Consider the following 144,179-nt stretch of genomic DNA (forward strand, 5'->3'; position numbering starts at 1 on the left):
TTGTACCATTTTTCTTCTATACATTTCCGATTTCCGATTTTTGATTTATTATTTACAAAATTTCTAAAACTCAGTGATAATTTTGTGAAAAAAAAGCGAAACGTAAACAAATAAAAAAACATTTTTTTCTTAATTGCTAGAAAAGATTTTAATTTATAAATTATAATTTAAAAGTTAATTTTTTTCTGTTTTTCAACTTATAATTTGAAAAAAAAAAAATTTACTTCAAACTTTAATACCAGCAATATAGTTAATATGAACATTTTAAAAGTTAAAAATATTAAAATAAATTTTTAAACAATTACAACAGCACTAAGAAAAAGTAATATGAAGGTAAACAATTATTATACTTACAATCTATTAATAAAAAACTTATACAACCAATAAAATATACTAAAGTAGAAAGAAAAAATAATTTTACGAATAAAATAAATATCTTAAAAGTTTTCAACAACAATAAGCAATAAAAATACAATAGACAATGTTTTTTATATTAATAAAAACAGCAACAATTGATTAATCATTTATATTATTATTTGATTAATATTGATAAAAATTTATGCAATCAATAAAATATATTAAACTACAAATAAAATAATACAAATAAAATAATTGTCTCAAAAGTTTTCAACAACAATTAGCAATAAAGAAACAATAACAATAAAACAATTGTTTTATATTAATAACAACAAAAACAACAACATTTTATATAATTATTTAATCAATATTAATAAAAACTTACACAATCAATAAAATATATTAAAATACAAAAAGAAAAAAAAATCTTACAAGTAAAATAATTATCTTAAAAGTTTTCAACAACAATTAACAATAAAATACAATAACAATAAACAATGTTTTTTATATTAATGATAACAACAACAAAAACAACAATATTTTACATTATTATTTAATTAATATCAATAAAAACTTGCACAACCAATATAATATATTAAAATACAAAAAAAACAGCTCTGCAAATTAAATAATTTTCTTAAAATTTTCCAACAACAATTAAGAATAAAATACGATAACAATAAAACAATTGTTTTACATTAATAACAATAACAAAAACAGCAACATTTTATATTATTATTTGATTAATATTAATAAAAACTTACACAATCAATAAAATATATTAAACTACAAAAAAAATAATACAAATAAAATAATTGTCTCAAAAATTTTCAACAACAATTAACAATAAAATACAATAACAATAAGCAACGTTTTACATTAAAAACAATTTTACATTATTATTTGATTAATACTATTACTAATATCATTTATGCTACTTTTTCTTTTCTTTTCTTTTTTGCTTTCATTATTTATTGCAATAATTTTTAAAAATTGCAAAAAGAAAAAAAAAAAAAAAAAAAAAAACGAAACGAAAATGTTTGTTTAAAATATCAAAAATTAACATTCATTAATCAATATAGTCCGATTTTTTTTTTTTTTTAAATTGGATTCTTTATTTTATGAAAAAAAAAAAAAAAAAAATAATATAATCCTTTTCAATCTATCAATCTATTTGTTTAGTTTCAAATATTCCATTTATAATAAATTGTTAAAATTTGTTTGTATATTTTAAAGTTTAATTTAGCGGAAATAACATCATATCTCTTGTAACATCTCAATCATACAATTTGTTTTCTTTTTTAAATCAAAAAAAAAAAAAAAGAAATGGAAAAGAAAGTAAACAAAAAGAGAAAATGATTTTATAATTTATCTAAATTTAAAAGAAATATTGCGGAAAAAAAAAAGAAACAAATTATTGTATAATTTGATATAAAGAAATATTGTAAAATATTATAAAATTAAAAAAAAAATTTTTTTTTTTTTTTTATAAATTGGTAAAAATATTTTATAATTTAAATTTATAATATTTTTTATTAAGATAAGATTAATTAATTTTATTATCAACTATTTAATTTTTCACTCATTTGAAATAATTATTTAAATGAACTCTCTCTTCCCCTCTCTCTCTCTCTCTCTTTATTTTATCATTTCACATTTTTGCATTTAAAATTTAGTCACTTTTTTCTTTTGCTCTATTATGTCATTTAATTTTTATTTTTAAAATTTAATCTCTTTCTCCCTCGCCACTGTCTTATTTCAATTTTACATTTTAAATTTAATCTCTTTTATATTTAAAATTTATTTTCTCTCTCTCTCTCTCCCTATCTCCTCCTTTCTCTCTCTCTCTAATGTGTCACTTAATTATTATATCTAAAATTTATTCTCTTTCCCTTTCCCTCACTCTCTTTCTCCCTCTCTATTGTGTCATTTCAATTTCACATTTAAATTGCAACAGTAAAATAAAGATTTAAATTTAAATTTTTTAACTTTCATTTTAAATTCAACAAAAATGAACGAAAAAAAGAATTAATTTATTTGATAGCAAAATTTAATTAATGAAATATTGTAAAATATTTCATTAATTAATAATTTTTTTAATGAACGGATAGAAATATTATATAATTCAAATTTATAAAGTATTTTATTAAGAGAAGACTAATTTAAATTTATAAAGTATTATATTAAAATAAGACTAATTAAATTATAAAGTATTATATTAAAATAAAATTAATATAATTTTATAAAGTATTATATTAAAATAAGATTAATTTAAATTTATAAAGTATTTTATAAAGATAAATAAATTTTATTATCAACATTAATGCCATTTATATTTCATTTATTTGAAGCAATTATTTTAATAATTGAGTTAATTGGAAATTTTAAATGCAATTTGTGATAATGTTTGCAATTTGTAGTGATTATTTGATTGTTTATTCCATTCTTATCGATTAACAATCACTAATGCTATTATCATTTTGTTATCACTGATAAAAAAATATATGTGATCATTTTGCATATATTTCTGTTCTTTTTTCTTTAAAAAAGAAAAACGTTAAGTTTATTTTTCAATTATAGAAATTTTGTTCATTAATTATGCTATTATCATTTTGTTATCACTGATAATATGTATATATATAATATATTCTTTTTAAAAAATGCTAAGTTTATTTTTCAATTATAAAAATTTTGAAAATTAATTATGCTATTATCATATTGTTATCACTGATAATACATATATATAATATATTCTTTTTAAAAATGCTAAGTTTATTTTTCAATTATAAAATTTTCTTTATTAATTATGCTATTATCATATTGTTATCACTGATAATACATATATATAATATATTCTTTTTTAAAAAATGCCAAGTTTATTTTTCAATTATAAAAATTTTGAAAATTAATTATGCTATTATCATATATTTTCAATTGTAATTTTAGTAACAGAGAGACATTTTCAATTATAAAATTATGATAATTTTGTTATCAAATTGTTATCATTGATAACAGATATATATATATAGTATATAACCTTTTTTTTAAAAAAAAAAATGTTAAGTTTGTTTTTCAATTATAAAAACTTTGATAATTAATTATGCTATTATCACATTATTATCACTGATAACAGATATGTATATATAGTATATAACCTTTTTTTTTTAAAAAAAAAACGTTAAGTTTATTTTTTTTTTTTATAAGAATTGTGATAATAAATTACACTGTTATCATGTTGTTATCACTGATAACAGATATATGTAATATATATCTTTTTTGAAAAGATATATATCGTTAAGTTTATTTTTCAATTATAAAAAGTATGATAACCAATTACACCGTTATCATATTGTTATCACTGATAACAGATATATGTACCGTTAAGTTCATTTTTCAATTATAAAAATTATGATAATCAATTACACCGTTATCATATTGTTATCACTGATAACAGATTTATAATCATATGCATATTTATATATCCTTTTTTTAAAAAAAAGAAAAGAAATGTTTATTTTATCTTTTTAATTACAAAAATTTTGATAATTAATTATTATTTATAAAAATTTAAATAATCTAGAGTAAAATTTTTACTATTTGTTTCTTTATTATTATTTTAATTATACTTTTCTTTTTTTCTCTTCCCCTTTCTTTCTTCTCTTTTTGAAATAAATGACATCATGAAAATAACGATGCCATTTGCTACTCGTACAGGAAAAAAAATGCAAAAAACAAAACAAGCCTATGGCTTATTTTATTTGCAGGGAAAAAAGGAGAGAGAGAGAGGGGGAAAGAGAGAGAGGGAGAGGAGAGAGGGATAAGTTTATGGCCAATTATCAGATATTCTTCTTTTACTTTATCTTTTCATTTTTTTTTTTAAGTTCAATAAATTGAAAAATTGTTTAGTTTCGAAAAAGAAAAGAAAAAAAAGGATAAATTTTTAGTTTAATTGTGAATTATATAAACAATATTAAATCATTCCTTCCTTTTTCTTTTTTTTTTTTTTTTCTAATTTCTTTAATTTTAGTTTATTACTAAAAATTTAAAAAAAAAAAGAACTTTTTAAACTTTTAAAATTTTTACCATTTTTTTAATCAAACAAAAAAACTAAGCATTAATAATTTGCAAAAAATTTCAAAAAAAAAAAAAAAAAAAAAAAACAAGAACGAAACTAACAATAAATTTGTAAAAAATAATTTTTAAAAAAAAAAGAAATTAAAAATTAATATTTTTAAAAAAAGGAAAATTAAAAAATATTTTTTTAAAAAAAAAAGAAATTAAAAATTAATTTAAAAAAAAAAAATTTTTTTTATTGTATATCTTTCATTGCTATCTATTAATTAAGCATTATTTTGGTTAATTTCAAAAAAAGAAAGAAAGGAATAATTGAATAATTTTAGGCCTTTAATTGCTAAACGGGTCAAAGGGCAAAAATGGCTGAACCACCCACGCCCGATTTGTCACATTTAAGTGCAGAGGAACGACAAATTATTGAGGAAGTACTTCAACGACAACGTGCTGAAGAGGAGAAAGAAACACAACTTAGCCAGTAAATCATTTTTTTTTTTGAAATATTTTAAAAGTTAAAGTTAGAGTTATACTAGTAATTAATACTGCTAATATTAAGTATTACTAAATAATAATAGTTAATTTTAATTTTCATTTATCTCATTTAGATTTATGGTTAGATTTAACTTTCAATCGCTTTTTTTATTATTTTTAATATAGAATTTATTATTTGTTTATAATAAACAATTTTTCTTTTTATAGTAAACAACTTTTAATTTTAATTTAGAATTTGTTTGTTGTTATCGAATTAATGATAAGTGATAAAATTTGAGAAAATACAACTCTGATAAGTTTAGCTTCAAATGAGAGTAAATTTTTAAATTTCATATTCAACTCATCATTTCACTCTCTCCTATTTTTCTAATTCCACTTATTGTTTACAAGTAAATTATTAGTTTATTTGTAAACAATTGTTACAAAAGTGATTAAAAAATAAAAATGTAAAAATTATATTTTTATTTAATCAAAATTGGTTTATTTAAATTGCTTGCTTAATCATTTTTGTTTACTTTAAATTACTTATTTAATCATTTAGATATTTTATAGATGAATTGTAAAAATTAAAAATATTGTTTAAAAGTTCAAAAAAAATATATTTTACAGATGAAATGCAAAATTTAAAAATAAAAATATAATTAGACCAAATGATTATTTTGATAAATGATTATTTGATGCAATTTTTTACACCATTAAATAACAATTTTTAATAAAAATTAAATAATTTTGAAACCAATCTTTTTTTTTCCTTTTGCTGAAATAAAAAAAAAATAGAATTTAAATAAATAAAAAATTTTGAAATTGAATTTTTTGAAAAAAACTGCATATGTATGTTTTGGTTTTATGATTGAAAATCATTAATCAAATTTGAGCAACAATAAATTTTTCGTTTTTTTTTTTATTTTAATCAAATTTAATAGTAAAATAAAGATAATGAAAAATGTAACTATATAATTAATAATTTAATGTAAACAAACAAAAAAAAAAAAAAAAAAAAAAAAAATGAAAATAATAAATAATAAAAAAACAAATAAACAAGCAAACAAAAAAAAAAAATTGATTAAAAATAATAATGAATGTAATTAGTATTTGGTAATTTAATGTAAACAAACAAATAAATAAGTAAACAAAAAAAAAAAAATGATTAAAAATAATAATGAATGTAATTAGTATTTGGTAATTTAATGTAAACAAACTAAAAGAAAAAAATGATAAAAAATGCAACTAGTAATTAGTAATTCAATGTAAACAAACAAAAAAAAAAAAAAAAAAGTGAAATGTGACAAATAATTCGTAATTCATTTGTAAACAAACAAACAAATAAACAAAAAAACAAAGTGAAAAATATGTATTTTATTGTTAATTTTTATTTATTTATTTATTTATTTTTCTTTCTTTCATTTTTATAGAAAAGCAGATGAAGAATTGGAAGCAATCGAAAAGCAAATCAATCAACGAAAAGAGATTGCACAACGTCTTGTTGGTACACAGGATGATGCCATCTGTCAAATTTGTCAAAAAACTAAATTTGCAGATGGCATTGGTCACAAATGCTTTTATTGTCAATTACGATCGTGCGCTCGTTGTGGTGGTCGTACGGCAAGTAGAAATAAAGTTAGTCAAATTTAAAGAAATTCATTTTTTTTTTTTTTTCTTTTAAAAAAGTAAACAAAAAAAATAAATAAACAAAACAAATAAACTGTTTCAATAATATAATATTTGATTTTTATATGTTAATTAATCAAATTTTTATACTATTTATTAAAATTTTTCGTATCAGAATTATTTGTATCAAAATTTTGTATTATTATTAAAATTTTTGTTTTATTTAATTTAGTAAATAAATAAATAAATGCATATTTACGTATATTTAATTATTTTGTAAACAATGGAATATTAGCTATTTTTAACCATTAAATTATTAAACTGTGATGTAAAATCTTTGATGTATTTTAAAATTAAAATTTTTTCAGTTTATATTTATTGTAATTTTACTTGCAAACATTACAAATTTTATTTACTAATTCAAATAACTGTTTTTTTTTTTTTTTTTTTTTAAAAAAAATTCGTTGTCAACTGATTAAATTTTTTTTTTTTTGGGAAGGAAATATAATTTTTTGGAAAATAATAGTGACTGAAGGATGATTAAGTTCTTTAATTATTAATTTTAAAATGATAAACATTGGTTTAATTAACTGTTAAAAGTTTAATTTTTATTTTCAGCTAATTTCAAAAAAAAAAAAAAATATTTATTCCATAGTGTATATTTATTCTATTTAAAAAAATTTTAATAATTATAAATTATTAAAAATGCCAGAAATTTGATAAGAAATAAAAAAAAAAGGAAAATTAATGCTAATTTTAAATTTTATTTTATAGGACAATTGCGCTAATTACTAATATCTATCCAGAGATGATCAATATATAAGCAATATATATTTTTATATTATATATATAATTTAACAATAAATAGATTTATAAAAGATTGATAACAATAAATAATAATAAAATGATTGTTAATAATAAATAATTTTAACAAAATGATTGGTAATATTAATAAATAATAATAAAAATTTCAAAATTATTAAGCAATAATTTTTGTTTATCTTTTTAATTATCAAAAATTTTTTTCTTTAAAGCCAACTTTGTTTACTTTTTTATTTATTAAAAAACTTTTAAAGCCAATTTGGGCGTGTTCATTGTGTCAACAACGACAACGAATTCTTGCTAAAACTGGCAAATGGTTTCAACAAGCTGCAATGGCTGATGAAGCAAAAGGGACAGCTAGTCCAGGTGACATAAGGTTGGACTTTAAATTTTGTTTTATTATTAGAATAGAATAGGCTGTAATTAATTAGGCTAATTAAATATTATTATTATTGTTATTAAAAAATCACTTATTATAATTAATTAATATTAAATAAAAATATTGTTAAAATCACTTATTATTATTATTAAAAATTCACTTATTATTATTAAAAAATCACTTATTATTATTATTATTAAAAATCACTTATCACTTATTATTATTAAAAAATCACTATTATTATTATTATTAAAAATTCACTTATTATTATTATTCAAAAATTACTTATTATTATTAATATTTTTATCAAAAAATCACTTATTTTTATTAATTATTATTGAAAAAAAAAATTATTGTTAAAATCACTTATAATTAATTATTATTATTGTTAAAAAATCACTTGTTATTATTAATTATTATTGAAACAAATGACCTTTAATTTTAGCAAATGTAGTAAGGAAAATTTTTAAATTTAACGTAATATTAATTGTAAGTGTTTTTTTTTTTTTTTAAAATAATTAGTTTAAAATTTCTATGATATATTTAAAATAAATTAATTAATCCAATTTTTTTCTTTTAATAATTTCTTTTGCTAGATATAAAAGAATACAATAGTTTATAATAAATTAGGCTAATCAAACATAACAATAAAATTATTTATTATTTTATTAATTACGGAAATAAACAACCGTTAACTTTAATACTTAGTAAAAATTTAATGAAGAAAGTTATTTAAATTTAATTTAAAATTAAATATATAATTGTGAGTGATTTTGTTTTTTAAAATAATTCAGTGTAAAACTTTTATGATATATTAAGTTAATTAATTAATTAATTAATTAATCCAAATATGTAGTAATTAGTTTTTTTTGTATTGCTGATAACAAAAATGATATTTCTTTTAATGATTATCAATTGTAAATTGATTTGATTAAAGTGTTAATAGTCAATAAGCAAATTTATTTATTTTTATTTTTTTTTTATTAAATATAATTATTGAACGTAAATGCCTACTTTGCTTTCATAAAATATTAAAAAAAAGGGTAAACTTCTAGAAACTTTTGCATATATCATTGTAATAATAAGTAAAAAGTAAATATTATTATTTTATATTCATATTTAAAAATTAATTAATATATGAAAATATGGTTAGCATATATAATTTAATTATTATTTCAATGATTATTTACTTTTTGCATGTTTATTTACTTTTTACATGTTTGCTTACTTTTTGATTATTTACTTTTTATATGTTTATTTACTTCTTGATTATATACTTTTTGCATGTTTATTTACTTTTTGATTATTTACTTTTTGACTATTTACTTTTTGCATGTTTATTCGCTTTTTGATTATTTACTTTTTGCATGTTTATTTACTTTTTGATTTTTTACTTTTTACATGTTTATTTACTTTTTGCATGTTTATTTACTTTTTGCATATATAATTTAGGTATTACTTTATTTTTTTAAGCTTAAACTATTCCATTATTAACATTAATAATGATTTCATTTTTTTTTTTTTAGAAAGCAAAAAATGAATTTTGTTGTATGATTGAATTGCCTGATACTTTTACATTTTTATTTTTGGCTATTTTACTGGGCCAATTTTCCAATTTCTATAGTTGCTAGGCCAATTTTTTTTCATCCATCTAGCAATTGTTAAAGTCAATTTTCTATATTTTTCCACAATGATTAAAATTATCTGAGCCAAAAAAAAAAAAAAAAAGAGAAAAAGATAGAAAAAATAATGGGAAGATGAGAAAAATGAAAAAAAAAAAAATAAAATATTATTTTTTAGAAATTTAATTTTATTAAATAATATAAATTTAAAAAGTAAAAAAATTGTAAAAATAAAATGCTTTTTTAATCTTTTTTATCTTTTTTAAAATATCAATACAATGAGGAAATTTTTATTTTTAAATTTTTTAAATATTCGATTGAAATAATGACATTAAAATTTTTTTTAAATATTTATACTATTTATAATTTTAAAATGTAATGTCTTTTTTTTTATCAAAATTTCATTTTTTTTATTCAGCAAACTTCATTTTTAAATTTTTTTAAATATTTGACTGAAAATGATAATATTAAAGTTTTTTAAAATATAAATACAATGAGCAAATTTCATTTTTTAAATTTTTCAAATGTTTGACTGAAATAATAATATTAAAGTTTTTTTTTTTTTTTTATGATATAAATAGAATGAGCAAATTTTTTATTTTTAAATTTTTAAAATGGTTGATTGATATAATAATGTTAAAGTTTTTTAAATATAAATACAATTAATTTCTTTTTTTAATCAAAATTTCAGTTTTTTATTCAGCAAATTTCATTTTTTAAATTTTTCAAATGTTTGACTGAAATAATAATATTAAAGTTTTTTTTTTTTTTATAATATAAATAGAATGAGCAAATTTTTTATTTTTAAATTTTTAAAATATTTGATAAAAAAAAAAAAAAAGTATTATATTAAAGTCCCACCTATTCTGCACCACGAACACCAGTATCATCGATGAGTCGTAAGAGCAGTATGATAAGTCCAACAACACGAGCAGCCAATAATGGCTCATCATCGTTGGTAACATCTGCTGGCCTAGGCTCAAATATGCAAATATCATCATCAGCCATAAACATTCATTCCGATGCTAAAAAATCTGTTCCGGTAAAGCAAGAACGATCACAGCTAGCACGTAAACCAGTAAATTCAACCATTAAACGACAAACGACACTTTTACGACAACCATCTCTTGAGGTAAAAAATTTTTTCTAATTTCTGTAACTATTTATTTACACTCATTGCTAAATTATTTAGAGGAAAAAAAAAAATGTTTACAGGAAAAAAAAAAAGAACGAAAATAAGGAAATATTTTCCGGAAATGAATAATGATTATGTTTTAGACGAAATATTGAAATTTTTGTGCAAAAGAAGGGAAATTTTCCGGATATAAGTGATAATGTTTTAGACGAAGCGTTGAAGTGTTATTAAAATAAGGGATATTTTCCGGAAATAAATAATACTTATATCTTAGGCAAATCGTTGAAATGTTTTAAAAATAAGAGAAATTTTCCGGAAATAAATAATGCTTATGCTTTAGACGAAACGTTGAAATGTTATTAAAATATGGGATATTTACCGGAAAAAAGTAATAATTATGTTTTAGACGAAACGTTGAAATGCTACGATAATAAGGGAGATTTTCCGGAAATAAATAATACTTATATCTTAAACAAATCGTTGAAATGTTATAAAAATAAGAGAAATTTTCCGGAAATAAATAATGCTTGTACCTTAGACGAAACATTGAAATGCTATGAAAATATGAGAAATTTTCCGGAATTAAATAATCATTAAATTTTAAGACGGAACGTCGAAATGGTACAACCGATTCTATCACAACACATCAGCATGATAGCTCAAAACAACACAATGATTTAGATGAATGTTCAGCTGATCGATCGATAAGTATTGAAAGTTTTGATCAAATGATACCAACTGATTACAAATTATCATCACAACAAACTAAAACAAGTCAACAAATCAATGATAAAAAATTTTTGCAAAATAAATTAACCACTGAATATGATTATGTAAAGAATAGAACTAAAAGTCCTGAAAGATTACGACAACAACAACAACAACAACAACAACAACAACAACAACAACAACAACAACAACAACAACCTGGTAGATCATTTGATGATCAAAATCAAAGGTAGTTTTATTTAATTTTTAAAAAATAATTAAATTATTTTAAATCATAATTAATATTAAATGATTTTTGTTCAATTTTATTTTTACTTTTTAAAATAATTTTTAAAAAGAGACAAAAAAAAAAAATTGTTTATAATAATATTGCATGATTTTATATTATAGACGTGTAAGTAGCGGTAGTGTAAGTCATAAACAATCACGTGATGATACGTCTTTTCACGTTAATGATAGGTATAATTTTATAATTTTTTATTTAGTATGAAAAGAAAAAATATTTGAATTTATTTGTAATTCTATTTCATTCATTCATTATTAAATTTCAAATGAAAAAAAAAAAAAAAAAAAACAAAAACAAAAACAAATATTATTATTGAGACAAAAAAAAAAAGCGAAAAATTTGTTTCAATTATTGTTAAAATTGTTATAAACAATAATTTATTTTAAATTAATGAAAGAAAAAAAAAAAGTAATTTAAAACAAAATTTCTTATCAATTTGAATTAATAAAAATATTAAATCAAATATTTAACAACAAATTTATTTGTTAATTTACATTTAAAATGAAATAAACAAAAAAAAAAAAATTTTTTTTTGTTAATATAACATTTAACACTTATATTTACTTTAATTCTCTATGAAAATTTTTTAATTTCAAATTATTTTAATTAAAATAATTAGAGGAGAATTTTTTTTTTTTCAAGGTATCAATCTCGAGAAAAATCAGATATTATAAATCGAGATCAACGACAGCAAAAAGAAATGGAAAGTGGTATACAATCTGAAAAGTATGTATTATTATCATATCTGTTCTAATATCTTAATTTGAATAATTTTCTATTTTAATTTTGTTTATTTTAAATTTGACAACAATTTTTTTTTTTTTTTTGTTCTTCAAATTTAAAAAAAAATGACATTCATTCTGACATGCATGCATAAAATTTTTAAAATATTACAAAAAATATTTCGCATCAATTTTAAATGAAATCTAAATTGAACAAATATTTAACAAACAAAAATTAAATTTAGCAAATATTAAAATAGCAAACTAACATTAAAATATTTAAAAAATATTTTTTATTTATTTATAATATTTTAGCTGAAATATAACAAAAATAAAATTTAATCAGAAAAAAGAAATAATAATTTAGAAAATTTTAAAATTGAATTAAATTTATTTCTATATCATTATCAAAAACTATTATCATAATCATTCATTTATGATTTCAAAATTTACAGTATCTTACGGTAGATTTTTTAATGGTAAACAGTAAATAAACATAAATAGTAAATAAATAGTAAATAAATATGAATAGTAAATAAATATATATAGTAAACAGTAAATAAATATAAATAGAAAATAAATATAAACAGTAAATGAATAGTAAACAGTAAATAAATAGTAAATAGTAAATAGATATAAACAGTAAATAAATATAAATGGTAGATAAATAGTAAATAAATATAATTAGTAAATAGTAAATAAATATAGATAGTAAATAGTAAATAAATATAGATAGTAAATAGTAAATAAATATAAATAGTAAACAGCAAATAAATATAAATAGTAAATGAGTAGTAAATAAATATCAATAGTAAATAAGTATAAATAGTAAATATGATAATATCAGTTATCAATAAATAATCAATAAGCTATAACAATTTTTAATTATCAAAATTATTGTCAAATGAAAAGTTCACTAAATTAAAATGAAATGCGCTGTTTTTTTTATCCTTCTTTATAATAATTAAAATTTTATTAATTTAATTATAATTGTACTTAAATTCATTTAAAATAATTTCAAAAAGATATTATAAATGTATATTTTTTTCTTCATCGTTGAAATTATTTTTTTTAAATAAATTATTTCTCACTTTTATTCATTAGTAATTAAATTTAAATTAATATTTAAGAAAGAATTTTTATTTATTTACTTTTTTTGATAAATTAATTTCTACATTTTAGAAATTTTAATTATAATATAATCATTTATTTATTTCAAATTATTTCATTAATTTATTCCATCTATTTTTCAATTTTGCCATATCTAATAATTCAAATATACAAATATAAAATTGCATCTTAAATTAAAATTTTTTTTTCTTAAATAAAAAATTTCAATGATATTTTAGAAATAATAAATTTCATAGCTTTTTTTCTTTTTTTTTTTTAAAGATTTCATTTATTCAAATATTTCATTACCTTTTCTTTTATATCATTTAAAATTTATTTTCCATTTTTTAAAATTAATTTTATTTTAAATTTTTCAAAATTAATTTTATTTTAAATTATTCCAGTCTAATTTTTTTTTTTTTTTGAGTCAAAAAAATAAACAAATAAAAAAAAGACAGAAAGTAATAAAAATAACTTTTGCATAAAATTTTTTTTTTTTAAATTTCAAAATTGAAAAGATAAATTATACAACAAATGAAAAATGAAATTTTGCAAAAATTTCTTCTTCTTCGCTTCCTCTTCCATTTTTTTTTTTTTTTTTTTAATTTTTCACAATGAAAAATGAAAACGAAAATTTTTTTATTTCAAATTTTTTAATTTAAATGAAAATGGATAGCATAAAATAGTCATTGCATCACTTATATAAGCTTATTAACAAAAAAAAAAAAAAAAAAAAAAAAATTGAAATGAAATGAAAGAAAAAAAAAAAAAAGGAAAGGAAAAATTCATAATCAAATTTCATTTTACATATATCTAAAATAATTTTATAAAAAAATCTTTTCATATCAATTTAATCTGATCAAATTACATTTTTCATTTCATTCTATCATTTTATCATTTTTATCTTCAAATTATTCATTGCTTTCTTTTTTTTTTTTTTTTTTTTTTTTGTTTTTGTCTAAATTTCATTTTTATTTTGTAAAATTTATAAATTCTTTTTTTTTTTAAAAAAGTTTATTACTAATACATTTGGCATAAAATGCATGTCAGATGCATTTAGTTGTTAAATCATTGTTTTTTTAAATTTTAGTAATAATACTGTTATCACCGATAATAGTATTAATAAAAAGTTATAATACTTTTATCACTGATAATAGTAGTAATAAAAAATTATAATACTGTTATCACCTGTGATAGTAATAATAAAGAAATATTATAATACTGTTATCAGCTGTGATAGTAATAATAAAGAGATATTATAATACCGTTATCACCGATAATAGTAATAATAAAGAAAAATTGTAATATTGTTATCACCGATAATTGTAATAATAAAAAGTTCTAATACTGTTATCACTGAAAATAGTAATAGTAAAAAGTTCAAATACTGTTATCACTGATAATAATGATAATAAAAAATTATAATAGCGTTATCATTGATAATAGTAATAATAAAAAGTTATACTACTTTTATCACCGATAATAGTAATAATAAAGAAAAATTGTAATATTGTTATCACCGATAATTGTAATAATAAAAAGTTCTAATACTGTTAACAGTAGTAATAAAGAAAAATTAAAGATTTATTCCATTTTTTTTTTTTTTTTTGTATTTTATTTTTTTTATCATTTATATTTATTTATTTATTTGTATTTTTTTTGAAATAAATGATTTAAAAAAAAAAAAAAAAAAAACAATTTATATAAATTAATATAATAATAACAAATATTTATTAAAAAAAAAAATAAAAATAAAAATGATATCATCGAATATAAACATTTTTTCTTGTTTATAGTGCTAATGAGCAAATAAAAAAATGCTAATAAGTAATTAGTGAATAAATTGTTTGATAGAAGCAATTTAGTTGACAAATTTAAATTCATTTCAAAAAAAAAAAAATTGACATTAAATCAATATTAGTTTGTTTAATTTATATAAAACTTTTATTAATAATAATAAAATAATAATAATTAATAATTAATTATATATTAAATTAGCTATTATCATTGCAATGAAATTTTTATTTTTAAATTTTTTTTTTTTTAAAAAAAAAAAAAGAAAAAATTGATTTTTATTGCTTATATTTCAGTAGCGGAAATGATGCCATTTATTTCAGTGTATGACATCAAATATATTTAGTTTGCTCGGTTTTTGATTCATTTTAAAACGTTAAATTATTTTCTTTTAAAAAAAAAAAAAAATTTTTTTTTTCATTTAATATAAAAATTAATTATTAAAATATTGAAATAAAAATGAACATTTTTTTTTTCATTTATTTTGGCTAAATTAAATTTTTTCATTTATAATATTAATTATTATTATTTTTTTTTTATTAATTAAATAATTAAATTTGAAAAAAAAAAAAGAGTGAAAGCTATTTGTTATGTAAATTTTTGAAATATAAACAAAAAAAAAAAAAAAATAGAAAAATATTTATGTGTTATTTGTTTAGGAATACTTGTTCCACTGTTGTTGTTAGCGTAAATTCGGGTGGTGGCACTGAATTACGTCGTTCACGTATCGTACGTGAAACTGATTCTAGACGAATTAATTCACCAACTGAAGCTGAAGTATGTTAGTAATGATAATTACTGATAAAGTGAAATAGTAATTGAAATATACTGATAAGAATTAGGCATAAAAATTTTGATAAGACTTGAATTTTAAAATTTAAAAAATATTTTTGATTTTATTTTTATTTTTATTTTTTATTTTTTCTAGCAACAAGTTAATCCGTTACCATCGGCAACGAGTAGTAGTGTATTCTCAACAACAGGAAGACGAAAAATAAGACTTTCAAGGTTAGAATTTGTCATTAAATATTCATTAGTTTATATTTTGTTTATTTTTTTTTTTTTATTTGAAGCTTATTTATTACTAATCAGTATTTTTGTTTATTTGCTATTTAAACTGATTAAACTAAACTTTATCATATAATCAAAATAATTTTACTAAGTGTAAGTCAAATATTAATCAGTATCTTTGCTTATTTATTGCTCTGAACTGATTAAACTAAACTTTAGCAAAACAATTTTACTAAATGCTAATCAAATATTTATCAGTAACTTTGTTTATTTATTGCTTTGAACTGATTAAACTAAACTTTAGCAAAACAATTTTACTAAATGCTAATCAAATATTTATCAGTAACTTTGTTTATTTATTGCTTTGAACTGATTAAACTAAACTTTAGCAAAACAGTTTTGCTAAATGCTAATCATCTATTTATCAATATTTTTATGTGTTATTCAAACTGATTAAACTAAGTTTTATCATATCATATTTTTTTATCATTACTAAATTATTGTTATTGTCATTACTAATTATGTTTTTTTATTTATCATTACTAAATGATAATCAATTACTTATCAGTATTTCTGCATAATTCTTATTTCAATGAAATTTTAAACAAAATCTTTTTGCTTAAAACAACAATAACAACAATAAAATTTAAACAAATGATTTTGTTTATCAAAGTTTCATATGAAATAATAATCATGAAAATTTGAATAAAGTCGAATTGACAATAATTTCAAAAAATTTTCATTTTGACATTTGACCTCATGCATTGACATTTGACCTCTTTTTTTTCTGCAAGATAAATATTATAATAATTGGTAAAAATTTTAATTCTGTTTTATTAAATTTTTTTTTTAGCAACAATAGTAATATAAGCAAAAAAATTTCTTTTTTTAGATCAAAATTTAGAGAATAAATTAAATCACTGTTATGTCTTCATTTTTTAATAATAATTTAATTACTTTCATTTTAAGTAAATTTAAATTTAAATATTTAATTTACAGACAACTTCATTCGATGTCATCGTCTGAGGATGAATTACCATCAACATCAAATGGTAATAATGAAGAAATGGTACCACAAATTGATACAGAAATTAGTTTTGAAAAAGGTTTCATTTATATTATTAAATAAAATTTAATTAATTAGTTAATTTAATTACTTTTTAAAATGATCATTTTAATTTCAAAAATAGTAATTAATAATTTTAGTATTATTATTAAATTTGCAGATATTCTAAGGTATATTTATGGTTCACAAAAAATGCGAAATGGACGTAAATGTTAGTTTAATTTTTTCTTATTAAAATCATTTTATACATTTTCTTTTTTTTTAAATTTATTTCTTTTTTTTTTTTTAAAAAAAGTTTTTTTTTACATTAAAATTTTATTGACACATTTTATTTTTGCAAATGAAAAAATTTCATGCATCTATAAACAAATGTCAATACCATTGATAATTTTTTTTTTTCTTTTATAAAAATTTAAAAAAAAAAAGAAATTGAAATTATTTTTTAAGCAAAATTTTATAAATTTTTTTTTTAGCATAATTATATTTATTTTATTAAAATTAAAAATAATTAATAAGTATTTAAGTATAGAATGAATGATTTGTTAAATGCTATTATTCATACTTTTTTTAAAAAAAATTTTAAAAAAAAATCGAAAAAATTGATATTAACTAATTTTCCAGGAAATATCATTTAAAAATTTCATAGAAATTAAATAGAATAAGCTTTAAATTTCAAATTTTAACTTTTAATTATTGATATTATTATCAAATATTAATATAAATTCCAATTATTTCATGCTTATATTTCAAACTTTCTATAAATAAAATTTTTTTTTTTTAATTTAAAAGGAATCTTTTTTTTTTTTTTTTTACTTTTAGTAAAAATAGACTTTTAAATTCAAAATGTTAACTTTAAATTACTGAAATCATTTCCAATTATTTTATGATTTTATTATCATATAAAAAATTTTCAAGAAAAAATTTTTTTTTCAAATTTAAAAGAAATCACTTAAAAATTTCATAGAAATTAAATAGAATAAGTCTTAAATTTCAAATTTTAACTTTTAATTACTGAATTCATTATCAAATATTAATATAAATTCCAATTATCGCATGATTATATTATAAACTTTGTGGAAATAAAACTTTTTTTTTAATTTAAAAGGAATCTTTTTTACTTGAATAAACTTTAATTTCAAATTCAATTACTAAATTCATTATCAAATATTAATATAAATTCCAATTATTTCATGATTATATTATAAACTTCGTGGAAATAAAACATTTTTTTTTAATTTAAAAGGAATCTTTTTTACTTGAATAAACTTTAATTTCAATTCATTACTAATTCATTATCAATATTAATATAAATTCCAATTATCGCATGATTATATTATAAACTTTGTGGAAATAAAACTTTTTTTTTAATTTAAAAGGAATCTTTTTTACTTGAATAAGCTTTAATTTCAAATTTAATTACTGAATTCATTATCAAATATTAATATGAATTCCAATTATTTCATAATTATTTTATAATATAAAAATTTTTTAAGAAAAAAATTTTTTTTAAATTAAAAGAGACTTTTTTTTAGTTTATTTTATTTTTTATTTTTTAGTTTAAAAATGGTAATTGAAATTTTTACACTTATTTGCTGCATTTTTTGCTCAAAAAATTCTATAATTTAATAATATTTAAATGGAAAAAAAAAAAACAAAAAATGCATTAATGCTTTTTTTTTTTTTCATAGCATAATTAACTAATTAAATAATTTATTATTATTTAATTATTTAAATTGTAATTGACAGATTTTATTCATTCATTTGTTATTCATTTGAAAATTTTTCCTATTTATTTAGAAAAAAAAATTTGAAGAAAACAAAAAAAAAAAAAAAAGGAAAATAAAAACTTTTTTTATTTTTTATTTTTTTGCTCTTTGATATTATTTTGCTATGTAACAAAAGTTTGATCTTTTTTTTTTTTTTTTTGTTAAATTTTAATTTGTAAATAAATTAGCAAATTGTCAAAATTTATTCATTTTCCATCTTTTTTTGCTCACATTTTCAATTTTTTAATTAAATAATTTTTTTTTTAAGAAAGGAAAAGAGAGAGAGACAAAGAGAGAGAGAGAGAGAGAGAGAGATAGTTTAAATAAATAATTCTCTAAGAGAAAAGCAAAACTAAGCAGAATATTGTATATTATTTGATTACATTTATTAATATTATTGTAATTTTTAATTAATTAATTTTTTTTTTGTTTCTAATTTTTGTAAAATTTAATTTTAAGTAATAATTATTCGATTGTTAAAATCGTACTAAATATTAAATAATTTTGAACTTTTTTTTTAATATATTTGTGTTTGTTAAATGAAAAGAAAAGTAAAAGCTAATTAATTATATCAGTGAAATTTAATCATATCTTATCATACAATTAAAATTATACACTTTTCACAGCATTTATAAATTTAAATTTTTAAATTTAAAAATTTTTTTAAACATTTAAAATAAGATTGTTGCGATTATTAGTTTTATATTGTTTTAAACAAGGAGCAAATAATTTTTGCCTTTGAAATATTTTATGCTCATTTATCGTTGGTTTATTTTAAATTTACAATTTTGTAAATCTGAAATGATTTATAAATAATTTCATCGCTTCATATTATTTCATTTAAATTTTTTTAAACAAAGCACATTTGTAAATTTGTTTATGCTAGCAGATTAATCTATTACTAAAATTTTAATCACATTTTAAATCGATTAATAAACAAATTTGATGAATGATAAGCTTAATTAATTACATTTATGTTAGTGCTACATTCTTTGTTATAATTGTTTAGCTTAAATTTAAATTATTTTAAATAATACATTTTTTACATTTCTTAAAAAAAGTATGAACAAATATTGGTGTTTGCATTAAAAAATAATATTTATTATTTTATAAAATAATAAATAATTAATAAGAAAAAATTTTTGAACTATATTATTATTAAAAAATAAACATATTATTAAAATAAATAAATATATTATTTAAAGAAAAAATAATTGTAAAATTGGAAGAAAAGATAATTAAAATAATTTGTAGGGGTAAAATATTAATATAGCAAAATTGTAAAATTGATTTTAAAAAATTTTTGAAATATATTATTTGAAAAAAAATAAGATTAAAATTGAAGGGAAAGATAATTTAAATAATTTGCAAATGTAAAATATTAATTATATCATCGTTGTAAAAATTAATTAAAAAAAATTTTTGTTACTATTCACTTTTAAACAATAATAACAATAATTAATTTATTAAATAATAAATGATTAATTAACAAAAATTTTTTGAAATATATTAAATTAAAAAAAAAAAATAAAATTAAACTTGAAGGAATTTAAATAATTATCAAATGCAAAATATTAATTATATCATTGTTCTAGAATTAAATTTTAAATTTTTCAATAAAAAAAATTTTTTTATTATAAACTGTAATAATTTATCATATATTTTAATAAAATATTATTAACATATACACAAATTAATTTTTTTCAATTTCAATTTAAATTTAAATTTTTAATTTTTTTTTTTTTAGTTTCATCTGATTCAAATCGTAAATTTCAACGCAGCAACGAAGTGATAAATGCGCCAATGATACAATCAACAATTTTACCTGGTGATATGCTTGCAGCTAAAATACGCACTTATCTTTCTGTAAATTTTTTTTAAATTTAATTTAATTTAATTTTTTTTCAAAAAAAAAAGCAAAATTTAATTTTAGATGAAAAAATGATTTATTTCACATTTCTTTTTTTTCTTTTTTGAATAAATTTAAAATTTTCACTGCTATGAATAAATAATTTAATTTTAACAAAAAAACTTTTTTTCTTTTTTTGATTTATTTAATAATTATTATTGAGATGTAAAAAAGTTTATATTATTAAATTTTTTTTTTTTTTTTTTGAAATTTTAAAATTTATTAAAAATTAAGCATCCGGTAACCTGGCAACCATCAGCAGATCAACATCGTCTAATTGGTCATATGATATTGCATAAAGCAAATGGTACACATGGTGATCTTGGCTTAAAGGTTTAACTTTTTAATTTTCATTAATTTAATGTTTCAATTTTTTTTTCTTCTTAATAATTAGTTAATTAATTAATTAATTAATTAAAAAAAAATGAGAAACAGAAGACAAGTAGTTATGATTTAATTTGATGAAAAAGCAAAGAAATAAAAAGGATTAAAATTAAAATTTTTTAAATTCAAACATGAATGAATAAAAATATGTGAGTTTTATTAGTTTCATTAAAACTTTTTTAAAATTTTTTTAACTTTTTTAAAATTATTTTTTTGTTGAGAAAAGAAAAAAAAAAAACAAAAGGAAAATTGAAAAAATGTTTGTATAAAATGTTTGCAATTAATTCAATAATTCATTAGATATCACATAAATCATATTTTTAATAATAATTTTTACTATAAATTGTTAATTAAAAAACTTTTAAGCAAAAAAAAAACAAAAAAAAAATTAAAAAATTAAAAGTGTTAATTTGACTAAAAATTATTTTTTAAACATTCATAATTTAACTAAAAATTGATTAACATTGAAATTTCATATACTTAAAAAAAAACAAAAGATAAATTGACTGATTACTTATATATAATTTTGATCCCTTAATTATAATTTCATCCTTCCTTCACTGATAACTCGCTGATAAGTGATCATAGCCCAAATTTTATCTTTCCTTTATTGATAAGTTGCTGATATAGGTTAAATGATCATAGGTCTATCACAGTATTTGTAAATAATCACTAAATTATAATTTTTCCTTTGTTGATAATTTGCTAATATGATAGCTTAAATGATCATAGCCTAACTTTATCTTTTCTTTACTGATAAGTTGCTGATATAGGTTAAATGATCACAAGTCTATCACAACATTTGCAAATGATCCCTAAATTATAATTTTATCATTCTGTTATTGATAACTTGTTGATATGATAGGTGAAATGATCTCATAGCCTATCACAATATTTGCAAAATGATCCTTTAATTACAGTTTTTCGTTTGTTGATAATTTGCTGATATAATAGTTTAAGTGTTCATAGCCTAATTTCATCTTTCTTTTATTGATAACACGCTGATATGATAAATTAAATAATTTATTATATGATAGGTAAAATGAGTCTATCATATTATTTGCAAATGATCCCTAAATTATAATCTTATCTTTCTGTTATTGATAAATTGTTGATATGATAGATAAAATGATCATAGCTTAATCTTATCTTTCCTTTACTGATAACTCACTGATACGATGAATTAAGTGATCACTGTCGATCACAGTCTATCACAATATTTGTAAATGATCACTAAATTATAATTTCATCTCTCCTCCACTGATAACACGCTGATATGATAAATTAAGTAATCATGGTTTATCACAATACTTGGAAAATAATCCCGAAATCATAGTTTTATCTTTCTATTGTTGATAACTTGCTGATATGATAGGTTAAATGATCGTATTTTATAACCTTATTTTCTCTTAATACTGTTACATTTTTTCCTTTTTGTTTGATAAAATCAACTGATAACATATCACTGATCCGATTTTTTTTTCTTAAAAAAAATGATAACAAATATTATTTGTTAAAATTCAATGTTTTAATAATTGTTTACACTTTTTCAATAAGGAAAACATTTTTTTTTTTTTTTGATATTCATAAAATATTTATGTATAAATTATAAATCAATACTCATTAACTAAATTAAATAATTATTAATTTTTAAATTTTTAAGGAAAGAAATTATTTTGTTTACAAATATAAATTAATGAAAAAAGGATCAAAAATCTTTCATCAAATATTATTTTATAATTTTTTTTTTTCTTTAAATTTATCAGAAACTTTTTGCAATTTAAAAAAGAAAAAAAAAAGAATTAAACGTATTTTTTAAATTTTAGTTTATATGTATAAAAATAATTTATTTATTGTATTAAAATTTTTGTTTATTAATTTATTCATTTATTTGTTTACTTATTCATTTAATTTATTTATCGATTTATTTGTTCGTTTAATTATTTTTTAAATAATTTAAATAAAAAAATTATCTAATTTAACTAATTAATTAATTTTTTTAACTCGGATTTATTCTAAAAAAGAAACTTATTCAATTACTAATCTATTGATATGATATAGTACTGATAATGGTTTTATCACATAAAGATAATTTAATCTTAAAATCTAAAATAATTACATAAATATAACTTTAAAAAAAAGTTATAAAATAATGTTTGATAAATACTTTTTCCATTTCTTTCATTAATTTATATTCGTCAACAAATTATCTAAATTACCATCGTTTTAATTTTAGCATTTTGAAATTAAAAGAAAAAAAAAAATAAAACTTAAAAATTTTTTTCCAATGATTGAAATTTCAGAATAAAATGGAAATTATGGAAGTTAATAAATTTTAGAGTTTAATAGCTTTTTTTTAAATTATCTTAAAAACAACAAAAACTTTTTCTTTATTTTAAAATGAGAAAAGAAAGAGAAAGAGAGAGAGAGAGAGAGAGAGAGAAAGAGGGAGAGAGGAGGATCAATTTCCATCTATAATTAATGTTTGTCCTTTTTTTCCACTCAAAATGCTTTTGATAAGCGCTAAAAAAAAAACAAAAACATTGTAGAAATGAATAGAATATAATTTGAAATATTCGTAATGAATTATAATTAATTATTTTTATTTCTGATCAAAACAAAAGAAAAAATATAAAATATATAATTTATTAGAAATTAGAAATGAATAGAATATAATTTGAAATATTCGTAATGAATTATAATTAATTATTTTTATTTCTGATCAAAACAAAAGAAAAAATATAAAATATATAATTTATTAGAAATTAGAAATGAATAGAATATAATTTGAAATATTCGTAATGAATTATAATTAATTATTTTTATTTCTTTACCAAAACAAGAAATAATATAAAATATAATTCGTAATATAAAATAATACAAAATATAAAATAGAATTTGCTAAATTTTAATTTCTCATTTAAAAATAATCAATTACTAATTAATTCATTTTTGCAGTTTAATGTTTAATGATATGAATAAATTTATTTAAATTAATAATTATTTCTATTCCTTACCAAAATAAGAAATGATATAAAATATAATTCATTAGAAATTTGATAAATTTTAATTTATAATTTAAAAATCAATTACTAATTAATTCATTTTTGAAGTTTAATGTTTAATGATATGAATAAATTAATTTGAATTAATGATTATTTCTATTCCTTACCAAAATAAGAAATGATATAAAATATAATTCATTAGAAATTTGCTAAATTTTAATTTATAATTTAAAAATAATCAATTACTAATTAATTCATTTTTGAAGTTTAATGTTTAATGATATGAATAAATTAATTTGAATTAATAATTATTTTAAGGTTGTTGGTGGTCGACGATCAGATACCGGTCGCTTAGGTGCATTTATTACACAGGTAAAACCTGGATCTGTTGCTGATACTATTGGTCATCTTCGAAAAGGTTTGTGACACAAATATTTGTCGCATAATTTTTTTCTTTTTCTTTTTTTTTTCAAAAATATATAATTTGTTTTTTTTTTTTGTGAAATTTTACAATTAATTCTTGAATAAATGTAACTTTTTTTAAAAATTAAAAGAATAAAGTAACAGAATATGATAATAAGATAAAATATATATATTTATTATTAATATGATTGTTTTGTTTATTAATGATCAATTGATAATATTTAGTATATTTGTATCAAAAGATTAAGAAAAAAAAGAAAAAAAACAAACAATTTTAATATTATTATTTGTAGCAAAAAAAAAAAACGCAAAGAGGAGGGAGAGAGAGGGAGAAATAATTTCAGGTGGGATAATTTCAGGTGACGAAGTATTAGAATGAAATCGTCGTTAATTACATAATGCTACATAACTTTAATATTATTTATTATCTGTAATAAAAAAAAAAAAAACACAGAGAGAGAGATAATTTCAAGTAAGATAACTTCAGGTGGGATAATTTCAGGTGAGATAATTTCAGGTAAGGTAATTTCAGGTGGGATAATTTCAGGTGATAGAGTATTAGAATGAAATGATGGTCAATTACAAAATGCTACATAACTTTAATATTATTTATTATCTGTAATAAAAAAAAAAAAAACACAGGGAGAGAGATAATTTCAGGTGGGATAATTTTAGGTGAGAAAGTATTAGAAAGAAATGGTCATCAATTACATAATGCTACATAACTTTAATGTTAATTATTATCTGTAATAAAAAAGAAAACACACAGAGAGAGAGGGAGAGAGATAATTTCAGGTAAGATGACTTCAGGTGAGATAATTTCAGGTAAGATAACTTCAGGTAGGATAATTTCAGGTGATAAAGTATTAGAATGAAATGGTCGTCAATTACATAGTGCTATATAACTTTAATATTATTTATTGTCTGTAATAAAAAAAAAGCAACACAGAGAGAGGGAGAGGGAGAGAGATAATTTCAGGTTAGATAATTTCAGGTGACGAAGTATTAGAGTGGAATGGTCGTCAATTACAAAATGCAACATTTGATCAAGTTTATGATGCGATCAATTCATCAAGGCATGATACACAAGTTGAATTGATCGTTTCACGTTCAATGAGGTAAATAAATTGTTTGTTTCTATTTTGTAATTAAATTATAATTTAATTTCAAAATATAATTTGTTGAAAAAAAAATTTTTCAAAATTTATTTAAATTTGTTAATAATTTCTTTTTTTTTTTACCTAAAAATCTTTAATATTAATTTTTAACCTTATTATTTTATCAGCAAATTGTTAGCATATTATTAGTATAATTAATTTTTTTTTTCTAATTTAATTTTTTGTAAATAATTTTTTATTATTAATTTAAGTGCTCATTTTAATTGATTTTAAATACATTTATTTTATAATTTCTCAACATCCTATTTTTTTTATACATATAAATAAATAAAGAAATCATTTTAAATTGATAAAATTGATTGATTAATATTAGTATTTTAATTAATAAAAGATTACTTAAAAAAATTAAATTAGAAAAGAAAAATTATTTAAAAATATTTATAATTGGAAATTTAAAATTTATTAAAATATTAATTAGGTAAGATAATCAGTTCAAAAATTATTCAAAGCTTCCTTTTTTCTTTCTTTTTTTTAATCATTTATGTAAACAACTATTAATATTTGATAGCAGTCTATATAATTGTATATATATTGTCTATCAATATTATTTTAATTTATTTCTAATTAAATTTCTTAATTTTAAGTTCTAATTATAAATATTTTAAATATTTTTTTCTTTTTGGCATACTTAAATTATTTATTTATTTTTTGTGGTATACTTAAATATATGTATATGTTATAATTATATTTATTTTTTTGTGGCATACTTAAATGTATATATTATAATTATATGTTTATGAATATTATTTTAATTTATTTTAAATTTTTAATTATAAATATTTTAAATGTATTTTGATATACTTAAATTAGCATATATTATATATTTGAAAATGAATTTCAAAAATTTAATTACAAGGAAAACTAAATAATAGCATATATCAAATGATATGATCAATCATTCATTTCATAGCAATCAAATGGCATAGATAAATTAAATTTTTGTTGATAATAGGAAAAAGAAAAAATGAAATTAATCGAATTAAAAAATGGCTTATGGGATAATATATTAAATTCATATTTTATTATTTAAAAATTATAATTTATAAAATTTTGCCTTAATAAAGAGAGAGAGAGAGAGAGAGAGAGAAAGGGAGTGGGAGAGAGAAAGAAAGAGAATAAAAAAAAGTAAATTGTATCACATTAACTTTTTTTTTTTCATCCTCTAAAATAATGAAAAAGAATTTCTAATTATAAGCAATAATTGTTGTTTTTTTTTTTTTTTTTTCCTTGCATATATGAAAAATTCATTATTGAATATTTTATAGTATACCCGGTGGTGATGATTTCCTGAATGTACAAAGGATGTTACCGAATCCGGCATTTCTTCCAACCGGTTTGTATCATTTCATTATTTCTATTATTATTTTATTATAATTATTATTATCATTACTAATATTATTGTTAATTATTATTATTACTATTTTTATTATTATCTTAAATGGAATAAATTAATTGAAGGTAATCTGTTCCCAAAAAAAAGAAAATGAATAAAGGGAAAATCATAATTATAATTGGAAATTCTATGAAAATATTATTAATATAATATAAAGAAAAAAGATTGCAATAATAATGTTTAATTAATTTTTTTTCTATTTAATTATTAATTACTTATTTTCTTAGGAAAAATTTTGAAAAAACAAATTTTTTTTTTTTTTTTTTCAAATTCTGAATGAAAAAAGAAATTAACATTTAGCATTTATTAATGAATCTTTAATAAAATAAATAAAAATTGACAAATTATATCTGATTTAAATTTCAATATTATCATAATTGATCGTTTCAAATTTCAATTATAATTTTACAAAGCAAAAAAAGAAAAAGAAAAACAAACTAATAATTTATGTAAATAAATCAATATTATTTTCTCGAAATAATTGTTAAATATCAAAACAAAATTAAATGTTAAATTCGTCTTATTCCTCTTTCATTCTTTATCAAAAACTTTTTTTAATAAATAAATTATGAATTAAACAATAACTGTTCAAATATATGCATATTGTTGATAATTTTAATTATTTTAATTTATTCCATATTTTTATTCAATTATTTTAAATCCAATAATGAAAAATAATAATTTAATAAAAAAGAAAACTATAATATAAGTATTTTATGTAATTGTATCATTTCATTCTTATTTCTCTTTCATTCCTTATTGAAAATTTGTTTTAATTAACTTAATTTTAATAATTCTAATTATTGAAATTGATTTTCATATCAATTATTAATAATTAAATTAAAAAATTAAATATAGGTAGTGGAACAGGAATTGGTGATTATTATCTAAACAATTCATTAAAGAAAACAATAACATAAGTATTTTATGTAATTGTATCATTTCATTCTTATTTCTCTTTCATTCCTTATTAAAAAAATTTTTTAATTAACTTAATTTTAATAATTTTAATTGATTTTCATATCAATTATTAATAATTAAATTAAAAAATTAAATATAGGTAGTGGAACAGGAATTGGTAATTATTATCTAAACAATTCATTGGATACCACTGGTTTCATACATACACAATCAGCAACCACTTCACCGCATATGCAATCATTTATTAATTCAAATTATAATTCTGCACTGATCCATAAAGCAATCGAATCACCATTATATGATACTGCTGGTAAATTAATTCCTATAAAATATTAATTTTAATATCAATAATTTAAAATTGTATTAAATTTGCTACAAAAACAAAAAATTGAAAACATGAATTGTAAATATTTTTTCATCCTTTTTTTAAATTTTTACTTTTTTTTTTTGCATTCTTTGATTGAATAATTTTATCGTATCAATGATACTAATATTAATATCAACGATTTATTCATTTGCATATTTTATTTAGAGTTAATTATTAGATAAATAATTAGCTATTGAAGTTAAATAGGCTAATTTAAGCATTAATAAAAAGTTTGTGGGAAAATTGAATTGTGTTAAATAATTCTGTTAAATATATTTTATTAAAATGAATTTATTTCATAGTGATTGCAATCTATTATTGATTAATTATCTTTGAAACTTTCATGGTCGATAGTTATAACAATAAAAAAAAAAAAAATTTTGTTACTGATAGAGGAATTTCAATATTATTTAAATATCAGCTACTATTATTTAAATTTAGATCAATAATCATTCATATCATTTTTGCATTGATTATTATCACAATATAGCTAATCAATTGAAACAATAAACAATTATTATAAAAAGCAATTTAGGACCATCAAGAATAATTGCATCTGATGATTTTTCCGGCAGGCAATTTGGAAGAGGACAGATTTTTGGACGAATTGAGGTGATAAATTCTTTTTTTTTTTTTTTTTAGAAAAAGAAATGATAAATTCTTCAAAGAGTTTTATTTTTTGATAAAGAGTTCTATTTTAATTTATTTTATTTTTTTTTTTTTTTTTTTGAGATAAACTTCAAAAAAATAAGAAATATAGAAATTTTTTTAAAAATTTTGCATATTTCTTTATGAATATTGAAATATTGAAAAATGATTTTTATGGGATATTCGCTTAAAATTATACAAAATTTCAGATTTCCTTATATTACGGTGCTGCAGAAAGGCAACTTGTTGTTACAATAAGACATGCAATAGATTTACCACCACGACCGGATGGTACAGCTCGTAATCCGTATATTAAATTATTTCTTCTACCGGATCGAAGCGAAAAAAGTCGTCGACAGTCTGCCGTACTTGTAGAAACATGCAATCCGATCTGGAATGAACCATTTTATTATCATGGACTTACCAAACCTATGTTAATGGAACGTGTTCTGGAGGTTTATCATTTCATTTTTTTCTTTAATTTAAAATTTTTAATTACAATTATATTTATACTGTACAAAAGTAATCAGACAAAATTTTTAATTTATTGCTTTCTCAAAATTTTTACATTTTGTTGTTTTAGAAATTATTGATATATCAGTTTTAATTTGCTGAAAATTTTAAACTTTAAATAAATAAAAAATTTTTTTTTGTTTTTTTTTTTTTTAATTATTTAAAATATAATTTAAGGTGACAGTTTGGGATTATGATCAATATGAGACAAATTCATTTATGGGTGAAGTGCTGATTGATTTTACAGTTGCTCAGTTAGATGATGAACCATTTTTGTATACATTGGTAGATATGGATGAAGATAATCCGCTTAGAGCAGTTAGTCTTTCATCGTTTTTTTTTTTTTTCTTTCAATTTTATTTTATTTTATTTTTTCTTAAGAATTCAAAAATTTTTTTATTTCATATTATAAAAAAACATAATTGTAAACATTGATATCATCCTGAAAAGACATAAAGTATCATTTAAAATTAACGCATATGAGAATATAACATTATAATTAAATTTGATGAATATGCAACTTAAAAGGAATAGCACTTTAGAAAGTTTATAGTTCAGAGATCAGGATGTTTACAGCTCAGAAATCAGGATGTTTACAGTTCAGAAATCAAGATGTTTACAGTTCAGAAATCAGGATGTTTACAGTTCAGAAATCAAGATGTTTACAGTTCAGAAATCAGGATGTTTACAGTTCAGAAATCAAGATGTTTACAGTTCAGAAATCAGGATGTTTACAGTTCAGAAATCAAGATGTTTACAGTTCAGAAATCAAGATGTTTACAGTTCAGAAATCAGGATACCATTAAAAAATAAATCTAAATTATAATAGTGAAGAATTTTCATGATTGATAGTAATTTCAGAAGTTACAACAACGTCGTCTCAATATTTATCACGCATCCACACGTTCAAAAAGTGAAATGGGACATTATCCAAACATTCATCAACAACGTGGTCTGTGAAAATCATTTATTTACATCAATATTTTTTGTATTTTAGAAAGAAATTATCTTATCAGCTTTATTGTTATCATTTTTAGCAACTGATTACGTGGCTAGTTACGAAGCTTATCATCCTGGTTCGCGACAGGTATTACTTAATATTTCCGATTATTTATTGAATAATTTATAATAGAAAAGGAATAACATATCGTAGAGCAATTATTGTTAAATCAATTTTTTTTTTTTTTCGAAAAAGTTAAAAGAAGGTAGATATCAAAAAAAGAACTTTAAAAAGCTATATATCAAAACAATTTGGTATTTTTAGTTTTTTTTTCTATTTTTCAGAGAAGAATGTAAATTAAATCTTTCATTTCACTTCTAATTATTTTGTTTACTTATAAAATATTGGGTAATATAGAAATAAGAAAAAAAATTTACTTACAGTTATTCAAGAAATATTTCATTTAACAACAAAATAAAACTTTAAAAAAAAAGAAGAAGAGAACGAAAATAGCTTATATTTGCTGGCGAAGTTAAAATGATTGATAGTATTTAAATTTTGTGAATTTATTTTAATTTTTTGTCATCTGATTGACAAGTTAGTATTTTTTTTTTTTTATAAAATAATAATCTATGCTTTATTTCAAATCAATTTTTAGAAAAGTTTAAATCATTTACAAATTATAGCAATATATGATGCATCCAAATTATGGAATGCGTCGATCACGGACATATGATCGGAGTGGAGCACGAATTGAAGAAGATTGGACAGCCCATCCATCAGGATACTTATCCGATCATGTTTACAGTAATCATATGCCGGTTCGTTATTCACAACGAGAGAGAAGACCGCGATCTGCTACTGCTATGCGTCCATGTACTGTTTTTAATACCTTTAAGATACCGTACGACACTGTATTTAAGAGATATCGTAAAATGCTGTATTTAGGATACCGTAATATATCGTATCTAAGAGATCTCAGTAAGGCACCGTATTTAGGATATCGTATTTAAGAGATATCGTGAGATACTGTATTTATGATATCGTAATATATCGTATCTAAGAGATATCGTAAGGCACCGTATTTAGGATATTGTATTTAAGAGATATCGTGAGATACTGTATTTATGATATCGTAGTATATCGTATCTAAGAGATATCGTAAGGCACTGTATTTAGGATATTGTATTTAAGATAAAATAATTGTTATAAACAGCAAAACTATCATTGAATGTATTCTGAATTAAATTCACTTATTCAAATCACTAATTTTAGTTATCAAATTCACTATCATAGCTCATTTAAAAATTTCGTATTTAAGATATTGTAAGATATCGTACTTAAGAGATATCGTAAGGCACTGTATTTAGGGTATCGCAAGATATCGTATTTAAAGTATCGTAGTATCGTATTTAAAATATGGTAATTATTAAAAGCTGCAAGATTATCGTTGAATATATTCTGAATTAAATTCTCTCATTAAAATCACTAATTTTAGTTACCAAACTCACTATCATAACTCATTTATAAATTTCGTGTTTAAGATATCGTAAGATACCGTAATTATTGGAAACTATAAAAATTGTCACTGAATATATTCTGAATTAAATTCACTCATTAAAATTAACTAATTTCACTCATCTAATTCATTGTCATAATTCATTTATAAATTCAACAATTTTATTTCAAATTTTAAATAACTTACTAACGTAGCATAAAATGCAATTCTGTTAATTGAATCATTTCCTAAATTTAAACTTTTTTTTTTTTTTAAAAAATAATTTGCTTTTTTTTCTTATCATATTAATAAATTTTGATTTATTTCCAGTATCAGATATACGAACTTACAATCGAAATTTGCCACCAGCTCCATGGGTTGCAGATGAGGAGGATGGTCAACAGGTATCAATGCCACAATCAGGTTACCTTCTTCATATAGCATTCTGATTAGCTTAATAGATTGAATCAAATTGGTATAAATGTTGTATAGCATAATTGCAGCACAGGCGCTAGCAAGGTTTCCTCGAGATCCAAGATCACCCAATGAACGATTAAGATTAGAAGCAATGCATGAGCAGCAACCTGGATATGGAAGTGATGGATCAGAAACATTAAGTATACATTCAGCACAGAGTATGCCTACAAGGTATCACATATTATAACTTGTATATTGGACTATAAACGTGATATGCTGAAAATTTTTACGTAATAATACTATCTATAAAGATTATTTTTTGAAATTCAAATTGATTATGTAAAATTCTGAATAATTTATACTACTATATCTGTTAAATTATAATTAATGCTTCTTTTTTTTCCTTTTCATAAAGGCAACCACCACGTCGTATAGCAAATGGTGAAAGTGAACAAGTAAGTATGAATCAACAATTAGATGATAATGTAGAGGAATACATCGAAGAAGGAGCTATAAGTGATTCTGTGATGGCTAAAGGAAGTGTTACCACAAATACCAAAGATCGTAAGAAAAGTTTGATGACAAGACTTATTCCGGGTAGAAATGCACCACTTGGTAAACTCTTAAACATATTAATATTCTAATAAACATTCTGAAAGATTTAATGATAGATTATATCTAATCAATAAACAATATTGTGGAATGAAAATAATCCAATATAGCAACAATATTCTTCTTAGTTATATCTTTTCATCATTGAAATATTTTAATTAAAAAATTAATTTGAGTGATTTTTGCTTTCAAAATTATTTGAAATTATTTCACGCATCAGTTTCGTTATTTTTTGAAGAAGTCAAAAGGACAGGATTTCAACGATCAGAAGAAGTGGGTGTGCCGGAAGGCTTAACCGTACCAGGCGATTATCTTCAAGCTCCGTTCATGAAGCAAACTTCAAAGGAATCAACAGATTCCTCACATAGTGATAAGTTAGTTCATTGATATAAAATGCTTATTTGATTTGCTTAGTTCTTAAAAATTTCTAGTGATAAAATCGATATCCAATAAATCAAATAAGTAAGTTTAAGAGTTACATTATTTTATGATTGATCATTTATGATTATAAAATAAAAGGATGTATGCAAATGAAAATTAATTTTTAATGTTTATTCGTTTCAGTTTGGGACCAATTTTAACCGATGGTCCATTGGGAAGTTTTGTTGATAGCTTGGGACCTGGCCAGGTAAATTATTCCCCTTAATTACATCTATTTTATATGTTGTAGTAGAAGAAGCAAACAAATATTGCTTATAGGTTGTGGGTCGACAAGTTTTAGCAAGTCCGGTACTTGGTGAAATACAAATAGGTATATCATCAGGTAGAGCAGGCATTGATGTTGAAATTATTCGTGCTAAAAATCTTGTAGTTAAGCCAGGTGTGAAAGTTAATCCAGGTATATTATTTATTTCTTCTAAAACATTTTAAACCAATGAAAATTTTCAATTTTTTTAACATATATGTGGTTAGTGCTAAGGATATATATATGATTAAAATTTCATAAATTATAAAATTTTTTAGAAATTATTGAAATTATCATGGTATATATTAAAAATGTTTGATAGATGATTCAAACAATTCATGAAGTAAATATGATATACTTTAGATTTTCATAATTTATTGAAGCTAATTTCAGCTCCATATGTTAAAGTATATTTGTTGGAAGGTAAACAATGCATAGCTAAAGCGAAAACACGTGCAGTAAGAAGGACCACTGCACCGATATTTCAGCAACATATCGTTTTCTCTGAGACACCAAGAAAGAAGATGCTTCAGGTATTAGATTGAAATGTATCAAAAAAAAGTTAAAAAATATTATTTCAATTATTTTGATTTTTTATCTTTTTAATTGATCAACTACTTCTCTCCTTAGTTAGCAAAATTTGAATATTTAAATAATTAGTAATCAATCAAATCCAAAGTTCGATTCAGTAGCAGTAATATAGATAAATGATCAATTGGAAATTTAAATGAACAAAATTATAATAGCATCAAGTAGTATTTTAGATAACAGTAATGGCTGATTATGGCCGAATGGAACGGAAATCATTTATGGGTATTGCACAAATCCGATTGGATGATTTAGAATTGGGTTCTGAGCCAATGGTTGGCTGGTATAAGTTGTATCATAGTTCAAGCCTAGCCGGTACTGGACCAGTTCGTAAAGATAGTGATACAAGTTTGACTGAAATAAAGCAATGATTTGGTCTCACTGTTTTATAAGCCTTCTTTCTTTCATTCCATTTTTTTTTTCTTTGATTTTATTCATTAGAAGTGAAAATGATTTAGTTCATTTTTCATTAAAAAATAAATCAATTGAAAATGCTTAAATTTTTCTTATACTTCTTGATATATTGTAATAAACGTACTACAGTAATAAAGTTATTTTCTCTATACATTTCAATATACAGTAGTATTCTACAGTAATGAACCCCATATGCATTTCGTTATACAGTAATGCTCTACAGTAATGAATCCTACATACATTTCAATATACAGTAATAAACATTCTATAGTAATAAATCTCCCATATATTTCGACATTAAGCATTTTATAGTAATAAAGTTATTTCCACCATACATTTCAATACACAGTAATATTCTACAGTAATGAGCCCTCCACATATTTCAATATACAGTAATATTCTACAGTAATGAGACCCCACACATTTCAATATACAGTAATAAACATTCTATATATAAATCTCTCTCATATATTTCGACATTAAGCATTTTATAGTAATAAGTTATTTCCACCAGTAATATTCTATAGTAACGAGTCCGCACAGTAATAAATATTCTACAGTAATAATTTCCTTTACACATTTCAGTATACAGTATTAAACATCTATAATAATTTATCCACACTCATCTCACCATTTACAACATTGAATATCCTGTAATAATAAATTATTCCAACTTTTTTTTTTTTCATAAAACATAACTGATCACCTAATTTTTAAATGCAGTTGTTTTGTTATGAAGTTAATTATGAACAAAGTAAACTTGAAATAATTTCAGTATTTTAATAGAGTAACCAGATGAAGTTTTATTTCCATTATCTGAGTAAATGAACAAGATTTTAGCATGTCATGACTTAGTAAAATTCTTTGTACATTTAACTTTATTACTTCTTCACACTTGCAAGCAAATTCACAACCTAATTCGTTTTATTTTTCTTTGCATGCAATGATTTTAATCGAGAAACTAATGAACAATTTAAAAATCTCAAACCAGAAAAAAAGATCGATAAATTATTTCACAGTTAAATGATATATTAAAGATAAAAGATAAATAAATTAAATCAAGATTAAATGCCATCCAAGTTTGTTGGTAATGAAAAAAATAACATTTGTGCGAAAGAGAGATGAAAATTTTCTTTTTCAATTTCATTAATAATATCTTTCTATCAGCGTTATTATCATTATATTTGAAATATTTTTTGAAGCATAACCAAACATGTAAATATCTTGCAGAAATTTAACCTAATCTTTTAGAAATACTGAAAAATAACAAAGGTAATTATTCCCACTTTATTCTAATTCTCTTCTAATAGTTCAAAAATAACATAAAATGGATCAGCAAAGGTTAGATTTATGCTCAAATGAAAACATTTCTATCATTCAATCTATTCCATAATATAATAACCTCTTTCCGGTTACATAAATATGCATTACGATATGAGAGCAAATTTAGTTATATAATTGAACCGATACTATTATCAGCAAAGAAAAAGTTGCTTTTTAATCCTTTTTTCTTCAAATAATTATTTCCTGATTGTATATACGCTTTTTACTGTTGAAAATATTGTTGAACATAAATAAATTCACTGATAGAATATTGCCTAGCGAAATTCAATGAATTTTAACCGTTAAGCAGCATGTCGGCTTAATTCATCATTAAAAAAATCCATAAATTCCCCTATGTACCTTGTGAAATTTATTATTCTATTTGTTAATGCAAATCTTACTCAACTGCTTACTCTTTTTTCCAACAGAAATTTTTTCTTTACAAAAATCCATAAATTAATAATCTTAGTCTTCCTGCAATAAGTATCACTTTTATAAAGAAGTTTGATGCAAAAATAATCTTATTTTTTCAGAAACATTTATTTTCAGAAAGAAAAAGTAAGAAGTGTAAAATAAGAAGTGAGAAATAATTATTCAAAAAAAAAAACCAATGAAAATCCTGAAATAATACGTCTATGCTATGATGGCAACCCTGCATAAACACTGATATCTTACAATGAGAACATCAATTCAATTCACTAAACAATCAAGAAATCAAAGTAGTTAGCAAAAACTAAATTTCATCCACGAAAGTCCTACTTCAACAACTTCTGGTAAATCTTTTAAAAAGAAAAGAAAAAATCTTTCGAGTGAAAAACATCAGAGAAAGCGCGATAAACAATAGTACAGTAATACGAAAGTTATGAGATCAACAATTACAACCGTTTCTTCTTTGGAAGAGTACCTCCTGTCATCATAATATTTGCTTCCCGAGGGGATCGTTTCACAGCATTCTTCATTAAATGTGAATTGAAAACTATTTCATCCTCTTCCATCTGTTCCTCACCAATTTCAGCTTCTTCTTCTAACGAAATCGAACAATCGTTACCACTTTCCATTTCACATTGCTCATCTCCCTTACCAGCATCTTCCTCACAGGAATGCTGGCATTAAGACATAATTATTAAGACTAAGATCAATGAAAACATTACGGCAATCACATGATGCTCAAAATTTAAAGGTTTTTGAAATTTCTATAATTCATATACTTCATATTTACTACTTGCCGTCATTTCATTCTCCTTTCAGAAAAATAAAAAAAAAACTTTCATCACAATCAGGATAGAGAAAAGAAATGCAAAAGAGATTCATTTTTTTTTTTTTTTTGCTGCTTAAAATTTCATTTCGGCTTAGTTAAGCAAACACATATAGCAATATGCTCATATACATCAGTTCAAGCAACTTCACCATGGTGATACTCGAGAAAATAAGTAGCTTACATTAGATGTGCCTGACCGCTGCTGTTGTTTCGGTTCCCATAAAGCATTTCGCACAAAGCTTTTCGCTGCCCGCTGATTCAAACAAGGTGCTGTTTTTCGTTCTTCTAGCTGTTTCAATCGTCCCATATACTCTTTCGTTCGGTCCTAAATAACTTACCGCAATCAATCATTGATAATATTATATAATTAAATCAATACTTATATATTTGCTCAATGTAGTAACAAATGAACATTAGGTAAGCGATGTAAGAAGGAAGAACAGAGAAAAAGTAAAATGCATTAAAACAGTCTCCAAAAACAAAAAAAAAAGAAAAAAAAAAACATAAGTAATGGTAATATTCGTTAATTGCTACAAAACTCGACCGAAATACCATTAGGCCAAAAAGTAAATGTGAAGAAAAATCACTGATAAAAAAGAAAAAAGATCCGATAAAAAAAAAAAAAAAAAATCAACAAATAAACTAACAATTTCATTTTGTAAAACTTCATTTTCCTTTGGTTTTTGTCCATGTGTGCAGAGCAACATCCAATATAGTGAATTGATGACAAACACAGACATCAAGTCAATTTCTAATTTTTCCAGCGGTGGCCTCTAAAATTTGCCCCATATAGAATGACGAAAAGATTCAAAATAATAAAAGTGTTAGAAGTAATTAAAATATCTAAAATTATACTCACTGATTGGTACGAAATTCGACCAAAAAATACCATTCAGTCGAAAAGTGGATATGACAGAGTATGAAGAAAGGCGAACAGAAGGAAAGAAGAAACAGAATGGTAGGAATGGAAATTAGAGAAAAAAATCAAAGAAGGACATATTTTAGGTAAGTTCTGGTAGATCGACTGGTGTGAAGTTATCAGGAGTGCTGACACTGCTTTAACGTGTTGATCAGGGAGACCTATCATCACATGTAATTTAGCAGAGGAAACATGATCTCCACATGTTAGCAAAAAATAGTTACTAATTTAAAAAGACTTTACGACTTCCGGTAGATGACTGGTGTGAACTTATCAGGAGTGCCGATACGGCTATAACATGTCAACTTTAGCATTTTAACATTTTAAATTCGCTCCTCACAAGCGATGATATTCGGATCATTCGGATCACATTGGTGAAAAAATACTGATAGAGTTAACTAATATCTAGTGAATCAGCAAATCGCACACGGTTAAATTTGTTCATTACCTAACAAAGACGTGAAAATTAATGGAAGAAATGCAGTAAACAATAAATGATGTGTTATACTGGATTATTAAATTAGTAAGTAATTATATGCCAAAAAAAAGAAAAAAAAATCGATCACTATACTTGTATTATTTATTTGATTAATAAATTAATCGATTGAAGTATTATATATGTATCAATAACAGATGACTGAAAGAGGAAACCTGAGCATTTTCCTCTAGAGAATTCGAAAAATGCTTCAAATATGTATCTTCAAGAATTGTTAATGCTTCATTAAACCTTCGCAATTGTTCAACAACTTCTGGTGGTATCGAATCACTCATCATTAATCCTAAAAGAACATAATATCACTTGATAATAACTAATACAAAATGATCAATCAAAATAGAAAAAAAAAAAAAAAAAAGGAGAAACAAAAATGTTTACAACTAATCAAATGAAAAAAAAAAAAAAGAAAGAGGAAAAAAAAACAACAACTCAACACTTCCACAAAACAACCAATCAGCAAATCTCTGAAATAACGAAATGAAAAAATATTTTGCATTCTCAATTTCTAAAACAAAAATCCGTCCATCACTCGTTTAGCTATCCGCGAAATACCGGCGTATCTGACGTTTGTAACGTTATCGATAGTCTACCGGTTTATTGCTGTATTGCTGATGTGTCAATTTTTTCACGTTTCACGTGTGCACGTGTAAAGCTTAGCTGACGTACTAGGGAAAATTCATGTACGTTTTAGGTTCAGGCACATTTCACGTTTAATGTTAAAAGTGCAAAAAGAAAATTTGGTGTAATTTTTTAAATTTATTTTAATAAAATACAGGTAAGTGAAAGTATTATGTTTGCTCAATTGTTATAAGCATACTGTATAACAATATAAATAGTAAATACTCATTGCTTGTTAAGGTATGTTAACGTTATTACATCTACAGCTATTGTCGAGAATGTAAAATATAGATTGATTGTTAGTGATTGCTTTCACGTTTACGTGATTGTTTGCGTAATTTATATTATGTCATATTCTTTCAGCTAGTCTACTGTCTTCCTTTTTTCTTGCTGTCAATGATCAGTTGATTGATTAAAAAATATTTATGGAATGATTTTTGTATAAAACTTTAAAATAAAACATTTTGTTAATCTAATTATTATAAAAAGTAATCGCTATGATATTCGTAATTAGCAAATTCTTGATTGTAATTTCGCTTCATTTTGCTGAGACGTTCACATTTTGTTATGTTTTTGTGTATCAAACTCTATTGTAAAGGTAAATTTCAAGTTAGTTGATGCATATCGTTGCGGATGTCGCAGTTTTATTGGCAGTTGCAAACGAATACACAGCAACAAGAAAGGAATGACGCAAAGGATATCAGTGAAGTATCACAAGAACAACAACAACAACAACAACCATCGTATTGGTGGCATCAGCAGGATGTTAGTCCATATTTGCGTATTAGAAAGAAATCAGCATTAGTACTGTAATCAACGAATGGTTTAATAGTTTTTTTCAAAAGTTAATCATTTCTATGAGAGTACATGTTTTTTTTTTTTTTTTTTTTCATTTGTTATGAAGAAATTTTTATTACTTATTGTCAAAAACATTAGACAATTTTCAAAAATGTTGTGACATAATTCTTTAAATGCAATAATTATTCATTCAGTAGGCTTATTGTTTTCAAGTTTGATGAATGATTATACTTATAGCGGTGAATTTATACCAGGTAATCCGTTGTTAAGGAGTTTAATTCAAATATTAGAAAACGGTTTTGTTTCGTAATTTTAAATTGGCAACCGTAAAATAAAAGATCCAGAAATATAATAGAATAGGGAGCAAAAAAACATGAAAACTATGATTTACAACTGTATTCCTTTAGCAAACTGGAACGGATCCATATAGCGCGGCAGTATTTGAAGGTTTTCGAGCATCATCCGGTGATGTTAGTCAAATAAGAAGTTGGCAAACACCTAATATTCCCAGCACATTTTCCACTCAACAGCAATCGGAAAAATTTCCTGAGGTTGATTTTTTTAAAAATTATATGAGGAGGGATTGGTTATGCAGAATTTGCATTTTACTTTTTTCACGGAACTGTTGTAAAATATAATTTTAGATTTATCTAAAAAGTATTAGTAGTGATGTGTTTGAACTGTTTAAGCTATCTGAAATTTAGGAAAAAACGGCTTCACTGGAAATTCGTGAGCAAAAAAATGAGCAGGGAGGACCATATTCGTTTGGTATTCATCAACCGATCTTGGACTTCAAACGTCGCACTGTTGCAGAAGTACGTTGTTACCTCAGATTTCTGGTTTGGTATTGATACTTTAATAGCTTGTTGAAGTCATAATATATGTTTAGATAAAAATTCCAATTATTAAAAAATTTCTTTTTCAGGGTAAGGAAGCAATTGACGAAAAGTATAATGATCAGCATGATAAAGTGAAACTGATTTCTGGCGATGACGCGGAAGGTGTAAATTTGATCTTTCATATTTTTAGAAACTTACTGTCGGAAGATGAGTTAAATGTCAATTATTTTAATCGTTAATTCTTTAAGTCGTACAGACAGTATTTTGTAAATCTAAAGCAGTGGCAACAACATCCTGAATTATTATTTTCTAAAAGTTTATAATTTTTTTATCACTTTGAATATAACTAAATAAGGGAAAAGGATACTTTTGGGATAATAATTTTAATGTTTTATGTACTTTCATGTTCCTTGATTAATTGCAAGTAACTGGAAGATTGGACTTGCAAAAGAGTTTTTTTTTTTTTTTTTTGTTTTTCGATAAATTGTTACATAAAATTCGAATTTAATATGATAAGCAATGATTGGATGATGAAATAAATATTACAGGTAATGTGGCGGCAGGTGCATTACTGCTAGAAGAAAAAGAGCAAGCAGTAAATGAGGTAAATAATAAATGTTTTTTACTTTACAGAAAGAAACATTTGAAAATCGTTCAAAATGATATTACTGGGATGAAATTGGGCACAATGGATCATACTAGCAAAATTATTTTCAGACTGAAAGTGATGTACCAGTAGTAGCAGTGACTCAGGTCACTCCTGTAATAGCAACATCCATTTCTACTGCGACTGAAACATCATTTTCTGCTGATACTTTGTCCTGTAATCAAACAATCTCAACAACTGTTTCTCCTGTAAACATCGCTCGTGTTGATCCTATTTCTAACAACAGCGATCCTTCCGGTAATTTCTTACTTAATTTCAACTAGCTTCACCTACCGCCTTCATACTTACTGATTGTTTATGATATCTTTAACAGTTCAAACCGAAAATTATGTAGGGTTAAGATTTGATGCTAATTTTTGGATATTATTACTCATTCATGAACTATGTTAAGTGTACCATAATTTTACCAACTTTTCCTTGAATGTTTTTTATTTTCGGTTTTGAAAGTGTGGCACTTTCAGAATTTTCAGTGAATCGTGTTGTTACAACATTACAATCAGTCATTCCTAGCCCGCAGATACCTTCACTTACATCAGTTGCAAATAGTGCTCGTAGTACTCCATTATTATTAAATAAAGAAACTGATGAAACACAAAATACTGCTGGTATCGAGGAGACATCAACTGTTTCGAACATTGTATCTGCAACGAATTCTCAGGAGCCGAATGCTGCTGTAGTATCAGTGAAGCGACTTGAATCGGTACGATTAAATTTTATCAGAATAAATTTAAAGACAGAAAAACTGCAAATAACAGATAAGTTTTCACCTTCTTGAAGTTGTCAGGAATAGTTTATATTTTAGGTTATGCGTAGTGCTTCCAATCAGTTAAGGAAAGTGGTTAATGCGGATTCCAATTCACTTCCAACTGATGTCATGCAGGAGATACGAACTGAGAATGAATTACGACAAATTGTAAAGGAGGTGAACTTTTCTGCATATTGCTAAATTTTAGAGCATGTAATAATTTTTTCACCTTGAATTTAAAGTAATCACAGCGAAGATTAACATTTCAAGTTGAATTCTACTAGATGGACAAGTTAGATGACACGTTCGATAGACTAATGAGCGACGTTCGAGTAATATTTGTAAGAGATAGGCTTCTATTATCTTATACTTCAAATCTTATACTTATAATTTGTATTATATATGTAACAATTTGTCTCTTCTCGGCACGTTACTTTGTTTTCAGGGTACTACAGAGCATAACACTGTGATATCGACATCAGAACAATCCACGGATTCAACTGTAGATTCTATTAGCAGACCTGCTGGAAAACATTGGAATTCTAAAAATGTTCGAGACCGATATCGCATTATTCGCCAGCAGTTCGTTTCTCTCTTAATTTATCTTTCCTGATTAGCACAGAAATTTCCTTTATTCAACCACAAGAATTTTAGAAAACAATGAGTAAATAAACATTCGTTTTCTTATTAATTGATAAGAAAAATAATGCCATTAAAAACTGCACCATTTTTAGATACCCGGAAGTGATTAAACGACTGGATCGTTTGAAAATGGAAACTCATAATTTGGATTGGCACCAGATGCATAAAGCTCCATTAGTAGAAGTAGACGAAAATGCTCATAGGTCGTAATTTATGTAGAAAATCTTTATTTTTATTTATCTTTCTTTTCTCTCCGACAGTTTATCTATTTTGTTAATATTATTAGATCTTATTAATTATATAATCAAACCTTATAAGTAGTCCACACATCTCGCAGTGCTTTTTCTTTACATCTGATACGCTTTTGTACTGCAATTACCATTGCCGGTTTACATTATTATATTTCAGGATACCAAGCAGAAAACAAAAGAATTCAGTAGCGGTAGGTATCGATTCCAATTTTACTGCGAATTCGAAGAATGTTGAACCGATATCGGATTCTCGACCTTCTTCTAAAAGTATTTATAATTTGCTCGTTTAACACAAAAAAAATTGCTTGTTAGCCATTTTTTTCTCAAAACTCTTGATATTTTGCAGTGAATCATTCATATACGCTTCCCGATCGCATGGGCATGAGTTCTGAAAATAGCTCGGTGAAAAATGATGTTTATTATGGGGAAGATTTTGTTAATTCACTTCGTCGGCAAGTTTTTACTTTCATATTTTTTATAGTCATAAGCTTGAATAGTATTGTAATTAAAACAGAAGCGTTATCTTACTTTTTTCTTTTTTTTTTTTTGAAGAACTCGTCATACTCGTACTCGGGAACATGATTATTTTTTATCACGTGGTACTAAATCAGAGATGGGTGAGATAGGACCATATAGAGGTCCTGCACTTGCTAAATATAAACATATGATGCAACATACATATGGCTATAATTCTTCAACCGGTTATCAGTCAAACGAGTAAGTTATTGAATTTTATTATTTAGAAACAGCAAAATTTTTATTTTTGTTGAAATTATGAAGAAAAAAAAAAAAAATATTTCTCTGTGGTAAGTGATAATATTAATTGTTTCAATTTATATAATTCTGTGTATACATGATAGTACATTATTAAATTCATAATGCTCTATATTAGGCATTACCCAAGTGGTAGGCATTCATTGGGGCCTCATCTTGGACGACGTGTAGCTCATGAATTAGCCATGATGTATGATGGCGATAACGTTGCAATGCGACGACCCCAGTCTTCATTTGATGCTCCATATTCAAAGTATCTTTTTCTTTCGTTTATTATCGAATTCTTCATACTGAAAGTTGAGCACAAACTGCAAGCATTCAATATGATCCATTTAATACAGTAATTTAGTTTTAATTGATAAAAATTTCCCTTCTTGTTTCACTTAACTTCTTTGCAAAACTAGAAAAAAAAAAAAAAAGAAAAGATTGTTTACTTTTATTGCCAGAACTTCAGTCAACTCATTTTGCAGCAAAAACATGTACTACTACACTCTATATGATTCAAAAGTGAATATAATTGCAGATATAGCTTTCTCTTTAATGATTTTACTAATAAAAATATTTCTGTACTTCCAAATAATTTTTACTAGGATTTTTGAAGTTTGTTTTTCGAAGACAACAACACTCTCTATATGTTATAATTTGCATTATCATAGGTAAAAAAAAAAACGAGTTAGAATCGAGTTGCATTAGTTGCTTTAATTTTGAAGAGTCAGTCTACCTTTTTTTCTTTTCTCATAAAAACTGCTAACACTCCACATTAAACGATTACGATTTATTTCTAGATATCAACAATTGAATGAATTCGCTCAGGACAGTCGTCAAAATCATGAAGGGGAACATTCGTTCGAGAATAGGGATGGAAGTAGTGGAAGTGACAGTGAAATGGAGCGAATCCATAATAAACAGGAAATGGTATATTTCAGAATTATTCAATTGTTGATTTACACTCATTAATTATTTTTTGTTCTCTTGGCATTGTTTTAATATTCAATGTGATATTTGTAAAATGTTAATATCTAGGAATAGTGTTGAATATATAATGAAAATATTTAAAATCATTGCTAAGTAGTTCTTTAAACATTAATTGTGCTGTATTGCAAAGTGAATAACTTTTCACTAAAATTTCTGCAGGCACGGCAAGCTGCTGCAATTCGTTACGATTCATTACCTTTAACAGCTCCAAATGAGTTTTACTATTTTGGTGTAATACAGTTGCCACAGGTTAGTGATTTTTGATATTTCAAAAAAAAAAAAAAAAAGAAGGGAGAAAAAATTGTTAGACAATAACAATAAAGTTTAAGTAGTATAAGAAAAAAAAAAAATTATCATATTATTTTCACTTAATAAGACGCATAGAATGATAAAAATATGTTTATTTAAGGAACGCGTGGAGTACATAATGCGTAGATTACCTCCTCCTCCAGAATATTTCCAATTGCCTGCAATCGAAAAAGCAGCTTATTTGTTTTATTGTGTTCTCTATCGTCATCACTTTCTTTCAGTGGATCTATTTCATAAAAAATTCAATCGAGAATTTTTTAGCTATATGTGTGAAGGAGATTCAGCTGAAATTGCACTTTGGAAGGTTAACTTTTTTATTGAAAAAAAATTTTTATTGCTCTTATTTGTCCTCAATGATTCATGCTCAGTGATGCTTCAGATTTGTAAACATACACAAGATGAATATATTGCTAAACGTTCGATAAATCAATTGAAGGCTTATGAAATGTCTCAAAAACAGTTGTTTAGTGATGAGCATGAAACACTTGATAGCAGGTTATTTCATATATCATTTCTTTTTTTTTCTTCATATTTGGTAATCTGCAGTATATATTCTGATGTATTTTGTGAAGTTGAGCTTAAAAAAAAGGTACCTTTTGTACAAAATAAAATATTGTAGAATGAAAAGTTTATGACATTTATGTAGGACATTGCTAGCAACATATGTGTATAAATCTGACAAAACCTTTAAAGTTTTATAAGTTTTTACTAATAGCGAAAAGATTGTTACATTTGATCAACTTCAGTTACGGCATTAATTTAATATTAGAAATTTAGTTACGTTACGTTGATCTTTAGTTTTAATTTTTTCGTACGATAAGAAATCGAAAATGTTATTAGTGAATTGACTTCTTGAGACTTTTTTTTTTTTAGTTATAAAATACAATTTCGTCTTTTTTTGCTTCCTACTATAGAGATTTCTAATTTGTCTGAGAAAAAATTGCTAATCCAATCGTATTTCTCAAATGCATTTCAGTTTTGACTTATACATTGTACTCATATATATAGCGGATGAATGGTATTATATTATTATCAGAAAAGTGCTCTTACATTTTTTTTTTTTTTTTGTTTCGGCTCTTTCAAAATATTTTAATTTCCTTATGCATCTTTAATTTTTCAGACAAAGTGAACGAGGAAGCCGATGTGATGTTGAAGATGACAGTGATCAACTGAGCATCGATTCTGCTGCTAAAGGTTTTGTTTATCATATTAGATTGTAAATTCTTGCTTTTTGCTTTTTTGCTTTTCGCTGATGATTTAAATTTCATTCTTAAAATTCGATGATTGATTATTTTTGTTTCTCAAAGTGAAATTTTATGTAGTCTGTTTATTTTAGAACCAATGAAATTTCGTGTGCCACACTCATTTCTAAGATTTGGTGTTGGTGGAAAGGCAATTATTCTAAATGTTCAGAATTCGGAAAATATCCTAGAGATACGTGATCTGAAAAGTTTATTTGGTAATGAAAAACTATTGCGTATTTCGAATGCAATTGAATCATTCCGAGGTATATTTTGATGTTTTAGGTTGAAGATGTTTTCTTAAGCTTCTAATCTACAAATCAGTTGAACAAAGTTGTTTAGGTTCACAATCAAGCTCATGTAAAACAATTTTCGACATAAAATTATGGTATCATTTTTATTTTTAAGGATTATGAGGAGCTGTGGTGATTTATATTAAACTTCAATCAGCAGTGCAAAAAAAAAAAAAAAAAAATCTCTTTGCGATTTTCTTATATTTGAATGCCACATATAATTGCTGATTTTTAGGTCCTCTGATTGCCGGATTCACTCCAACTCATTCTGTACACCTTTACATACAACGTCAAATTGAGTTAATTCTCAAATCGGAAACTTATCTTGCAAACCCATCAAATAGTTTAGAAAGCGACTGTCTTTTAATATGGCAACTTCTAGAAATGCTTGTGCAACAACAAGGGGTATGCTTTTAACTTTGAATTAGTAAGTTAAATTTTTAATGCTTGATCTTTTTTTTTTTTTCTTTAATACTGAAAATAAAACAGTTCATTAATTCTGCTAATAATTCAGCGAATAACGGGTCCTGATTTGTCACGGTTATTAATGGCCACTTATGACGTGCCTGAGCAGCGACGACATGGCAAAGAAAAGTCAAGTTTGCATAGTACAAACTTCAATGAATGTTCTGTGGATTCTAAAGCGTATGATCGTTTCACACAACTTCTTATTGGTGGTCATATTAAAGTAAGTTTTATTGTTAAAACTCTTTTTTATCAAAAAATCAAAAAAATGAGAAGTTATCATTCCGATAACATCCATATTTTCATTGAAGTAAAGAATAATGTAGATATTATGTTAGATTTAGAGATTCTTTGTCCTGAGCATTTTTATTCTACGTGTTTTTGAATTTTGATATGAATGATCAAATATTAAGACATTATTTTGTTTCAATTTTTATAATAAGTCATCTTTTTTTTTTTTTTTTTTTTCGTTTGTGTTTCAGGAAGCTCTTGAAAGTGCAATTAAGGATGGTTTGTATTCGGATGCAATGATTTTGGCACGTCGTATGTGTGCCAATGAGCCACAAGAACTTGAAAAAGTTGAAACAGCCTTTTTGTCGCAGCGATCAGAAATGAATCCTGTAATGACTCTTCTATCAGTTGCAAATGGGCAACCGGCTCCGGTTCTGGTAATTTTTTATTCCTCTTTTTATTCATGCTATCATTTGTTTGTTTAATTTTTTCGATTTTAATAATTTCAAATCACTATTTGGTTCGATAAGCTTCGTTCATTTTTTGGAATGATGTATGCATATCTCAAACTAAAACCTATTATTATTCTTAAAATATAGATAAAGAGATGGTTTTTCTTTTTGTAGACAAGTCCACCGATGGATGAAACAAATAGTTGGCGTTCACATGCAGCTATAGTACTAGCTAATTTAAATAATCCAGTAGCTCTTGGGACAGTACATCAACTTGGCTGTGTGCTTGCTCGTCGTGGATTACATGCTGCGGCTGATTTTTGTTTCTTAGCAGTCAGTCTTTTGTTACCCAGCTATAATCCATTTCAACCGATACCAAGAAGGTGTTTTCTTTTTTTTTTTTTTTTGTTTGTTTATTGCTTTTATTTCAAAATGTTTATGTTTATTTATTTATTTATTTTGCTTGCTAGAAAAATTCACAATTTTTTGATAGTTTTTAGTGATGATATGAATACGGATGTTCGTCGACACATAACACTTATTCATGCGACTTTGCCAGGCGAAGAAATGAATTTTGATTTTTCGAAAAGGTAATCAAAATTTTATTCCTGTTCTTTTATGTGTGAAAAAAATTATCTCAAGATGATATTTGGCATTTAATTCTTCTCAAATATACTACCTTTTTATGTCGTTCTATTGTTTACTTTTCTTTAAATGCTAAAGCATTTTATTTCATTCTTTTCATGTTCTTTTAATTACATAAAAAATTTCAGTTTTTCGATAATAGATTTGCATGCTACGGAAATTTTTCACTATTGCACAAAGTTGGCCAATAACAGCTCTTTGATAAATTTCAACACATCAATTGCATATCAATTACATCGTCTGGATTATGCGGAAATGGTTTCGGAATTTGGAAATTCAGCAGGAGATGCTTTTCGATATTGCGTTGAAATTGCGAAGGAAATTTGGAATAGACATCATGAAATCGATATCGAACAGCTTGAACGACTTTATGAACTTGCTGAACGGTGCGTATTATGCATTCTTTATTTATCTTCTTTCTCTTGTTTCGTCTATAAACTTTATTTCTTCATGCACATTAATTTGTATATAATTCTGCTTGTTATAGCATTTTTAAAACTCAGATCTAAATCATTGCATGGTAGTCTTGAAATTTCCGATTTTAAAAAGATTTTTTTACATATGAAACAGTGTTGAAGTCCTATAAATACAGGTTTCAGTAAACTAAGAATTAAATTAATTGATAAATATAAGGCCGTTATATTTATGCTTTCATGCTTTTATGAGGTTTATGAGTATATTTATAGTCTAAAATTCGTCGCATCCGCAGAAACAAACAGTACAGTTTGGATTCCAGCATTGCGGTCTTTCATAGATAACCAGAAAAAGGTAACTGAGGAAAGTAAAGTGATACAAGATGATGCTACCACAAATATCGATCGTAACAATGAAGATGTTGGTTTAATCATGGTACCAAAAGTATCACCGCAAGTAATCCTCTCTTTTTTTTTGTATTTTTTTCCTTTTTTTTTTTTTTTTTTGCGAAGACTGTTTCTATGAATAGTAATCATTCTTCAAGTAGTAGTTATTCAGAAATTCGTACTTTTGATTTGTTTCCTTCATATCTTTTTAAAAACAGTGATATTAATTATTTTAGATTGAAACGCCGGTGAATTTCACTGAGAAAAGCAACAGCCAAGAGAATGAGTTTGTTAAGTAAGTTTGCTAAATACCTTTTTTCCAAATATTAATATTAAAAAATTTATCTATTGCTTGAACTTATAAATTGCACTTCATTATCATTCTTTGTTTATTATTATCAGCATGACAACATTGGGATCTGAGACAGTCAAATGGCATATTGGACAGGAGGCAGCTACTTTCTCAACAATTCCAGTCAAGCAGCACGAAGCAGAAAGTCAAAAAGCTACTGAAAATAACGGTTAAATTTTAAAGCATTTAGATTTTAGAGCAAATTTGTTCAGCAGTTTGTTATTCTTCAAAGATGTAAATATATTTTATACTGTTTAAGTATAACTATTTTTGAACTCTCCTTCATCTTTTACAGCAAAAAAAAATAATTAGAACTCGTTAAGCACTTTTATTTTTTTTTTGTTAACCATTTAGATTTGTTGCATATAACTAATCCTACCTTTTCCTATTTTTAATTGCAAAAAAAAAAAAACGTTTGAGATTGAAGCCACTTATAAATCTTTTATTCATTGGTCACTTATTTTAATTTTCAGATTATCAAATGCAGCCAGTGCAACCACGAGAGAGGATTGAAACGCATAGCAACACGAACGCATCGGTAAATTCTCAGGTACAATTTTGAGTCTAAGTGAAATTTTCTGTTTGAGTTATTTTCCTTTTTCATACTGCTGCTCTCCAATTTTTATCATCGATCTTTCCTCCATGACCAATAATGAAAGTAAAACAAGAACTGATAAGGATTAGATAATTTCAATTCTAGTTCTAAATTAAATTAGCATCATTGTGAAAGATATGCTTATATTTATATTTCTACTTGTTATGTATAATTTTCAGTGCACATCACTTCTTCCGCCAGTTCTATCAACTAGTACGAATGATTCTGTTGAAAGTAGTGTTACAAGTCATACAACAGTTATTTCTCCTTCATTGCTGCAAGCAAATGAACAAATTTCACATGAAGCAGTGCAAAATTATTACGATGATAATAGCACTTATGATTGGAAAGTTTTGAAAATGAAACAACAAACTGATTCGAAAAGAGTAAATAACGAAATAGTGGCAGAATGTGTAACAGATAATAATACTTCTACTACAATTAGTCATGAAAATACTTCACGTGGAAATGTTGATCATTTGGTAAATTTATTCACCTTATTTATCTTTCATTTCTTTTGTTTTTGCTAGTACAATTAAAATTCTAAGTTTTGTACTTGTGTTTAGGAAGCAAAAATTCCAAACGGAATGCTACCTACAGGAACAACAGGAAGGCAAATTCAAGGAACATTTCAATCCGCTCATATATCTCCAATAATTCAAAATTCAGGTACAAATTAAATGTTCAAATTTTATATTGACTATTTTGAGTTAAATATTTCATGTGCCGTTTACATATTCGAATTATTTACTTTTATATTTCTTACTTTCCTTTTTTTTTTTTTTTTTTTTTTTTTTTGCAGAACTTTCATTTCCCTCCCAGCAACAATCAAATATGGTTAAAAAAGATGAACAGGTTAATAATTTTTCTTCCTCAATTTTTTTTTTTTTGGTTAATTTTGTCGCTTCATTTTTTATAATTTCAATCGCAAAAATGATGTAAAATGATATTTAGGCACATAATGGCGAGAAACTTATAAACGATCATCGTCAGAATCCTGGATTATTTTCAAAACTAAAAGCAACAATTGCAAAAGCAATTCCATCAAGCAATGAAATGATTCTTCCAGACGATAAGCATCCATCGGTATCATCGAATAATGTTTCATTATCTTTTGTAAAATTGGAATGAAATGTTTGACAGTAATACTTTAAATTTCTTGTCATTCATTCTTGCTATTGGTTATTTTTGCACTAGCTATAGAATTTTCTAAAATTACAGATTGTATGGGATCCAAAGCTTAACAGATATGTTGGTGAAGGAATTGAGGAAGAATCTGTTCCGGAACCGCCACCATCAATTACAGGAACTTCGGAAAAGTTAAACGAATCGACATATGTTAAGGCTGGTGGATTGACTGCTGCTCGACTAAGTGGTGGTAAGTTATTCTTTAACCTAAATAAGGCTGAATTTTACCTATTGTTTTTGTCGTAGAAGTAGTTAATAATTCGAAATTATTCTTTCCTTATTTTTACTTTATTTTGGATGATTTTTTTTTTTTGTCCGCATTTCTGCAACAAATATTCTCTGTTGTTTGTATAACTTTTGAATATACACTGAAAGCAAACCGGAAAACAAACTATGTTTCTTTTTTGTTTTTTTGTAAACTTATTCAACTGAATTTCTTTCTTGAGTCATAAATTTTACAGGATCAAGATATTTCAATCCACTTATCGAAACATCATCTTCTAAGCCAAGAGCTCATACCGCTCCTCTTTTACCACCAGTACCTGCTTCCGCTAGTTTTGGTTTCATACCATCAATGCCTGGTAAATTTTTTTATGAAATATTTTCATTATTATATCTCAGTATTGAAGTTTTAGACATTCAGACTTTACTTTGTTACAGTTGTTTAATGACATTTTGCAGATGACAATGAAGCATCTACAGAAAGTCCGTTCAGTGTTGACACTACTCCGTTATCAAAAGAGGCTGAAACTGCTGAATAAGTCTCATAGAATCTGTTAATACTGATTCATACTGAAAGTTTTGTTTAGGTTTGAGTTATGTTTAATATTCGTAATGTGTTTTTTTTTTTTTTTCTGTTGTACAAGGAATGGATTGTGACAATAACTTTTTATTGCAGTAGTATCAGCAGATAAAACGTAATGTCTTATCTGTGAAAAATTATTTCTAATTGTTCTGTTGGTGGTTCTGAAATTCGGTGTTATATTTTAAGCTAATTAGTTGCTAAGAAATGTATTTTGTTAACATTTCAGGAGATATGTTTTTTATCGCTCATACCATAATAAGCATTATTTTCAAAGTCACTTAAAATACTTTACCTATCTACTACCTTCTGTTTTTTTTTTTTATAATCGCATAGAAAAATAAATATTTTTCTTTTTGTTTTCTCTCTTTCTTTTAGTTTGTTCTCATAATTTGTCGAATAATTTCAACCTTCTCCAATATCCCCACTTTTTCGGTTGATTTCTAGAATTTAATAATTAAAGTGACTTTGAGAATATAAGCTTTTATAAAGCTACTTTATGAGTGATGAGATTTCTTCTTTTTTTTTTTTTATTTTGAAATTATAAATTAAAATTGTGATGAAAGAAATTATGAATTGTTTTATTCTAAAATTTAGCATTCTTATTTCACTTCTTTAATCATTTTTGTTTGTTTTTTTTATCAATCACAAGTGATGTATGAAAGTGAAAATAAGCGTTCAATTGCCTTAAACAAATTTGTGAATTTGTTTTTTTTGTTCAAATTGATTTTCTATACTTTTCTTTTTTTTTTTGGATTTTATTTTCATTTCTTTACATTTCTGTTGTTTTGTTACAGGGGAATGTAGGTAAAGAAAATTTTTATTGAAACATTGTTTTTTTTTTTTTGAGTGTAAAATATTAGTTTGAAGGAAAGGAAACGCACGAGTAATATTTATATTTTTATCATTGTATATTTAGTGATTTGTAAAAGAAAGTCCTTCATTATGTGATATTTCCATGTCATTCTTTCCTAAAATTTTGTTTACATGCAGTATTATAGCCTTTAAAATATTTACAGTCTTCTGCTTATTATATTAGCTTCATTTTGAAATTTCTTCCGTAAACAATTTAGCTAAATAACGGTTCTATTTAGTTTTTCTTTTTTTTTTTTTTTTTTTTTTCATTTGTGACATTTATTATTCGCTTACCTAAAAAAAATGCCATAAATTATTTTATTTTTTCTTTTTTTGTTATTTTAGAGGTAATTTTTTATTTTAACTTTTTACTCTACTGTTATTATATAATACATTTTATATTGATTTATATTCTGTTTTACCTATGGAATATATGGTTTTGTTTTATATAATTTTATCATTCTCTTAACTAATTTTTTTTTTTTTTTTTCCGGTTGTTAAAAGAAAAGCAAATAATTTTTTACGTGAAGTTCACGTGTCCCTGTGCTGTTTATTCAGAAGCAATCATTTGATTTACTTTCCTGCTTGTTCAATTTTAAAATATAATTTCAATATTTGCTGCTTTTTATTTCTTTCTTTCCTCTTCATTTTCTACCTCTTGATTTTTTAAGCATTTCTTTATCTATACCTTCTCCCAAATCAACTATTTATTATTTATGTAGTGTAATTATTGTTAAAATTATAAATTTAATTTCAGACAGAAATTTATGGTTTCATTTTAATTTTTATAAAATGATGGAATCAGTAGTTTAAGATTTGAAATTGAAAAATTGGCTAATGATTATTGGTTGATAAAATAAGTTAGTGAAATAAATTTGATTAAGCATTGTATTAGGTAACTTTATAGGACAATTTGGAGAGGAAAGAGTGGTATTTATTTAAATTATGCGATATGAAATTTTTTTTTTTTTTAAATAAAGAACATTAATTGAATATTTCTATAAAATCTAAAAAATTTAAAAATTATTTTTAGTAATTGAATCGGAAAAGATAAAAGTATACACTGAGACTGATATATTTTGCTAATTCATTTGAATTTGAGATCCAACCATTCAACAAAATTTATGATGTTTTGTTTTAAAATTTATGATTAATTTCTAGGCTTTGTTCTGTTTATCAGTTTGTTTACTCCTTATGCGTTTCATTTAACAATTTATTTTATTCTTATATCCTAATTAAACTTTTTGTTCTAATATCAATTTGTAGTGATAAAAATTAAAACTCATTAATATTTAAGCTCATTTCGATTTCAATTCTATCTATTTAGCAATGTTCAATAACATTTTATCTTGTTTTAATTTTAACTCTTTTTTTTTTCTTTTTTTTTTACGGTGCTTTCATTTTAGTATTTCGATAGCAAATAAAAATAATTATTTTATTGTTTTAAAATTGAATCATTTGACAATGGAATATACCATTAACAGAATTCATTATTATTTCTTGCAGCAATGAATCAATTTAATAAAGTTTTTTTTTTTTTTAGATGATAATTCCAAGCTTATCTCTTTTTTTTTTCCTGATTTGTCAAAATGGTTTTAGATTATTTTTCACTGTTATTTTCTTTCTATCTGTTGAAATATGGAGAAAAAAATAATTTAGTAAAACTAATCGTTTTGTTTAATTTGATCGAAAATAGGAACGAAAATGAATTTTATTGATTTTTAAGTTCCATATAGGTTTTTTGTTAAGTTTCATAAAAATTTGGTTTTTTAAATTTTTTTTTTTTTTTTTTTTGAATTTTTAGTCTACAAAATTGTCCATTGAATAGTAAATAAAGCATTGCGACAATTGATTATTTCATTTAATAAATCACTTTAAAAAAAAAAAAAAATGTTTTTTAGATATCACTAGATGGCATATCAGATATCACGACCGAACGATGATACAGATCGTACCTTATGGATGGGTGATTTAAGTCCTGATTGGGATCAGGCATTCATAGGAGAAGCATTTGCACGAATGGGTGAAGATGTAACAAATGTGAAAATTGTTTTTGATAAACATAGTGGAAAGGTTATGTTTATTTACTAGTTAGAAATAGTAGAATCAACAAAATTGATTGATATCTATCATTTGAATTTTAAAGTTAATAATTCTAAAATAAATATTAATCTTTGAGTAAACGTTCGAATAATTTCATTTTAATTGCTGATAAAATTTTACTAATTAAAATTAGCAAATAATTGTGATGATGAATTGTTTATTTCTCATTTTTTTTTTGTTGTTTTATTTTATACATTGCTGTTTTATCCATGTTAGAAATGCAATTCATAGATTAATATTAAATGTTTTTTATTACCAACTTTATATTATATTAATTTTTTTCAATCGCTTTCCCAGATTGCTGTAAATGGCTGATGAATTCTACATTTTTTTTATTTTACTTCTTTTTTTTTTTTTTTTTTTTACAATCATTTTTTAATATTTATCTATTAAAAAGAAAGTTTAAATATTAGCTAGAGTTTTCCTATATTCCTTTGAATATATTATTTAGTTATAATTATGGAATGTTTATACAATACAATCAAGTAATTAATATATTATTTTATTTGATAGAGAATTTAATAAATTTTGAACTAATAAATGTGTATAATAATTACAGCAAGCTGGTTATTGTTTCATTGAATTTGCTGATCGTGATTCGGCTCGTCGTGCGATGTTGCATATTAATGGAAAAATTATTCCAAAATCAAAACCATATGCAGCATTTAATCTTTCTTTTGCTAATTCACCAAATGCACCGTTAGTTTAAGTGAATTCATTTTAATATAATTTTTTCATATGTACGAAATTGGGTTTAGTTACCAATTGAAACTGGTTTTTTTTTTTTTTAATGAGTAAAAATTTAAAGGTTTATAAAGTTTTAGTATTTAATTTTTTTTTTTTTTTTTTACTATATTAAACTATTTAAAAATTATTTAAATATAACCATATAATTATTTGGTAAAAAGCATTTAGTATCAATAATAACAAAATTTTTTGCTAACAAAACGATAAAAAGATTTGGATTATTGGCTTTAATCGTTATACTATTGATGGTTATTATTATAACATTCCTTAGTATTCTCATATTATTCTTAAGTTAAATTTTTTTTTGAAAACTAAAATGAAATATGATATGATTTTGAGGTATACAGAATATAATCTTTTTGTCAACAATGTACCACAGGATATGGATGATGCAGCACTTTTTTTGGTGAATTATCTATTATTTTTACTATTAATTGTCTTTGTTTTGTTTTATCTACCTATGAATCATAAGAGATGTTTTTTTTTTATATATGCCTTTGTAATTTCATTAAATTTCGCAGGTGATTCTTTGCAAGAAACAGAGAGTTTTTTTTTTTTTTTCTTTTTTCATAATGATTAAAATATTGTGTTTTAAATTAAGATTAGCTACTTTTTATGTTCATTAGCGACGAATCATCAGTGAATTCTTTGCTTGGTATAGAATTTTGAATTCTCATTTACAACTTGAAGCTAAGCTTTAAAAAAAAAAAAAAAAAAATTCAATTCTTTCTCTAATATTATTGTTAATGTTGTTTTAGATTTTTGGCGAACGTTATGAATCATGTCGTGGAGCAAAAGTATATCGGAATACAGATGGATCGTCGAAAGGTTTAGGCTTTGTACGGTTTTCAGATCAAACTGATCAACAGAGAGCATTGGTAATATTTGTAAAGATTTTTTTTTAGTTTCTAAAAAATGTTAAAATTTGATAGATAGGTAGATAGATAGATAGATAGATAGATAGATAGATAGATAGATAGATAGATAGATAGATAGATAGATAGATAGATAGATAGATAGATAGATAGATAGATAGATAGATAGATAGATAGATAGATAGATAGATAGATAGATAGATAGATAGATAGATAGATAGATAGATAGATAGATAGATAGATAGATAGATAGATAGATTAGATAGATAGATAGATAGATAGATAGATAGATAGATAGATAGATAGATAGATAGATAGATAGATAGATAGATAGATAGATAGATAGATAGATAGATAGATAGATAGATAGATAGATAGATAGATAGATAGATAGATAGATAGATAGATAGATAGATAGATAGATAGATAGATAGATAGATAGATAGATAGATAGATAGATAGATAGATAGATAGATAGATAGATAGATAGATAGATAGATAGATAGATAGATAGATAGATAGATAGATAGATAGATAGATAGATAGATAGATAGATAGATAGATAGATAGATAGATAGATAGATAGATAGATAGATAGATAGATAGATAGATAGATAGATAGATAGATAGATAGATAGATAGATAGATATAGATAGATAGATAGATAGATAGATAGATAGATAGATAGATAGATAGATAGATAGATAGATAGATAGATAGATAGATAGATAGATAGATAGATAGATAGATAGATAGATAGATAGATAGATAGATAGATAGATAGATGGAGCAAGAGGTTTTCAATTATACATTGGATATTTTTAGCTTGAAATGAATAAATATCGTGTCGATGGTAAGCAACTAATCCTCAAATTAGCGCAACCGAAATATCGAGCACCACGACAACCACGTCATCTTCAACAACAACAGCAACAACAACAACAACAACAAGCTCAGAATAATATTACTGGTTATGATAATGCCAGTAATTATTTGCAGACTCAGGTTTTCTTTTTTTTTTGTTGTTGTTGTGAATAATAATTAAAAGTTTCAACAAAAATAATTTCATTATGATTTATTTTATAAGCATTTTATAATTTCAGTATTTATAATGAAAAAGGTTATGTATTATTGGAATTTGTATTAATTTCAGGATAATAACACATCATCTGTAACAACACCAACATCAGTAACATCTTATTATCCGTATAATGCAACACCTGTAGCAAATGCTCATGCAGTGAATACTTATCATACATCATATACATATCCATCAATACATCCTCGAACTACTCCTCAACAAGCTATTTCTGAAGTAATTAAATTAAAATTTATTATTTATTACTATAGAAATTATATGAAATATCATCTTATCTTATTTGTTTCTGTCATAAATTTACTACATTTGCTGGTTTTTCCATAGAATTGTTTTTTCGGTTTATTCCTTGTAAATGTATAAACATTATATAAAACTTATTATAATAATTCATGTAAAATAAGTGAAAACATTTAATTGATTTTTGAAAAAAAAAAAAAAAAAATGAATTTCTGTAATTTAAGTATAAAAATCACTTTTAGCAATACTATTCATGCGTAGTTGGTGGAGCAATTGTATCATATGAAATGTGTGGTATTGAATCGGTAGAAGATGAATCAGCTGAACAGAGCAATGAATATTTGTTGCAAAATGGTGAGGAATTTTATGAAGCACTTGAGCAAAGCAGATGGAGTAAGGTTGTATTTGATGCTAATATGTGTGAAGATGATCTCTTAAAAGTTCTTGGTTAATACTTACTTATCTTCTTGGTATTTTCATAATAATTATCTTTGTATTTAAAATTTTTCAGTTGATTTTTTTCTTTTCATTTCAACTTTTGAAATAGTTTTTTTTTTCTTTTTTTTTTTTCTAAATTTGATTGATTTTTTTAGTGTTGTTAAGTTTATAAAATATTTTTCGATGCTTATTTGAAATACGGTTGATTTTTTTTTTTTTTGATTGGAAAAATAACTACTGGTAAAAATTGTTTAAATTTTATGAAGAGTAAATATTGATATTCATATTATGAATGCTTTGATAAATATTCGTAATTTTGAATGTTTAAGCATTTCATTGTTTGTTTTTAATGCTTTCATTTGCTATTCAAAAATTTTTTTTGTTGATTTTTGCTTATTACATATGATAAATGCATTGTATGAACAATTTAGCAATTATTTTGCTTCTTAAAAAAGAAAGAAAATTTTATCATATGATTAATTATATTATAAATAAAATGTGAAATTATTATAAAGAAAATAGAATTAAATTTGAAATTATTATAAAAAAAAAAAAAAATTAAAAAATTAAAGGATCATTTAAGACTGTTCAACTATGATTCCATTCATAGCATAAATGTAAGCAAAAATACGGGTCAACAAGGTCATATTATGTTGCTGTAACATCGAATCATGATCACCATCAACCAGAAATATATCCACTTTTTTCGTTGAAATTTTATGCCATCCATTTGAAATTAACGATTGTGTTTGTTGTTTGGAATTTAATTCTCTTAAAAAAGAAAAAAAAAAAATAATAATCAAAAATTATTCAGAAAAATATGAATGTAAAGAAGAAGGAAAGGAAGCAAATTAATTTTTCTCTCTTTTGAATAATATGAAACATTAGTAAATGATTAGCCTTTTTTTTTTCTCTCTCTCTCTCTCTCTCTCTAGATAGTTTAGTTAAATTATGAATTTCATGATTTTAAGTTTTTAATTATGAATTTCATGATTTTAAGTTTTTAATTATGAATTTTAAAAAAGAAACAAGAAAGAAGAAATCATTTTTTTTCTTAATGGTATATATTTGTTTATCACTAAGTTTATCACTGATTATAGCAAATGAAATTTGTTTACTTACCTTAGATGTGTTCGAAGAGGAGAATTTCCATGATCTTTTGCTTTTAAAAGGTAAATTTTGATTGAATTAATTGTAAATTGATGATTTTGTAGCATTTTAGTTAATTTCATCGATTTCTTAATATATTCCTCTTTATCTGGCAATCCTTTTAATTTTTCCTAAAAAATAAAAAAAATAATTTTAAAAAATGTAGTAATTATTTCTCTTACATTTCTGTACTATATGAGTAAATAAAATAAATTTTTTTTTTTAACAATTACTTCTTACTTCTTTTTCATCTTTGCTATATAAATAAGTAAGCTAAATCTTTACTATATGAATAAGTAAAGTAATTTTTTTTTTTTTTTTTGACAAAATAAAAGTTAAAAGTAAAGTAAATTTCTTTTTCTTTTTCTGACAAAATAAAAGTTAAAAGTAAAGTAAACTTTTTCTGACAAAATAAAAGTTAAAAGTAAAGTAAATTTCTTTTTCTTTTTTTGACGAAATAAAAGTTAAAACCACCTGAAGGTAGCATATGAGAGTATTCATATGTAAATTTTCAATACCAATACACCATGAATCAAGCATTATAACAAATAATTCTTTTTTATTATCTCGATTATTATTAAGTAATTCTGCAATTTCACGTGCCAAAATACCACCTAATGAATGTCCCATTAAATATATCGCATTCATTTGACTATGTTTAACAATCTAAATAATTTTAAAACTTTAATTAATTACATAAATTTAATTTAACAATGGAAATATTATTTTTTAAAAAAAGAAATTACGAAGCAAAAATAAATATTTTTTATCAACAAATAATTTCTTAAAATGGAAAAAAAAAAAAAAAAAAAAAAAACGAAGAGTTTCCATATTTTATAACAATTTGATAACTTTTTTTTTTGTGCCTAGAAAATTTTTTTTAAAGAAAACATATATGCAAATATTTATTTATTTTTTTATTTAACATATAACATATGTTGAATAATATAGTAAGGGTTTAAATCATTGAATGTGATAAAATTCTAATTTATTGATTAATGTAATAAAGGTTTAATTTATTGAACAATGTGATAAAATTCTAATTTATTGAATGATATTATAAAAGTTTAATTTTATGGATAATGTGATAAAATTCTAATTTATTGAATAATATTATAAAAGTTTAATTTATTGAACACTATGATAAAAGATGATAAAAGTTTAATTTATTCAATAATCTGATAAATTTATTGGATAATCTGATAAAATTCTAATTTATTGATTAATATGATCAAAGTTTAATTTTTTATTTTTTACAGACATATTTCACTTTTCATACTAGAAGTTTAATTTATTCAATAATCTGATAAATTTATTGGATAATCTGATAAAATTCTAATTTATTGATTAATATGATCAAAGTTTAATTTTTTATTTTTTACAGACATATTTCACTTTTCATACTAGAAGTTTAATTTATTAAATAATCTGATAAAATTGTCATTTATTGAACAATATGATAAAAGTTCAATTTATTAAATAATGTGATAAAATTCTAATTTATTGATTAATATTATAAAAGTTTAAAAATTTTAAATTTTCCAATAAAACTTTATGAAGATATATATATATATTTTACTTTTCATATCTAACTATAATGCAAATAATTTAAATAGGTGAAATTTTTTTTTTTTACTTACCTGTTTCGAGTAAAATGTTGCAAGTTCAATTAAACTATCCGATGGATAATACAATTCATATTCGATAGCATAAATATTAAAACATTGTGGTATAGTTGATACTAATCCAAAATATGAATAAATTGTACCAGCAATTGCATGTATCATATAAACATTACCAATTGATGTGACAGTTTCTCGAAGATTGACAAATTTTATCAAATTAAAATCTTGCAAAGGTACAGATAAATGATAATTTTGATAAGTGTAATCATTTTTTTCATTATAGCAAATATTCAGTTCTGTTTGTATGCTAGCAATAAGTGCTGCTAATGTTGGTTGACGATAGAATTGTTGAAAATTTAAAGTGAAATTAAATTTATCACGAAGTTTTTGTCGTAGAAGTATTAGTAGCAGAGAATGTCCACCAATTGTAAAAAAATTATCAGTGAGATTAATTTGTGATAAGCCAATTAATTGACACCAAATTTTTTGCACCTCTTGTTGTAATACATTATTAGTTTGAATTGATGCAATAATTTCATTATCATTATCAGTGGAATGATAATAATAATCATTTCTTATCATTTCATTTAATTTATTCACATCAATTTTTCCATTTCGATTTAATGGCATTCGTTGTAGCAAAATAATTTTTTTTGGTATCATAAAATGAAGTAAATTTTCATTCAAATATTGTCGTAATAAATCACAGTAATATTTACTATCAGTTTCTTTTTCAATAAATAATACCAAACTATCTAATTGTTCATTTTTTAAAACAATAACATTTCCAATTGTTAAATCCCATTTTCGTACTACAATTTCAATTTCAGTTGGTTCAAGACGATAACCATGCATTTTCAATTGTTTATCTTTACGTCCAAGAAAATGATATTTTTCACCAAATTTTATTACAAAATCACCAGTGTAATAAGCAATTAAATTACGTTTTAAAATTTCATCTTCTTTAGTATGAAATTTATTACATTTAAAAACATTTGAATTATTTAAATTTAAATAACCACGTGTTATACCATTACCACAAATTACTAATTCACCTTTAGCACCATTACATGTTAGATTATTTTCTGAATCTAATACATATGCAAATTCATTATTAATTACTGTTCCAATTATACGACCACATTCGTTTTCAAAAATGGTGCAATTATTTGTTAATGACCAAATTGTTGTTTCAGTTGGTCCATAAATTTGACATAAACAAATTCCCAATTGTAAACAACGATTAATTTGTTGATTGTTAATTGTTTCACCACCAACAAATAATTTTTCTAGTTGTTGCAACTGATTAATCTCATCATTATCAAACATATTAAATAGTGCTGCTGATAAGAATGCAAATTGTACATTCATTTCAATAATTTCATTTGTTGCATTAAGAATATTTGCTGCGCTAATTAAACAACAACCATTTGAAAATGTTGTAAAAATATTCATACAACTTACATCAAAAATTGTATTTACCGAATGATAAATGCGATAGTTAGGATGAAATGTTGTTTGTTGTGTTGATGCAACAATAAAATTAAGCAAATTTTGATTTGTAACACAAACTGCTTTCGGTTTTCCGGTTGTACCACTGGTAAATATTACATATGATAAATCAATACATTGTGAATATTTTTTCATCCGTTCATTTGCTAATTTTTTATTGCAATAAATCATTTTCCAATTTTTCGTATCAGTTTGTTGTTGTTGTTGTTGATTAGTAAATGCTGCAAATTGTTCCATGTTTAGCATTGGAATATTCAAATTTAAGTGCTTTTCTTGAACAATAATAATTGTTGCACCAATATCATGCACTAATTGTGCAATCATTGTGCTAGAATTTGCTGGATCAATTGGCGCATATGCAGCACCAATTAATTGCACTGCTAATAGCGGTGCTATTATTGCATTTGAATCAGCACATATTGGTATTATTGTATCAGCACGAATATTTTCACAACTATTTTGCAAATAAAATTGTGTTATTTGCTTAGAAAATACATCAATCATTTCGTACAGTTGTTGATAAGTAATTATTGTTTGATATGAATTGCAAAAAGCAATAAGCTTATCAGTATGTATTGCTTGTTGTTTGATAATATCAATAGCACTACCTGATAATACATCACAATAATGCATTTTACATTTGAAATTATACATTTCATTTTGAATACAATCATTTTTGCTACAAATTGATTTAAGTAATTTCAAATAAACAACAATCATTTGATCGATAAGTTGATTGGAATATTGATTTGCATTATAATTAATAGTAATTAATGGTCCATTATCATTATCATTTATTTCATCAATTGTAAATGCAAAATCAAATGCATCATTTGTGGTAAGTTGTTTTATTGAACATTTCACATTTGAAATTTCAATTTTTGGAAAATCAAGATTATGACGATAGTTAAAAAATATATTAAAAATAGGATGTTGATTTGTTGCAAATTGTCGTTGCTCTGTTGATAAATTAGCAACCAATAAATGAAATGGTAAATGTTCAAATGAACGAGCATCCTGAATTGCTGCTTTAATTTGCTCAAAAAGCATTTCATTTGTTACATTCATTTGAAAATTTTCAACAATTAAAATAATATTATTTAAAAAATAACCCATAACTAATTTCATTTCATCAACATTCATTCGACCAGATACCGGACAACCAATTATTATTGTATTATTATCATAATCATTCGAGAATTTACGAATGAGACATACAAATGCAGTAAGCATTACTGTATAAACAGTTTGTTGATAACGTTTAGCTGTTTCATTTACCTGCATCCATAGTGATAATGAAACATTGAAAATTTTTTGACGAATTAATTTTGTTATCAGAATTGCTGTTTTATGTGTGATAATTTGTGTTCCTTGTTGTTGTTGTTGTTGTTGAAATTTTGCACACAATCGTTTCAAATCATCATTTATCATTTGAGTAAAATTATCACTACGTTGCCATGCAGCAAAATGTGCTACATGATGTGATAAACGTTTAAATGTTACCGGAATATGCTCATTTGTTAGACAATAATGATAAAATTTGCTTAATTCATTAGCAAAAATAGTCATCGACCAACCATCAGTGATAATATGATGTTGACTTATCACTATCATATATTCATTTTTCATCTTATCACTGCTCTCACTACTACACATTGATAATAATCGAAATGGAATTTGTCTTAAATCCATTATATGATTTTTTTCATCATTTATCAATTGATAACGTTCATATTCATCTAACATTGGCCATAACATATGATAATAGGATTCAGTAAGTGATTGAATTTCCTGATAACATATATCATTTCTTATCAGAAATGTTGTTCGTAGTGATGTTTGTCGTGCAATTAGAAATAGAAATGCTTTATGCAAACTTTTAATGCAAATTAATCCTTGAAATGTTAGCAAAAAGCAAATATTATAGAGTGTTGGATGGTGTAATTCTCGTAAAATAAACATATTTTCTTGTGGATAACTTAATCGAATCATTTTTAACTTTTCAATACAATCAAACATTTTGTAATCTTTTAATTTAAATGAAAATTTTTGCTCATTTCTTTTCAATTTTGCATTTTGTAAAAAATGCAAAAACTGTTGAAATTGTGAATGTTGAAATAAATCATCCAATTTGCAATCAATTTGCAACATACAATTAATTTCCCAAATAATTTGCATACCATTTAATGAATGTCCACCTAATTGAAAGAAATCATCATGATCAATGATCTGTTCAACATTCAAATAATTCATCCAAATTTTTGCAATAACATTTTTAAATTCATTGCAATTCATTTTCATATTTTTTTCCTCCATTAATTCAGTTGCAAATTTATCATTTAATGTAAAATTTAATTTACGAATTTCCTGAATTATTTCATTTGGATTAATAAATGAAACAGCAATTAATCCTTGTTGATACAAACATTTTTTTATCATTTGTTCAGCATCATTTACTGATAATGAATATTTCATGATCAGGTTTGCTACAGGATTTTGACTTTTATTTTTGTCGCTGTTATAATTGCTAAGCATAGTGCTATCTCTCCAACCGGTCCATTGTACGGTTGTAATTTTTTGAACATTCCGGAATTTTTGCTCACTGCATATATCAAGAAAAATATTTGATGCTGCATAATCACTATTACCAGGTATGCCAAATAATGCATTCATACTGGAATTAAGAATTAAACTTCGAATATTGATATTATTTTCATGTAAAATATTGATTACATTACGAATACCACAAATTTTTGGTTGCAAAACAGTTTGTAATTCATTGAAATTTTTGTCAAATTTAATACTACGATCAATTTTTCCAGCTGCTGCATGTATGATAACATTGATTTGTTTATGTTGTGACATTATTTGTGTCAATAAATGTCGCACATCATCGTTGTTTGTCACATCAATGTCATATGCAAAGAATTTATGTTGCTCATTGTTAACATCAACAATTGCTGCTACATTTGTCTGATTAACTTTTTTAGACATTTCCAAATTTCGTAAAATTTTCCATTGATTAATTTTATTTTGATGTTGTTGAAAGTGTTTTGTAGCATTTGGACAAGCAATACAAATTGTTAAATTGTTAAAATTTTGACAAAGAACATTTGCAAATGATTGTCCAATGCTACCAAATCCAAAAATTACAATGATATCAGCATTTTGAATCAGACAACAATCATTCTTATCAATTATTGATTGTTTCTCATTTCCAATCAAATAATTATCACATTCAGTTAATTTTAATTGATAGGAAAAATACTCAAATTTATCATTTACAAAATTTCGAATTAATGCAAAATTAGCATGATGCAATTGAAGTAATTGTAATGCATCAAATAAATTAATTTCTGATGTGCAAAGAATACATGCAGCTTTCATTGATCTTTTTGTCATTACAAATTCTCGTATTGGTCCAAGAACAGTAAATATTTCCGGTTCTGCATTCCAATCAATACATGTCAGAAATTTTAAATCAATCATATTTTGTGTAATAATTGTTAAAATCCAATATACAGAATAAAAACTTGTTAATAAATATGAATCACTGCTCTCATCAGTTTGTAAATTTACCGGAAAATTCCATGCATGAATTATAGTATCATAATAAAAATTATTACTGCGAAGAAAATTAGCTAATTCATAGTACGATTGTTGATTATTTGAATTAATATAAATATTATCATTTATTACATTAATATTTCCGGTTAATGATATTGTATCATTAAAAATACACTGCACCGGTACAAATAAATTATGTAGCATTGAAAGAAATTTATCAATTGAATTTGTCCTTCTTTGTGATACAAATAATAAAACTCCTTTTGGTAATTGTTGTTGTTGTTGTTTTGTTGTATATTTACATGATAACCAACATGATTCATACAAATTTACATCAATATTTTCACTCGTCCATTTCACTGTTTGTTTCTCCCAGCAAATATTTTTTTCAAATTGATAATTTGGAAGAAATTTATCAAAGCTATAATTGCCACAAATTTTTTCCCAATTTAATTCATAACCTTTCATCCATAATTTTGTTGCAATATGAAGTAAATTACCTGTATCATAACCTTTTTCATATTGTTTCTTTGATGGTATTGTTGAAATAATATCAATTTTGCATTGTTTATTAGCATTTAATAAACTTTCCAAAATACCTTTTGGACCAATTTCAATAATTATTTTAATTTGATCGCTTAAATTTGCAATACATTTATCAAGTCGAACAGCATAACGCATATGTTCAATCATATATTTAGCATCAAAATGCTTAATTAATTCACCATTAATATTTGATAAAATTTGTTTTGTTGGCTTTTGAAAAGTGAATTTTGCCAAAAATTGCTCAAATTCATCAAGTATTGAATTCATAAATGAACTATGAAAACCATAATTTGTTGTTAGCTCTCGACAATGTATTTCATTAATTTCCAACAATTGCTTAAATGCATCAATTGTTTTAGGTTTACCAACAAAACATTTCAAATTTGAATGTAGATGAGCTGAAATTTCAATTGTTTCAGGAATTTGCAAGCATTTTTTATTGCTATTCAAATGTTTGTTATAAATTGCACAATTTACAGCTAACATTTTAGCATTTTCTGTTTTTGCAATCAAACATCCACGTTTGAAAATAATCATTAATGCTGTTTCAATATCAAAAACATTAGCTTGTACAGCAGCAACATATTCACCTAAACTATGTCCAATCATAATACAACCATCAATTTTCCATTCTTTTAATTGTTCCATTAAAGCATAGCAAATAATAAATGTAGCTAATTGTGAATATGGTTGCTTTAAAAGCATATTTTCCATTGTTATTGTTTGTTGTTGGTGTTGTTGTTGTTGTTGTTGTTGTTGTTGTTGTTGATGAATTATATTTTCAAAATTTACACCAATTAATTTACTAGCAATATGAAAACATTTTTTCATTACATTACAAAATGTTTGATTATATTTCATTGCTTCAAAACCCATATTTAAATATTCCAATCCTTGTGGTGCAATATAGAATGCAATATTTTCACATTTTAAATTAATTATTTTTTCAATTTTAACAGCATTTTTTAATTCATTTTTAGCATCGCTAATTGTTCGTACAGTAATACCAAATCGATATTGAAAATGTTCACGATAATTTTGCAATGTACTTGCAATTTGATTTAAATTCATTTTCATTTGCAAATAATTACCAATGCAATTACAAAGTTGCATGCATGCATTTTTACTTTTACCAGTTATGATTAATGCATAAAAATAATGATTATTATTTGATTGATATGTTGATAAGAAATGATTATTATCATTTTCAATGATTAGATGCGCATTTGTACCACCAATACCAGATGCATTTACAGCTAAACGTAAAATTTTCTTCTCAATTTCAATATTACATTTGGTAATTTGAAAGCTAACATCGCTTAAATGTTCATTAAATTGTTCAAAATTAATTTGTCTTGGAATAATTCTCATTTCAGCAATTTTGCATAATTTTATAATTGCAGCAATACCAGCACCAGCTAATGCATGTCCAATATTTGCTTTAACAGAACCAATTAATGTGTCACGTTGATAACACTGTGACATTGCTGTAAGTTCAATTAGATCACCTGTTATTGTACCACTACCGTGACATTCAATATAATCAATTTCATTTGTGTCACACATTTCAATTGCTTTTTTGATACAGCTTTGTTGACCAGTAATATTTGGTGCCATAAAGCTTGACTTTAATAAGCCATCATTTGTAATTGCATAGCCAATTATATTACCTATAACAGGTATGTTCATTTTTTGAGCATCATTTAATCGTTGTAGTACAATAACACCAACTGCTGAACCTCGAACTGTTCCACTGGATTGTTGATCAAATGGACGACAGTGACCATCAGTTGATAGTATCATTCCATGTTTTAAGCTATTATTATTATTACTATTGTTACCTGTATAAGGTAATGCTAATGATACAGCACCAGCAAGTACAATATCACATTGATTTTGTTTTAGTAAATTAATTGCTTGTACAATAGCAATAAGTGCAGTGGAGCATGCTGAATAAACAGCAAATGATGGACCATTTAGATTGAGCAAATGACTGGTCCATGTAGCAATAAAATCTTTTTGATTAATCTCGTATAAATTTTCAATACCACCAATGCAACGTGATTTCACGTGATACTCTGATGGTTCAGCACCAACAATAACACCAATTCGTAATTTATCTCGAATACGTATAAGACCAGAACGTTCTAGAGCAATATATGCATGCTCAACAAATTTACGAATTTGTGGATCAATATAATTTGCATCACTAGATGTTAAATTCCAGAATTGATAATCAAATTTATCTAAATCAGGCATTATACCAATTCCTTCTATCATTTCTTCATGATCATTTATTTTTGTTCGTTTTTGTTGCTCAATTAATTCTTGACCATCTAGCAAAGAGCGCCAAAATATCTCATCATTAGATGCGCCAGAAAATGCACCTGAATAACCAATAATTGCTATCTTATCATTTTTATCATTTTTCATACGCTTATCATTTTGTAATTTATTATCATTTATTAGCATATTTTGTGCTAAATATTGTGATAATGTTTGAACAGTTGAATATTCATAGAAAATTGCAATTGGAATATTTAAATTTAATCGTTCATTAAGTAATTTTTGCATTTCGGTAATCATTAATGAATCAATTCCCATTGACATAAAACCAATATCAAATTTAACATCTGTTATACCACTTACTTCCATAATACAATTATTGATTATTTCAGTGAAATTTTTTTCGGATCCAGAAATTGAATGCAAATTATTTTGTAAAATAAATTCATCTCCCTTGTTGTCGTTATTGTTGTCGCTATTGTTGTTATTGTCGTCGCTATTATTGTTATTGTTGTTGTTGTTATTGTCATTATTAATGGAAATATTTTCCAAAAATTTTCTCAAATATGGACGTTTTTTTTGAAGTATATCAAAATTAACACTCATTGCTATATGATGACCTTTACTAGAAAGTAATTTGTAACATAGTTGTGTCACCTGTTCTACCTGTAATAATTTCCAACCACTGGTCTGAATTTGTCGTCTAATTTTAGCCATATGTTCACCGGCCAAAAATCCTTGACCATCCCATGGTCCCCAACTAATGACCAATCCATTTGGTACATTTTTTCGCATCAAATATTCCATAAGTTCATTAGCAACAACATAATTAGCTTGTCCAGCAGAGCCAAGAATTGTTGCAGCTGATGAGAATGCAACAATTTTTTGAATTGAATACAATCTTGAAAGTTTGATAATATTTTGTAAACCTAAAACTTTTGGTTGACAAACCATTTCAAATAATTTCACATTCATATTTTCCATCAAACAATTGCTTACTGTTGCTGCACAATGAAAGATCATATCAAATGGCGCAAATGTCGCAAAAATTTTTTCCATTTGCATATAATCAGTGCAATCTGCCTGTATTGTTCTAATTATTGAGCCATTCTTATCACTGCTACATGTATTAAGCATTGTTCTTGAGATAGCAATCGCTAAACGTGGTTTTAAAATTTCAATTAATTTTCCTGCTATTCCTCGAATATTTCCTGTTATCAGTATTCGATCAGTATTTCTTATCTGTTCCACAATTAATTCTTTATCATTCATTTCTTGCATTCTTTCAACAAATCGATTACCGCCACTGTAACAAATTATTTCATTGATAAAATTTTCATCCCAAATTTCATACAAAATTTGCTTATCAATAATATCAGTATGAATAGCTTTAAAATTTACACTTGTCTCTTCCATTGCTAATGTTTTTAGTAAAGCTGAAAATGGCGCAAATAATCTTTCATTTTCATTGCTATTACTAATAGCAAAAACAATTAAGCATAATTTTGCATTATTATTGTTTCTGAAACAATTATTATTGTTATTGTTGTTGTTGTTATTGTTGTTGCTGCTGTTTACCAGAATTTTCCATAAATTAATCACCAGCATACTTTGTTTTATAGTATTTTCCAATAAATTTTCCTCATCAATTATCCATTCAAATATCAATTTTGTACATTGATGCAAATGAAATTGTTTTTTAATCCTAACAATATCATCATTATCATTTATCTTGGTGACAAATATAGCTTGTTGTCCTAGAATTGTTGTTGTATCGGTTAGATTAATAGCAATAAATGGCATAGTTTGTTCCGGATCCGGTAGTAAACATTTCTTTTGAACTAACTTATACAGATAGTGAGAATTGATCAAATCCGTTTTAGTATTATCAAAATTATTACTGTTAAATTGATCAATTATAGGATTTACACTTTCGAGATTTTTCGTCTGCTCAGACATTTCCAATTGCAAATTTGAAAAGTGAATTTCAGTATGCAATGAATTACAATCATTAATTTGCATATTACAATCAGTAAATGGCCAATATTTTTTCTTGGAATATTCGGCATCCGGTATGAGACATGTTTTAACTGTCTGATCATTAAGCATTTTCCAATTGATATCAATAAAATGCACATATAGTTGACAAATTATTTCCACAAATTGATTGCTAAATGTTTTTTTCAAATTACTGCCAAATTTCATTTTAGGTTTTTCAATTTGTAAAGTTGATATGCTTAAAATACAATCGAAATTATCAGAAATTATTTCTTCCTGTATTTCAAAATTGCAACATTCATATGACATTCCTTTTTGATAATTTCTTCTTATCACTTTAGCAATAATTTGATCAATTCTATTCGTTGCAATAATTATTAATGGTTTTACACCAATTACAAATAGAAATGTAAGCAATGAAATTTTTGAAATATATTCAAATGCATTTTGTTCATCTAATTTTGTTGTTGTAAAATTATTTGTGCATTTATAAATTTTGAGATATTTGAGGAAAATTTTTCGAAATGAACGATATGATATGTATAATTCAGCAATCATAGCTGGTTCCGGTTTTCCTTCCATTTTAAAAATAATTTTAGTCCATTTTTGTGATTTTTTAAACATTTCCACAAAAGACATCCATTTTTGTGTATGCTGTTTAATTGGCATTGCTATTCGATATTTTCCGGTAGATAAATCCGGTGAATTTTGTAACATTGCACAGACTGTTGTAAGATTGTAGCATGCATTTTCTACATACATTTTTAATTTTCCGGAAATTAATTTAAGTACTTCTAAATTATCACCTGAATATGAAATGATAGATGGAGAATGATTGGTTGATAGCATTTGCTTTATCATTGATTGTTTTGATCTTTTTACATCATTTTGCAATTGTTCTCGATTTGATCTTCTGAGAACGATTGATGTATTGGTACCACTGAAACCAAAACTATTTATGAGTATATCAATGGTACCATTTGGTAATTCTTCACCAATTACCGGTACAATTAATGAACCACAATCATTTATGATATTTCGATTTAACAATTTGAAATGTTGCATTGATGGTAGATAGTTATGATTGCATGCTTCAAGCACCATAATTAATGATGCAGCACCGGCTACAGCTTCACAATGACCTATTGAACTTTTGACCGATGTAATATGAATCGATTGAGCATCATTATCATTATCATTATTATCAGCCAAAGCATTTAAAATAGCTTTTGCTTCAATTGGATCACCTAATGAGGTACCTGTTGCATGTGCTTCCACCCAATTTATCACTGACTTATTTACTCGTTTCTTACAAACTTTACTCATTAATTCATATTCACTTATTCCATTTGGTACTGTAAGCGCATTTGATCGTCCATTATGTCGCATACCGTATGCTTCAATTGTAAATTTAAAATCATTTTGATGAATTGCAAATGTTTCACTTTTTAAATTCAAATTTTTTCCATGAATTAATATCATAGCAGCACCATCTGATCGAACATATCCATCTGCATCCACATCAAATACCTTACAAAAATTTGTTTCACTAAGCATTTGAGCATTCTGTAAGACAGTTGTTGATTTTAAATTTAAAATTATATTAATAGCACCAACAAGTGCCATACGACAATTACCCTGTTTAATATTATCACATGCAACAGTAAGTGCAGAAGCAAATGATGAACATGCTGTATCAATTACCATTGTTGGTCCATTTAAATTATACCAATAAGCAATACGTCCTGCTAAAGCACTTTGATTTGTACCTGTACTCAGGTATGAATTTGCATCATTAATTTCTGCATATGCTTTTTGTGCAAAATCATTTGAGCTAACACCAATAAAAACACCTGTTTCATTAGTTAATTCTTTCAAACCTGTTTTTTCAATTAATTTTTGTGTCAACTCTAATAGAATACGTTGTTGAGGATCAATGTAAATTGCTTCTTTAGGTGTAATACCAAATTTTGATGGTTCAAACATTGTTATATCAGTTTGAAATTTTTGAATATTATCAGTTGAATGAGAATTGATTCCTGCTTTCAAATTATTCCATAATGATGCACAATCAGTTGCAGAATTAGGAAATTGACCAATATAGCTAATAATTTCAATTTCTAATATTTTATCTTGAATAGATAATTTCTTATCTGTGCTAATTTCATCTGTTAATTTACTAACAGTATTAGTTGGAGTAATTTTGTTATCACTTGTAGTGTTATCACACTTATCACTGCTAGCAAAATGGTTCATTTCTTTGTTAGCAGAATATTGTGATTGTGAATGATTGCAATGTTTTGTTGATATAATAGACTTATTAGCACTAATATCAATTGCTTTAACATTATGTAAAATAATAATTTCACTATCATTATCATAAATAATAACTGATCCTTTGATAATATTATCAGTACGTTTTGTGATAATTCCATATGCATGAAAATAATTGCTTTTTGTACATATTGCATTATAATTGATGATAATATCATCAATTGCAAATGGAATATAAACTGATAATTTGTTCGTATTGAGAAGTGCAGCAGAAAGTAATTGAAGTGAACCATCAATAAGTCTTATCAGATCATTATCATTTATCAATAATGCACTAATATAACAATCTTTACGATATATTTCACGTAATATTTGAAAATTTGGTCCATATTGTAAGCCATTTTTTCGCATTATTTCATAAAATAATTGATGCGATAAATTGTGCATTTTCATTTTGAATTGTTTACATTTAATTTGTAAATTTTTTAATGCATTAATTTGTTTCATTTTTTCAACAATTATTTTACGCTTTTCATTACCTAATCGACAACTGCAATAATTATTATCACTGCTATCTGTTAGCAATAATTCTGTTTTGATAAATTTCACATTAATTTTGCTTAGATTAGCAACAGTAATTCGTTTTTCCAATCGTAATGCTTCAAAAATAATCATTCTCCTTTCATCTGATAACTTATCATAATTCATTCTTTTCATTGCATCAATTTTTGCATCCAATAAATTTGTTGTATATTCAACAAATAGAACAATAATAAATGCAGCAGGTAATATTATAGCACCATGAAGACGATGCTCCTCAAATAATTTCATATTTTTTTTGTTCAACAATTTTTTCATCAGCATGCTTTTATCAGTGGAATTATTATCAGTGTTAATTTCATTGCAAATTTGTTCCCATTTAATTTTAACACCAAAATTTTGAAGTTGACATAATGAATGAATAAATGAGTCCATTTCATACATATTATTGCTAATTGATGATAATATTAAATTATCTGATTTAGAATTAATCATACTTCGTACAAATGTTGTCAAAATTTCACCATTACCAATTTCAAGCCATATATTCGTTTTATTTCTACGTAATGTTTCAATGCATTTTTTAAAATATACAGTTGAATTAATTGATGCAATTATTTGATTATCAATGAAATTAGTAGCATTGATTAATTCACCAGTGGAATAGCAAATAACATTTTGTTTTGTTTGTTTTTTCAATTTTATTTGTTTACATTCCATTTTATATTGCTCTAATAATGTGTTATCAATTACTGAGCTATGAAATGGATAGCAATCATCAATTATTGTAAATGAATAATGATGTAATTGTGCATAATGTATGCATAATTTAGCTGATTGATTATCACCTGATAAGATTATTTGCTTATCACTATTGATAGCTGCATAGTGCATTCCACTATACTGTTGTAATTTTGCACCATTTTCTTTATCATTAACAGCAATCATTTTACCCATTCCTCTGGTAAATTCAAGAATTTCACCACGTCGTATGACTAATTTTAATGCATCAATAAGTGATATTTGATTAGCTAATGTATATGCAACAATTTCACCAATACTATGTCCAACAAAATATGTCGCATTTACACCGCAATATTCATAAAATTTTGCAAGCGAATATGCAAAACAATAAATAATTGGTTGTGCATAATTTGTTTTATACAGCAACTCTCGATAATGCCAATGATAAATTACATCTCGAATATTGACACTTTTTTTAGCCATATATTCATTTGCAATATTTAATGTTTCATCAAATTTTTGTCGAAAAAATGGAAAAATAGAACTTAATTGTCTACCCATATTCCATATTTGACTTCCTTGTCCACTAATCATAAAGCATATAATTGCTTTTCGAGAATGCTCAATATTATTTGCAATAATAATTTCTTCTTGCAACAGTTTATATTTGAAACCCCAAATAATATGTAAATAATTATTGTTCCATTGTTTATTGCTACATGTAATCATCGTTGATCGATTTAATTGTTTGTGCAAATTATAAAAGCGAATTTGTTCGTTGTCTAATTTTTTGTTAGCTGTTGAATGAAGTGTAAAAAATTTAAAACTTTTAGCTATATTTTCTGAATAATCCATCAAATTTGCATGACAATTGCGCTCAATGCGCTCAGTAATTTCATCGTCAGAATATTCTTTAATACGATAGTATAATGATGCAATATAATGTAAAAGTTGATTGATTGTTGGATGCTCAAATATTGCTAATACATTTAAAGTTGGTTTTATTTCAATTTTTTCCGTTAACTTACTCACAAATTGATAAATTTTGAATGAATCAAGACCAAGATCCATAAAAGTTTGCTGATAATTTTCGATTGTTATCATATCACCAGTTAATTCCTCCAATATTTTGATCATTTCTAATTTGAGACAATCAATGTTTTTTTCTTCATTAATTCCTGTTTTATTTGCTGCTGCCGTATTTTTATTCCATTGCACCAAATTATCAGTTATTGATTGATTTTTGTCCAATTGATCACTTCGGTTTAACATCTGTTCCGAATTATTCTTTCCAATTATTTGTATATTATTATCATTTGCAGTATTGAGTAATACAGTAGCTAAATCAGGACGATAGTGTAAAATTTTCCGGATATCAATTTGTGCAATAATCATTCTTTCCGGTGCATAATCAATAGCAATTTGTAAATAAGCTAATGCTTTTTGCGTCTTCAAACCAATGAAACCAATTTCATTTAAAATTTTATTAGCCTTAATAGCCATTCCGGTTTCTAACCAATTACCCCAATTAATTATTGTTGCTGGAAGTTGTTTTGCTCGACGTTTAAGCATAATTTCATCAATAAAAGCATTAGCTGCCGAATAGTTACATTGGCCACGATTACCAATTAATGCAGAAATAGATGAATTAATAATAAAATGTTTAATTGGATGTAAACGACATAATTTATCCAACATTAATAAACCATTACATTTTGCATCAATTACAAGCCGAAAAGTTGAATGTGTTTGTTTGGCTGCTAATTTATCATGAATGCAACCAGCACTATGAATAATACTTGTTAATGTTACTGGTAATTTCTCAAAAAATTCTTGCACTTGCATTTTGCATGTTAAATCAACCGAAAATGCTCGTACGTCAACGCCCGTACGTTCACGCATTTTTTTCATTTCATCATTTTGCATTTCATTTGGTTCTTTTCTACCAAGCAAAAAAAGATGTGAAATATTTCGACGATTGTAACCGATATATTTAGCCATTTGCCAACCAATACCACCAAGACCACCAGTTATAAGCCATCTTTCTTTTAACAATGCATCATTTTTTATCACTGATAATTTTGATAATTGTTTTTTTGTATAATTTTTAAAATTTGAAATTTTTTGCAAAATAAAATTCCATTCATATTGCACTTTTGGATATAATTCAGCGCATAAACTTTTAGCAAATCCTAATGCAAATGCATTAGCATATCCAGAATTAAATTTGCTAGAAAATATAAAAATTTGATTTGATTGAATGATTATTATTTGTGTTAATTGAAGTAATACATCAACAAGATATTTTAGTGAAAAATTATTGCTTAATGCAAATTTGATCAAAATTTTTTTATGATCATTCAAATATGATAGCAAATAATGCTTGAAATTCACAGAATTTCTTCTATTAAAATGCAATATTTTGGCATTATCATCAATGCTTTGATATTTTTGCATTTTATCATTTACAATAATTATCAATTGATTATCTGATTTTTGTTTCAATAAAAATTCCTTATCAGTAATGATAACATTCATACAATCATTTCTTGACTGCTTCTTAAAGAATATTTGTGTATATGCATAATTATCATTATCATCCAGCATTGATGATAATGTATGCTTATCGTCCAGTCGAGATTCTCTAGAAGTCGAGAATTCTTCAAATGTAGTGATAGTGCCAGAATGCTTCACCATTATTTCACTTATCTTTTTATCATCTTTGTTATCAGTAATTTTTGATGATATTTTATGCTTATAAATTGCATCCGTTAACAGTTTAATATTGGAATAATTGAAAAGATCAACAGCACTAAATTGCAAATTAGGAAAATAAATTGTATTTAAACGATTAGCAAGATCAGTAATTGCTAATGAATCAAGACCAAGTTCAATAAATGATGCTGATAATTGCTTATTGCTAATTGGACAATTATCTTTACGAATATCTTCCACTGCATGTCGTACCTTATCAATGCATTCTTGATAAGTAACAAATGAAGTGCTGATAAATTGATCTGATTTTTTTTTCTTATCAATTTTCTCTTTTCGACCCTTTTTCATCTTATCAATCTTTTCATTACATTTATTATCACTGTTATTATCATTATCATCATCCAAATTCACACTTATCATTATCGTTTGATCATTTCCGCTATAAACGATAATTTTACGATTTGTAATTGCTAAATACACTGTTGATTCGGTTAAAAATGCTTGATGAAAATTTAAATTTTTAATGATAAATTTCTTATCACCATAAATATCATTTGGATTTAAAATATCACAATAGCATACACTTTGTATTATTGCTTCTAATATATGAAAAATTTGATAGCAACATTTTGCTACAAATATTATTTCATTAGAGGAAGTTGTAGAAGTACGAATAATTGTTTGATAAATTCCATCATAAATTATTCCTTTATTATTGAGAATTTCATAAAAATTTGGTTTGCTAATAAAACCATTTTTAATTTTATTAATATTTAATCGTTTCATTGTTGTTTCATGAACATTAAGAATAATATTTGCTTCACAAATAACACTTGTTGCACATGTTAATTTGATGTGATATTTGATATTTGAATATTTTGTAATTGTTGTTTTCATCCAATCATTTTCCTTCAACAAATATTTGTTCATTGTAAAATTATGAAAGTAATATTGCGATTGTTTGCTAATATTTTTTGTGAAAAATGTTAGCTGTAATGCTTGTATAATAGCATCACAGCAAATACCAAATGAAAAGCGCATTTGTCCATTGTATTTAAACGCCATCAATAATTTTGCATTTGTCATTTTGCTAATTTGATTAATAAAAATGCATTCATTTTGGCCTTCTTTCATCAATCGTCCAATTAACCAATGATCAATTGTTGGTGAATTTTTTGTAATCCAATATGATTCACGTTTAAATTGATAATTTGGAAGTGTAATTTGATAAGAAGATGTTGAATAGAGATGTTTCCAATTAATACAATTTCCATGTAAATATGATATTCCAATCATTTCCATTAATTCATATTCAAAATTTTTCTGATCTCTAATAATATCTAATTTATACCATTTATAACGATCAACGATTTGCTTCTTTGTTGCTGAAATTTTCTTCGTAAAAATTTGCATATTTGAATATATTTTATAATTGTTTACATTGGTAAATGCTAATTTACCTGTAATTAAATGTGCTGCTAGCAATGATAAATTATCAGTAGCATAAATAGCATTTAATTTAATGCCAATATCATTTAGAAAAGTAATTAAACTTAATAGGCCAGCTAAAATAATATCACAATAAGTTTGTGATAATTTTGCCAGAATTTGTTGCACAGCAAAATTTTTCATTAATGGAAGATAAAATTTATAAATCATTCTAAATTTTGGAAAATTTGAATGAAACCAAGAAAATAGATATATGTATGAATAATTTGATAATTTCAATCCTATCATTGCTTCTCCTTCTCCTCCTTTTCCGTCTTTATCATTTTTCATCACCAATTTTTGTATAATTTTTCTTTTATGTATGATAATAATAGCACGATAATGCATATGATTTCGATGAAGCGATGCTGTTGAACAAATATTAGCAATTATTTGATTGCTATTTTCAAGCATTGTTTGATAGCTTATCATTAGCATATTTAATGATTCCATACATTTTGCTGATAATGGACAAAGATATGTTTGCATTTTTGTTGTTAAATTTAATTTCATTTTTAATTGTTTATTATCAAATAATTTTTTACATTGTATTATTGCCATAGCATTTGTACCACCAATACCAAATGAACTTATTCCAGCTAATGCATTATTACACATCCATTCTTCACCAATAATAGGCAAATATAAATTTCCATTTTGTAAATTTTGTAAAAATTGATATGATCCATGCACTGGAATATAATCATTTTTAAATTGCAATAAAATTTTAGCTAAACCAGTAGCACCAGCAGCAGCTTCCGAATGTCCAAAATGTGTTTTAGCAGTGCTTATTAAGCATTGATGCTGCAAATTAGCTTGCAATGCTTTTAATTCAATTGCATCACCAATTATTGTACCAGTACCATGTGCTTCCCAATAATCAATCAATTGCTTTTCAGAAATTTCACTCAAACAATTTTGCAATAATTTTTCTTGTGCAAAACCATTTGGTGCTGTTAGTGAAATGCTTTTTCCATTATGACCAATTGTTGTTGAAATTATTCTTATCATACAATCATCAATTCTTTCATTATCAGTAGTATTACTACTAGTAGTAATATTATCAGCAGCAGTAGTAGTATTATCAGCAGTAGTAGTAGTAGTGATATTATCAGTAGTAGTAGTAGTAGTAGTGATATTATTTAATGTTAAAAGAAGTGCTACACAACCATCTGCTCTACCATAGCCATTTGATAATGCATCAAAGCTACGACATAAGCCATCATCAGCTAATAAATGACCATTAGCTCGTTGACCAATACTTTGTTCAGTTAAAATTAAATTAACACCTGCAACAATAGCAATTTTGCATTGTTCATTTTTTAATGCATCAATTGCTATTTGTAATGCAACTAAACTTGAACTGCATGCAGTATCAATTGTAATTGCTGGTGCATTACTACCAAACAAATAATTCAATCGTCCACTAACAATACTTGCACTTGAACCAAGCATTGATATAGCATCATCACATTTGACAATATTTGCATATTCATTTGACATAAAACCAATAAAAAAACCTGCATCATGTAAATGAATCATTCCAGCATTTTCCATACATTCATAAATACATTCTAAAAGTAAACGTTGTTGTGGATCGATTTTTTCTGCTTCACTTCTTGAAATACCAAAAAATTTTGCATCAAAATAGCTAATATTATTTGATAAGAAATTACCACATCGTATTGGTATACCATATTGTTGTCCATATGCTAAATTATCTCTACCATTAATACGATCATATGGTATTTTATCTGTCATCAAATCACCAATTTTAAGTGCATTCCAAAATTCTGCTGGATCAGTGATATTTTTTGGTAAACGACATGCAATTGATTTAATACATACAATTTTCTGATCATTTGCTAATATTTTTTCTAATTGTTCAAATTTTTTCATTTTTAATTTTTTTAATTCCATTTGATATGATGAATGTTTGTTTGCTTTGTTAAATGTTGATGAAAAATTTTGATCATTTTTCAATGATTTTAATATATGATTTGTTTTTATTGGAGAAAAATTGATAGCATTTGCTATAACAGTAATTTTATCAGTGATAAATTGAAATGAACCCTGAATTTGTCCATTTTTTAATTTAACTTTAACAAATGCTAATATATTAGCATTAGAATTATTGCTTCTTTCTCTTCTTCTTCCAATCGAAATTTCTTCCTCTTCGCTAATATTATCAGTGATAATCATTTGTTGTATATGAAATGGTACCAATGTGGTACCAGTCGATTTTACACCAAATTGTTGAATGTAAATAAAAACAATTGCTTGCATAGCTCCGTCGATTAACACGTCAAAATGTTCACTTGGCGTAAGTTCAACCGTACCATAATTTCCATTAATTAATAAATTTTTCACCGAACGAAATTCCGCATAATATTGATAGTAATACTTTTCCATTTCAGTATAAAATTCTTTTTCAGTTACTAATTTAGCATTTAATTCTGTTTCAATAGCTAATAATCGTTTATCAATGCTAGCAGAAATCCAATTATTACTTTTGTCAAAATATTTGACAATTTGACAATTTCTAACAAATTGAAATGTAACACATTGATGATTTTTATATGTAACAGTGCAAATATTAGCAGAAAATTGAATTTTAAAATGAATAAAATCATTTTCAGATGTAAAAATAACAGGAAATAAGAATGTTACATTTTTAAAAATGTAACGCTCATTTAAAAATGAGTTAAAAATAGTGATAAGTAGTGTAGCAGCTGATAAAATATTACAATTATGTATCAAATGAGCAAATAAATATTTTTCATCGTTCAAATTTATTTTAACATTGAAAATTTTTTCATTGACTGATAAATTTGTCATAGTTTTTTTTTCAATTAAAATTTTTTGTAATGCATTAAAAAGTTTGAAATTATTTTGATGTGCAATAAATGTTATAAAATCATCAAAATTTTCAATATGCTTCATTAAGCAATTATTATTTGTTGATCCAATTATCATAAATGATTTTAATTGATCATTTAAAAATTGTTCATTTTGCATTTCATTTGTAAGAATTGCTGTTATCAGTGTTTCCATATTTGATATGATTAGCTGCTCGATGTTAATTAGCGAAATTGCATTTTGAAAATTAATATCAATTTTTGATAGGATTGCATTAATTTGTTTAGCAATTATCAATTTATCACCACTGATCGTTGTTATCAGTGAATCGATCATTTTCCATGCAAAACATGCATCATCAAGTTTAATTGCATTTTTAGCAGCTAACATCATTAGTGTATCAATTCCGGAAACGATTATTCGTTCAGGATTATAGCCAATATGAAATAGTAATTTAATAAATGCATATGTTAGCGCACCACATTGCTCGATTGTTTCAATTGTCAAATCATTGTGACAAATATGAAATGCATCACAACATTGCTTGTAATACTGTTGAAAAGTATCTGATAATATCTGGAATGATGATAATGCTAATGTGCATTTTCTCGAGATATTTATCAGTAATCCCGGGATTTGCAAATTTTTGTTCCATTCAATACTTTCAAATTGTTTGCCATCGTTGCATTCTTCTTGCTTTTCAGTAATTGCATTTCCAGTATTTGTATTAATTTCAAATTTTAATCCTTTCTTTTTGCTATCGAAATTTTTTGATTTATTTTGATCGCATTCATTGTCACATTTAGTGTTCATTGCTTGACCATTGGTCATTTTGTTTCTTCCTTGATCGTTACACTCATTCCGTTGTTCTGGAATCTTCCAATAATTATTCCATTCTTTGGCATTATCCGGTATGTCTTCCGGATCATACTTGTGATCCATAATATCATCAGTAAAATAAAACGATATCCTGAATGTGTGAACTGATATTAACTGATATTAGGAGGGTAATTAATATAAAATGAAAATCAAAAATGAAATGAATGAAATATTTGAAATTTGAATGAAAAGCATTTAACTGATATTAGGAGTGTAATTAATATAAAATGAAAATCAAAAATGAAATGAATGAAATATTTGAAATTTGAATGAAAAGCATTTAACTGATATTAGGAGTATAATTAATATAAAATGAAAATCAAAAATGAAATATTTGAAATTTAAATGAAAAGCATTGAAGAATTAAAAATAGTAATTGGAAAATTAAAAAATGCCAAGAAAACGATAAAAATATTTATTACTGAAATTAAATAATTCATGAAATGTAATAATCTTTAAAAGTATTAAGATGCAACAAAATTATTATTTATTAAATATTAATTCGATTAATTTTTTAATTAGTTTTATAATAAAACAAAGACAATTTTTTTCTCCATAAAATTTGTTAACTATTTTAAATTTTTAAAAAGAAAAAAAAAAGAATTGAAAAAGAGAAGAAGACAAAATTATTACATTTTGTTAAATTAATTTTTTAAATATTTTTATAATAAGAACAAAGACGAGTTTTTTTCTCATAAAATTTGTTAATTATTTTAAATTTTTAAAAAAGAATAAACAGTAAAGCTCAAAGAAAAAAAGAATTGAAAAATGGAAGAAGAAGAAGAAATATTAATATTACTTGAAGAGATAAAAGAGTGGAAAAAAGAAGATAAAATAAAAAATGTGAAAGGAATAAATGCGCAAAATGTAAATGACATTTGCCGCTGAAACACTAACATTAAATAGTTTTATCTACAGTAGATTGAAAATTTGAAAAATTGAGGCAATTATTTGTAAAATAATGCTAATAAAATATCAATTCATCCACTTTTGCAATCTTTTCTCACTTTTTAGTTTTTCTTTTTTTTTGTTCCTTCAACAATTTAGAATTTAGTTTTGTATAAATTATATCAATTTTCTTTTTATTGCTTGAAGAGTTTATTTTTAACTTAGAACAATTTTGCAAGTAATAATTGAATTTATTAAAAATTGAATTTGAATTTTAAAATTAAAATCAAAATAATTTTTAGAAATAATTTGAGATAACGATGAATAGAATTACATTTATTTATATTTACTATTTATTATCATCAGAATTATTATTTTACTATTATTACAGCATACTTTACTTTACTTTATGATGCATAAATATCATAACTTTTTATTATTTTATTTTTGTCACTTAAAAAAAAAAAGAAAAATTTGATAATGGTTACTTTGATATGATAAAATATGACAAATAAGGATTGATAAAAGTGATATGATATGATATTTTATAATGTTTAAAATAGGAAAACAAAAATTATTCATATCATATGATTTCATTTCTAAAACATTTGTTTTAAATTAAATCGAGTAAATAATTTAAGTAAATTAAATTTAAAAAAAGGCATAATTCATTTAATGATTGAAAATTATCAGATTACAATTAAATTAAACTAACAATATCTGTTTCTATCTGTTTGCTTATCTGTCTTATCTCGAGAGTGTTAAAAATTTATCAACAATTTCAACAGAAGCAGATCACTTTTAGCATATTTTTCTTTATTATATTTCAATTTTAAATCAATTTTAAATTTATTAAAAATAAAAATAATTGTCAAAAATTTGTCAAATGTTCTCTAGCTATTATAAATTTATTGACTTTTTAAGTTTTAGTTTAGAAAACAAATAGAAAGATGAAAACGAAAAAAAAACAAAAATAGTTTAACAAACTATTCACTAATTAAAATCAAAAATTAATAAAACAAAAAATTCATAACTGTTGCATGCTAAAATTAATTAATTTAAATTCAATTAAATCTTTTAAGTTTTTAAAATTAATTAATTTAAATTTAATAAAATCTTTTTTACATATTTCTTGCATATAATAATAAATTGTAAATTGATTGCTGCACAAAAATTTTTTAATCTATTCGATAAAAGACAAAAAAAACGAAATCGATAAAATATTGTTTATTAAAAAAATTATTTATCAATTCATTAAATTATTATAAAAATTTAAAATTTTACATATTACCGACAGAAATATATAATTGATATATTATTATGGAATATTTTATAATACTTAAATTTATCTATGTAATATTTTATATTACATAATTTAATTATGTAATAAGATACATACACTGATAAATATTTTGATAAAACTATTATCAGTATTACGTAATTATTTAGTGATAAATGTTTGATACACTATCATATCAGTGACATTTTACAAAATGATTGTGTAAATAAATGTATGTCAAATTTATACGGATGAATGTGCATTGGTGTTGTGACCTAAAAAAGAAAAATTTTTAATGGGTAATTGATGAACGTTTAGTTAAAATGCATACAATGATGAATTTGACTTTTATTTTGAATTCTACTATTATAAATTAAAAAATTTTCAATTATATAAATTTTGTTTAAATTTAAACAAAATTTATTTATTTATTTATTTTTTTTTTTTTTTTGAACAATTAATTTTTAGAAATTAACAATAATTTTATTTAATATGTTTTAAATTTTAGCGCTTACTATTTTTTTTTTCTCTTAAACTTTTTTTTTTTTAAAAAAAGGATAGAAAATTGTTTATTATAATTTAAGTAATGTATTACTGAAAAAGTTTTAAATTATTTGAAATTGTTAATATATTTAAAATGTCTTTTTAGAAATGGCAAATATCTTAAAAAAAAAAAAAAAAAATTTATATATGTATGAAATTGTTTTGATAAAGAAATAATTGCTAAATAATTTTTTAATTTCATTAAGCAATTTTTATTATTAATTTAAGTTTTTTATTTATATTTTTTTTTTGGAAAAAATTTATATATGTTAAATAGATTAAATTATTTGTTAAATTTATTAAAAATTTCATTTTTATTAAAGAATTTTTCCTTCTTTTTTTTTCTTTTTTTGCATGAATAAACCATTTTCATTCATTTCAATGCAAATTTATTGTTAATAAATTATTTCAAAAAAAAAAAAAATATATAAAATTCATTTTTATTTTATATAATAAATTGGATAAAATAAATTGATGAAAAAAAAAAATTTGTTTTCATTACAAAATAAAATTATCCATTAACTATTAACAAAAATTATTTCTTTCCTTTTTTTTTTTTTTTTGCATTTTATATGTTTCAATAAAATAATATCATTGAAATTTTATTCAAATTAAAAATAATAATAATAAAATAGAGAAGATATTCAATTTTTTATAATCAAATATATAAATTAAATTGAATTAAATCTTTTTCAATCTATTCACCTATTGAAGATTTTTTCCCAAAAAGAAAAAAATTCGAAATTAAAAATAAATAAAAAAAAAAGTGAAAAACGATTGTAATAGAATGAATGTTTGTTAATGATAATAAATATAACATTTTCTATCGTTAATTTTTGCATTTTGAAAATATTTCATTCTTATTTTTTATTAATTCATTTAATTTCATATGAAGTATTTCAGTATTGAATATGTTAATATTGCATTGATATTATGTAATTTTATATTGAGAGTATTACTTAATAATGAATGATTGCTGACTGATTATTAATTATTAATGAATGATTAAAATTATACAATCCTGTATTATGTAATTTTTTTCATCAGTAATAATTAATATTAATTCACGAATGATAACTAATAATCGGTAGTATCTAATATTAATTCATCAATATTGAGTAACTGATAATAACTGATATTGGATAATTAATAACAACTGATATTAATTTACTGATAATAATTGATATAATTAATAATAACTGATAAATTAATAATAAGACCGATAGTATCTAACATTAATTCATTAATATCGAGTAATTGATAATAACTGATGTTAATTTACTGATAATATTTGATATAATTAATAATAACTGATAAATTAATAATAAGACCGATAGTATCTAATATTAATCCATTAATATTGAGTAATTGATAATAACTGATATTGGATAATTAATAATAACTGATATTAATTTACTAATAATAACTGATACTAATTTACTAATAATGGATAATTGATAAATATTACTAATTGATAAGTAATAGTAATTGATAATTAATACATTCATTTAGATATTTGTTATATTTAGAATAATATTTACATACAATTAATACAGTTGTGCCAATATTATAAATGTATTAATTAGAATAAACTAAATAACAATGATAACAATTTTATTATCACTAAAAAAAAAATAATGATAATGTCACTATTATCATTGTATGCGATCAAAATTTCAAAAATTAACAAAAAAAAAAAAAAAAAAAAAACAAAAATATTTAGGAATAACAATAAATTCTACAAAAATGTTACAAATTTTATTCCTACTATTTTCATTTTGCATTTTAATTGATGGTGATAGTATCAGTGATTGCTCAAAATATAAAGATTGCGCTTCATGCGTTAAATCATATCGTCCATTGCCAGGATTTAAACGATTTTGCGGGTAATATTTATTTTACAAAATTTAATTTAAAAAATATTTTTTTTTCTCTTTTTTATTTTTGCTGGAAAAAAAAAAAGCAGAAAAATTACTGTATAATTTGTGTTAACAAAAGAAGAAAAAAAAAAAAAAGTATTATCAATCAAATTTAATTCATTTATTTTTTCATTTTGTTTTTTTATCTTTTGAAATGAAACATTAAATTTCAATTATTTTGTTTATTTTTTACAAATAATTACTCAATAAAATTCAATTATCTTTCTTAATTATAACATTGAAATATTCAAAAAATTATTATTAATATTATATTTTATACTCTAGGATTTTTTATCAATTAAATTTCATTTGAAAAAAGTTTTTTTTTTTTCAGATGGCATACTGATAGATCAGTATGTGATGAGCCACTTTCTCTTGTATCAGGTAAAAGTGTTGTCGTACGTGAACCATTTATGTGTCCTCGAAAAGCACCACCTGATGAGGAACATCCTTATACTGATACACTTGGCCGTTCATTATTTAGCCTAGTATTAGCTGTTCGAAATAAAGATCCCACAGAATGTCTTGCTAATAGCCAACCTAATGTACAGTAAGAATAACATTTCTTATTATTGCTTCTTTTCTTTCTCTTTTTTTTATTTCATATTTTAACTAATTTTATTTAAATTTTTAACTAATTTTATTTATCTTATCAATTTCAAATTCTCATCAATATTTCATTTAAATTTATAATATATCAGAAATTATTTTATATCAAAAATTTTCCAATCAATCAATATTGTATTGATTTTTAGCAAATTAATTTTTGTTTATTATGATTTTTATTTATATTAAGATTAATTTTGTTTATTAAAATTAAGATTTTTATTAAATTAATTTTTTTTTTTTAAGACTGATAAAACGTTATGAAGTGGAATGTGATCAATCACATAATCTTTGTGCTTCAATGCTTGCTGTTTCTGAAAGTAATAAAAGTATTTATGTTGTTTATAAATCAAGTAATATGGATAAACAATTAATTACTGAAGTATGTAAATTTTAAATAATTTTCTTTTTTAATTTCAGGAAAATATGCTTATTTATATAAAAATATTGATATAGTTTTTTTTTTATTATTATTTCCTAAAATATTTTAACTAATTTTTACTTCATTTTGAGTCTGTTTGAAATTATCATATAAAAAAAAAAAAAATGGAAATGGAAACTTTGACTGCTTAAATATAATATGGCAGAATAATAACTAATATAAGATAATTTATAGAAAATAATAATTACAAATTAATGTATCTTTAAAATAGTAATTAGTTAGTGTTTTAATAAATTAAAAAATTTTAGCAAATTTCATTATTTTTTTTCGACTTAGAATCAAATTAGTTTTATTGAAAATTCAACGTTCAATAAGTGTATCGATTAAAATTTTATTAATCGTGTACGTAAATTTAACATTTTTTTTGAAAAATTTTTTAATAACAATGATAAAATATTAGAATAAAATTTAGATGTTAATTAATAAGAGAGAAATTAATAATAATAATAATCAAGAGTTCAAATTATCATTGTTATCACTTCAAGAATTGCCATCATTTTATTGTTATCATTTTTAATAATTATTGTCATTTTATAGTTCATACATATGGTGGCAGCGCAATTGGGTGTATGGCAAAATTTCGAAGGTGGTGGCGGTGTGGCGACCTATTTTCATGGCGCATTTGAACGACTTTTCAAGGGAAGCGGCATGAAAGATGACCTCATTAAGCTGAAGAAAAAATATCCCGGTTATGAAGTTTGGGTATGTAACTTAAATTACTCATCACTAAAATAGTATTAATATAACAAAAAAAAAAGTTATGAAAATGAGAAAGAAAAAAAAAACAAATAAACAAACAAAAATGAGTAAACAATTAAAATAAACAGTTTAAATTAAAGATTTGTTGTAATTCATCTTCCTAAAAAAAAAAAAATTTTTTTTGAATTAATTAATAATATTATCAATCATTCCAAATTAGTCATACATTACAAAGAAAAAAAAAAAGAAATAATATTAATAATTGTTGTGGAATGTATTCACTGCCAGATATTTTATTTTCCCTCAAACTTGGGTAATTAAACCCGACAAATTAATATTATAACAACGCATAACGAAAGATATAATATAATTATAAAACACTAAAATAATATCAAAAAACCATCCCAAAATGTAGAATGAATAATCGTAATGGAGGATCGGTTGGTTTATATACAGAACCGAACTGACAACCAGATATCCGGTGATGTGAAACAAAAACCATCCTAAAATGTAGAATGAATAACCGTAATGGAGGATCGGTTGGTTATATACAGAACCGAACTGACAACCAGATATCCGGTAGAGGACATTTAACTGATGTGAAACAAAAACCATCCCAAAATGTAGAATGAATAATCGTAATGGAGGATCGGTTGGTTTATATACAGAACCGAACTGACAACCAGATATCCGGTAGAGGACATTTAACTGATGTGAAACAAAGATTGCTAACAAAGGGTTTTTTATTGTGTGAGAAAAAGGAATTAGCATAATGGCTTAAATGGTCTAATGATCTACGCATAGATCAGTTACAAATGTGAAATTATTTGGTGAATGACTTATCAGACATTTGACAAAAGTATTAGAATTTAAATATAATTTAAATGTATCATTTTTTATGACAATAATATTGTCTATTATCATCTGTTTTTTGTTTTTTTTCTAATATTTTAAATTTAAAAGAAAAATTTTTTAATTAAAATTTAGTATTTTAGTGCACAGGTCATTCATTGGGTGGATCATTATCATCAATGACAGCATTATATCTAATAAAAAAGGAAATATTTCCGGCTAAATTAGTTCGTCTTGTGACATTCGGTGAGCCAAGAACCGGTAATGTAGCATTTGCACAAGCTGTTGAGGAAAATGTCAAAGTTCGTTACAGAGTAGTTCATCGTGGTGATCCGGTAAGTGATAAATGATAACAAATATTATCAGGATTACATATGATTAATTTATTAGTATCAAACATTGATAAATAATTATCAGTAATATTTTATCAAACCATCCCTAATAAAAAATTTCTCAAAAATAATACATATATTAGATAAAATTAGATTAAAAAAATTTATCAAAAATTAAATTAATATTAATTTAGCTTTTCAATAAATCTTTTTTATTTTTAGCAAAATCAATCATAATCCTTCGTTTTTTTTTTTACTTTTTTTTATCAAGATTTTTTTTTTTTGAATTTCCAAATTTTAATTACAAAAATTTTTTGTTTAATTAAATTTTTTATCTGAATTTGTTACATTTTATTTAATTTTTTCTTCCTCCTTTTTTTCTTCTTTTATTTTTCCAATTTTATAAATAAATGATTCAAAAATGAGAAAAAAAAAAGATAAAATTTATTTTCAGATAACAAATATGCCAGCATCAATAAATCCAATTGGTTTGTTATTGTCACCAACAATTGCAGAACGACAAGGATATTTTTATCGTTATTTGGTTTATTATGATAATGATATGAAAAAGGATAATAAATTTAGTGTAAGTTTTTTTTTTTTTTTTTGAATTAAATCGAATAACAAATTTATTTTAAAAAAAAAAAGATTTTTTTTTATAATTATTTAATAACTGATATAATATATATTCTTATTGTCAGATACAATTAATATTATAAATTATTATTATAATCACTTTTTTTTAAAAAAAAAAAGATAATTATAACTTTTATTTATTTTATTAACATATAGAATTTACTCACAAATTCAAATTTTATTTTATTTTATTTCAATCATCTAACTTTTTATCTTAATTATAATTTAAATTTTCACTTAATTAATTAATTCATAGTTGTTTACATTGATAACAACAACATATATATCATTAATTTTTATCAGTTAATTTATAAAATATGATTATTTATTATGATAATTTTTAAATGAAATTATTTATTTTTTAGATATGCACATTATCAGGAGATTACGCTTGTCGTAATTTGGTTTTAGCAAACAATCCGTTAGATCATATAAGTTATTTTGATGTCAATGCTGATTTATATTTGTCGAAGGGATGCAAAGGTGATCAATTAACGGTAATTGGTAACAAAACAGAAAGAAAAAAAACAACAACAACAACAACGAAAACAACAAAAACAACAATAACAACAATAACAACAACAACAACAACAACAACAATAGCAACAACAGCAACAGCTACAGAAACAGCAACAACAATAACAACAACAGCAGCGACGACAGCAACTAGCATTGCCAATGCTGCTGATAGTAATGCTGATAGTGTTGCTAGTGATAATGATACTACAACTACTGATAACGATGCTAAAACTACTGATAGTGATGCTAGTGCTAATGATGATAATAGTGCAACTACTGATGCTACTACTATAACTGATGATAATACGGCAACCACTGATTCTGATGCTGATACTACTACTACTGATACTGCTGTTACTGATACTAATACTACTGATACCGATACTGATACTACTGATGCCGACTCTGATACTACTGATAGCGATACTGATACTACTGCTACTGATACTGAGATTACTACTACTGCTTCTACTACTAATACTATTGCTGTCACAGATAGTGCAAAATAATCAGTTAACTCTCCTAAAAAATGTCAATGATGTACATAGCAATGCTAAATTTTTGAATTTAACTTATTGTTTTTTTTTTTCTTTTTTTTTCTAAATAAAGTATTTGTTTGAAGTTGCTTTACAATATTAAGTTTTTGAATAAAACTTTACAATATTAAGTTTTTTTTTTTCGAATTGAACAATATAAGTTTTTGAATTTGAATAATATTGCTGAAAAACTTGTTAACTGCTAATTATAAATTACACTTTAAAAAAAGGAAAAGAAATTTGTTTTAAAATTATTTTAGGCAAATATCAACTTATGTTGGATAATTGAAATTAGTATATCGAACACAATAAAATTCTTTCATGAGTACTAATCAAGAAATTTTCACTTATTCGTTTTTTTTTTTTTTTTTTTTTTTAAGTGAATATTTACTTTCTGTCCATTTTTCTGTTTCTTTTTTGACTGAAGAAATGTTAGACAAAAAGTAGTAAATTGTAAAAGTAAAACAATATTAGTAGTAAAAATGAATCATTAATTTCAATTTCATCAATTAAACAAGAAATAATCGAGAAATTTAATATCGATCATTTTTTACATTCAAATTAAACTAAGGAAATAGAAAAAAAAAATTTCCAAAATAAATGTTTTACAGGTAGAAATTGTCGAGATATATATTTTCTCGAGAAATATATATATATCTTTGTTAGAGTATCTTTCTTAAATGTATTGAGATGAAGTGTATTTTAATCACTTTTATTTACTAACAATCACAATACAACAATATATTAATTTAATTACAATTTTGTATGAATTAAAAATCTACGAAAATGAAATAAAAGAAAAGGAATAAATTACAGAAAAATTAAGTAAAAAATTTAAATGAATTAAATTTAAATGAATGTGAAAGATTGGCCAAACTATCACTTACTGATATCAAAGAAAAATAAGCAGACAAAGGGTTTAAATCCTAATATAGTGAGCATTGACTTACAATAAGCGCATGTGACTTACAATAAGCGCACGCGACTTACAATAAGCGCATGTGACCTACAATAAGCGCACGCGACTTACAATAAGCGCATGTGACCTACAATAAGCGCACGCGACTTACAATAAGCGCATGTGACCTGCAATAAGTGACTTGCAATAAACGCACGTGACTTACAATAAGCGCACGTGACTTACAATAAGCGCATGTGACTTACAATAAGCGCACGTGACCTTCAATAAGCGCACATGTGATCACAGAGCTGTCAAATGATCTTTGCTCTTTGCGCAATAAGAAATAAATTTTTTAACATGATCAGATCATTTGCTCTCATAAAAATGATTGTTAAATTTATTTCGGAACTTGTAAGTAAATTTGATTTGTAAGAAAAAGAAATTTTTCAATCAGTAATTTTCAAAAGTTTTTTTTTCAAAAGTGAAGTAATTTTCAAATTTACAAAAAATGCAATAAACTATTTCTCAATTAAGTGTGATGGACATCACGATAAAAATTAGTTTAAATATTATAATTAATAAATCTATCATTTCATTAAAAAAGAAAGAAAAAAAACTATTAAATAAATTAAGTTCAAAATTTCAAAGATTTTTAAAATTCAAAATGATTTCAAAAATGATGAAAATTTTCTAATAATTTTTGATATTTGATAATATGATATTATCATGATTTTTTTTTTTTTTTTGAATAATAATGAATTTGAAAAATTTATTGAGTGTTTAAATTGCTGAAGCGCACTGAGAAACTAAAATACTTCTAATAGCTATAGCTGATCAAACAAAAATAAAATAAAAGGCAAATTTTTTAAATGCACTCGCACTTGGAGATAAATTTAATTTGAATCATAGTACTTTTAGCTTTTTTTTTATATATAATTTTAATTATCAAATCATTCTGATCAATTTAACTGATTTATTTGGCACTTTTTTTTTTTTTACTGACAAATCAAAAATTTTTCGAAATTTATATCTTATCAGTGATCAATCAACCATTTGACCATTTTTATGACTATTATATGTTGTCGGAAATATCGAATTGATTTTAATAAAATAAATTTAATTTGAATTACAGAGATACCATCTAAATTCTTTCATTCTATATTTAAGTTTTTTTTAATGATTTTTTTTATTGTTATGTCATTTTTCTTCTTATTGTTTATGATAAATATGAATATAGTGAAATAAATTTATTGAGAGTATGTTGCAGTTAAAGTTTGAAATACATTATTATTCATACAATTATTAAATTCAAGTTTCAAATGATTTCAAAGAATGATGGAAAATTTCTAATGATTACTTGATAATTGCACTTTATGTTATTTTATAAGAATGCTTTAGTTAATTGGCTATTCAGTGCTTCAAATGAAAGCCTTACTAAGATTTGCCAATTATTTCATAGATAATTTAACTAAATCCAATCAATTTAAAAATTCAATGAGTATATTTATATTAATGGATAAACTTAAATTTGAACTTAAATTATTCAGTTATTGATAAGTTACCTTATCGTTTGCATTATTTAGTTAAAATAATCAAAAAAAAATAAAGTCAAAAAAAATTTTTTCAATTTAATAAAACAATTTTTTTTCTCTTTGAATGAATACAGTAATTGATAATTCCATAAATTTCAAAATCTAATATTAAGTTAACATTAAGTTAAAATTTGAAACATCTTTAAGCAAATTACACTTTCATATTCAAGACAAGAAAAATTCTATTTAAGTAAGCAATCTATCATTTTTGTCATAAAAATTATCGATTATCATTTGTCATCCCTTTTTTTTTTTTTTTTTTTTTTTCATGGTTTTATAAAAAAGATGAAAAGTTATTATTACTCCTTTTGTTCATTAAATAATAATATGAGTGAATGATTAACTTAACTTCAATAAAATAAAACTAATTTTACATGCAATCATTTTGTGCAGAATAATTAAGTAAAATAATAAAGTTTAAGTGTATTATTTAATAATTTACCATAATAATCTGCTAATTATCAGATTAAAAATCAACGATATATCAAATGAAAAATAAAAAAATAGTTTATAGGAAAAAAAAAAAAAAAAAAAGAATGAAATGATTACCTGAAATCTACAATAAATCGTGTAAAAATTTTTTGCACAATCAACAAAATTGTTTATTTCAATTCAATTATCATCATATCATATTATCAACATTATCATCAGAGTTGATGAGATTCCATCATTAAATTAGCACCTTTTTTTAATATTTAAAATTTTCTCATAAATAAATATATATCAGAAATGCTATTAAAAACAATTTTTAAATTAGCTTTCTTTTTCTGATAATAATAGTATGAGTGAGAGATTATCTGAATTAGCTTTATCTAAAAACAAAATAAAACAATATGTATATAGAAACATAATAATTTCAAAATGAAAAATTTAAAAAACGATTAAATTTTTAAACAATTTGTCTATGTCACAAATATGCTTATGATGAATTCAATCTATGAGAATTTTTTATCCTAAATTTTGACATTTTCATTTCTTTTTTCACAATGATATTAATATTGCTATGACACATTTTCCGTTTCATTTTCATGCAATTTCATTTTATTTTTTATGATAAGCTTGCAATAGGAAATGATTTGATTTTATATTTTGAAATGATTTGATATTTCGAATATTTCATTTTAAAATGAAATGACTCATTGAAATGATACCACTGTTCTGAACTGATCAATCGAACGATTAATAATGTATTTATGATATCCGTTCTTGTTATCCTTTTGCTTTCTTTTTCTGTTTTTATATAAAAAACAATTTTTTTTTTTTAAAAATCTATACTCATTATTTTGCATTTTCATATAACATTATTATTTCATTCATCGGTTAACCAAATTTAATTTGTCACTAAATTCATCGCAATTGTTGTCTAATTACTTTCTTCTATGGATAAAAATAATATTGATTAAATGAAAGAAAAAACAGTTGTAAGATAAGAGTTAGTTGCAAAATAAAATTTGTTAAATTTCCATTCAAAAGTTTTAGTGTATGATGTTTTGAAAACAGGATAATTAAATCAAATCCGGAAAATTATCAGGATTATCATGATAATATCCAAAAAGCCTACTGATAGATATTATGCTGTTTATATGATTGTATTAATTCATGGATTTGGCATGTTAATGACGTGGAATATGTGGATTACTATTGCGCCTGCGGTAAGTTAACATTAATTGGCGGTATTGTCACAATTTTCCTATGATTCATTGTTTATTTGCAAAAAAAAAGAATTTTTTTTTTTTTTTTGCTTTCTACCAAAGCAATAAAATTTTTATAATTCTTTCAAATAAAAGCTATCGAATTTTTTTTTTTTTTTTTATTATATATGCATGAAAGAAGCAAAAATATAGTTGATAAAAAAAGTGATGAGATGGAAATTTGAAATTAAAATTTTTGCAGTATTATATGGAATATAAATTAATTGGAATGGATAGAAATGGTACAAAATATGTCTCGTCTTATGCAGCTAATTTCCTTAGCTATTTAATTTTAGCTTCCAATTTACCAAATTTCACACTTAATTTGATTAATTTACTCTTTAATTTTAAGTTAGTTTTTGTTTTTTCCTCTTCATTTCATTTAATATCAAATAATTGTATTTCACTGTTTAAAAATTTTACAATAGAATAGAATATTGATTGATTTATTTAAAAAAAACAAAGTTAACCGAGACATCTTATCTTGATATCACTAAAGTAAACAAGTAATATGTAGCAATATTTTCGCGTTTAATTCAAAATTTCCAAGAATATATCAAAGAATTATCCTCAAATAAATAAAAAATAAAATAAAATAAACAAATATATGCTCCAAATGGTTTAATATATAGCATTATCCAAAATGATTCGTCTCCGATAATTTTTTTTTTTTTTTTATATATATGAAATTATATTATTATTTAGAAGATCCATCACATAAATCGAATTTAATTTGATGGAAAAACAGGAAGCTGAACATTCCGGTTACCTTGATGATAGGAATTATGGAAGGGAATAATGGAGAATTTGCTGCGATTATTGATAAAAAAAATGATTAACCGGAAAAAATTTACAGAGGAAGTCTTGAAAAACGAATTACATTATCACTTGCAGTTATGGCATTGATCTGTTTGATTACTCTTATATTCACCGTTATTGATACTTCCAGAAGTAAATTATAAATTTTCGTCATCTACTCGTATATTTGTGTAATTTTATTAGAAAGTTTGTTATTCTAAAAATATTTCAAGAAAGCGCAGATTGCTTAATTGATCATCCGAATTACACCTTAAATCACCGATTATATATAGCATTTTTTGTTATAATCATTGATTAATTTAATCAATGAATATAAATATTCCGGAATTTCATATTACTTTTGCCATCAATGAATATAAATAATCCGGAATTTCATATTACTTTTGGTTATACTGTATTCCAATAAAGAAAGCTGTGGTGATGAACCTATAATTATAATTACCGATTTTATAAATATTACATTTAATTATATCGAAAAACTCAATTAATTTATAGAATATTACATTTGATCATAACTAAAAACTCAATTAATTTATAGATAAAGAGATAGAAAAAAATTATGATATCATTGATTAATTTAATCAAAAAATTATAAACAATTATATGTGCTTCCTAAATTTAAAAAACGATTATATATGCATCCTACATTAAATTATCCATTTTTTTTTTTTTTTTTTTTTTTTTTCACTATAATATTGAACAAATAACTTTTCTAATAAAATAATATCAATTAATCTTAGAAATAGTGTTGTTACCTATTTAATTGTTTATTTGAAAAAAAAAATAACAAATGAACTGTTAACTCAGTTTTTTTTCAAAAAATAATTGCATTAATCAATTTAATTTTTTCCAGTGGTTACGGTATTCTTTATTATAACGATTACTACGGTAGCAATACAGAATGCTGCATGTGGTCTGTACCAAAATTCATTATATGGTTTGGTTGCAGTTTTCCCACCACAATATACCAATGCTATTCTTCTTGGTAGTAATATTTGTGGTACATTTGTATCCGTTGTTAATATTATAACAATTGTTGGTTAGTTTAATACACAAATCCATTTAATTAATTAAATTGCCATTTAATTAAAATGATTTAACAAATTACAATATATATTACGATCCATTACTTCTTACCATTACTTTGTCAAATAATGGTACTTAGTAAAGCTTGAATAATAAATAAAATTAAATGATGATAGTATTTTAATTAGACACATAAACAAAGAAACATTTAATTAGATATATAAACAAATTATATGTGTCACTAAGCAGTTTCAAGATTTATCCTTGTGAATCCTTGCTGTAAATAATCTTGCATTGTTAAAATGCTGAAAATAAGTACAGTTTAATAAAAGTTTTAACTTTAAATTTATTATTCAATCTTTTAGCAACAAATGATATTAAAACTGCTGCTTTCTTCTATTTCTTCATATCATTTCTGGCAGTTCTCACATGTTTTGGCTCATTATTTATACTTGTAAAATTAGTAAGTGTTTACAATTATTATTATTTCACCATATTTTAGTCTTTTCAATTTTGAAGTGTTAATTTTTTTCATAATTATTTTAATTTTGATAATTTAAATCTTTTTTATTCATATTTTTTATTTCCATATGTTATACTTACTATAATTACTTCAAATCTTACTTACTTGATGATATATTCAAAAGCATATGTTAATATATTTGCGTGATATTGCAGGATTTTTATCAGTATTACATGCAAAAAGCAATTGAGAAAATGGGAAAGAGAAATTTGGATGGAATATTGGTTGAATTCAAACAAAATAATAGTAATATAAATAAAACTGGATTAAAAAGTAATAATTGCGAAGTTAGCAAACATACGAACATTTCAAACAGTGGTGATATTGATTTATTAACAATAAATTTTCGGATGAAATTATACCTGTATTACGATGTTTTCAAAAAGGTTATTTCATTCTAAAATTAGTTAATTCATGACTTTATTAAGTAATTAATTTACTTATACTTTAACTTTTCCTGTCATGTTATTTATCAGTTTTTTTTTTTTCTAGCAAAGTAGTTTAAAATCAAACTATCACAGTGACTGAAAGATCACTAAATTGATTGCAGTTATTATCTTTATGTCAAATACTTCATCATGAAAAAATGTTCAAGCATAAGATGATCAAATCATAAAAATAATACATGAAAATATTTCTCAGTTGATCAACAAATTATCTTCTTATCATTCATTATCAGATTGATATATGTGTAATTAATTACTTTTTTTTTTATCATGATCCATAATTTATTTTTTGTCATTTTATATCCTGATCTTGCCATGTATTTATTTTAATTAGTGGATTAATTTGATAAATTTTCTTGCATTAATTTGCTAATTCCATTTTGTTCATTTGCTAGATCAAGCTATTCACTAATTTTTCAGAAATGAATCAATAAAAAAAAAGCTAAAATGGAATTGATCATTGATAAAATTATTTCTTGGAAATAGAATATTGATTGTTTATATGAATTTATGTTCAGATAAGAATGCAATGCTTCAATATTTGGTTTATATTCGTTGTAACAATAGCATTATTTCCAGCAGTAATGGCTGATGTGAAAGTTTATAGTGAAAACGGTATTTACAGCTTTGTAATACCAGGTAAGTATTATTATCACTGATATCACTGATAAGTTTAACTGAAATGAATTGAATGTTAAGTGATTAGAATTGTGATGTCTTTAACAAATTGATTAAATCATAATTTGATTAAAACGATGTATTACATTTTTTACCTATCATACTGATTGATAATAATTTTAAGAAATGACTTATTGTTCTGGAAGATTTAATTTACATATTATTTAACTGAACCATATGATTTATTATTTAAGTTTAATATATTCAATTAGATATAATCTGCCATTAACTTATATGAACAGATAAATTATTGTTGCATATTTTCAGAAAAATTATTCACCCCAGTAACCACATACTTTTTTTTCAATCTCTTTGCTTTTTTTGGATCATTTTTGGCAAATTTCGTGCATTGGGTATTTCTTTTTTGGAGTCTTATTTTTTCCAAGAATAATTTTAAAAATTCCATAAATAAAAAAAACTGAAACTTTTTTTTTTAAAAAAAAAGAAAAAAACGATAAAAAATGAAAAATTAAAATTATAAATGAATAAAATTTAGCCTCAACCTAAATGGCTTGTGATACCAGTTATCATACAAGTAGCTTTTATTCCGCTAATGTTAATCTGTAACTTTCGATCAGCACATCGAACATGGAAAATATTAATTTATAATACATGGGTTTACATTGCTCTGGCTATCTCAATGTCATTATGCAGCGGATATTTCAGTGCCTTGGCCCTTATGTACGCACCAAAGTAAGTCCATTCTTTAAACTTACTTCAATTTCTTCCTCATATCCATCATTTCAGTAATTTTGACTTATCTGACATTGTTTACCACTTAAGTATTACTGATAAAAGTCAAACCTATTGAATATTGCCAGACAAAATTACAGAATTAGCACAGAGTTTTAGATTTAAAATTCAACATTTCCATAGCAAACAGAACATCAGAATTGAAATTTGTAACTGTTAAGTTCAATTTTTTAATTATTATCTGTTAATTTTTAATTGCTAATTGTTAAATTTTAGACAGGTTGAAGCATCAAAATCTACGATTGCTGGAATGATTGCTGCTTTCTTCCTTATGTTTGGTTACTTTTTTCATTATTATCCAAAAAAAAAAGCAGAATTAAACTTTCAACTTTGATCTAAGATAAGCATAACAAAGTATTTCGAATCATTCAATTGGAACACACTAAATTGGTTAAACTATAATTTTCAATTCAAATGAAATTACTGTAATTTCAATATTACTTTTCAGGTGTGATATGTGGTACATTACTTACATTCGTCATATTATGGTTTATTGATAGCGTTGGACCACTACAACCTACAAAATTATGAAAGAAAAAGAGTAGAAATAGTGACTGAAATGATAGTATTCATATAAGTAAAATCTTTCTACCGTATCCCATCTCTTCTTACCGCATCCAATCTCTTCTTACCGTACTTTTCATGCCGTTCTACCGTATCGCTCATATTTCATTGTATTCTATCATTTTGCAATATATATATATTGTATGAGAAAAAGGAATTATTGTCTTTTTATTTTTTATTTATTGCTGCTAATTTTGGTTTATTTTAATATTATGCTATAACTGCTCTATAAAATATTCATACAATTAGCAACAAATATTTTTTTCAATTGCAGAAGTAGATTAAAAAATGATAATTAAACCTGATCTAATGTTACTTTTTCGTTCATATGTAACTTATTTTGAACAATTTTATTGATTTCGAACTGACTATAAATTGCTCAATTAAGTTTTATTTAATAAAAGATAAAATGTTATCAGTTAACTTTACATTACTACCACTACTGCAACAACAACACATATCAATCTTTAATATTTCTTTTGGAATTATTTAGTGCTTGAAAAATCTAAATGTCAATTCACTGATAGTTTTTCTCGAGAATTTAAATTCTTTAATTCATCAAACATTCAACAAATCATTTCAACATTTTAGGGATTTCAGAATACGTCGCATGCAACATAAAGTTTATTTTCCCATTTGGTCGGTGGAGGGAAATTTGTTGATGATTGTTTGGCACGGAAATTTCTAATTTTAATATGGTCTGATTAGAAGTGGGAAGGATTGAGATTTACGAGGTTTATTATCTTTAATTATGATAGGATGAGGAGAAATTGAGAATTCTTATCAGAGATTTAAGATTAAAGTATTTTTAAAATAAAATAAAGATAGGAGAAGATATTTAGAATTTGATGAGATGCAACAGATGAAGAAAAGTTAGGTGGGAATTAGCGAAATAATTTTGACAGAGAAGTGATAAAGTTGATGATAAATATGTTATCATTAGATGACAATAAATTATTCAACAATGTTTATCCTTTAGCAATTTTTTTTCACTTAATCAGTTCTATATTAGAGGAATATGAAACTTTTCCAGAAAGTTGATTATTGTTATTAAAAAGTAAATAATTACTTAATGCAAGATTATTTTTTTCTTCTTTTTTCTTTCTTGAAGTTTCAAGTATTTCACGCATTCATAATTTAATTTGATATTGGATTGATAATGTTTTTTTTTTTTTTTTTTCTTTTTCAGTTTTAATTGATTTGAAAATTACTCGTTGATGTAGGAGTAATGGATGCTGAAATTGAAGAGCTAAAGTAAGGTTACTTTACAAATTTTTGTAAAATCAACCATCTAGATTTTTATAGTCTCATTTTTAAGAATATTTTATTGATTTTTGTGAGATTTAGGCAAGAAAACCTCATATGGATTATCGTATAAGCTCAAGCGAATATTCTGTGGATTTTATATAAATTTTCAATTAAAAGTTGCTGAAGATTTTATTCTGATTTTTAGTATTTTTTTTTTTTCACATACAAAATACAATAATACACAATCGCTTGCATGTCTTTATGTTTTGTTTTAATCATTTATTGTTATAGATTGAAATTAAAAGAATCAGAATCAAAACAAGTGGCCATTGCCCAGTTGGCGAAAGAGATATTGGAGAAGGATAAAGATAAAGATCAACGCCTTTCTACGCTTGGTGAAGAAAATCTTCAGCAATCAAGAGTATAAATTTATGTTTGCATCGATACATTTATGTTTTGTTAACTTTATCGTTTTGTGATAGTCATAAAACCTTTAAAATAATCATCATTATAAGTAGCATTTGTTAAGAAAATTCGATTACTTCATCGAATTATTTTAAAGTAATAAAATATCAACCATTAAATTATAATTTCAGGATATCGCTCGGTTACAAGCATTACTGAAAACTCGTGATGAATATTTGGCTGATGCTGAGAGTGAAATAATAAAACTTCGCAATGAAATTACCGAAATAAATGGTACTAAAAGCGCTTATTTGGTCGAACTTGAACAAAAAATATCTTCTCTTCGTACAGAGGTTTCTTATATTAATTTGCTACATAGTGAAGTATCATTTACTTCCTCTTATTTTTGTCAACTATTTGTCATTTATGATAATTTTTTCATATCGTCTTATTTTTATCAGTTGATTTTAGTTTCATGTTTTTTTTTTTTTTTTTTTTAATGGCTGTTTTAATTACTGACAATTTTTTTTCCTAGAATAATAGATCTGATCATTCTTGATTTCGAATTAAAAAGTGAGACATAAAATATTAAAAGCGAAATAAAAACTCCGATTAATATATTTTGAAAGCAGTCACTTACAGATAAATGAAAAGAATGACATGCTATTTGAACAAGAACAAGAAATACAAGGATTAAAAAAAACATTGGCATCGAAAGAGCGGGAATTGGAAAAAGCATCACAAAAACCTGATGTTGCAATCATCCAGACATCGAACACTTTTTCTGATTCTGAACGAGAAAAGTTGAATCAAAAAATGGTTAACCAATACTTTCTTGAACCAATACTTTCTTAGAATGCCCAAAACTATGCTATAAGAAAAAATTATTTTGAAATTTCTTATATTTCTAAATCTTACATTACTTTGACTTTTTCAGGCGGAATTGGAATTGGAGAAGAATTTGATATTGGAGGAGATTTCAGAGCTACAAGATAAAGTAGTTATAGCTAATCGAAATTTGGACAATGAAAGAAGCCATGTTGAGGAGCTGTCAACGATATGTAATGCTTACAAACATGACGTTGAGGTTTATCCTTCGTTCTTTGATTTAAAAAATTTCTTTTTGTAATTTAATCCTATTTGAATAATATGCACTTTTTCATCTTTTGTCATGTTTTATTTCAAAGATAATTTGAAGGAATTAAAAAATCGATGTAATGAATTAACTTCCGAATTGAATGAGTATCGCAGTAAAACAAAGATCGCAAAGAGAGGAAACTCAATGTTTTTTGAGGTGAGTTAAGCAATTCATCTTTATAAAGAAAGAAGTTTCTATGTTAGTTTCATTTTAAACTTTAAAAATTATTTTCGTGATTTTGTTTTTGCAGTATTTCTCAGTTTTCATACTGTTGCTGTCATTGTTATTTTAGGTTTCGTTTTTAGTTTGTTGATGAAAGAGTTAAACTGGAAAAAGATCTTCTGAAGCTCAAATGCCAGAATGATTTTTTTGCTAGTCAGAAAGAAGCATATGAATTGGAATTAAACGAGCTTAGAAACGAATTAATGCTTGCATTAACTTTGCGCGCTAACGAAGGAAATACTGGTAAATGATTGTTTAATAATATGTTAGCTATTTAATCAAATTTGTTTTAAGGTAGAAGAGATGTCAGAGTTTTTATTTGATGCTCCTAAGAAAAGTATGTTATTTTTTTGGCATGTCAGTTTTTGTAATTTTTATAGATGTTGTATAGTGTGAATTGTTATGCACATCATAATACCGCAAATGCATTCAAATATTTGTCATATTTGTTGTTTTTCTGGTGCAAATGAATGTTTTTTTGCTGGTATTGATCTACCCATTTTCTTTATTTACTTCTATTTTAATTAAGGCAGTGATACAAGTATGTTACAACTGGAGATTTCTCGCTTACGTACTGAACTGACGACACTTAATGCAAAATTACTAGAGAAATGCAAGGAGAGCACACAAGTTGAGACAGAGAGTGTTTCAAATACTTCAAAGATGATTGATATGAGAGAATATGCCTTCAACAGTTTGAAGTTAGTTTTCTTTTATTATGTTTTTTCATTTACAACTAAAATTTTGAAGATTCAAGAAGAATGCACAAGAAAATTGTTTGGATTATGCCTGGTCTGTATGAATGCAAAACCTAGGCTTTATTTAATCATTCGCATTGATAATCCTAAGTTGAGGTTAGTGAATGCTAACAGGTAATTTTCGAAGTTCATCAAATCTTATTATGATGATCAATAATAAATTGATACCCTTAACAATTTCTTCTATTAATTTTGTTGCAGAGAAGAGGTGAAAATGTTGACTTTAAAATTAGGCAGAGCGGAGAAAGAGCGCATGGCATACTTTGATAAAGTTCGAGAATCAGAGATTCGATATTCGGAAGAGTGTAAGCGTTCCCGAAAGCTTTCAAACGAAATTGACTGCTTAAAAAGACGACTTATATTGGAGCAAAAAAAGAGTTTTAATAATACTCTTTCTAAAGCGTTTAAGCCTTCAAAAGGTTCATATTTATTTTTTAAAAAATAGGCCTGATTTACATGTACTTAATTTACTACTCGTTCTAAACTGCTGATAATTAACGCGAAAATTTTTTAATTTAAATTGTCGGATTAGTCAAAAATTCGGTAGTTTTAAATAGCAGTCGCTTGTTTTATCTTAAAATCAATGTTATTCCTTACTTTGGTCCCTTCATCATGATTTATTCGGTGAATTTCATTCTATTTTACATAATTTTGTGCATCATTTGCCAATACATTATTGATAATCTTTTTAGAAATTCTATCGAAAAACATTACTGATTTCAATGAAAAAATTGCTAATATTAATCAAATTGATATGGATGATCCAACTATCAGCGAAATTCAGAGCTCATTTACACTATCGAGTTGCTCTCTCAGACGTCCATCGGGAGACGAAGAAATTGCTACTGTTACAACTAGTACTTTTTTCTTTATTTTTATTTCAAATCTTATATATTTCTGGAAAATACAAACTACCTATGTCTCTTGATTATTGCTTTAAATCATTAGATATAAACTTTAGTCGTTCTGTGATTACTTTGTTTTAGATTCTATGATAACTCAGTTACATTTAACTGTTGTATGCACGGTGTTTACATTTTGACCGAATAATTAGAATCATTTTTTATTTTTAGTAATCTCTTATTTGCTTTTTTTTTTTTCTGTCATTCATTTGGATAGAAGTTCTATGAACTAGAATTATAAACAGTGTGAGAAAAAAAAAAAAGGGTTTTACTTTGTCTTTAATGTTAATTTGAAGTAGTTATTCTTATGATTGAGCTAAAGAGTTTGTATCTCTATTAGCTTATGTTTGTTAGGTTCAAATAATTCATTTCTTAGGCTAACTTTATAAAGGCATTGTACTGTTTCTATACGTACGTGTATATACGTTGTCCCATTGTCCTTTTTTTTTTTTATTTTCAATTACCTTAAAGGAACAGAAACAATTCCTATCGAATCAATATCTGATACTGATCAAAATGAACCACCACATTTAAATGAACAATCAAATACGAATGATAAAGAAATGCCTGTTAAGAAACGATTAAAATTTCAGGTTTGTCACATACTGTTATTCATATATATAGATTAAAAAATTGCACATTACTTTATTTTTTAGAATGACTGATTGATAATTTTTTTTAAAAGAAGAAAAATTTACTAATGACTTATGGCTTATATTCCTTTACCAAATTAAAAAATAGATGATTTTTTTTGTGGTATTTTATGATCATTTCTATAGGCATAACTTTACTGCTGGCATGTTAGAACATATTCTTTGTTTCTTGAAAGTTATCTTCATTTATAATAAGGAGTTGAAATAAATATTTAAGGCTAAAATAAAGTATTTTGTTTAGTCTTAAATAATAGCGGTTTTTTTTTTTTTTTTTTTTTTTTTTTATTTTTACTCTTTTGGGATAATTTTATTTTCTCATTTGTAGATACCAAATGAAGGATCTAATCAGTTGGTTGCGGATCGAGCTAATGATATGTATCCGAAAAAACCAAAACCAAAAAGAAAAATAATGCGAAGGGTTTGTTTGAATTTGCATGGATAAATGTTAATTGTTAAAGGATAACTTAGAGAGAAATAAGCCTATTAATTGTTTCAGAAGGAATTTTTGTATTTATGAAAGTTGCACTGAAAAGAAATTATTACTTTATTGAACGCAAGTAATTTCTTTTTTAGTAGTTAGGTATGAGACTTGAATAATAAGATTCAAGACTTATGTTTGGCTGTTGAAGTGATTGATTTTATCATTTTAAACTTTTAAAATAATGATATGTGTCCGAAAAAAAACGAAAACCAAAAAGGAAAATCATGCATGATGGTGATGTAAGTGACAACTCATAGAGAAATAACAGTTAATAATTTCTCCATTAAACTTTTTATCACATCAGAATATTATATCATTGATATACTAGGTTGATCTTTATGTTGTTTTAGTACATACTATACATATTATAACTGTTGATAAAGCTAATCATTTTCAGGTATGTGAAGCTAGTAGCTTGTGAAAAGAATTATCTGCTATGGTTCATTCTGTAAAGCAAGATTCTAAAATATTTATTTATGTTGCATTTTTTAGCTCTTCTATATTGGTGCTCTGGCTTGGTACTAATTTTATAAATGAAAGCAGTAAATAGTTTTATAATGGTAATATTTTGCATCAGCAGATCTCAATTTAGAAACTAATTTAGAAAAATTATGGCGAAATTTTCTTATTTAATTTCTGGATACAACTATAATTTGCCTTTTTCTTTTTTTTTTTTTCTTTAATTAGTTTCAATATACTTCATAAATATTCATTATGCTTGTAAATATAAAAAAATATTGTTTTACTTTTTTTTTCTCTCTCTCTCGCTCTCTCTCTCTCTCTCTGTATCTCTCATTTCTTATTCTAACGTATCAATTTTGTATTGTGATATCTTTTTATTTATTTTTTATTTTTGCGGTGAATACTCTCTGTCACTTAGCTATGATTTGCATTTCAAGATATTTGTACTGTGTTTCATTAAAAGATGAAATTAAAATATTCGATATTTCTGTTTTTTTTTTTTCTTTCTTTGTATTGCCTTTAATGGTTTCAAAAGAGTTATCCAGTGGCAATTTTTTTTTTTTTTTTCAAGCATTTTAATATCTTTCAATTATTTTGAAAAAATTCAAAAGTAACACACTGAGTTATTTGCAAGCATATTTAATCGTTTCAGATGAATAATTTCAATGAAGGAAGAAGCCTTGAGGCATTCTTCTATAATTTATCCGGTTATGTTAACAATTAATGTATAAAATATTTTAAACTACATAATACAAACATAATACTTTATTCTTTGAAGAAAGAGAGAGAGAGAGTGGAAGGTGATGTGTGACAATAAATACTGTTCTGAATACTCATAATTTTGTGGTGTTCAACAATGAGACCACAGTCGATTTTTGATTTTTTCATTTTTTTCATCTTTTTTTTCTTCGCTGAAAAAACGAATTATTGTTATTTTCAAATTTCGATCATTTATGTATGACGTGTTATGTGTGTTAATTGTACAAATGATTATTTGTAGGTAAATAACCTAATAAACAAAGGAGGTAACAACAGTGGTTATATTTTGATGATGGGTGAGAATTTACATTATGCTGGTTGGTTTTTTTTTTTTTAGATTTATTATATAAAATTAAATTATATATACATACCTTTATATGCATTATATAGTCATATACCAGTACCTGTAATTACACCTTTGAAATATCCTTGAAATTACCAAAAAACGCTCTCTTTTTTTTTCAGTTTTTGATTGCAAAATCACAAGACTAGAAATGGTATAATTAGTATCACAATGCATAGAAATTTAATTTTTTTTTTTTTCCTATAGTATTTGCAATAAGTAAAGAAAGAGGAAAATTGAAATGTTAATTTGCAGTACGTGGTTCTAATGGTTTCGGTATAATTAGAGGTATTAGCTCACCATTAAGGATATACGATAAATCTGAGTGAGTTTTTTTTTTTCTCACGAATATATCAAATTATTTAATTTATATAATGTAATTAATATTTTAGTGCAACTAGTTCCAGACTTTTTTTAGAGATCCTAAGTCACATCCTTGTCGGGTATTTCAATTCAGTAATACTGGACAATATTTTTGTTATTGCGATACTGCTAGGTATGTGTTCACATTTTTTTTTTTTTTTTTCTTTCAACTAAGAACTGTTCATCGATAATTTCTTCTCTGTTAGCGTAGTTACAAGTCAAACACAATTAAATGTCAATTATTTAAAATGAAGAGAATTCGTAAATTAATAATTTCAGTTTGAACACTTATAATGTTATAATAAAGAATGAAATAATGAGAATACAATTCATCGTCAGAAATACTCGATAGTCTATGTAAAAAGTGAAATTTAATCATAAATATTCTTCAAATAGATGTAATTTTTAGGACAGTTCTAGTGGAAAGTTCTTCTGGACGAGAAATATTTAATGTTGACTTACCGCGTACTCAACAAATTGTCTTTTCTCCAAGAGACCGTTTATTGGCAACATATGAACCATATGTTTCCTACGTTGCTAAAACGGTTTGTTCAACTTGAATTTTATAGCATAAATACTTGAGAAAACGAAAATGTTACAAGTACAAGAGTGATGCTTATTTGGATAAAAAAAAAAATCCTATTTATCTTATTTATTTCCTATTTAATTTATCGAATTTTTTCTTTTTTTTTTTTTTTTTTTTTTTTAATAATTTATCAATTAGGATTGAGAAAAGAGTGAAAAATTCAATACTATCAGGCAGCTTACTAAATGATAATTTAATTCAGAGTGTTTGTTATTGATAACGTAATTGGACATGACCTGTTTTACAATCTAAACAGATCTAATGATTAATGAGAACCGTTTATTAATGATTGTATCATTGTATCAAGTACACTTCTAACCTGTTTTATCATTGTTCTTCCATTCAATTTCAATTTTTTTTTTCTTTTTTTTTTTTTAAACAATCAATAGCAAATATCTAATCCATGTACTGGTTATTACATGAGTAATCGAGAAATTGATAATGATTACATTGTATAATGTAATAATGATGTTTGGTTGCATGGTATGGTGGTGGTATTTGGTGGTGTAAGAAAAAATAGCTACCAAGTTCAAATCCCGTATGGTGCACATGAATTCTAGTATGGGAAGTAAAATATTTCCTACATACTTGGGAAACGTGTGCAAAATTATAAGTGGCTTTGATGTGAGCTCGCCCACGACCATTGTCGTTGTGCGTGACGGTTAGCCGATACAGATCAATGCAAAAGCATGTTATGCTTTCGTTATTGTGAAAAAATGGGTAGGGAAATCTCGATATGGGTAGAGAAATCTCGATAAAACGTTTGGAAAGAAGGTTTTTGATCTGTTAAAAACTTTTAGCCATGAGATTCTTTTAGTATTCAATTTATATGGTTTTTCTTTTTGTTTAAAACAATAATTGATAATTATTTGTTTTATGTTTCATTTACACTGATTTATTTTAAAAGTTAAACTAAATAGAAGGAAAAGTAAATGGTTGAAATTTGAAAACCTTCCTCCTATAAGATAGTAAAATATTTGCATGCAGAAAGAAAGTATGTTTGTTTTATTACCTTTTCTTTCTTTTTTTTTTTTTTTTTTTTTTTTCCTTTATTTATTTATTACCTGTTGTTAATTTAGGCTGAAAATATCGAACAACGACAGCCAGCACCAAATCTAAGGTTATGGTCACTTCCAGAAGGAAAGCATATTACTACACTAATTGCTCAAAAACAGGTTTTACAAATTGCTGTCATTTAGCTAGTAGTATACATATTTAATTCACTCTTTTAATTTTAATTTAGCTATTTGTTTTTTTTTTAACTATTTAATTTAAATATTCGTAATTTATTTCTTTCTTTTAACGTACATGTTTTTTTTTTTTTTTTTTCTTATTATCTGAATTTTATTATTGGTATTATTAGAATCACGTAGTATCACATAGTAACGTAGTATCACGTAGTAATCACGTAGTAGTGAAAAATGTTGTAGCAGTGATTGATGTGTATTTTTAGAACTCATGGAAAATTCAATGGACTGATGATGAAGTTTATTCAGTTCGTTTAATTGGATCCGAAATTTTGATTCACAAATATAATTCATATGGTAATGATATTGCTATGTGAAATAAGGCTAGAAATTTTTGTTTGACAATTTGATATTTCATTCTAAATTAATATTTTACAGAGAAATATGAGTCAAAATTGGTGATACGAAATGTTGAAAGTTGCTCATTGAGCTCTGGAATGGAACCACATCATCTTGCAGTATATGTTCCTGCATCTGGTGGGCAACCTGCATTAGTGCAACTCAAAAGGTATGTTTTCATCGTTAAGTTTTCATTGGTTATTTATAAAAAAATAATCCTTATAACAAGCAATTATGTATTTGTATATTTGTTATAAATTTTAGCACTTTTTTTTTTTTGATCTTACTTTTGTATAAAGTAATTTTTCAATGGATATTTTGTTATAATTTCAATGTCCGTTTTTACAGCTATGTTCCATATGTTATATTTTAGGTTGGATCACAAATTCACTACTGTGGCTAGCAAAACTCTCTTTAAATGCGATAAAGTTAATTTGTTATGGAGTTGCAAAGGTTTGCTTTCAGCTTTAATCTACGCATTAGATTGTTAAGTTTTACTAGATAGATAAGATTTTAAAAAAAAAAAAAAAAAAAAAAAAAACGAAAACTTTCTTCAGCTATTTCATAGTCATATTTGCATAGATTTTTGCGAAGTACTGTTTAATTTCTAATTTTTTAATTTTTGTTTCGGCTGTCTGTAAATCAAATCGCACTAATCTTGATGAGTGTGCCGTTTAACTGCATTTTTTGCTCAGTCACCTTAGTTTTTTTTTTTTTTTTTTTTTAAATTATGCTAAGAAAGTTTGACATTTATATAAATATTTATATTTTAAAAACTTTGTAAACATTTTACAGGAAGTGCAATGATAGTAATGGCAATAGTGGATGTTGATATTTCAAATAAAAGTTACTATGGTGAACAAAACTTATATCTTGTAGCGGTAAATGGTGATAGTTGTGCTGTGCCGCTCGAGAAGAATGGACCAGTTTATAGCGCTAAATGGAGTCCTAATGGAAAACAATTTGCAGTTTGTTATGGCTTTATGCCTGCTCGGGTATTTCTACTTTCCTAAAACTTTTTTTGTTACAATTATTTGGAATAATTTGGAAGAATTTTCGCTGTGATTAATCATCTATTATTATTCCAATACTACTTTAAGTAATCTTGAGTTATTGATTTCAGGTAACTTTGTACAATTTGAAATGTGATCCAGTTTTCGATTTTGGCGAAGGACCACGAAATGATATGTATTACAATCGATTTGGAAATATCTTGATACTTTGTGGTTTCGGGAATATTGCCAGTGGTCGTATGCAATTTTGGGATGTAGAAGCTCGACGTGAAATTGTTACTGTATGTTTTGTTAGTTTAGAATTTTAATTTGATAGAATTTTAATTTCTTGTTATTGTCTTCTTTTTAATTGAATAAAAAAAAATGTATTTTTACATTTTCTGTTTTTATTCTCTATTATTTTCCAAGATGGTAATAATATTATTTTAGATTGAGGCACCAAACACGACATTATTAGAATGGGCACCAGATGGTCAGCATTTAATGACTGCCACTACAGCTCCAAGACTTCGAATCGATAATTGCTTTAGGATATGGCATTACAGTGGTCGTTTACTTTATGAACATCGCTGTGATTCTTCTTCCGAATTATGGCAGGTAATCTTCATTTTTTAATTAATTTTGTTTTTGTTTTTGTTTTTTTTTTTTTGTTTTTTGTTGTTTCTTAAATGTAATTTTTGTAAGCTACTAAAAGTGAAAACATGCTAATAAATTCAAATGGAATACTTTATTGCTGATTACATGAACGGGCTTTCTGTTCATGATTACATTTTTTTAATATGATAGCTCAATTGTTCATATAAAATATTATGATAGTATTCGATGCAATATTTCCTAGTTTTATTGCTAATAAGTGGTAATAAGACAAAAGCAAGGCCCAGTTGCATAATTAAACTTTTTGTCTTGTTTATTCTGATAAGGTATTATATGATATAATTCTTCTTGTTCCTTTTTATAGCTTTTATATGTCCTACTACTTTTTTATCCTACTACTTATTTTATATGTCCTACTATAAAGTAACTCTTCAGATGTCCATGTTAAATTTGATGAGTTTAATAAGAGAGAGAGAAAGACTAAATTTAGAGTTTATATTATATTTTGTAGGTGCAATGGCGACCTGTTCCTGGGAATATTTACCATTCCTTTTCGATTCCACTTCTAACAGTTGAAGACAAAGCAAAAGCTGGCTTAATAGTGCAGAAGAAGATTATGGGTGATGAACATCCAGCTAATAATTTGCCAGTTGGTGCAATTAGTAAAAATGGAACTTATGTGCCTCCTCATTTACGGAAAGGTACAATTATATTTACTGAACAAATACTCTACTCTTCAATATGAATAAGCTTTATTTCATTTTATTTGAAGAGAAGTAATGCTGAAACGTTGTACAATTTTTATCGCCAAAATCATTCGTAATTTAGGTGCAGCAAAAAATGTTTTGAAAGTGGCAACATCGACTTCAACTTCAAAGGCTCCATTATCTGAAAAAGAGAAAAAGGTAGGAAGTACTGTTATGCTTGTAATTTATTAACTGATCTTTAATCAGTTATGTAATTATGATAAGTACTTTTGTTATCATTGATAGCATTAGAAATATGAATGAATGAAATGTACTGAAATATGATAGGACATAAAACTTAGTCACTATTCAACTGCTCATAGATAGATGGGTAAATATAGAATTATTAGATTTACATAGATTATTTATGGGTGAAACTATTTGAAATAATTTAAGGATAACTAGTATCTTTTAGATACGTGCGCTGCAAAAGAAAATTGATGATATTGAGAAGTTAAAGAAGCGGAAAGAAAGCGGACAAATTTTGGAAGCAAATCAGATGGCAAAAATTAATAAGGAAGATGAAATTATCGAAGAATTGGAGAAATTAAAGGTTGCTTGAAAACTTGTTTGAATTATACTTGTTTGAATTTCTTCTTGAATAATTGCTAGAGAGAAAAAAAAGGCAAATTATTTTTCTCAAGAAAACTAAAAATGGTTCTGTATTGTTTCGTTTTTTTTTTTTTTTTTTTTTTTTTTCTTTTTTTTTGCTCTATGTTAAATTCGAAATATTTGATTTATGCTCGTTATATTGCTGTTATCAAAATATGAGTAAAATTTTTGATATGTATGTTTTTGTTGTATAACCGGTTACATTTAAGAAAATGAAAGCTTTCGCTTTATTTTTAGTACTTTTGCTTGCCGATCATTAGAATATTATCATTCGCAAAAATAGACTACAAAGAAGTTATTGCAAATAACTTATAAAAGTTGTAATATATAATATAATTGCTGGATTGTTCGGTGTTGTAGATGAGATTGGCTAAGTAATTACACATGAAATGAATTTTAGGTTTCAAAAAATAAAAAATAAAATTAATTGATTCGTTGGTAAAGTTAGAGTTATCCAAACATTATTATTACTATGGCAACAATCATTTTTTGATTGTAATCATTTAATTAACCTATGTAAAACTATTAATTACAATGCAGGATTGTACTATAGAAACATATTTGAGACTGAATTTTGATGACATTATGGGAAGATTACCTGGTAGTAAAAATAAGCTAATAAAGAATACGGTGAACAGTGACGAAATTGGTGTGAAAGGTTATTAATTTTTTTTTTTTTCCTGAATTTTTCATATATTTCTCCTCTTTATTCCGTTATCAGTGTAATCGAAGATCGATTTTTAAAATGGTCTTAATGAATCTTAACTATTTTAACAGTTCTGATTCTCAAGTTTTTTTAAATGTGACAAGTTTTATTTAAAAAAGAAAAAAAATTCAATACGGCGATATGTTTTGATTAATTTCGCTAAATTACTGTATTATTTTATAATTTTTATTGTTATTAAAATGTAAATATACTTGGATTTAGAAGTAATCGCAAAAAAAAAAAAAAAAAAATGATTAATAAATATGAAAAAAAATTATATACTTGGAGCTATAGGAGTTATAACATTTATTATACAAATTATTTTAGTTAAAAAACGACCATATGTTCGTCATCATAGACGACTTAGTAATAGACAAGAAGACCAGCCAAGCACATCTGATGAAAAGGTTATCAAAAAATTTTTAATTTCATTTCAAGCTTTCTTCCTATTTATTCACAGATATATGAATAAATGAATTATTACTATTGATTAATTCATACTTTAGTCAAAAATGGTATACAGTTTACTTGAAAAGCTAGCAAAAGAGGTACAGACATTATCCATGGAAGTTGTCGAATTTGAGAGACGAGCACAAGATCGTTATCGTAGTTTAATTGATGAAAATATTACTCTGCGAAAGCAAGTAAACGGTTTAAGGTAAGTATTCCTTTATAAAGTGTTATCATTGCTTTGGAAAAATCTAATTAGCTACTTTTATAAAGTATGTAGGATATTTGAATGATAGGTATAATTCATAATTTCTATTCATGCAATTTGGTAGAATTTCTATAGTTTGTGAAGTTTTTTTAAGTTAAACTATGACAGTTTTTTTTTTTTTTCTTTTTTCCCTTTTTCAGCTCTTCACATGATTAATTCTTGTCTTAGGTTGATAACAATAGACTTATCTAACATTTTTGCAATGAATTTGTTAATTTTCATTTAATTTAATTAGAGAAGGTATTACTTTTTGATAGTTCTATTTTGCAGCAATAAAGTAGGTGAACTATGTGAGAAGATCAGTAAATTACATTCAAAAGGAACTGTAACAGAGAAATATACGTTGCATAGAGGAAAAGTGGAAAATTCACCAATGCCAGAATTAGAACCATATGTTAATGGTACATTTGATGATACAGATGATGAGGAAAAGTTAGTCGTTATTATTAAAATTAATCAAAATTTCTTTTCCTTTAATATTATTAGCTGTTTTCTGAGCATTCACTGTTATCATATTTTGTCAAATAATTCACTAAATTAAAATCTTGAAATCATACTAATTAGATTTAATTGAATATAGCACGTGGATGTATTGCTTTGTTATAGGTCAGATAAAGCAGTTGATACAAAAGATTCCACTATCGATGCTAATGAACTTAACAGTAAACCTCGTAAAAGACGTGCTGCCGCTAACAAACGTGAGGGTGATTATGCTAATATGCTGAAACAAAATATTTCAATTCATGAACCAAAGAAATCGTTGGCAGATACATCAAAATCTCGAGAAAAGAAAGTTAAATTCTTGAAAAAAGAATTAGATGATGGTACTGATTCAGATAAGTAAGTTACTACTAATAACATATTGTTATCTTTCTTGCTTAATTAATAAAAAAATCTTTTTGATTGAAGTTTTTATTTGACATAAGAAAGATTGTTTCCTTCTAAGGTTAATTAGCGTTACCAATTATAATGATTTGAGGAGTATGAGTTTCATTACATTTTTTATTCTTAGAATAATTTAGCATAGCAGGTAGGTAGCACTGGAAAAATGGAATCTATATACCTTCTATGTGCTTATCTATCTTTCTCGAGATTGATAACATCAAAACGTATGCTTAAAAGATAATTAGTTGGTGCCTATATTGCATTTTAGTTATTATATTTTAGCTCGAATGATGATTTAAAAGAAGGAAATGAAATTTCGCCATGGAAATTGTATAAACATATTCAAATTATACCACAGCCAACTAATTTACCAAAACCTAAAATTGCTCGTTCTGGCGGAGGACGTAATGTTCATTTTACGGATGAGTGGAAGCAATATGCGACAGCTGTTTATCCCATTGATCCAAGTCGTTATTGGAATCTACCGCAAGCTCAGTATGATCTTCTCATACCGGTAAATAATGCTGAAAATTTTGAGCAGATTATTATTATTATTATTATTCCAAGAAAGATCGTAAAAATGGTTTGGTGAAAAATTTTATAAACTCTTTAGAGTTTTTTCTTCTTTTTTTTTTTTTTTTTACTGTTTGCTAATTTAATATACCAAATAGATTTTAGACAATTACGAATAGTTGGTTCAGGAAAAAAACAAAAACAACAAACTGTTTTGTAAATGAAATTAGCAATAAAATTACAAAATTGTAAATTTTTCCTTAATTTTTTATCAGCAAAAAGAAAAAAAAAAAAGTATTTTCTTTCCTAGGATGCTGATTTGGAGATGTTTGCGAAAAATCCTGATAAAACTGAGAAAGAGCATTTTATTCGATCAATTTATGATTGGTTTCGAAGTCAACATCGTGTTGCTCAATTGAGAGTGGTACTAAATGAATGTAATTCAGCGATCGATTTCAATGATTTATGGGATGTATATGTTAAAGGAATGAAACGACGAGGTTGGCCAATTTATGGTAAAAGACTTCGAAAAGGTGAAGTATCAGCTGCAAAACAACGAATTCTGGAGGATTTCATTGATTCTAACATTCAAATCTTTTAATGTAATTCTTTTTCTGTTCATTTTTATTCCTCAAATTGGGTATTGTTTGAAAATTTTTACGTTTGTTTATTTTTTGTTTTGTTTTGTCTTTTTTTTTGGTTTTTTTATTTGTTGCTTACCAATGATCTTTATATGTTGAGCATAGGGGAGGGGGGGGGGGGGGAAAAAAAAGGCGAGACGTGAATGATTTGACGAGAATATATTACATTGATAAAGATGATTTCTCGAATTATCGTAAACGGAAATATATTGATTAGGTAATTTAGTTATAAATTATCAGTTACATTCTTTTTTCATTTATGATCTTAAGCAGATTAATGAAAAATTTTGAAATGAAATTTTTGAAAAGATAAAATTTTGTAAACGATGGTAAATTTTTTCTACCTTTTGCAAATTTTTATGATTTTACAGTTTTACAAAGTATGATTTTATTTTGTATTTGTCTCATGTCAATAGAAAAAGCAGTTTTTTTTTTTAGATGATCTTTGTAAAATTTTTTTGAACTTCCAAGTTTTTTTTTTTTTTGTTTTATCATATCCTGAAATTTTTTTTTTTTATTTTTTTGCCTTTTTTTGTTCAATTATTTTTTTGTTACCGAATATGCGATGATTTTCTTTTTTTTTTTTTTTATCAATAGCCTACTTTTTTGCTTCATGATTGTTTTGATTGGTTGAATTCTGCTTAATCTGTTTAAAATTTTTGATTTTGATCTAAACTTCAAACTTTCATCAAATTGCATACCGTTTGAATTTTATTTAGCATAATAAATTAAGTAGATATTGATTCTCTATTTTTAATTTAACTCCAATTGAGCGTTTTTTTTTTTTTTTGAATCTATCTTTTTTTCATCCTTTAATGCATAAGAAAATCCTAAATTTAAACGAGTAATTCTGCAAATTAAAATTCAACATATTCAATTTTGATTTCAGTGAAATAATTCTGATGTGAAATGTATAAATTATAAACAAGAAAGATTTATATAAAATAAGAACAATGCTGATGAGTATTTTATAGATTTAGAATATATTTGTAAAAATTGCGCACACCAATGGATACAAAGCGATGAGTAAGCTTTTTTAAAAAATACTTTGTGAGAATATTTGAATGCAACATGAGCAAAGAAAGAAACGCAAAATTTGAATTATAGATGATAATAATAATAATAATAAGCTTTTCCAGAACAAAATAAAATATTTTTTAAGTTTTTTTAATGAATAAAATTATAGATTTTAATATTTTTTCCAATATTCTATTTCTAAGAAAAAACGATTATAAATATTTTTTATGAAATATAAATAATTATGTTGCTTATAAAAGAATTAATTACTGTGAGATAAGCGAAAAACTGTTGAAATTTAATTAGGTAATTGTCAAAAAAACAAAAAAAAAAAAAAAACGGCAGTGAAGAAGGACAAAGAGAGAGAGAGAGAGAGGGAGAGAGGGACGATGTAAATTTTTTCAAACAAAAAATATCCCATTTAAATTGGCATAAAAGTAAATGTCTTTTTCATTTCTTGATGATATAATAGATTAAGCAAAAGAATTATTTAATAAATGAAATGTATTAATTGTCAAATCTGTAATACTTTAAAATTTTTTTTTAATTTACTCTAACTTTCGCTATTAATTAGATTCAAATTCCCAAAATTTTTTTTTTTTCAATCGATGCTTGCATTCATGAATATTTTGCTAATGAAAAAATTGTAGATTAAACAGATGCGAAATTTTTCAGGAAAAAAAAAGGACAAATAAAAATAAAAAAAAAAAAAACAAAATGAAGAATAATCGAGCAGAATGTTAACAAAATTTGAATGATTGTAATTTTTGATTGTAATTTTTATTCTGTTTCTGCTTGTTCAATCGTTTCATCTAATTCTTCATCAGCAGTTGCCTCCTATAATACAAATTAAATTAAATAACACAGATATAAAATATATTTAAACAGATAATTCTATTTTGTAATTAAAATTCCAATAATTAAATAGATAATTCTATTTGTAACTAAAATCCCAATAATTAAACAGATAATTCTATCTATGATTGAAATCCTAATAATTAAATACATAATTCTATATTGTAATTAAAATTTCAATAATTAAATAGATAATTCTATTTATGATTAAAATCCCAATAATTAAACAGATAATTAATTCTATTTATGATTAAAATTCCAATAATCAAATAGATAATTCTATTTGTAACTAAAATCCCAATAATTAAACAGATAATTCTATCTATGATTGAAATCCTAATAATTAAATAGATAATTCTATATTGTAATTAAAATTTCAATAATTAAATAGATAATTCTATTTATAATTGAAATCCCAATACTTAAATAGGTAAATCTATTTATAACTAAAATCCCAATAATTAAATGGATAATTCTAATTGTAATTAATATTCCAATAATTAAATAGACAATTCTATTTATGATTAAAATCCCGATATTTAAATAGATAATTCTAATTGTAATTAAAATCCCAATACACAACTCTACTTGTAATTAAAATCCTATCATTTTTGCATAATATTATTTTGTCTTAATTTCCAACTTATATCATTTTTTTAACTGTCATCAAAAAAAAAAAAAAGAGGAAAGATCAAAGAAATTAGAAAAATGACCTGATATTGTTGATATTCAGAAACTAAATCATTCATATTACTTTCAGCTTCCGTAAATTCCATTTCATCCATTCCTTCACCAGTATACCAATGCAAAAATGCTTTTCGTCGAAACATTGCTTAAAATATTTTAATAGTTCACTTTTTTTTTTTTTTTTTTTTTAATTTTAATTTTATATAAATAAAATTATTAAACAATAGTTAATTTCAAAATAATTTACTAAAATAATGAAATTATTTTCCAGAATACTACTAATTAATATTTGTATTACTAATTAATCTGATAAATTTTTATGAAAAAAAAAAAATAATAAAATAATAAATAAACCTGTGAATTGTTCGGAAACACGTTTGAACAGTTCCTGAATTGCCGTTGAATTACCAATAAACGTGGCAGCCATTTTAAGTCCACGTGGTGGTATATCACATACGGCTGTTTTCACGTTATTCGGAATCCAATCAACAAAGTATGCAGAATTTTTATTTTGTATATTCAACATTTGTTCATCAACATCCTAAAAATTTATTTATTCACTTAGATAAATGTATTTTCAAGTTTAACTAATTGTGTCGAAGAAACGTTATTTTTTTTTTTTAAAAAAAAAGCATTGAAATTTTTAATTCTACTATAAGAAGTTAAGGAATTAAAATTTAAATTCGAACTTTTCACTCCCTTTTTTTGTTTGAAAATAGTTAAACTCAGTGAAATAGCAAATGCAAACACTAGCATTTTCTAATTTCATTTTTTATCATCATACATAATTAATATTTAAATTGAAATAAATAACAATTGTAACTATAAATATAAATTCTAAATTCTATACTGGTATAAATTTTAATCCAATATATAAGATTAATTTGATGAATTAATCGAATTTTCAGATGATTCTCTTTTTCTTCTTTTTTTTTTTTGCTGAAACAATCCAAAATGATAGTTAATTTTATGGAAAATATAATTAATAATAATGATATAATTATTAATTTTTTATGAATGATAAGAAAGTATTTTTTTTTTTTTTTTTTGATAGCACAAAAATTAATGAATTTTCTTCATTTTTTTTTTTTTTTTTAGAAAATTAATTTTAAAGTAAATTTTAAGTTTAAATATAAAAAAAAAAAAGAAAATTAAAATGAAAGAAACCTTCATTGACATTCTACCACGAAAGATTGCAGCTGCTGTAAGATATCGTCCATGTCGTGGATCACATGCTGCCATCATATTTTTAGCATCAAACATTTGCTGGGTTAATTCAGCTACCGTAATAGCACGATACTGTTGATTACCTATAAAATTTAATTACTAATTATCAATTTAATGATACATTTTAATTAATCAATTATAAATTTGATTTAATACTTAATTCTAATTAATATCGCTTATTTGATAAAATATTAATTTGCTAAATTGCTAAATTATTAAGCTAAATTTAAGAATAATTATAATATTTATTTATTATTATTATTAGTATATTACTTAAACTAATATATTACTAGTTTAATAAATTGAATAATATATTATTTAATCAAAAAATTAAAAAATAAGCAAACTTCGAGAAGTAAGTGGCGCAAAACCGGGCATAAAAAAATGCAACCGTGGAAATGGTACCATATTAACGGCTAATTTACGTAGATCAGCATTTAACTGAAATATATTTTAAATCTGAGATATTTTTTTTTCCTAATTTTATTCTTATATTTCGTTTTTTTTTTTTTTTAATTTTATTAAATTTTTTTTTTCCATTAAATATGTTGTATTTAGATCTTTGAATTTTCTTGGTTTTGTAATATTAGTATGATTTTATTTTAAAACCTTTTTTTCTAAATACAAAAACCATATTTACTTGAATGATAAATATTATCTTATCAAATTGATTACATCAAATTTCAATGTAATACATAATTGATAACAATTATTGATAAGTGTATTCTAAGATAAAAACGAAATATAAGAATTAAATTTAGTGTGATATTTTACATTTATCATTTTTTTTTTTAGAATGAAATATTTATTTCAGCAAAATTAATTTCATTCATATCACTTATTATTATTCAACTAATTTAAATTAATTTAATTAACAATTTGCTACACACAAAAAAATGATAAATTGTTTATTATAGATAAATGAGAATTTTTATGACTATAAACAAATGATTGTTTAATTAATTCAAATTAATTAAAAATTATACATATATATATGTTTGTTTTTGTTTATTTATTTATTCATTTGTTTTATCAATTTTTAAAAAGTAAAATGTTTAAAAGTATTTTTTCAAAATTTAAAATGTTTAAAAGTATTTTTTCAAAAATTAAAATGTTACAAGTATTTTATAGGATTGTAAAAAAGAAGATAAAAATAATTTCAACTTTTTATAAAAATCATTTCATTGTAAAAAAAAATAAAATAAAATAAAAATAAAAAAGACAAACTTGTCCAGGAAATCTTAGACATGTTGTGACACCACTCATTGTTGCACTAACCAAATGATTCAAATCACCATATGTTGGAGTTGTTAACTTCAATGTTCTGTAAATTTTTTTTTTTTTTTTTTTCAAAATAAATTCAAAAAAATAAAAAATAAAATATTTTTTCAAAAAATAATTTTTCAATTCCACCAGAATAAATAAATATAAGAATTGATAATAATTAAAGTTAAAATATATAAAAAATAGATGAAAAATAATGGATGGAATTAATTTTAATAATATTTTCTATTGTTTTCTTGTATCATTAGTTTATCATTATTAGTAATTTATTATTATTAGTAAATAAAAAATAAAAAGATTTTGAAAAAAAAAATATTAAAAAACAAATAATTAAAAAAAAAAGTAAATAAAAAATAATTGATAATTGTATACTTTACAAATTATACCTGTGTAATGTTATTATCAATGATAATTAAAATTTACCTGAAACAGATATCGTAAAGTGCTTCATTATCAATACAAAATGTTTCATCGGTATTTTCAACTAATTGATGTACTGATAACGTAGCATTGTATGGTTCTACCACGGTATCCGACACCTGTAATTAAAAAAAAAAGAGAGAGAAAAAAAAAGAAAACTTTGAAATTTGAAAAAAAAAAACTTAACTGTTCCTTACTTTCAAATAATGTTATTCAAATAATTAAACATAATATAATATCATAATATTATTCATTAGTTTATTTTTTTCTTTTCTTTAAAATTTAATTAAATTGATGATATTTTTCATACAATTTTTAATGATTTTAAATAACTAAGATTCATGTATTAATATTAAAATTATTAAAAAAAAAAAAAAAATGCTCTAATCTCTCTATCAAATTATTTGCAATAATAAATAAATTATTCCTTCTTAATTAAATCCAACTTTTATTACTATTATTATTATTATTATTAATCATTTCTAACAAAAAGTATAAGAATTGAAATAAAATGGATTAATTAATTAACAATTTTTATTTTTACTCATTTTTCAAATTTCTTAATATAATTTTCATTTGCTATAATTTTGCATAAAAATTTAAATTCAAAATTCGAAATGCATTTCAGTGATGCTAGCATAATTTTTCATTATTTAATTAAATTGATTTATTATTTTATTCAATTATTTAACCAACATTAATTTGAATACCTTTGGAGAAGGAACCACAGAAAAAGTTGTCATAATACGATCCGGATATTCTTCACGAATTTTTGATATTAGTAGTGTACCCATACCGGAACCGGTACCACCTCCCAATGAATGAGTAAATTGAAAACCCTAAAAAAAAAAAAAAAAAAAAAAAAAACAATTTATTACAGTATGCAAAATGATATTTCAATATTTTCAACAAATCAAAATAAAATTTTACCAAAGAAATTATTTACTAAAATTAGAAAAATTTGTATATTAGTTGAAAAATTAGTTAAAAAATTAAATTTTTAATTTCAATTTCTTTTTCCATTGAATTAATCTTTTTTAAATAAATACTTTGTCTCTTTTTTTTTTTTAAAAAAAAAAAATTTTTTTTAATTATTGCAAGTGAAGAATACTTGTAAGCAATCGCATGCTTCAGCTTCTTTACGAATTACATCCAAAACACTGTCAACCAATTCCGCCCCTTCAGTATAGTGACCTTTGGCCCAGTTATTACCTGCTCCACTTTGACCTACAAATATTTCTATTTTTAGTTAATAGAAAATAAAAAAAAAAGAAAAAATAAATAAGAGTAAAAACCCTAAATCATTTGAAATTATTTAATTATATAACAATTCCAATATTTTTATTAAATAAAACATATCAATTTTGAAAAAAAGAAAAAATCGATTTTTTATTTCATTTAAAATTTTTAAAATAAATGAAAAAAAAAAAAAAAAAGAGAGAAACGATTAACCAAAAACATAGTTATCCGGTCGAAAAAGTTGCCCAAATGAACTAGCACGTACACTATCCATTGTTCCGGGTTCTAAATCTACCAAAATTGCTCTAAAATTTATTTAAATAATTTTTTTTTTTTCAAAAAAAAGAAATATCAAAGAAAAAAAAAAAAACTTTGTTTATTTATGAATTCTCATAAATTTTCATTTGTTTCATCACAATAGTATTATTAACATTAATAAAATTTAAAATATTACAATTAATATTTAAATTCTACATCTTCATATATCAAAATTGCACTAAAATTTATTTGAATAATAATAATAATAAAAAAAAGAAAAAAATATTAAAAGAATCAAAAAACTTTGTTTCATTTATAAATTCTCATAAATTTTTATCTCATTATTATTATTATTATTATTATTGTCATTATTATTATTATTAATACAATTTAATATGTTACAATTAATATTTAAATTTTTTATTTTTCATATTAAACAATTTAAAAATCATTTTACCTTGGTACATATCGTTGTTTTTGTACCTCATTATAATAAACATTGATACGTTCCAGTTGTAAATCACTATCACCATGATACTGTCCAAGTGGATCAATTCCATGCTCATCTGAGATAACTTCCCAAAACTATAATTTTAAATAAATATAAAAAAAATTGAAATGAAAAAAAAAAAAAATTAAATAAATGAAAAAATTAAAAAAAAAAAAAAAAAAGGAAAGAATTTTATAAACATTTATTTCTTTCTCTTACATTTTTTCTTTATATGAATTTTTGTTTTTTTTTTTTTTTTTTTTTTTGATCGAAATTTTAATTTTTTCATCTATTTATGCATGCACAACAAATTTTTTAAAAAAAAAAAAAAAGAAAAAAGATTAAACCTTTGAACCAATTTGATTACCACATTGGCCAGCTTGAATATGAACAATTTCACGCATTTTCTATAAATTTAACAAAAAAAAAAAAAAAATATCAATAGTTTAGCTAATATAGTAAAAAATAAATTAATTAATTAATTAAATAAATAAAAAATAATCAAAAAACTTTTTATTTTGTTAACTTTAAACGACAAACTAAAATTGGAAAAATGGAAGAATGAACAAAAAAAAAAAAAAAAAAAGAAAAATGGAAAATAGAAAATGGAGAAATGATGATGCATTGGGAGATGGATTTTAATAGGTCTACAACTTATATGACTTAGGACATTTTTGCCTAGACAACAACAAAAAAAAAAAAAGAAAGAAACCGAAGAGCTATGTAAACGAGAAAGCTAAATGTAGCCTAGTGAAAGAGTCAAGGCCAAGCCAAGCCAAACCAAGCCAAGCTGAGCCAAGCCATTCAATATTATGCATGAATATTCATTTCATGCAATACATTACAAATGGTAATTGAAAGCATCGTCATACATTTTTCATCAACATTTTCCACTCTTTGTCTCTTTTTTTGCTGTTTCAAAAACAAAAAAGAAAAAATAAAATAAAATAAAAATAAAAAATAAAAATAGAAAAAAAAAAAAAAGTAAAATAGATATCTGAATTGTGTGATATATTTAAAAAAAAAAAAAAAATGGCTAGACGATATATTCAAGCTAAACAAACTCATTTAAATAGGACTAAAAAAAAAAATTAATGTATCTATAACATTCAGTATTTCAATTTTTTTTTTTCTTTTTAGTTTAAAAATTCTATGATAAATATAAAATATTAGAAAAAGTAGTAGGAAGAAAAAAAAAAATAAAAAGTTTTAAAATGATATTAATTATTTTCTTTTTATTTTTAATTTTATTATTAATTTATTGTGACATTTTGAAAAAAATTATGAGCAATATAATATTTATAAAATGGAATTAAATTAAATAATCATGAATTGTTGTTGTTTTTTTTTTTCTCCGTATATATCTTATAGTATGTAAAATTTAGAAATTATGCTTTTAAATTTTTTAAAATAATGCATTTTTCACTTTCATTAATGTCATTGGTTTTTTTGTTTACTTTTTTGTTTGTTTATTTATTTTTTTTTTTATTTATTAAAAAAACTTAGTATTTAATGACTTATATTAGCTAATATAAGCAATGATGATGATAAATTTTAATAATTATATTTGCAAATATAATTCATCATTCACATATTTTTCTTCAATAAAATGCATCAACATTGTTTTTTCTTTTTTTTTTTTAATTTGAATTTAAATTAAAAATGATCAATGAATAAATAAATAAATAAATAATGTTTGCGTGTGTGTATGTGTGTGTGTGTGTGTGTCCGTTTGTGAAAGAGAAAAGTTAATTCAAAACAATAATTTATCAGTATTTTCAAAATATATTTTCATAAATAATATAATAAAAAAAACGAATACAACACAAACAAACAAAAAAAAAAAAAAGAAAAAGGAAAAATAAAAAATATTAATTATATTGGAAATTTATTTAAAAAAAAAAAAAAAAAAAAAAAAAAAATTTCCTAAAAAAAATTTTTTTTTTGCTTGTTTATTAATTATTTTATAAATTAATTCATAATAATTTGCCAGAATTTTTTTTTTGTTTTAGAATAGTTATTTTTTACAAATAATATTTTTGAGAATATAAATTCAAGCAATGAATGAAAATTAAAAAAAAGAATAAATAAATGAAAAATATTTTAAAGAATAAAATTGAAAATATAAAATGTATGAAAAAGATAGTAGAAAATATTACTTTAAAATTTATAAAAAAAAAAAAGTAAATAAAATCGATGTAAAGTAATGAAATAGAAATAAATGGAAAAGAGTTGAAAGCAATCGTATTAAAAGACAAAAACAAAAATGGAAATTGATGCAAAGGAGAAAAATAAAAGGGAAAAAGGGAAGGATGGAAAAGTGGCGGTGTTCGTCCAATGAAAAATGTTATTTTTTTTTTTTTGAAATCAATAAATGTTTTTGTCAAAAAAAAAAAATTTAGGAATGATAAGTAAAAAAAATTTTTTTTTTTTTTTTTGAAATTAATAAATATTGTAGTCAAAAATTGAGAGTTTAATTTTAGGAATGATAAGATAAGTAATATACATTATAATTAATTTATTTCTAGCTAAAAAAGAAATCACTATGTAATTTCTTTATTAAAAATTTTATGATGGATGAATTAATTGAAACAGGTTTAAGGTATTTTTATTTATGTCACCTGTCATATTTTTATTGTCATAGATTGTTAGTTATTACTAAATGATAAGTTTAAACTCTTCCTAATTAGTATATTAAAAAAGGGTGAATAGCAAATGTTGAATTTATTATTTAATTTCAGGTTCATTTTCTACATTTTTTTATTATTGAAAAAATTAATTTGAAAATGTAAAAATTATTTCTAATGATGTTATATTTTGAAAAAACATTTTTAAAAGTAACAATAATAAATGAATGAAAAAAAAAAAAAAAAAGGGAAAAAAAAGTAAATATTGAATTTATTATTCAATATCAGGTTCATTTTCTTCATCAAATTCAGCTTCATCATCTGCTGTTGCATCCTGAAATGCAAAAATTAATTTTTTTTTTTTTTAAATTTAAAAAATTTTTTAATCTTTTTGTAATGAAATAGATTTTTTATTAAAAAAAACAAGAAAATTTGTCATATCATTGATGATTATTTATCAAATAATTTTATAATATCTCTTTTTTTTTTTGAGTTTGAATTGATTTTTTAATAAAATTAAATAATCATTGTTACTAATTTTAAAATAAAATAAACACAAATAATAATTGTAAATCTTTTTTAATCTTTATTTTATAGCAATACCAAAAAAAAAAAAAAAAAGAAAAGAATTAGAAAAATGACCTGATATTGTTGATATTCAGAAATTAAATCATTCATATTACTTTCGGATTCTGTAAATTCCATTTCATCCATTCCTTCACCAGTATACCAATGCAAAAATGCCTTCCGTCGAAACATTGCTTAAAATATTTTTCTTTTTTAAATTTAAATATCTAATTTGTATAAACTAATCATTATTGTATTTTCATTAAAATGTAAATGTTAAACGTTTAAATAAGCAAAAAAAAACAATAAAAAAATCCATTTAATTAACAGTATTTTTCAATTTTAATTTTTTACATAAAAAATTTAATTTTAGTTTTTACATTTAAAAAAAAAAGGGAAGAAAAAAAGAAAGAAATGAAAATTAATGAAACAAATGTTTGCTAAGTGATATTTTGTTCATTTTTAGCATATTTATATTTATTGATTTATTCAATTTATTTTTTTTAAAATTTTACTTTTATTCCTATAAAACGATATTATATCTCATAAATCATAAATCTCATAAATTTTCATTTGCTTCATCTCATTATTATTAATGAAATTTAAAATGTTAAAATTAATATTTAAATTTTACATCTTCGCAACTGAAATTGCTCTAAAATTTATCTGAATAATAAGTTTAAAAAAAAAAAGAGAAAGAAATATCAAAAAAATCAAAAAAACTTTGTTCATTCATGAATTCTCATAAATTTTCATCTTATTATTATTATTATTATCAATAAATTTTAAAATGATATTATTTAAATTTTGTATTCTAAATGATAATATTTAAATTTTGTACTCTTCATAAAATGTTAATATTTAAATTTTGTATTCTTCATAAAATGCTAATATTTAAATTTTGTATTCTTCATAGTTTTTCCAATACTAAAATAGTAGAATACTAAAATTTAATAAAATTAAAATTCAATTAAATTTTTAAATGATATTTTTTATTGAGTAAAGCTTATTAAATTTATTTATGATATAATAAAATATCCATAATGAATATTTTATTGTAACAAATTAAAATCATACATACCTGTGAATTGCTCAGAGACACGTTTGAATAATTCTTGAATAGCAGTTGAATTACCAATAAAGGTAGCAGCCATTCTGATACCTCTTGGTGGAATATCACAAACAGCTGTTTTGACATTATTTGGTATCCATTCAACAAAATATGATGAATTTTTATTTTGTACATTTAACATTTGTTCATCTACTTCCTGCAAAAATTTATGTTAAATTTTTATCTTTGATCTTTTTTTTTTTTTTTTTTTTAACCTTTCCTTACATTTTAATAATTTTTGACATTTACACTTTTTGTTTTTGTTTTTTTTTTTTAAAAAAAAACTCTTTATTATTAATTTGAAATTAAAAAAAAAAAGGAGGAGGAGAAGAAGGAAAAGAGATGTGTAAATTTTTTATTCTCTTAAAATGCATATTGTAATGTAATAAAATGTAAAATAAAATTTTTAAATATTTCAAAGCATTAATATTTTTCAAACAATAATTAATTGTATTATTAGCAATGTTTAAAATTTATAGCTAAATTCGTTTTCTTTTTTCCTCTTCAAAAAATTTTAACTTATTAATAAAAAAGAAACGAATATCACGTTAAAAAATTGTTCTAATCTAGTAATGAAACAAAACAAATATAAAATACAATGATAATTTAATTTAGTAATGAAACAAAATAAATATAAAATACAATGATAATTTAATTTATTAATGAAACAAAATAAATATAATTTAATTTTTCAAAATAAATATAATTTAAGTTTTTTTTTTCAAATAATTCATTATTCAACAAATTTCTCATTAACTTATTATAACAAAAAAAAAAAATAATAATAATAAAAAAATTTGTTAAATTTCATTATTTGAAAAAAACGATTATCACCTTGAAAAATTATTTAATTTAATAATGAAACAAAAAAAACAAATACAAAAATACAATAATAATTTAATTTTCCATCGTTTTTTTTTTTTGTCAAATAATAAAATTTAACAAATCTCATCCATCAAATTTATCCAATTATTTAATTATAATTATAATAGCAAACCTTCATTGACATTCTACCACGAAAGATTGCCGCTACAGTTAGATACCTTCCATGTCGTGGGTCACATGCTGCCATCATATTTTTTGCATCAAACATTTGCTGGGTTAATTCGGATACTGTTAGTGAACGATACTGTTGACTACCACGTGATGTTAGCGGTGCAAAACCGGGCATAAAAAAATGCAACCGTGGAAATGGTACCATATTGACAGCTAATTTACGTAAATCAGCATTTAGCTGAAATATTATATTTCATTAAAATGTATAATTTAACAATTTCTTTTTTTTTTTTTTTTTTTGAGAGCGGTGGTAAAGGAGGAGAAGAAGGAATAAAATTATATATAAGTTTAATTTATTATCATTTAACAATATGTTATCAATTTTTTTCTAATTGATAAGATCATGTGATGTTGGTGGTACAAAACTGAGCATAAAAAAAGGCAACCGGTACCAACCGTAACCAGAAAATGGTACCATATTGACAGCTAATTTACGTAAATCAGCATTTAGCTGAAATATTATATTTCATTAAAATGTATAATTTAACAACTTTCATTTCCTTTTTTTTTTTGAGAGCGGTGGTAGAAGAGGAGAAGAAATAAAATTATATATAAGTTTAATTTATTATCATTTAACAATATGATAATAATTTTTTCTTGTTTTTCTAATTGATAAGATTTTTTCTTTTTTTGCTATTTTATAAAAAACCTGGCCAGGAAATCGAAGACATGTTGTGACACCAGACATTGTCATTGAAACTAAATGATTTAGATCACCATATGTTGGCGTTGTTAATTTCAATGTTCTGAAATGATAACTGATAATAAATAAACAATGCTAACAATTATTAAAATATTTCAAAGCAAAAAAAAAAAAAAAAAAGGCAAATATTATTTGAAATGAAAATATTAGATTAAAATATACACAAAAGATTAAAGTTTAAGATGAAAATTATTGTATTTTAATTTAAATAATGATTGAAAATAAGAAAATAAAATTTTACACTGAGTAAATGTATAAGTATATTTAAAGTTTATTACTTACTTAATTAAAATCTATAAATGATTGCTTATTAAAATTTTTAATTTTTTACGAATAAATGCAAACAATAGAGAAAAATTAAAGTTTATGTTTTATAAAATATTTTTTTTTTATATATAATTTTTAAAATTATTTTTGTGAAAATTATTTTTTTTTTTTAATAAATTTAAAAAATTTTCTGCAAATATAGTTTACCTGAAACAGATATCGTAAAGTGCTTCATTATCAATACAAAATGTTTCATCGGTATTTTCAACTAATTGATGTACTGATAACGTAGCATTGTATGGTTCTACCACTGTATCTGATACCTCAAATTTTTTAACAATAATTTAAAATATTTGAAAATAGTACAAATAAATATAATTTACTTTTAATATAGTGTCAAAAATTTTGAAAAAAAAAAGTATTAAAAAAGATAAATATAATTTTGCATAAATTATATAGAATTAAAAAAAATAAAAATAAAAACAATTTAAATAAATATAATTTAGTATTATAGTATCAAAAAAAAAAAAAAAAGTAGATTAAAATTGATTATTGATTTAATCAATATCAGAGATCAGTTCTCTTTTCTTTTTTAATTTTAATTTTTTTAAATTTTAATTCATAAATTCATTGATTAAAATTAATTTCTATAACATAGAAATTAGTAACAAAAATTATAGCTAACTTTTGGTGATGGAACAACAGAAAATGTATTCATAATTCGATCAGGATATTCCTCTCTGATTTTTGAAATTAATAATGTTCCCATTCCGGAACCGGTTCCACCACCAAGTGAATGTGTCATTTGAAAACCCTGAAAATATTAGCAAATATTTGAAACTAGCAAAAATATTTGTCAAAAAATTGTGACTTTTTTTTTTTTACATTTAAATTATAATTTGAAAATTAATTCTTTCTTCAACCATATTTAATAGTTCATTAAACAATTATTGACTTTATCTAATATATATGTAAATAAATAAATAAACAAATAAAAATTGTACTTGTAAACAATCACAAGATTCAGCTTCCTTACGTACAACATCAAGGACATTATCCACAAGTTCAGCACCTTCTGTATAATGACCTTTGGCCCAACAATTACCTGCTCCACTTTGACCTAAATTAATTTATTATAATTAAACGTATTCAGTTTCTATTTATTATCATTTTAGTAATACAATTAAAAATAAAAAGAAAAAAAAATGAAACTTATGTCATCATATATTCCTATTATTTTATAATTTTTAAATTTTATTTATAAATTAAAATAGCAAAATTCTGCTTTTTTTTTTTAAATCATTCTACTATTTAACTAATTTAGAGTATAATTATTTTTAGAGAAGTGTGTAAATAAAAAAAAAAAAAAAAATTCGAACCAAAAACAAAATTATCAGGTCGAAAAAGTTGTCCAAATGGTCCAGCACGAACAGAATCCATGGTACCAGGTTCAAGATCAACCAGACAAGCACGCGGAACATATTTGCCACCTGTTATTTACAATTTCAAAATTTTAAAATCAAATTGAAAAAGCGCGCAAATTTATAACGAAACCATTCAGCAGATGAAAAATAAACAATGAAATTAGTGTAATTTTCGATAATAAACAGCAATCAATTTTGATTCTTCTCGAAATATTTGAATTATATTTCTAACTAATTTTAAAAGTAAATTATTATTTTTGAAATTAACAAATTTTTGCTTTCATTTATCAACAAATAATTAATGATTTTTGTAAATAAATGAGAAATAAAAATGAATTTTTTTTCATCAAAATTTTAATTTTTAACCTTTTGCTAATAATTCTAATCAAATATTAATAAAACAAAACAAACAAAAATAAAAAATAAAAAAAAAAAAATACAAATAAAAATTAATGCTAAATTTACCAGTAGCTTCATTATAATAAACATTAATTCGTTCTAATTGCAAATCAGAATCACCATGATAAACACCTGTTGGATCGATTCCATGTTCATCCGATATTACCTCCCAAAACTATAATTTGCCTTTTTAAAATATTTATTTTAATAAAATTTTAATAAATATATAATAGCATGAAAAAAAATATATATTAATCGTTAAATATAGTAATTAATAATACTTTAAATCTTTTCACTAATTAATTTTTTATCTGTTTTTTTTTTTTTTTTTTTAAATTTTTTTTTTCAAAATTTTTTTTTTACAAAAAAAAATAAATTTGAAATTATTTTTTTTACCTTTGCACCAATTTGATTACCACATTGACCAGCTTGAATATGAACAATTTCACGCATTTCTCTTTTTTTTTCTATTTTTTTTTTTACTTACTTCGTTTAATTCTTTTTTCTAAATTATCAACCTGTAAAACTGAAAGATATTAATAAAATTTGCTAAAATTGATAAGTAATGCTATAGTTAAATCAAACATTAAACTGTAATGATTTGATTTAACTCAGCTTAAGTAATTTTAGCAAGTATTAAATAAATTGAATTTTTTTGAAATTCAATTCAATTTTTTTTCTTTTGTCTAGCAAACAAAACTATGTATGAATTGATTAATGCAATAGAAAAAATATTCGAGAGAAAAGAAGCATTGAAAAATTTTTTGAAATAATGAAAATTTAAAATTAAACATCAAAAAAAAAAAGTTAAATAAATGTGAACAAAAAAATTTTTTGTTTAAAAAAAAAAAGAAAGAGTTAAATGATCAAATTATTCCCTATGAAATTAATTTGCTATAAAAGATTTTTTTTTTAACTGAGAGGGAGAGAGAAAAAAAAAAAAAAGATTTATTTGTTAGTTGAATGAATTATGCCAATTGCATAAGCAGTAATAATACAATGTTTAAGTGCTTAAAATGGCCAAATAGCTAGAATGAGCCATAAAAAATTGGCCAAAGAGCTAAAATGAGCTATAAAATAGGAGCAAAAAAAAAAAAAAAAAATCTCTTTTGCACCATACAATATAAGTATTTGCTAAGAATTATGTTTATAACTTGAGAAAATAAATTTAAAAAAAAAAAAAAATTAGCCATAAACATATTTATTACAAAGTAATAAATTTGTAGCAAAATGAAAAAGAAAAAAAAAAGAAATTTAATAAAATAATGAATAATTGAATTAAAAATACGATCGATTATTAATTTTAACAGAGTTAATTTAAAATATAAATTAATATTATACCATTATGAAGTAATTTAAAATATCAAAAATAGAATAATTATATATAAATAATTTTTCTTATCTTTTATTATTTCATTTCTAGAAAATATTTATTATATAAAATTTACATCAATAAATCATATAAGTGGGAAATCAGAAGAATATTTGATTAAATATTATCAAATAGCATTTACGACAATAATAGCAAATTAATTTATGCTAACTTAACTTAACTTCTATGTAATAATTGAAATGAGTTAGAAATTTAGATAGAATAGCAGCGAGAAATTAATATATTTTTAAGTACTGCTATTATAAAATTAATTAATTAACATTTATATAACTAATAATATAATCGATATCGATTACTAGTAATAAGTAATAAATAGATTACATTACATTTTCATTTATAAAATATTTGATTTTTGCATAATTAATATAAAATGAATTAAATATATATATATATATAATAAAAAAAACTATTTGCATTTTTTTAATACAATTCAATCTTTTTTAATTTTATTTCTTTCATTTTTCTTTTCTTTCTTTCTTTTTTTTTCCTCTCTTTGTTTCGTTTTGTTAATAAAAATTTATGCAATAATTTCAAAATGCTTTAATTAATAAATTTATTATTTCTAAAAGTTTTTTTTTTTTGCTTTTACATCAAATAGTTTCATTGTAAATAGCAAAATTTTGATAATATTAACTAGCAAAAAACAAAAGAAAAAGTATTGAAATGCTTTTTTTTTTTTCATGCTCAATTTAATTTTGAATTTAAATAATATTTCGAACAAAATTTTCTCACAATTATACTATTTTGCTATTTCATCTAAATCATATACATTTTTATTTTTCATTTTATCTTTTACCTCTTTTCCTTTCTCTTTCAAATAATTCGTTTTTTACTAACTAAATTAATTTTAGGTTTTGCCACATAAATCAATATGAAATTCTAAAAAAAAAAAAGGAAAAATTTTCCTTTTCATCTTTTTATATATTATAGAAAGAAAAAGAAGCGAAAAATTAAAAAATAAAAATTCAATATCTAACAAAAGATAAGCTAAATGAAACAATATCAAAATTAGCACATAAAATTTCAAATTTAAAATATTTAATCAAAAATTTTTTATTTAAAAATTATAATTTAATTAAAGATAAGAACAAAAACAAAGCATATAAACAAAATAAAACAAAAACAATTAATCAACAGTAATATTATAAATTGTGCTAGTAATAAAGTTATACAAATAGTAATAATAATAAGCCTGAAAATATAAGCCTGAAAATGATTAGAAGCCTAGAGAATGAAGCTAATACTATTTTCTCAATTTTGAATATATCGAGCAAAAATTGTCACTTATTCACACTAGTTAGCATTTTATGCTAGGACTAATGAAGTAAATTCAAAGGCTAGTATGCTTTAGTTTAGCTTAGTTCAAACAATTTTCTCCTTTTACTTTTCTTTCGTTCTTTATTCTCTCTACTTTTTAGAAAGACTTTTCTCTATCTTTTCTTTCTTTTTCATTTCCCTCCCTCTCTCTCTCTCTCTCTTTCCCTTCTTCTTTCTTCTCTTTCCTAATCAATGTTATGATTAATCTAATCATTAAAATTTGTTTTTTTTTTTCTTTTTTTTTCTTTGTTATGCTAGCTAGATCAATCTATGTTATCAAATGATAAATGATTAATGATAAAAGATTGAAATTTGTTATAAATTGATGGTTTCTCTTTTTCCTCCCTTATTGTTTATACTTTTTATGGCTTATTGATTGATAATATTAAGCACTTACCTACTTCCTCTAGGCTTTACTTTTCATATTGGCCATAAAATTTATCAGTGCATTTATTATCAAACTATTCTGAGTTATAGCAATAATAAATTGCACTAAATAAGTAAGTAATATTACACAATTAAAAATTAATATCACATTAAAATTTTGATTAAAATTTCATTTCTTCCATCATTCTCAAAAAAAGAAGTATTATTATAATCATAAAGAATGATCTTATTTCGTTTACTAAAAAAGTATTTTGCTTTTTTTTTTTTTGCATTAAAATAGTTTTATTAATTTAATTAAAACTAAATGCTAATTTTATTTGTTCATAATTAATCTAATTTACTCAATAATTTCAAAGAATGATACAAATTTTGAAACAATTATTATTTTCAATAATGAGATAGTAGTAATATAAATTGTTACACTATGAAATTGGATGAAATTAATTTTTAAATTTTAAATTGTAAAAATTTATAATTAAAAATGCAAATCATACTAATATTACGAGTAATGCATGTAAAAATGAATTCAAGCGGAACTAGGATTGATCGATCGAATTGGAAAAGATTTTAATGTTGAAAATGCTATGTGATAATTGGCCTAAGGATAATTTGGGGCGTTACTACTGGCAAGAAAATTTTTGGCCATAGAATGCTTATGCTTTGTAAAAATTTATATGCTAATTTGTGATATAACAAATTGTAAAGTTATGCTTTTTTTTTTTTCCATTGATAAAATATTTGATTGGAAAAGAAAAATTTATTCAATTTTATAAAATTAAAATTTGATAAATTTGATTCATTGTTTATTATTCACATTTTATTATTGATTTTTTTCAAAACTTATCCTCTTTTTTTTAAAAAAAAAAAAAAAATTAATGTATTAATAAAAGTATTACTATAACAAGATAAAAAGTATTAAAATTACTAACTTAATCATTAGGTCATTTTATATATCATTTTACTTTTAGTAATAAATAAAGTAATTAATTACATAACATTTTAGCATTGTCGGGAGGGGATGTAAAATATATTTCAATTTAAGAATTATGCTAAAGTATTACTGTTTCTTATTCTTTTTATAATAATTATCGAAAATAATTTAAGAAGAATATCTGATATTTGATTATCAATATTATCAATATTAAAGAACTGAATAAAAATACAAAATGTGATGGTAAAAATTTTCCTAAAAGAATTTGCATAAATTTGAAAATATTATTTGTTAAAGTAAATGTAAGATTTTTTTTCTCATTTTTATCCAATTTATCATATAGATTAGTAATAAATGATATTAATTTTTTCATGTAATTTTCTCATTAATGTAAAATGAAAGAGAAAAAAGATGAAAAATAAATTTTTTTAAAATGATAATTAATTTGAAGTAACACGGAAAAATTTTTCTAATTTTTGCTCATAAAATGATGACAATAAAACCGATTAATAAAAAAAGAAAGAAAAAAAAAAAGCAAGAAAACCGGTTAGTTATTCGGTTTCCGTTCAAAACATTTTGCATAGTAGCACAGCAGGGTATAAAACAACAAAAAATGATAAGTGAAGTTGACATCTGCTCAATTAATCTATTGAATTTTTAAAAAACACTTTGCGTTTATTTATTTTGTTAAAATAAAAGATTTAAAATTTTTTGAAACATAATTAAAGTACTTAAAAGAAATAAATTATTTAAATTTGAGCATAAATTAAACTGTCAAATTTAGTGAAACAGTTTAATAGAATAAAATTTGTTCATTATTTACATATGTGATTTAATCTGTTACTATTAAATGATCAAACCAATTCATTCTCTATAAGGGAGAAAGAGTATATATATATATTTACTAAAATATATGCGAAATGAAATTTAATTTTGAATTTGTTTTAGTGATAAGTAATATTGAAATTATAAATGTCAATATTATTAAATTATAATAACTCATTTTTTATTATTATTTATATAAATTATAAGTACATTTTTTCAATTCATATATTTTTATTTTTTATGAAATAATATGATTAATGAGCTGCTCATTGTCAAATAGATGCTATAATATTGGAATTGATTGTTTAGCTAATTAGAGAATATAATTTTAGCATATTAATCACTTATCATTTGCAATATTAAATAAATGATTAAATCAACAGATGAATATATACTCAATTAATTTACTCATTAATACTTATATATTTTGATAATATAACGAAATGTCGTTATAATTTTAAATTAATTATCAAATAACTTGCTAAAATTTCAACATTCATTTATGATTAATTGAAATAATGAAGAATTAATTGAATTGTATATGATATATCAATAAAATATGCATAATATTTTACAGTGATAATCATAATCATTATAATTATTATCATCATTATCATTATCACTAATGATGGAAAAATTGATCAGGTTATTTCTAGTTTTCTATGTAATAAATGTTGATCATATCCGTTTTTAACATCACTAAAGACATTTCTTTTAGCCTACGGCAAAATTCATCACTTCTATTTTTCATTATCATCATTTACAAATTACTTCATCATTGTAGAAATCATCATTATGCCCATTTATCATCATCATCATCATTTCCTTGTTTTATTATCTTTATATTTTTCATCATCTTCTTCTTCTTCAAAATCTAGTTAATTGATATAACTTGAAAGTAAAAGCTATCCTGTCAATATTCAAACTAATACATCGTTTTATCATCATAATAATCGTTATCAATCCTTTTTACTAATCACAATATCATCATTATCACTACTCCGTAAAACTTTTATTATAATTCTCTAATCATTTATCTCAATTTATTATTCCTGCTATTTCTTGGTTATTTCATCCTGTCAATTCATCTCTTTATTCATTGTATTTGTCATCTTACACCTACTTCTTATCTTTTTCACTATTTCAAATCATTCCTTAATAAATTTCCAGTAAAAAAAAATTGGGAATTTTACAACATACTCAAAATTTTAATCAAATTTTAATTTCTCCTAAAAGGCAAAATATGCAAATTGTTAAATTGCTTTGATCAATGCTTATTTTCACAGATTACTATGACAATGAAATTTTAGGAATTTAAAAGTTATTCTTCTGAAAAATCAAAAATCAAAAAAAAAAAAAAAACACGAACTCTGCTATTTGCCGCAAATGAATAAATAAACAAATAAAAAAATTGAAACAATTAAAGGAAATTTTCTGAAACATCAAACATTCATAGTTTGCTTATCATCTCCTACTTTAAAAATATAAATTTCAGTGATTTCAAAATTGAAACTGAAAATGAATAATTTAAAAAAACAAGAAAACAAATAAGTTTTTGTTAAATTCAGAATATACGAATAATTTTGAAGAGAAATTTTTTTTCCTTTTTCCTATAAATTTTTCATTTTTATTTTTAAATTATAATAAATTCACAAATGTTATCCATTTTTTGCTAATTTTAATTAATTATTAACCATAAAATTTAATTAACTAAAATATTCCCCATATTAAACTTATTATTATTATTTCTTCTTCCTCTTCTTCATCTTCATCTTCTTCTTCTTCCTCCTTTTCCCCCTAATATTCTACCAAATTATTTCTTGTTATTAGATTTCACTTGGTCATTTTTATCCATCCTATCGTTACACTATGTGTCAATATGTATTTGGTCAGTTGTTTACGTCGTTTCCTTTCTTCTTCTTCCTCTTCCTCCTCTACCATTTATCGTCTCTTTCTCTTCCTCAATTCAATTCAATTTTACCTCTAACAAATAATATCACTATTATTCTTTCTCTATTTGCACTTTCTTTACTATGCTAATAATGCAAGAAAATTAAAATTTTTCCTTGTTACTCTCATCATTTCTTTATCATTCTAAACTCTTCATTTCATTTCTCATTTTGTAAAAATAAGATAAAATGAAAAGGCGGAGCTCATATACATACATAATGTCGCCTGTTTTGATGCCGTTATATATGGGTCATCGAGAAAAGTGGCCAACACGAATAGCCACAGGATGGCACCGACTGGAGCAGACCTATATTTATGCTTAAATAGTATTTTGGCTTTTCATTTCTAATAATTCTATCTTTCTCTTCCTTCTCCTTCCTACTAGCTATAGCTAGCTAGCATTCTTTGTTAACATATTTTCTTTAGTTTATCCTTATTGCTACACAAAATTTAAAGTCTAACTATGGCCAATTGTTGTTGTAAAATTTTAACAACAATTTGTGATAGACTGGCAATATATTTCATTCAAATTAGCAATTAATGAACATTCATTTAAATTCAATAACTTTTCATTTTTACTATTTAAAAGAAGAAATGATGTGTGTTTTACTTATTTTACTGTTAAATTTCGAACAATTAAATAATAGGAATCAAATATCATTGTACCAACATAATTTCAATGTATAACCCAATCAGATTATAATATTTCCACTTTTGATTATATGTTTTAATATAAATTTTATAATTTTACATATCTCAAGTATTTTTTAGCTGCAAAAAAGAAAAAAAAAAAACGAAATAATCATACTATAATAAATTTATCGACATTTGATCTTTGATCAATAAATTGATGATAAAAGTGATAAAAAAATATTAGACAGATGTTAAAATGTTAAATAATTTTTGATTTAATTTAATCCACCTAATCTGTCAATCTGGTAAAATCAATCAATCAATCAATCAATTAAATTGTCACAAATTATTGATAGATTATTTTCAAGATTAATTTCATTTCATTGATAACATAAAACATGAAAGAAAAAAAGCAGAATGAAAATGAATCTTTTATAAATCATTCATTGCCATATGTATATATTAAAAAGAGTATTTTATATGATAGAAAAAGTAGCAAAAAATGATTTTCATTCCATTTCAAATTTAAATTCCAATTTTATTTGCAAATTTAAATTTCAATTGCAAGTAAAAATTCACATTATAAATAAACATTTTGGTAGTTAATAATTATTTCATACTCAAAATTATTTTCCACACATAAAATCCTCCCCCTACCCTTGTTCTATTCCATATCGTATTTTCTTTTGCATCCTCCCCACGACTTCACACACACTATCTCGTCTTACTATATTCATCTAACTGGTCATTCATGCTATCTTTTTCTCTGTTAATAATATTTTTTCATCATGTATTATTTGTTTATTGTTCTGTCGTCATCATCTCATCATCATCATCATCATTTTATGTGATCTTTTCACCTTCTTTTGCTGTCTTCTCCTCCTCCTAACAAGAACTGATTATGGAAAAAATCTTTGCACTCTCTGTTTGAAAAATGCAGAGAAGAAGAAGGAGTGCATTGAAAAAATCATACGACGAGAGAGCGAAAGAGAAAAGATATTTCAATTATGCAATTGAAAACATAAGACAAACAATTATCAGTGATATATTACTGATGAGAGATACGAAAGTAAAAGAAAATGTGACAAAATGTTATGAAATGAAGAGAGGTGCAGACGATCAGACAATGTTAACAATAATGCAACATATTGCAATAGCATATATGATACTGATAAGTGCATGTGATATTTCATCGATAAAGAAAACATCGCCAACAATAACAGTATTATTGTCGTAGAGTTACAGATAAAAAGATAAATGAAATATAATGGAGAGAAGGAAGAAGTAAAGAGAAAGAGAAAGTAGATATGTAAAAAAGGAAGAGAACTACTGCTACTGCTACTGCTGTCGTTGTCGTTGTTGTTGTTGTTGTTGATAGATTAGATAGGTCAAGGTAAGATAGATTGGCTAGTCATTCTTGACCAATTGAGCCTGGCACGTATAGGAACGAAATAGGATCGATATTTTTCTTTTAATTTTAAAATTTGGCAACAGCTAAGAAGAAGAATGATATATGGGAAAGTTAAAATTATCGCTGTTTCAATTTAAATACATTCATTCATTTAAATAAATTATTCATAAAAATTTTGTTTACCTCTCTCTCTCTCCCCCTCCCTCTCTCTCTCCCTCTCTTTCTCTTCTTTCTCCTTTTTCATTTCTTTCTTTCATTTCAAAAAAAGAAAAACAATATTTTTTGTTAGTTGAAATCTTTCTTTTTGCTTTCTTTTTTATTTTCCTCTTTTCATCCATAAATGATAGAATAAGAATGAAATTATTGATTATTGGAATTAATTTTAGAATTGTTTGTTTAATGAATTAAAAATATGAATAAATAGGCAAATATGCCCAAGATGATGGGTAAAGAATGAAAAATGTACTTTTCTGATTATTACTTCCTAATAGAAAGGAGTAATAGTTTAGAAAACATTGCAACAATGAACGATGAAAGAAATTTGAAGAGATGAAAGAATTTGAAATGAAATGAAATGAAATGAAAGAAATGAAATAGAGAGAAAACATGATATTATGATTATTATGAAGTGGTCAGTTGCCCCGAAGCAAATGAAATGGTAGTAGTGGTAGTATAGCAAGCTGTACCCGAGGTGCCAGGCGGTACCTTCCTATTTTTATAACATACACACACACACACACACAAAATACACAACACACACACATATATACATACAAATAACAACAACAACAACAACAGCAGCAGCAGTAACACACACAGCAAAACCATCACCATCATTATCATCACGATATCCAATCTGATCGAAAGGAAGGAAAACCTTTTCTCTGGTCTGTCACAAACTAAATTCAATCTCCTTTTCTCCTCTCCCACTTCCACCCGCCTTTTCATCCCGAATAATAAATGTTTTGCTCATATGTGTGTATGTATACACGACGACCATTACATTATACATACACACACACACACACACACACACACACACACACACACACATACATACATACACATACACACAAACAATAATAATAATACGAACATAGTTCACAAAATCAACCTGCTAGTGTGTGGTGTTGCATATTAGGTTTGTTTTAATGGTGTAACGCATTTCGACAAAAATTTTTACCAAAATTTTCTTATATAAAACAATTTTAAGCGGTAAAAATTAGCGCAAATTTGGTATTTAAAACTAAACAAAAAAAAGGTAAAAAAATAAAAAAAAAAAACAAACAAAAACTAAAAGACAAGCGAGGTGAAAGCTTTCACCACGTTTTTTTGTTTGTTTTTGTTTTTGTTTTTTTTGTTTTTTATTCCTCTTTCTTTCCATACCTCTTTGTCTCCATCTCTTTCTCTTTCTCTCTCTCTCTCTCTCATGGTACATAATGAGAACAAATAGTACAATTGAAATTTAAAAAAAAATTATGCAAATGTTTCATTCAATTTTAAATTATTAATGCTTGACTGATTGAGTTGATTGGGAACATTCGTTTCAAATATAAATTTTAATTTTCAAAAAAAAAAAGATGATGGAATTTTGAATTTTAACATAAAAATTAGCATAATCTAACAATTTATTCCTAACTTTTGAGTGAAAAATTTCACTGTTTGTGTAAAATGAAATACAATGAATGTTACATTTGAATTAGCAATTCATTGCTAATTCTTGAATATTTGATTGTGGTTTTTCGGCTTTTTAATATAACAGAAATATTTAATAGCATAAACAATTTTGAATAAATACAGCTCTTTCCTTCATTGCAATTCAATTAATAAACAAAACGAAAAAATAAAATACAAAATTAAACTAAAAAAAAAAAAAAAAAACAATGAGAACACAAATTTAAATGAAAAGAAAAAAATAAAAAAAATTGAAGAAATGTCATTCTTTTCCTCTTCCATTATCGTCTGTTATTACTACAATCCTAACATTTGAAATAAATTTTAAACTTTACTTTCTCATCGAAAAAAAAAAAAAAAAAAAGTTCAC

At 23.6% G+C, this 144,179-nt stretch overlaps 12 protein-coding genes across 14 annotated transcripts; 8 read left to right on the top strand and 4 right to left on the bottom strand.

The window, feature by feature from the left end:
* Positions 1-4,790: 4,790 nt before the first annotated feature.
* Bma-unc-10 (Uncharacterized protein) lies at positions 4,791-34,822 on the top strand (the record flags this gene model as incomplete). The annotated part of the gene is made up of 31 exons (XM_043075929.1): positions 4,791-4,906; positions 6,333-6,537; positions 7,605-7,726; positions 10,207-10,483; positions 11,092-11,444; positions 11,606-11,674; positions 12,144-12,227; positions 15,787-15,904; positions 16,056-16,135; positions 17,138-17,244; positions 17,365-17,415; positions 20,718-20,836; positions 21,114-21,212; positions 24,587-24,686; positions 25,686-25,809; positions 27,135-27,202; positions 28,323-28,493; positions 29,086-29,162; positions 29,408-29,653; positions 29,889-30,029; positions 30,573-30,663; positions 30,749-30,798; positions 31,338-31,527; positions 32,480-32,572; positions 32,653-32,797; positions 32,982-33,181; positions 33,417-33,552; positions 33,743-33,806; positions 33,878-34,016; positions 34,257-34,396; positions 34,628-34,822. The coding sequence occupies 31 exons, from the start codon at positions 4,791-4,793 to the stop codon at positions 34,820-34,822; spliced, it is 4,170 nt and encodes a 1,389-aa protein (XP_042931863.1).
* A 2,241-nt stretch (positions 34,823-37,063) lies between these two features.
* Positions 37,064-39,139, bottom strand: Bm6734 (the record flags this gene model as incomplete). 2 transcript variants are annotated; one of them, XM_043075930.1, is made up of 4 exons in its annotated part: positions 37,064-37,291; positions 37,628-37,771; positions 38,094-38,219; positions 39,017-39,139. In XM_043075930.1, 4 exons carry the CDS (start codon positions 39,137-39,139, stop codon positions 37,064-37,066), a joined length of 621 nt encoding a protein of 206 aa, XP_042931864.1. The 2 variants fall into 2 exon arrangements, with proteins under 2 accessions (XP_042931864.1, XP_042931865.1); XM_043075931.1 differs by lacking the exon at positions 39,017-39,139 and adding an exon at positions 38,306-38,338.
* A 973-nt stretch (positions 39,140-40,112) lies between these two features.
* On the top strand, positions 40,113-52,502 carry Bm12262 (uncharacterized protein; the record flags this gene model as incomplete). Of its 2 annotated transcripts, none has more annotated exons than XM_043075933.1 (37): positions 40,113-40,244; positions 40,685-40,828; positions 40,982-41,092; positions 41,203-41,278; positions 41,665-41,720; positions 41,834-42,020; positions 42,245-42,483; positions 42,586-42,705; positions 42,974-43,110; positions 43,263-43,373; positions 43,579-43,688; positions 43,768-43,873; positions 43,974-44,138; positions 44,314-44,448; positions 44,981-45,110; positions 45,330-45,419; positions 45,580-45,783; positions 45,859-45,974; positions 46,600-46,673; positions 46,816-46,986; positions 47,249-47,418; positions 47,528-47,701; positions 47,961-48,146; positions 48,336-48,544; positions 48,662-48,751; positions 48,935-49,192; positions 49,493-49,676; positions 49,843-49,901; positions 50,009-50,127; positions 50,432-50,508; positions 50,733-51,035; positions 51,120-51,222; positions 51,356-51,408; positions 51,508-51,639; positions 51,775-51,931; positions 52,203-52,322; positions 52,423-52,502. In XM_043075933.1, the coding sequence occupies 37 exons, from the start codon at positions 40,113-40,115 to the stop codon at positions 52,500-52,502; spliced, it is 5,088 nt and encodes a 1,695-aa protein (XP_042931867.1). The 2 variants fall into 2 exon arrangements, with proteins under 2 accessions (XP_042931867.1, XP_042931866.1); XM_043075932.1 differs by having other exon boundaries at positions 42,254-42,483.
* Positions 52,503-55,309: 2,807 nt separating this feature from the next.
* On the top strand, positions 55,310-58,911 carry Bm8750 (LD16137p, putative; the record flags this gene model as incomplete). The annotated part of the gene is made up of 7 exons (XM_043075934.1): positions 55,310-55,471; positions 56,061-56,200; positions 56,588-56,654; positions 57,007-57,126; positions 57,949-58,128; positions 58,277-58,438; positions 58,702-58,911. 7 exons carry the CDS (start codon positions 55,310-55,312, stop codon positions 58,909-58,911), a joined length of 1,041 nt encoding a protein of 346 aa, XP_042931868.1.
* Positions 58,912-59,475: 564 nt separating this feature from the next.
* On the bottom strand, positions 59,476-83,142 carry Bma-pks-1 (Beta-ketoacyl synthase, N-terminal domain containing protein; the record flags this gene model as incomplete). The annotated part of the gene is made up of 6 exons (XM_043075935.1): positions 59,476-59,668; positions 60,020-60,177; positions 60,521-60,712; positions 61,687-71,018; positions 71,193-79,238; positions 79,314-83,142. 6 exons carry the CDS (start codon positions 83,140-83,142, stop codon positions 59,476-59,478), a joined length of 21,750 nt encoding a protein of 7,249 aa, XP_042931869.1.
* A 4,393-nt stretch (positions 83,143-87,535) lies between these two features.
* On the top strand, positions 87,536-92,303 carry Bm4899 (Lipase family protein; the record flags this gene model as incomplete). The annotated part of the gene is made up of 7 exons (XM_043075936.1): positions 87,536-87,675; positions 88,043-88,258; positions 88,561-88,696; positions 89,294-89,458; positions 90,451-90,642; positions 91,094-91,225; positions 91,641-92,303. The coding sequence occupies 7 exons, from the start codon at positions 87,536-87,538 to the stop codon at positions 92,301-92,303; spliced, it is 1,644 nt and encodes a 547-aa protein (XP_042931870.1).
* Positions 92,304-96,361: 4,058 nt separating this feature from the next.
* Bm8749 (Uncharacterized protein) lies at positions 96,362-101,290 on the top strand (the record flags this gene model as incomplete). The annotated part of the gene is made up of 11 exons (XM_043075937.1): positions 96,362-96,475; positions 96,717-96,865; positions 97,371-97,465; positions 98,187-98,372; positions 98,725-98,822; positions 99,038-99,268; positions 99,847-99,967; positions 100,274-100,359; positions 100,503-100,699; positions 100,976-101,037; positions 101,208-101,290. 11 exons carry the CDS (start codon positions 96,362-96,364, stop codon positions 101,288-101,290), a joined length of 1,422 nt encoding a protein of 473 aa, XP_042931871.1.
* Positions 101,291-102,551: 1,261 nt separating this feature from the next.
* Positions 102,552-107,551, top strand: Bm12328 (putative 71.3 kDa protein in SCM4-MUP1 intergenic region, putative; the record flags this gene model as incomplete). Its single annotated transcript, XM_043075938.1, has 13 exons — positions 102,552-102,577; positions 102,863-102,992; positions 103,168-103,329; positions 103,619-103,795; positions 103,914-104,063; positions 104,175-104,270; positions 104,420-104,579; positions 104,866-105,037; positions 105,296-105,513; positions 105,787-105,951; positions 106,468-106,589; positions 106,975-107,067; positions 107,528-107,551. 13 exons carry the CDS (start codon positions 102,552-102,554, stop codon positions 107,549-107,551), a joined length of 1,695 nt encoding a protein of 564 aa, XP_042931872.1.
* A 1,089-nt stretch (positions 107,552-108,640) lies between these two features.
* Positions 108,641-114,144, top strand: Bma-eif-2A (Uncharacterized protein; the record flags this gene model as incomplete). The annotated part of the gene is made up of 14 exons (XM_043075939.1): positions 108,641-108,668; positions 108,950-109,019; positions 109,113-109,190; positions 109,467-109,602; positions 110,723-110,818; positions 111,097-111,187; positions 111,269-111,398; positions 111,603-111,682; positions 112,025-112,224; positions 112,353-112,523; positions 112,672-112,839; positions 113,348-113,537; positions 113,665-113,741; positions 113,998-114,144. 14 exons carry the CDS (start codon positions 108,641-108,643, stop codon positions 114,142-114,144), a joined length of 1,662 nt encoding a protein of 553 aa, XP_042931873.1.
* A 584-nt stretch (positions 114,145-114,728) lies between these two features.
* On the top strand, positions 114,729-117,617 carry Bm18222 (Uncharacterized protein; the record flags this gene model as incomplete). The annotated part of the gene is made up of 7 exons (XM_043075940.1): positions 114,729-114,852; positions 115,228-115,307; positions 115,407-115,558; positions 115,889-116,050; positions 116,225-116,458; positions 116,786-117,017; positions 117,327-117,617. The coding sequence occupies 7 exons, from the start codon at positions 114,729-114,731 to the stop codon at positions 117,615-117,617; spliced, it is 1,275 nt and encodes a 424-aa protein (XP_042931874.1).
* Positions 117,618-119,454: 1,837 nt separating this feature from the next.
* On the bottom strand, positions 119,455-125,538 carry Bma-mec-7 (Tubulin beta chain, putative; the record flags this gene model as incomplete). The annotated part of the gene is made up of 12 exons (XM_043075941.1): positions 119,455-119,511; positions 120,243-120,361; positions 120,571-120,757; positions 121,384-121,526; positions 121,791-121,884; positions 122,671-122,767; positions 123,151-123,266; positions 123,858-123,986; positions 124,259-124,374; positions 124,600-124,691; positions 125,102-125,229; positions 125,482-125,538. The coding sequence occupies 12 exons, from the start codon at positions 125,536-125,538 to the stop codon at positions 119,455-119,457; spliced, it is 1,335 nt and encodes a 444-aa protein (XP_042931875.1).
* Positions 125,539-128,035: 2,497 nt separating this feature from the next.
* Positions 128,036-133,741, bottom strand: Bma-tbb-4 (Uncharacterized protein; the record flags this gene model as incomplete). The annotated part of the gene is made up of 11 exons (XM_043075942.1): positions 128,036-128,095; positions 128,404-128,522; positions 129,410-129,596; positions 130,437-130,673; positions 131,145-131,241; positions 131,673-131,788; positions 132,151-132,279; positions 132,470-132,585; positions 132,845-132,955; positions 133,355-133,463; positions 133,685-133,741. 11 exons carry the CDS (start codon positions 133,739-133,741, stop codon positions 128,036-128,038), a joined length of 1,338 nt encoding a protein of 445 aa, XP_042931876.1.
* Between the last annotated feature and the right edge of the window lie 10,438 nt (positions 133,742-144,179).

This window comes from Brugia malayi, assembly GCF_000002995.4.
Source record: "Brugia malayi strain FR3 genome assembly, contig: Bm_v4_ChrX_scaffold_001, whole genome shotgun sequence".
NCBI lineage: Eukaryota > Metazoa > Nematoda > Chromadorea > Rhabditida > Onchocercidae > Brugia > Brugia malayi.